The 114,135-nt window shown below is 36.9% G+C and overlaps 9 protein-coding genes and 1 pseudogene across 13 annotated transcripts; 6 read left to right on the top strand and 4 right to left on the bottom strand.

Annotated features, from left to right (window-relative positions):
* Positions 1 to 1,040: 1,040 nt before the first annotated feature.
* LOC132114541 (transmembrane protein 115-like) lies at positions 1,041 to 3,904 on the bottom strand. Its single transcript, XM_059522705.1, has 2 exons — positions 2,025 to 3,904; positions 1,041 to 1,625 (listed from the first exon to the last, which is right to left on the bottom strand). The coding sequence occupies exons 1-2, from the start codon at positions 2,879 to 2,881 to the stop codon at positions 1,397 to 1,399; spliced, it is 1,086 nt and encodes a 361-aa protein (XP_059378688.1). The 5' UTR covers positions 2,882 to 3,904; the 3' UTR covers positions 1,041 to 1,396.
* A 9,529-nt stretch (positions 3,905 to 13,433) lies between these two features.
* On the top strand, positions 13,434 to 19,581 carry LOC132115183 (opsin-5-like; annotated as a pseudogene).
* A 5,175-nt stretch (positions 19,582 to 24,756) lies between these two features.
* On the top strand, positions 24,757 to 41,742 carry LOC132114542 (EF-hand domain-containing protein D2-like). The gene is made up of 4 exons (XM_059522706.1): positions 24,757 to 25,301; positions 40,675 to 40,822; positions 40,969 to 41,103; positions 41,319 to 41,742. The coding sequence occupies exons 1-4, from the start codon at positions 25,018 to 25,020 to the stop codon at positions 41,448 to 41,450; spliced, it is 699 nt and encodes a 232-aa protein (XP_059378689.1). The 5' UTR covers positions 24,757 to 25,017; the 3' UTR covers positions 41,451 to 41,742.
* Positions 41,743 to 44,779: 3,037 nt separating this feature from the next.
* LOC132114544 (transcription initiation factor TFIID subunit 10-like) lies at positions 44,780 to 46,948 on the top strand. Its single transcript, XM_059522709.1, has 5 exons — positions 44,780 to 45,068; positions 45,286 to 45,443; positions 45,543 to 45,607; positions 46,357 to 46,471; positions 46,628 to 46,948. Exons 1-5 carry the CDS (start codon positions 44,963 to 44,965, stop codon positions 46,715 to 46,717), a joined length of 534 nt encoding a protein of 177 aa, XP_059378692.1. The 5' UTR covers positions 44,780 to 44,962; the 3' UTR covers positions 46,718 to 46,948.
* Positions 46,949 to 48,585: 1,637 nt separating this feature from the next.
* Positions 48,586 to 67,193, bottom strand: LOC132114543 (dihydropyridine-sensitive L-type skeletal muscle calcium channel subunit alpha-1-like). The gene is made up of 45 exons (XM_059522707.1): positions 66,749 to 67,193; positions 65,341 to 65,446; positions 64,209 to 64,348; positions 63,870 to 64,003; positions 63,450 to 63,602; positions 63,087 to 63,292; positions 62,351 to 62,454; positions 61,893 to 62,032; positions 61,662 to 61,743; positions 61,422 to 61,582; positions 60,978 to 61,203; positions 60,214 to 60,421; positions 60,021 to 60,141; positions 59,667 to 59,781; positions 58,948 to 59,044; positions 58,661 to 58,730; positions 58,238 to 58,370; positions 58,007 to 58,136; positions 57,862 to 57,921; positions 57,672 to 57,778; positions 56,785 to 56,872; positions 56,456 to 56,563; positions 56,316 to 56,368; positions 56,083 to 56,229; positions 55,784 to 55,985; positions 55,288 to 55,446; positions 54,552 to 54,662; positions 54,380 to 54,463; positions 53,840 to 53,887; positions 53,666 to 53,692; positions 53,423 to 53,548; positions 53,152 to 53,217; positions 52,945 to 53,036; positions 52,626 to 52,785; positions 52,383 to 52,510; positions 52,153 to 52,249; positions 51,601 to 51,703; positions 51,426 to 51,527; positions 51,204 to 51,331; positions 51,003 to 51,125; positions 50,692 to 50,912; positions 50,526 to 50,611; positions 49,598 to 49,683; positions 49,417 to 49,503; positions 48,586 to 49,324 (listed from the first exon to the last, which is right to left on the bottom strand). The coding sequence occupies exons 1-45, from the start codon at positions 66,949 to 66,951 to the stop codon at positions 49,094 to 49,096; spliced, it is 5,559 nt and encodes a 1,852-aa protein (XP_059378690.1). The 5' UTR covers positions 66,952 to 67,193; the 3' UTR covers positions 48,586 to 49,093.
* A 407-nt stretch (positions 67,194 to 67,600) lies between these two features.
* Positions 67,601 to 70,554, bottom strand: LOC132114546 (putative protein 2). The gene is made up of 5 exons (XM_059522711.1): positions 70,431 to 70,554; positions 70,221 to 70,312; positions 69,971 to 70,079; positions 69,061 to 69,192; positions 67,601 to 68,635 (listed from the first exon to the last, which is right to left on the bottom strand). The coding sequence occupies exons 1-5, from the start codon at positions 70,524 to 70,526 to the stop codon at positions 68,495 to 68,497; spliced, it is 570 nt and encodes a 189-aa protein (XP_059378694.1). The 5' UTR covers positions 70,527 to 70,554; the 3' UTR covers positions 67,601 to 68,494.
* A 750-nt stretch (positions 70,555 to 71,304) lies between these two features.
* Positions 71,305 to 84,022, top strand: LOC132114545 (histone-lysine N-methyltransferase SUV39H1-like). Its single transcript, XM_059522710.1, has 6 exons — positions 71,305 to 71,461; positions 72,905 to 73,086; positions 80,065 to 80,718; positions 81,039 to 81,185; positions 81,305 to 81,434; positions 83,131 to 84,022. Exons 1-6 carry the CDS (start codon positions 71,443 to 71,445, stop codon positions 83,262 to 83,264), a joined length of 1,266 nt encoding a protein of 421 aa, XP_059378693.1. The 5' UTR covers positions 71,305 to 71,442; the 3' UTR covers positions 83,265 to 84,022.
* Positions 84,023 to 86,105: 2,083 nt separating this feature from the next.
* On the bottom strand, positions 86,106 to 94,402 carry LOC132114547 (protein phosphatase 1 regulatory subunit 3A-like). 4 transcript variants are annotated; one of them, XM_059522715.1, is made up of 5 exons: positions 93,297 to 94,401; positions 89,541 to 89,584; positions 89,339 to 89,424; positions 88,074 to 88,100; positions 86,812 to 86,950 (listed from the first exon to the last, which is right to left on the bottom strand). In XM_059522715.1, the coding sequence occupies exons 1-4, from the start codon at positions 94,133 to 94,135 to the stop codon at positions 88,074 to 88,076; spliced, it is 996 nt and encodes a 331-aa protein (XP_059378698.1). In that variant the 5' UTR covers positions 94,136 to 94,401; the 3' UTR covers positions 86,812 to 86,950. The 4 variants fall into 4 exon arrangements, with proteins under 4 accessions (XP_059378696.1, XP_059378695.1, XP_059378698.1 ...); XM_059522714.1 differs by having other exon boundaries at positions 89,339 to 89,427; XM_059522713.1 differs by lacking the exon at positions 88,074 to 88,100 and having other exon boundaries at positions 86,106 to 86,950; positions 93,297 to 94,402.
* Positions 94,403 to 101,156: 6,754 nt separating this feature from the next.
* Positions 101,157 to 105,205, top strand: LOC132114549 (forkhead box protein P3-like). Its single transcript, XM_059522720.1, has 11 exons — positions 101,157 to 101,347; positions 101,546 to 101,620; positions 101,728 to 101,809; positions 101,887 to 102,043; positions 102,276 to 102,363; positions 102,574 to 102,642; positions 103,478 to 103,643; positions 103,817 to 103,893; positions 103,974 to 104,075; positions 104,350 to 104,471; positions 104,672 to 105,205. Exons 1-11 carry the CDS (start codon positions 101,189 to 101,191, stop codon positions 104,745 to 104,747), a joined length of 1,173 nt encoding a protein of 390 aa, XP_059378703.1. The 5' UTR covers positions 101,157 to 101,188; the 3' UTR covers positions 104,748 to 105,205.
* A 215-nt stretch (positions 105,206 to 105,420) lies between these two features.
* On the top strand, positions 105,421 to 109,714 carry LOC132114548 (testis-specific Y-encoded-like protein 1). 2 transcript variants are annotated; one of them, XM_059522719.1, is made up of 7 exons: positions 105,421 to 106,661; positions 106,890 to 106,967; positions 107,053 to 107,164; positions 107,291 to 107,445; positions 107,563 to 107,639; positions 107,725 to 107,849; positions 107,978 to 109,714. In XM_059522719.1, the coding sequence occupies exons 1-7, from the start codon at positions 105,792 to 105,794 to the stop codon at positions 108,136 to 108,138; spliced, it is 1,578 nt and encodes a 525-aa protein (XP_059378702.1). In that variant the 5' UTR covers positions 105,421 to 105,791; the 3' UTR covers positions 108,139 to 109,714. The 2 variants fall into 2 exon arrangements, with proteins under 2 accessions (XP_059378702.1, XP_059378699.1); XM_059522716.1 differs by having other exon boundaries at positions 105,422 to 106,661; positions 107,722 to 107,849.
* Positions 109,715 to 114,135: the final 4,421 nt, after the last annotated feature.

Consider the following 114,135-nt stretch of genomic DNA (forward strand, 5'->3'; position numbering starts at 1 on the left):
TTATAAGACATTAAAATAGAAAAGTTATTTTAACCAATATTACTGTATTTTGGATCAATAAAATTCAGCCTTGCTGAGCATGAGACTTCTTTCAAAAACGCAAACCTTTCAGACTCCAATGAATGATATATACACACAGACACATAAACACAAACAAATAATGTGAAAAACAAAGCACTCATCGAATGTTTTGAATCAATAAGGTCCTCTGGGACATGTATGCTCTTCATTCAGTTTTTATTAGAGCTGGACAGAGCAAAAACTGGGTTGACACCTGAATTAAAGAATAAGTCTGTGAGAGAAGAATCAAGGCCTAACACTAGGAACCACGAGAAAAAGGATAAACAATTACGATTAAAAACTGCAAAAGAAAAAAAAAGGTTAAAAAATATTAGTGAAAAATTCAGGAATCCTAAACAAAAATCTTAAAAATCAGGTTTCTCCAGAAAATAATATGCATTAAATGAAACTCTAGTCACATTGTGTAGACAATCTGTGTTTTATAAAAACAGGTCCATTATGCACGCTCATAATTTAGAGTGCATCACTCTTATCAAAGCCAACACATAAAGAAAGATCATTAAGCACAGATGGGAAATAACGGTACAACGGGACAGAATCAGATTCTGTATTGCTATTATCATTTCAAACTATTCTGAACAAAAATATCTTTGAAATGACTGTATTTAACTCTCTCCCTGCTATTCCTCCACCTATGAAATCACAATGACTAAAAAGAGCCTATCAAAGGGCCACATCATCAATGAGAGCAGAACCTTAAATTAGAGATCACATGGTCTGTGAAAAGTCCCAAATTTTGCATAAAAATTTTTCATCTTTATCAAAACTGCCCTTGATCTTCCAAACATTCTTTTGATGCCGTTACATCAGTAAGCGACAAAAGAATCCCATAGTCTACTCAATAAATCTCAGGAATCTTTTTTTTTTCCTGAAACAAGGCCAAAAAAAAAAAAAAAAAAAAGAGGCAACCCATGACCATTTGTAGAGTCTTCCATACATTTAAAAAACTGAATCCCATCAACCATTAGAGCATTTATTCAGAAATGGTACTTCCCAAAAAACCTTACACAAGAGGCCAGTGGGAGAGAAAATAATGTTTTTACAAAGCAAAAGTACTGGAGCACTGCAAATGTTATGTCAGACTAGTCCAGGGTTTTTTGTAGAGCTGAAAAACTGAGTATGGATGTCTTTTTCATTTTGTTTGGGTAATGTATTCATTTTGTGGCAACTCCTCGGTAGTGTATGTAAAACATAACCAAGATAGTGTGTGTGTGTTTGTGTGTGTGTGTGTGAGATGTCTCCAGTAGCATTTGTGATTGTAAGGGTAAAGTGAACTCTGCGGGACAAAAAGAAGGATTGTTTTTGTCTGTGGGTGTTATGAATGGGTCGAAGCATCTTCAAAACTTATGATGCTGGACTCCTGTTGTCCTGTAGGATTTTGTGTGGTGCTTGGTGCTGGTGGCAAAGTCTCTCGGCTTGAAAGGAGAGGGGTGTCTGTTCGCACTTCCTCATCTTCATCATCCTCCTCATCTTCCATGCTGGGCCACGCCGACTGGTCTTCCACACGCTTCAGACGCTCATTCAGAGCTTTCAATGCCAGTTGCCTGTATGCACAATATGTCGGTATCATATTGGTTACTGGTCGATATTAAAGATTTGTTTTAAATGTAGTAAACAATTTACTGAATAAAGTTGGAAATAAAATATAAATATTAGATGAAAAACAAACTTAGAAAAATTATGATGAAGTACTAAAACAACTAAAAAACAATTGAAAGCTAAATAGATTAAAATAATAATAATAATAATAATAAAATAAAAATGACAATAAAAATAAAAACATTTCATATATTAAAAAGTTGTGATTCCTAAATAATTTTGTAGCATTTAAAACAATTAATTTGAGTTTTTCATTACAATAAAAAGTACATAATGTTAATATCACTCACGACATGAAAATAAATATCAGCTTATCAGTATTGCTCAGAATTAAATCAACGTACCTCCGTCTTTCTGCATCTTGTGGGTCTGTGCCTGGTAGGCTGATGGTGATGGAGGATGGAGCCCCGACATCATATCGCTTCACCATCTTACGGCAAACTTTCATCTTCACAAGGGCAGCGTGCACAAGCCCAGCTGCAAAGCCAACTGCCGGCTGGAGCGCCTCTGGGAAGAACGAGGCGAAGGCAAAGTGGTCTGACATGTCTCCACGCCCCCTAGGGTGCCTCTGGTAGAAGCGCAGGTAAACCCACCCGGACAGGGCACCATACCCGCATGCTGCTAGCGGAGCTGAAGTGTCCAGCAGCCCTGCTAGCCGCAGGATGGCTATTGCTAGCAAAGCTAGTGCTGGGGCGGCTTTTAGGCGTACTTGAGGAACTCGAAGCACTGTTGTATCTCCTGCAGTCTGCTTCAGCGCTACAAGAACACCCCCCAGAAAAGCAGGCGTGCCATACACCCGTACGGCAAACAGGTAGTCCAGGTCAAAGGTCGCAGCATAGGTGAGAAGATAAGACAGAGCGGATAGGAGACCAGCTGCTACGTTTACTGCAGCGAAGAAGATCAGCAGCTCCAGTGCTCCCCACAATGGCTCCAAAAGTCGTCCAGCAACCATCACAGTAGCAATGTTCACCGCCATGCCAACAATGTGTTGCTCCACCACGGCATGGGTCAGAAGAGTCCAAATCCAGAAGTTTGGTGGGAAAAGGAAGCCAGGTGTGACACCAAGTATGTAAGGGGTGTTAGCAGCCCAAGAGAGCAGGTACAGCAGGATCACTGTAGCACATATTGACTTGACCACTACACTCGTGCTCGCGAGTGCACTCAGAAAGTGCTGCCGTGCCACTGGCAGGTAGCGGTTCATCCTGATGGATTTGAGTCCTCAGCTGTAAACGCTCCAGAAATGGCTAGCCAATGATATCAGCAGCTTGTGTCAAATATGAGGGACACGATCAGGAGATGACACCCAGACACCAACATGTAAGCAGTGTGACCTCATCAAGAGAGGTTCTGCAACATAAGCAACTTTGGGATGGTGTCTTATCTTAGGATTGTGGAATGAAAAAAACAGTATTACCTCACACTGGTCTTACAGGTGATTGTAACACTTGTGGTGAGATAAACAGATCCTAACCTCTCTCAAAATATACAAAAAACTGTTTGGTTTAAATAAAGCTGTTACCGAGTAAATAATACAAATAATCTGATCTTCCAGTATGCATACAAATTACTTTAAAATATAAAGCTTTAGTCAAGGTAACTTTCTTGCTAAATAAGTAATTAACCTGGCTGACAAAACATTATTTTGTACATCTATACATTTACCTGCTCAGATCTTCCTGTTTGCGAGTTATTAATATATAATTCATCACTTGCGCGTTTCTATAAGAGCTACTCTAACGTTACCTGTTAACCTGTTTATCAGTAAGTTACCGTCTGCTAACACTCAATAAACCTCACCTCCTCGATCTAAATTAACACCCTTTCATGTCAGTTAGACAGTTTCGTGTCTTAGTTCAGGCACTTGCCGCTAGTTTTATGGGTAAAATACGCGAAGAAAGGCGAGCTATGAACAGCTTTCTCTCCGGTGGCATGTCCTCTCAAACCGGCCTGGAGTCGCAGTTCAGTCCGGGGATTTCCACCCACAACAGGCCTCAAGGTAGCAGGTTTGAAGCCAGTAAGCGTTAATCCGAGACAATCGTTTGCAGTTTGTCTTTTTAATATCCTAACGTCGACATTTCTTCTGAATTAAGCTTGTGTTTCGTTGTTTGATAGTATGGCGTTTCCAACAACAGCCACAAAGCACAAACATCAGATTTGCAAACGTCACCGTCCAGCTTTGCGACTGGGCGTGTCGTTTACGGCATTGCTAAGCTAAAACTGCTGGGAAATGCATTTCCGCCCTAATGAAAGCTAAAGCAAGTCGTTTCTTTTTTTCACCTGACCAGTATTTATTTTTTATTATTTTGCTGCTAGTCACAATCCCGTGACCGTGACAAATAACTTATCCATTAAAGTATTTATGTGGGGTCACGTTCACCAGTTTTAGGTGAATTATCGTTAGCGAAAAACAGTCAGTAATACAATGCGATCAAGATTCAAGAATTTCGTGTGAGGGCTGAATGCTTCCCCGCGCAGATTTCGCAACAGTTTCAAGTTCAAGTTAAGAAATCAAGCTGCTTTGTTTGAAAGTGACATCTGTGTGAGCGGTGCTTCAATGCTACACTACTGACAACAGGAAATTGACCTTTTTGCCCGTGAACTTTTGTTAATGAGATCGCATTTATATATATATACTTATATACAGGGGCGTTGCTAGGGTCTTGATACATTGGGGGCTTAGCCCAGACACCCCCCCCCCCCATCCAACCCCCCCCCCCCCCCCCCCCCCGCGCTTTTGGTAACTTGGAAGCGTTGAGCATTAAACACTTCTTTTACAGCATTCAGGTGCATTTTTTGTAGCATTTTAAATGATAGGTAAAAAGATAGAATGCTTTATTTGTAGAACTGTAACAGCTATTCACTGAAACACAAATAAATAATAAATGAATATTAAAAAAAATGAATATAAAACTATATATATAAATTTCAAAAGGCAATATCACCATTATAACCTAGATCCTGTAAATATTAATGCAACTGAATGTCCTTTCTTACACGGCCATGTTTACTGTTTACATATTGTCTGTGTACTTTTTGTTCTGTATTTGAATTTTACCCTTAAATTATATTATAACTGCCGGTCCTAATTTTTACTTTTCCACCAGATAGTGTTTATCTGTTTAATAACTCGTTTACATGGCTGCTCTTTCACCCTCGCCCGCCTGTCAGAGTATTGTGTATGCGACTTTAAGAGTACTGTGTATGTGACTTTAAAGGAAGCCCTTTTAAGGTAAAAGCCATATATAACGTGAGCTCGCTGAGTAGCAGCACTTGAGTACTTGAACCTCTGTTCGTTATACCTTTTCTTATTAAATAAGAGAAAGAGTCATCGTCTCTGCCTCCTTCCTTGACACCACCTAATCTGTCATTTATTTTTGTTGTGATAATAAATGGAGGCAGCCTCCAAAAGTGAAACCTGTCCTGTGATTTTTTTTTTTTGTTCTTATACATTAAGTGTTTGTTGTCTTTACATTCAAATAATAATGTTTCAAATAATCTAGAATATATATGGAATAAATAGCATTCAATACAAAATGAGTATCTCTCATATATTAAAATCATAAAGAGTTTTTATGTGAAAGATTTGCTTTGTTGTGCATTAGAACCACACGAGGCATTTTAGTCATATTACAAAATAATTTATTGAGGCCAAACATAATATAACATTATAAACTGTGTCACTTCACCACGTGACAGCAGCAAGCAGGCTCCTGTGCATTCATTGACATTAAACATAAAAATCACTCGCGCCTGACGCGCTATTCGCGTCCGGTGTGAACGCACCATAGTCACCTGACTTAAAGTTCAATGATAGGAGTGAAACAATGAATGAGTTGTTGTTAATTCTCCATTTTCACTGTATGTTTCATTAAAAAACGGCAGCAAAACAGCGATTAAAAGCCGTTTAGCTCGCGTCTCGCGAGATGAGAAAAGTGACATCGGTTGCAATAGGTAGCCTATCAGACAGAAAAGTTGATGCTAGCGATGTTAGGATTTCCTAACCTGAAATAAAAAGAATGAAGCAAGATATGATTCCTAAAGTTATTTAGTATTTGCTTCGGTAATACCAATTGGGGAAAATCCTATCTTAGACTCTTTCTGTAATACGGCCCCTGGTATTCTAGCTAGCTATCCATCTGAGGGGAATAACGTTAATTTACACATCGTGTTTCAATCGCCAAATCAGATGTATAGGCTACTTCATCTACATTCTTCACGAGAAACGGATTATGGCTCACAAAATGGATTAGTTATAGGCGAAATAGTAAGGTCCCACGTACTTTATATATACAGTACATGTTGTTCTGCATTAATACCACAGTAAGTACAGGGCTAGGTACGTTAGACCAGGGTTTGCTAAAGAGCCTTCACCGACCTGAGCTTAATGATGAGGGAACGGCGCCAGTAGATAAATCTTCTTGCCTCCTTATTTTACTTTTTAAAAAGTGTCTAATGTCCATAGCTACCACCAGAAGCCACAAACAACAATGACAGTAAAGCCCAAAGCTCTTTCTCCTCAGGCGCGCACTCTAAGCTGTAACCATAGTAACTTTGATCTGCTTGAACACATTTTAATCGTCTTTAATACATGATTGATTCCGAAGGATAGATTAAAAGACCCGGTCATTTTTTTAAATAAATACAAATTATTAAAAAAATAATAATAATTATCAATAAATTAAATTTTTTGAGATCCGGGGCTATAAAAAAAATATCCGGGGCTGAAGCCCCGGATGCCCATGTCTAACGACGCGCCTGCGTATATACATATATATATATATATGTGTATATACGTATATGTATATACGTATATATATATATATATATATATATATATATATATATATATATATATATATATATATATATATATATAGATGGAAAGTCAATGGAAAGTCTTTGTCATGATAGATGAATGTATGTGCTGCCAGAATGGATTACTGGACAGTCAAATAAACATTTATTTTTATGTTTAAAAAATATGTAAAACATCAATCTTATAAAATTAATAATAATAATAATAATAAAATGCGATCTCATTAACAAAAGTTCACGGGCAAAAAGGTCAATTTCCTGTTGTCAGTATATATATATATATATATATATATATATATATATATATATATATATATATATATACGTATATATATCACTAACTTATGCATTTGGGTTTTTCATACATGTGGGGTCCAAATATATATATATTTCCTAAATCTAATCCTAACATAATCCTCATCATGAAATAAACCTAAAAAGAAGTACTAAAATTAATAAAACCGAAATACAAATAAAGGTTAAATAGACATATTTTTCTAAAATATTTACAAAATTATTAAAACTTAAACAAAATCTCAATTAAAAATAAAAGCTTCAAAATATAAATAAATACGATAATAGTGTATAAATAATACTTAACACTGATCTGATCTTATAATCAACAGCTGTTTTTTGTACGCTGTGACATGTCATCTGCTGGTGTTGGTCCACTGTGTTTTCTGAGGTCCAAGGTCAACAAAGCCGTATACCAGGAAGTTTTAGAGCACTTCATGCTTCCTGCTGCTGACCAACTTTATGGAGATGTAGATTTAATTTTCCAACAGGACTTGGCACCTGCACATAGGGCCAAAGCTTTAAGGACCATGGTATCCCTGTTCTTAATTGGTCAGCAAACTCGCCTGACCTTAACCCCAGAGAAAATCTATGGGGTATTGTGAAGAGGAAAGTGTCACACTGTCTGGTCTCTGTTTCCCTGAGTCTCCACTAGTGGTCTCACTTCACCATAGGCACCTCACCGTAGGCACTACAATTCCCACAAAGCCTTGTCCCTTCATCACAGTAATTGCACTCCTGTTAATTGCACTCAGGTGTCTTCACTTGATATTCATTTCCCTGCCTATATTAACTGGTCCTTTTCTGTTTGTCTTCATGGAGCTTTTTCATTCCGTCACCCAGTTTCCTCGCCTTCCGAGTTTCCTCGTCTTCCGAGTTTCCTGTTCCAGTTCCTATTCCCGTTCCTGTTCCTATCCTTATTGTTTGTTTGTTTGGATTGATTTCTGGTTTTGACCCCTGCTTGTTGGATTCTGATTTGGATTACCCATTAAATACCACACTGCGTTTGGATCTCTCATCCCCTGTGTTTCCCGGGGTTCCGATCGTAACAATATGCCAGACCCAAGAATGCACAAAAGTTGAAGGCCACCATCAGAGCAACCTGGGCTCTCATAACACCTGAGAAGTGCCACAGACTGATCAACTCCATGCCACGCCGCATTGCTGCAGTAATTCAGGCAAAAGGAGCTCCAACTGTGCTGTATATGCTCATACTTTTCATCTTCATACTTTTCAGTTGGCCAAGATTTCTAAAAATCCTTTCTTTATATTGGTTTTAAGTAATATTCTAATTTTCTGAGATACTGAATTTGGGATTTTTCTTAGTTGTCATGTGTGATGCATTTCAATCTGAGAGAAAGAACCAAGAAGAAAAAAGAAAGAGAATGGGGAGGACAGTAAGATCAATTTCACTGAAAATTGTCGAAACTGTCCGAAACTTTGAATATACACTTGCATGCAAATGCAAACACATGTGAAAACACGCTCACACTATCTGTCCTCTTCAATTCTGTCAGTCCCAGATCACATGGCATCTTTTCATCTTTTATTCAGCATTCATCACACTACTTGTCTGTTGTCCTCTATTTATCACTCTAGTTATGTGAAAATGTGATGTGCACTAGAAATGAACAGAACAGTGATTGTGTCATTCCTGATTTTTCTTTTTTTTTCTCCAGGCCTTTTGATGCCATCAACCAGACTAGACCAGGCATTCCCTGGTCTGCTGCCATACTTATTCACAGTCATTGTTCATGGAATGTGATCATCAATTACAGACTTTGAGAAAGAGAGAGGACATAAGCTCAGCATTGAAATGGTTGGACAGCAAAAAAACATGGTTGCAGTGTGATCAAAGCTAAATTTAGATAGTTCTTCAGATACCCAGGAGAGATTTATCACTAAATTAAACTGATACACAACACATTTCATAAATTAACAAACAATGGATGTAAGGACTGCAGTTTTATAGCAGCCCAGTATGTGTCTGTCTGCTTCACTAAAGTTAAGCTGGCTTTCTACTGTCTCCGAATGTCTTGTCTCCCATCTGGACTTTTAAGTTTTGTTTGCATTTTGCCCTGTTCTGTTCCAATGACAGTAAAGAAATGAAAGAGATATCAGGGATAACAAGCCCCCTGATTTAATTTTATAATTCACTGATTTCTTTCAAAACCTTCAAAGCATTACTCAACAATGCACATCATCATCAGAAGAGAAAAAAGCAGTCGAAAGTAGTTCTAACCTGCCTCTAGTACTTTCTAAGTCGTGTTGATTACAGCAGGCAATCAAGATCAGCTCTCTGTAAAAACCACATCGGCAATAGTTTCTCCTTTCAATTCAACAGAGGAGCTATTATCAATAAAAACCATCTTGACACTTTTAGGAAACAAATTATTCAGGGAAAATCATTTCAAGACATTAAATGCAGTTCTTTCAGAGTATCTGGTCAAAATATTATGAAAACATTCAGAGTTTTAGAACATTGCAAGTGTTCCTGATCTTTCCTGAATTATGAATTATGAGAAACAATTAAATAAATGTATGAAATATAAATTTTAACATGAAAAGAAAATAATGCACTATAATTGAATGTATTTTATTATATACTATATACATTAAACCTTTTATAGTTACATGGAAAACATCACAAACTAAAAGGTAGGGGCTCCGTCTTCTGGCTCATTTAGGAAGCTGTTGCAAATGGATTCTCATTCCAAACTGCTAATGCAGTTGTGGCTCCAGAATTCCATTCCATTATGTAATTTTTATTTTTTTACCTGCATGGATTAAGTTCAAACAAGTACTGGAGCACCGATTGTCTGCTATTTTAAAACCTGTGGATCTGATGATCTATTGGATGTGTCCAGCACAGGTTCCAGGTGAAATTTATAGATGAGGTGGATGAAAAAAGAGTTGGGAAATTTGGGCAACATTTTTTTATTCTTCTGTGTAAACAACAACCATGTTGTCTCTGTGGCATAATGGCTGTGACCAGCTGACTTAACAAGTATCCAAAAAAGCATTTCATTGATTGATTTAGACTACTTATTTCTAATGTTTTTTTTTGTTTTGTTTTTTTGCGCTGTTCGGTTCTTCTTGATCAGATGATGGAGCACCACTCTGTAACAGAAACTCTACATTAATTTTCCTCTAAATGTTCCTCCAACTGCTGCAGTGAAACACTACACAAAATTTTACATCAGGAAGATATGTATGTATGTCAAAAACGAACACTGAATCATCCCCTCCTGTGCGTGACATACATGAGAACAATGTTGTATTGATAGCTGCTACATGAGGTGGTGGAAAATTAGTGAAAACAAATCATGCTGTTTCGTTTCTTCCGAAAACAAAAGACAATTTTCAGGATGACTTAACCAATCTAGCCTCAGAATTGCATCTAATACAGGCCAAAGTATGGCATGTCAGTAAAATATAAATATATAATTCAATATAATTTATTACAGTAAATTATGTATATTAGATGTTTTATTTTTCGCTTAAAATTTTATATTTTTGCATATATATATATATATATATATATATATATATATATATATATATATATATTATTTAATTTTGAACACTGAGTCTATATGTCTCTATGAGTCTATATATGCATGGGATCATGTGTGTCTTCAAATTCGTGTGCAGCTGTGTCAGAAGTAATTTAAACAGTGCAATAGCAGGAAACCAGGAACACACATACGCTGAGACCACAGTCTTAGTTTGCAAAAGAAACACATTAATTTTACATCAACTCTTGCTAAAATAATGTATCTCGTCTTTGCTTGTTAGACCTGTGGCAGTCAAAGGAGATAATTCTGATTGTTTAGACCTTCAGATATTTGACCAAAAATTAAAAATACAAATGAAAATCCTTCATTCTATCTCTTTAATAGTGTTTTGATCAAATTATTAGTGAACGAGCTGAAACTAGTGACAGGTATTGGATTTTATAGTCTAAAATGAATACAGATATGTTTTGATAGTGCTAATTTAGATATCCTTGGCTCATTTTAGGCCCAATCCTGAAAGTTTTGCTCATCTATGCATGTTTATGAAGAATTATGAAGTTATGATATAATATGCATCATTTGCCAGTCCAGAATCTCCCTATCTAAAGCACCTCATTATAGGTGGCTGCTTCTTGCTGTAATCTCCACCGCATTTCAGATTCTATTAAAAATGTATGGGATACATTGAGATGGATTGCTTTGAAGAATTAGGTTGTCTGATCAAAAGAACCCTGGAACACTTTTTGGATTGTCTTGATGAACAATTTTTCTTTTCTTTTCTGGAAGCTAATCGCATCACTGATGCTTTTCTTTTCAGTCAAAGAACTGAAATGAAAAGTATAAAAATCCAAATTTAGATTTTGGTTTCTTGTTGTTTAGCAGCAGGTTGATGCAGAACGTCAAATGCCATCATTGACGTTCTTATATAAAAGCAATAGTAAGAAGAGACAATTATAGAATGATTGGATCAAATGAAATGATCATACACACCAATCTCACTTTAATGGCATGAAACCTGTAAAAAATCAATTTCCAAGCTGATAGAAAAACACCACAATCTTAAGATTTGTGTGAGTATGAGGTCTGTATGTGTGAGGAAAATACTGTTTCAGTGAAGTAAAAAAACAAAAGCAAGACAATGTCTTGCCATAAATTGGGAGTGGGGAGCAGGGTCAAAAACAAGGGGACAGGGATAATACACAAGAAGAGCAGAGAGAGAGAAAGAGAGAAGGAGAGGGATGGAGAGAAAAAGCGACAGGACCAGTAGAAAAAAGCGTGTGCTTTCTAAGCAACATCAGACGTCAGTACTGTGGCTTTCTGACTCTTGAGTCTGTTTGGATTATGTCAGTCCTTCACATCAAGAATCATTTGTAGAGTTGCTCACTCTCAAAGCGGACTGATCACCATTCGCCTACTCATCCTCCAGTATGGAGCACCAGAGCTCAAGCTCTCTGAATTTGGGGATATACCTCTTTCAGTGTCTCTCTGTCATTCTGTTTGTGTCTGTGAGTTTCGCCATATACTTTGGATTCTGCCTGGACTCCTTGTGAGTAGTCAAGCACACGCTCCCCTGGAAGGTAAGTTCTGTCTGGGGTTTGTGACTGAGTGAAATGTAGGATTGTCTAACCTAGGCATCACAGAGCTGGGTTCACTGTTATGCAGTGGAGAGTATTAAGGGTGAATCTAGATCAACTGGAGAAAAGGTGTCTTTCAAAGGCACATCTTTTAAGAATGAATATGGCTTATATACTCTGAGAACAAAAGTTGCAAAAGCTGTCAGAGGGATGGTACCTTTACCTTTACCTTTACAAATATGTGCCATTTAGGTACTAATATGTTCCTTTAAGGTACTTATGTGGATCCTTCAGGGGTAAATAAGGTTAATATTTTGACCTTTTTTTTTCTTTTTTTTTTGAGTATAGAAGTGTGGTTAGTCTTTTTGTGGAGAAGACCACATCCACATATTTGTGCAGTAGTGGTAAAGTGTCGCAAAACTTAAAGCTCTGAAAGTGTGAGGATAAGATAAAACGTTTACCAGGGATGAATGAAGGGAAAAAGACATTGATCAAAAACACAGGCTACTGTAAGTATTATATCACACTGTTGTTCTTATTAAGATAAGTGATCCTGCTCATGGGTCACCATCATCCAAAACAAGTTATGTTGGTCTGTTCAGCTCAAAAAATGATAGGAGATATCAGGAGAGGTTAAGCGAGGAGAGGTCAGGAGGATTAACACTTATTAAGAACAGTCTGGCTAAATAGCATGGCAGTAGGATTTTTACAGAAATTAAATTTAGAAGTGTTTTTAGGGTTTAAAAACAGTTGGCAGGTTAATTAAAAATGAGCTGCCTGCTTTAATACATCGAGGACCCTAGCTAGAGAGAGCAAATATGTATATGGTGAAAATGACGAGACAAAAATGGTTGAAATCAAAATCCAGCTGGGCTTTTAGTCTAGAGGCTTTCCTAGGTCAAATAGGTCCAAACCAAAATGGCCTTTTGTCTGAACAAAAACAGATTAGGGAGAAAATGAGGAAGACAATTCACATTTTGAGTCTTATTTTAAAAAAAAATTCTCTCTTAAAAATGACTTTAAAAAGTTTCTTCATTGGCATCTATAGTTCCATGAAGAACCTTTAACATCCACAGAATCATTTCAGTGCACAAAAGGTTCTTTACTGAAACACTAAACGAATGTTTAAAAAAAATAAAAACAACTGCTACATTATGATTATATTAGCCACATAGAATTAGCAGATTACAACCAAATACAAATGTAGTTTATAATAGTATAAAGTAGTTTTATAAATTGTTTATAAATTGTGCAAAGTAGTACAACTGTGTCACGCATAGAGTGATGCATGCTATAAAAGTCACCTGCTGAAAGACAAAAAGAACATAAAAAATTCAATCATTCATAGGGCCCAAATCAACAAGTTTACCAGCCAGGTCAGTTAGACTGTCTCACTGACCATGCACAGTATGAATGAACACACAGCTGGTCTGTCAAACTGTTCAGTCAAAAGTCAAAAGTTCACAATCTTAAGCCAATGCGTCCGAGAACAGAAATGTGTTGGGAGTTCTGTTTGGAACTGTATCTGACACATTCTATTTCTACCCCACAGATGGGCAATGTGTCAAAAACAGCCCTGTCCCTATCCACAATCTCCAGACAGCACGACATCCTCATGGGATCAGTTTATTCATTGTTCTGTGAGTCCACAACCACCATAACTTTCTGATCTTCTACATCTTCAAGTGTGGTTTCATCAGAGCAGGACAACACTCAACAGCCCAATGACTTAGAATACCCATTCTTTATAAATAATTAAGAAGAGAAATGGTTCACCTGCCATTAAAGGGATAGTTCACCCAAAAATTTTAATTTTACTGTTTATCTGCTTACCCTCACGGCATCCAAGATGTAGGTGACTTTGTTTCTTTAACAGAACACAAACCAAGATCAAAACATTGCACTCTATCAGTCTAATAATGTAAGTGGATAGCAATCTCGGCTAAAACATACAATAAAACAACAACAACAAGATTTGTTGATCAGTCAATGGAGATTGACTGATCATTTTGTGTCTTTAAACATCAATGTATCGTCATGAGCCACAGGGTTTAATTTGTTTTTGTTTGTGTATGTTTTTTGTTTTTGTTTTAATGTTTGTTTTAGCCGTGATTCCCATCCACTATAAGAGTGATAGACTGCAACGGTTTGAGTTAAAAATCTTGGTTTGTGTTCTGTTGTGTTCGAACAAAGTCACCTACATCTTTGATGACCTGGGGGAAAGCATATAAACATATCATTTTAATTTTTGGGTGAACTATCCCATTCCACATCTGTCAAATTGTCCTGAGGTTGATCAAATATTCTAAAATCTATTTTCCAGAAATGGCCACATATATAATTACTTTGGGAAAGAGAATGGGGTGGCCTACTATGCCTTTAAATGTAAGTGATAACTACTATGATAAAGTAAATATATATTTTTTTTTTACTTGAGACCACTTGGCAGTTCAGGTCTACTTAATATCAATGTTTATTTAGAAGTGAGAACTTTAATTATACCTCTGATGCGGCTGACAAATTGCTTGCATTATTGAAGCTCATGGGTTGATCCAACTTCAGTCTGTTTAAAGAAATAGGAATCATTGTTATTCTAGACTACTTGAGACACCATACCTAGCAGGGTTTGCTTAGCATTTCCAAGCTCTAGGATCAAATGGTGTCTTCATGTGACAGGCTTGTCGGCAATGGAATGGAGATGTCGCACTGTCAGGGGCACATTTTCAATACAGCTTTACAATTTTCAGTAGCTACTTCGATGAAAAGATGAATAGGTCAGAGAGTGGATGGATAGATCTCTTTTTTCTCACCCAGGTGTCTTGTCGCTCCTGGGAAATTTCATGCTGTTGTTTGTAGCCTACCGTAAGAGGTCATCTCTGAAGCCAGCAGAGGATTTCGTCGTGAACCTGTCTGTGAGTGATTTAGGGATGACCCTGTTTCTGTTTCCTCTGACCATACCTTCTGCTCTAGCACACAGGTGAGATCCTGCTTCACAGTTTTTTATTCTAATAGAGACAAAAAGTTAGCAATGAAGTTCCTGTGGCTCAGTGGTGGAGCATTGCTTTAACAGTGCTTAAGGCAGTGGGTTCGATTCCCAAGGAACACACATACTGGTTAAATAAAATGTATGCTTGAATGCACTGTAAGTTGCTTTGGATAAAAGCATTTGCTAAATGTAAATATATGCACCCTCTGCCCCTCTTTTACACTGTAGCATTCAGTGATTCATTTTAGTGAATCGGTTTTTATACAAGGGTAAAATTATATGATTCACTGACTCATTTGAACACATGAACATGTTTTATAATTTTGTGTTTTCTAAGTTTATTAGTTACATCTTAAAGTTCAATCTTATGGTATTTTTTTGTTTGTTTTTGGTGCCAGATAAATGCTGCAATTACAGAATAATAATAATAGCTTAGCAAGTTACAGTTTTAAAGTTACACAACTCTATCATTCTCCCTTTGCAAATGCCTTTACTGTTTGATGTATTTTTCAGTAAAGTGTCATGGTTCTAAAGTAAAAACAAAGAAAGGGAATATTTCAGAGTTCAGCAAAAACAGTAAAATGATCTCTCTCTCTTTTCTCTGTAGGTGGTTGTTTGGGGAGGTAGCATGTCTGTGCTATGCTGTGTGCGGGGTTTTATTTGGCTTATGCAGTCTAACAAACCTGACTGCTTTGTCGTCAGTATGCTGCCTCAAAATCTGTGTCCCAAATTACGGTATAATGATCTTTTGTCTCCCTTTAACCAAACCATTATTTTATAAACCATTCTGAAGTGATATTGTGCTTTGCTACGCAATATTCTAAATATAAACATGGTATTATGATTAGGTGAGTCTCTGTTTCTTGGTAAAATGCCACATGTTAAATAACACGAAGAAGCATTGTGATTTTGTTACTCATACTTTTGTTTTTGTGAAGCAAAACAGTAAAACGGATGTCAAATGTATTTATTTTTAATTATATGTCTTCAATTTGACTGCACTTTAAACAATGTTGCATCTCTGAATAAAGTAATTGGCCCACTCCCATATGGCCCACTCCCTTTCATTTACTTGTCAAATGCAACTCAGATTAGTTGTTTGGTGATTGGTCATTTTGGTTCCTGCATCTGAATCCTGGATAGGCCTTGTCATAGTAAATCACAATTTCTAGGCCTCTTATAGATGAAAATATTAACAGTTAACATGATTATTTAACGTCCAAGATGATACTGTTCTCCTGAATGTGAATTATTATTTTTTTTAATTATCAAGTCTAATCTCAAACAGCGGAATCAGGTCTTTTGGACTGTGTTCTGTCTGAAGATTCTGAAAACTGTCACAATCAGATCACTGTGAAGTAAAAAGGTCATCTGGCTTAAATATGCAAGAATAGGAGGTTAAAACAAATGGAAGAGACACAAAAATGAAGAAAAAAAAAAGAATAAGAAAGGACAAGTGGAACAAAACAGAACATGTAGGGAAATTTAGACATATTAGGAGAGACAGAGTAATGAAACAAATTAACCAAAAAAGAAAGAAGAATAGCATATTATAAGTGCACATTTAGGGCTTGCTGGAGCTTGAAACAGCAGGTAATTTCTTTCTCTGTCTCTGACCTGTGTCAGGAGAATCATAAAGCTGGACCAATTAGTCACTTTGATCAGTCATTTTCATCAAAATATTTATTCATGCAATCCTCGTTTCCACAGGTAACAAATTCTCATCTGGCCACGCTTGTGTGATGGTGGTTGGAGTTTGGTGATACGCGTCTGTCTTTGCTGTGGGACCTTTGACCCACTGGGGGAGTTTTGGGCCAGGACCGTATGGAACCGCTTGCTGCATAAACTGGTGTGACCACAAACATTATAGCATTAATATGTGAAACGTTCGCAAACAGATTCTGCACTCATGCTTTTTCATCATTGTATGTTCCAAGGTACACTCCGTCTCACGATGCCATTGCCATGTCTTACATCATCAGTCTATTTATCTTTTGTTACATTGTTCCCTGTACCATCATCATTCTCTCTTACTGTCACATACGGTGATACAAGAAACACAGGAGAGATCCAATTGCAGGTGTGAGATTTATTACAAGGGCAAATCCAAAGGGGTAAACAGTCCATGCAGGGTCAAAACCAGAAAATCCAAACACATAGAAACAAAACAAGAACACATGGGAAGAGCAGACTCTGGGAAGTATCAATCATACAACAAGGACTCCGTGACAAAGACTCAGACAGACCAGGTATAAATACACAAAAGGATAATGGGGAAACGGGAGACAGGTGGGGAACAATCAATTAACTAAACAAGGAGGAAGGTGACCAAATAAGGAGACATGAAGTGATAATATGATAAACACCGTGGGAACTGAGGACACCTAGTGGATACCCAGGGAACACAACCCAGACACTGTGACACTTACACCTTCATCCTGCTCACAGTGAGGGGGTCTCGCCAAGCCATTCAACAGCACGTCTCACCACAAAACAAAGTGGCCAATGCACACACTCTTATTGTCAAGGTAAGTAAGTTTTATGGGTTCATTATTGTTGTTATTTTTTGTGTTTACAGTGAAAGTGACATTCAGCCAAGTATGGTGACCCATACTCAGAATTCATGCTCTGCATTTAACCCATCCAAAGTGCACATACACAGAGCAGTGAACACACACCCGGAGCAGTGGGCAGCCATTTTTGCTGTGGCACGTGGGGAGCAGTTGGGGGTTCAATGCCTTGCTCAAGGGCACCTAAGTCATGGTATTGCCGGCCTGAGATTCAAACCCACAACCCTAGGATTAGGAGTCAAACCCACTAACCACTAGGCCACGACTTCCCAGTAACCGTCATATAGCAAAAACACTGTTTTTTTTTTTATTCAAATCAACCACGGGACATAAAAGTGTACAAAAGCACATGTGGCATCCACACTTTCATTTTATGCAAATATAACATATTTTATTGCCCTGTAGAGCAGACAGCACGAACGTGATACTATTGCTGAGTGTGTCCCTCGAAATGTAATGCTGATTACCCATCCTCTGTCCTCTGAACAAGGGCTGTCTGTACCTTTAACTGTCCTAGCCTTATTTTTCAAAACTGTGTCATGAAGCCCAGCTATACTGTATCCATGTGTAACTTTACTGTTGGCAGTAAGTGCCGGACTGTTGAAAAATGCTGGTGCTGAATGTTGATTATTAATGCACACAAATGTCCCCTTAGAGCATATGTGTACATTGCATACATTTACACACATTTGGCAAACTGGGTCATCAACAGACACATAAAATAAACAGTAATGCTGATAATACAAGAATATAGCAGCTTGTGTTCATATTGCATAGAACACTACAGTTCAGTTCAGAATTTTTCATGAATAGAACTTTCAACTTTATTTGTATTGGAAAACAAGTGATTAAGAAAATATTTTTTAGCAGCGTTTACTGTCACTTTTGATCAAATGAATGCATTCTTCCTGAAGTAATGTGTGGGAGAGAGAATATGGGTTACAGAGGTCAAAATATTATCTAAATTAAAAAATAATAATAATAATTTTATCTAATTGCATGTCGACTGAGTGTTTGTGGCATGTTTTCTCTCTAGCTCTCAGTGGCTGTATTGGCTTCCTTATGGCTTGGAGTCCGTATGCCATTGTTGCCATGTGGGCTGCTTTCAGTGCCAATGAGCAGGTCCCACCCACCGCCTTTGCACTGGCAGCCATCCTGGCCAAATCTTCCACTATTTACAACCCTATGGTTTATCTTCTCTTCAAACCCAACTTTCGCAAATCACTGAGTAAGGATACTCAAACTATCCGCCACAGGATTTGTTTGAGCCACAGTAAGGCCAGTCCCACACCAGGAATAAAGGACCGGCAGGTGAAGAACTTCCAGCAGTGCAACAAGGATGCCAGCACATCCACACCCTTTTCCAGTGGACAGGTAGAGAGTTATGGGTCATGTCATGTGTATGCAGAAGCGGGGCCATGTTTTCAGCAAATGAGTCCCCAGAGAACTGTGCGTATTCTGGAGGGCACCGTTCAGAGTGAAATACCAGTGAGACAACTGACTGACAGAATGCAAAACAAACCTCCTGTGAGAGATACTCAAGAAAGAATGCATTAAATGTAAGGAAGGACAAGATGATGTAATGTGTAAAAATTACAAATGTTCTTAGGTGCCCAAACACAAGGACGACGAAAACTAAAAAAGAAGAAAATATAACTGTTGCCGCGGATTTCTTATTGATCCCCAGAACTTCCTGCAGATTCCACCAATGTTTACTGAACCAAATCCCCTTTAAGATGTAGAAAGCATTTTTCCTTAATGGCAATTCACACAGAACATCATGCAATTGTTTCCTATGTCATCATGCGTTACATGCATAACGTGTTCTGCATAAACAGTCATTTTTTTGAGCAAGCTTTGAAAACAACAAAATATGTGTGATTTATTAATTGATGAATAAAGTAAAGTAAATGATGTGGAGTAAATCCAGTAAGATGTCGATTTTAAAATCTAGTTCAACTGCACAGACTAGGCTATGTGTCAGTTTCATACATGGTTTACAATGAGATAAGCAAGAGTTCACTGAACAAAAAGACTGACAACTGCTGGAACAGGAAGAGTATAACAACTGAAAAGGTTCAGAAAAAAAAAACTTTCTTGGTGGGTTTTCTTTGCCAAAGCATTGATAAAATTACATATAGCCAGTATTGTCAATGTCACTGTAATAGTACGAACTAACAGTGTAACCACAATGTCAACTACAAATCTTATACTTTTTGTTCCCAGCTGATTCATTAAAGGACAAAAGTACTTAATCTAAATGGAAATGGTAGTAAAATACCATTAGTTGTTGTGTTTGATTGGGGGAAAAAATTGTACAGTGTAATGAACAAATAATTCTACCAGTATGGGTCATTACATCATTAAAAACAAAGAGAGGTGGAAAAAAAAAGATCAGCAATAGCTCAGTGAAATAGCCTTGAGGCTATTAACCAAGGCTAAACTATTCCCTTTACTGGTATCTGTTAACTCTATTGTTCTATTAGCTCTCTCTCTCCTAACTTGTCATTCCTGTAGCTCAACTGGTCAGGTCACAGGTTTGATTTGCAGGGAGCACATATAGTAAGGCATTCCCAGACTTTTTTGTTAGTAACCCTCTAGATTATTTAAAGTGCCTCCTGAGATTTTAGGTTAATATTTTTATTTTAATCAATGACAAATTTGTATGTTCACAGTTAAGTTCTCGTTTCACAGATTTCATGGTCACATGACATGCAGGAAGACATTTAATATGTAATCTTTCAGTAAGTGTTTTATTTTGAGTTACGCTTTCATTTGTAAATTATTCATTTTAAATTTACATTTGTATTATTTATTTCATTATTAGCTTTTCATCAACTCACAAACCCCAGTTTGGGAAAGCCTAGAGTAAGATATAAATTACAGTTCAGGAGGATTGATATTTAGTTAGTTATTAGTAGTATTATTAATATTTACATTTTACCTGTATATTACCTTCGAAATTAGTCCATGTGTGCAACACCCATAATGCAAAACAATCATCAAAAAGACCAGCACTATTTAACTAATGATAAGTTCTGCGTGATCATTTTCACAATTACAGACGATAAATGATACGCAAGACTGCAACACAGCTGTGTTTGTATGAAACAACAGAATGCGAATCTGCAGTGTGATATGAGAAACATGAAAGTAGCGCCGGTTTTATTTAAACCGAATGAGTGTACTGATATAAAGTGTACCCATGGTTGATGTGATTGACCAATCAGAAATTAGTTTTCCACAAAGCCATGTTATAAATAGCGTGAATGCAGTGCAATTAGCTTTTTGATAAGTTTTTGCCAATATGGGGTAACTTTATTATTTTCTTATAACCAGGCTCAGATTAAGAATTCAGAGGCCCTGGATGCAATGTCTTGTAAGGCCACCCCGCTCTTTTCTCTAGTGTATGTGCGTCTTTAGTAATGTTCTATGCCAACCAGACATTGCATGGGCCCTATAGGCCAGTGACCATAATTTCCATTGGATAATCCGGCCCTACTTATAACTGAAGTTACATCGTGTTGTTCTGGTGTTTTGAAACTCACACAGACAGCTGTCAGACCAGATCTGTTCATATCTGACTATTGTTTCTGAATGATACAGTGAGTTTCACAAGAAAGATGCTCATTTTCTCACTTTACTGGCAGCAGCCAGAATCAATTGTCTCACTTGGCTTGTGTTCATTAATAATTCATAAAACAGCTGATCCCCATTGTACTGTACTCACAGGTCTGTCAGTGTATTCTCCTTTGGGTCTACTACTGTCAATATCCTCTATGTGTATGTGCATGTATGCGTTTGACTCCAGGCCTGAACTTATGCCATCCACCACAGACTTGACTGCCAGGAGTTTTATAGACAAATACCACACTGTGTCATTAATGGATTTTACAACACCAGCTGCACCAGCTTATTCATTTTTAGCCTGTGTTTTAAATCTAATCAACCCACTGATGTAAATGGCACCTGAACCTTTATTCATGTTCTCTTGAAGTTGTTTTATTATAGACTCCACATCTGAATTTCCTATTGCCTTCTAAGCGGGTGTGTCTGTGTGTGCTTTAAAGGGGATAAACAAATACCTGGCAAGAGATGTTAAAGCATGAGCTGGAGGCTTTGAAGGAGTTTGAAGAGAAAGAGAAACAGAACTGTAAAACTGTCTTGAGTTGGACAGTCTGTATCTAATGCTGGAGAGCACCCAAACTTACTGAAGCTCACGGACACAAACGTGGCTTCATTCACTCTGACCACTCGTAAGCACACACTGAATCAGGCTTGGGTACTGTGATTGAGCCAAAGACATCAAGAGTTTTTCCATAATTTGGAGATTTAGTCTGTTCCAATGTTATAACATTTCATAACAATGCAAATGTATGTCCTTAAATAGCAAAATGTCACCATGAAAGTCACTGTGATATCACAACATACTACGTTTTGACAGCGTTGCTGTACATAGCAGTATATTATAAATTATTTATCCATGCAGATTATTTTTTTTATTAATGTACCATCTTAATCTTTAATAAAAAAAATAAATAAAAATGTATCATGTCAACTTAAATTCTGATGAGACAGCTTTCTTTCTTTCTTTCTTTGATTCAGTCAATACATTTATGTATAGTTTTGCAAAGAGATTTGAAATAATGTACTACTTTAGATAAACATAATATTATATTTTATAACAATAGGCTACACATTTATGCTGGATAATTGCCTATTTCCCTTTTTAATCAAAGTCCCCCATGCATGGTTTCCTGTTTATATTCTCAAACAAAGAAAAGAGATTGTTATGAGTTTGGGCGTCTATCCAAGGACCAGATTCAAACAGCTCACACAGACTAGCATGATGCTCAATTGTTTATAAAGCCATCTGGAACCACGAGTAGCCTACTGGCCCTGTTAATGCATACTAGGTTTTCACCATGCACACAACACAAAGGAAATATTTTCAGTGTGCTGTGGTATTACGGCATGCCAGATCACATTAGCTTCTCAAGAGAGGTGTGATGAACAAAACACTCCTTTCTCTCACTGGTGAAACCCTATGTTTCTTTCTGTCTTTGTCCATATAAGGAGAGAACACAGGTACTGAGTCCAGCCCCTCCTCTATCACTAGAGGGGATGTCTCAGATGAGACAGATGTGTGTATAATGTTTGTGTGTGTCTGTGTGTGTGTGTGTGTGTGTGTGTGTGTGTGTGGCTTCCTGTTTCATGAATCAGCCTTTAGTCACTCAGCTGATGGCTTCAGATTTTATGCTGATATCTCACATACTAACACCTTCTAAACTGGCAGCACAGGACTATATACCCACATTAACACAGCAGTTTAGATCTGCTAGGAGTTTTCAGCTCTGATTTTAAGGAAAGATCTGATGAATTATGTGGAATAGATTTAAACACAGTGCCATAGCTCAAGCTATAGTAGTAGGCTATGCTTATTGAAAACACAGATTAGCACAGATATGAATCATTTAATAAAAAGAAAATAAACCATATGTGTACAAGCAAGAGGTGATGAATGAGTACAATTAGTGAATGCAGAGCAGAGTGTTCTGTGGAAATTCAGTGGAATTCTCCGGAGAAGCACTGCTTTATGCAGGAATAAATTCCGCTTGAGTCTGAAAATAAGAGAGATTTCAAGATAATTCCTAGGTACATCATTAACTGTCAACATTTAGTCACAACATATAAAAGTGAGTTCAATTTAAAGTAGGGGAGAGCGGGGTCGAAAGTAACGTGGGACGAAAGTAACAAAGCGATTTTCTCCGAGCCTATTACTGCATTTGCATGCCAAGCTATGACAGCATGTTCAACACGCAACCCTTCACAGAGCTGAGAAATATCACGTGATTTCGTCATCATTTCCCGCAGTTAGGTCCATAAAACTGTTTTCGAGAACAAAAAAGTAAATTATTGAAGCGGTAATTTTTTTTAATTAGTTGTGTTGTTTTTCTTGTTTCATGTGTCACAGTAATGATCAATCTGCAGGTTATTTAGTGCTTTAACACATCCTAAAGTTTGCATTATCAAAGTTTTTTAGTATAAAAGTAAATCAGGTTTAAATGTCGGGAGTTTCTGGCGGAACAAAAGTAACAATTGTTACTTTTGTCCCGCTACAGTGACAAGAAGTATTTATTTTGTTCCGGTACATGCTATTCTGTGAACTTCTGTGTCTTGCATCATTTATTAAAATGTTAATGTCATATTACACCAAAAGAATATGTTTGAGTGAGGGTCAGAAAGACAAACAGAGGTATGGTTTTATCCAGATGTTTATGAGAGGGCGTTTCTGGACATAGAGGAACATCTGGGCAGCTCCTACCTCGCATTTACCTTAGTTATGTTTAGGTTTTAGCCATATCTTAGCCTTTACACCTCCACCTATGAATTTGCAGTGTTTACAGATGTTTTAATGCACATTTTGAATTTATGCATAAAAACAACTGGATGGAAACATGAATAGGCCTACTGTTACATTATGTTTAGAATTTATATTATGCTAATGTAATTTAATTATTATATTGTTAATTCTAATGTAAAAATGTTTTATAAAAATACACTGAAATAAAAAAAAATTATAAAAAATAATCAAGTTTGTACAGTCGGGTTTTGAGACATTTGATGAAACTTAAATTTAAAATAAAAATATAAAAATGTAATTTAATATTTTTTTCGCACAAATAAAGGTCAAATATGTTTGCAGTTACATATTAACAAGGCCATAGTCAGGTTTACTTAATAAAAATAAGAGTAACAGAAAAAAATCTAGCTTATATTGTTGTGTTACTTTTGTCCCAACCGATGGGGTCGAAAGTAACAATGTGCAACTTATGTTCAAAGTGAAATTATACTGAAGTCTTTCTACATTTCTACAAAATACCACCTGGTATTGTTAGACCACACTTATGAGTTACTGACCACAGCATAAATATATCTCTGTTTACAACATTATCTTTTAAAATTATGTTTTTCTGAAAAATGGTACTTTCGCCCCTGCTCTCCCCTAGGCTACTTAAAGTACTTAAGTACCGGTAATAAATAAATAAATAAGCAAGAACGCATGATCACATTTTGCCCTGCACATTTTGTATATGTCTCCCTCAATTATCACACTTGATTCAACTCATTAGTGGAGCCTGCAAAACCAGAAGTGGGTGTGTCAGGTATAAGGAGACACACAAAAGATTGTTGTGCAATAACAAAAGGTATCACAGCTTAAGGTTTTGTATATGATAAGTGGTCTTTTGTGTCCGGCGCGTCTCTTTAAAAGGCGTGGCGTAGTGAAGCGGTTTTGTGTCCATCACACGACGCACGAGCTTATTTTACCGTCACCGATCACGGAGGCGTAGTCACGCACGAACGCTGTCGGTTTGAGTCACCTAGCTTACAGCCGCGTATCACTTCACACCGATATAAGTCGGAAGATTTGCATTTTAAAACATATTTAACCAAAAACTTCACTGAATCTGGATTTAACGTACTGAACCTTTATATGGACTTTGCTCTTTGCAGCATTCTGCGTGTTTCCCCACTGTATTTTCTCCGTAGATAGCAGTTCGATTTCAGAAGGCGGCGAAATGGCAACGGACGAGCTGTCATCGAAGCTGAACCGCAGGCTGCAGATCGAGGATGGCGCGCACGAGCCGGTGGCCCTGGACGAGGCTCACGAGAACGGAGCGCACGAGAAAGCGGCCACGGCCAGCGCGGACTCAGAGCTGGGAGCAATACTGCAGCGGCGCGGGGAGCTGAACGAGGGCGTCGGTGAACACCAGCAGCACAGCATGAAGGTGTTCAACCCCTACACCGAGTTCAAGGAGTTCTCGAGGAAGCAGATCAAAGACATGGAGAAGATGTTCAAACAGTAAGTAGCTCATACCAGCTGTCATCCTCTGCTGCTGCAGATACAAGACGTGTGCATGGCATCTCAACCCCTAGTGACAACCAGCATGTCCTCCCAACATAATCATCTGTCTGTCTGTCTCTTTAAATTTTATTCTTCAGCATTGTTTATTTATTATGCTTTTATCAAGGTCTATATACTCATATTTCTGTCCTGTTAAAATTGCGCTGAATGTTTAAACAGGAACAAGCTGTCTAGTTTATAGTCTGTGAAACTTTATTCACTCTGTTTACTTCGTTGTTCTGTTCATACATTTAAGAAAGAGCCATAAGCTCATCCCCACCCAAGTCTTTATCATTTATTCCACATGCATTCACACACAGATATATGTAGGACTTTGAACCATGGGTTGAGAAAGTCCCTTAGGTCATGTTCAGGTTTTATTGTGTATCTAATCGAGAGGCATGTCGTGGAGTCTAGGCTGCCCAGTATGACAGTTCGGTTGCCACCTTGCCCGGATTCTTAGTGAGACTGCCTTTATCCAAAACTACTCCCAGAGCTTTTCTAAATGCTGTCTGCTGCATACAGGGTTAGCAGGGCCAGGATCTTTTATGTCAGGCTAGTTACACTGACAGAAACAAACTTCTCTGAGCTGAAAGATAGGAGTGGGAGGAGGTATGGGGAGCCTAATCTTCGAGTCTCTGCAAGAATGTGTCCCCTGTGCTGTCTGTGGTGGGGCGATCGGTTTGTGGCTGTGACTGTAGGGTCAGTTTCACACAGGCCTGAACCATGTGGGAAAGGGGGCCTGGTTGAGAAACTAGTGCTCTGAGGAAGTGATGGGTTCCTCTCCCCATTTCTGCTATCAAACAAGGCTACCATTGTTGTGAATTAGCCAAAACAGGCCGCCCAAATCTGTCTGAGAAGCCCTTTGCGTATAGATTTGTTGGCCTGTGCATTTTTTGTAACCTCACAAATGAATTTCATTTATCAGAATGTTATATTTTTCACGGATTCTTGTTCTTGTTATTTTAGTATTATTTAGGGTTAGGGACTTTTGCCATTGAGATGAATGGGAAAAATGGCCCAATTATCATGAATTATACATACATTTAAATTTTAGTGTAATTGTTAGTAATTTTGATATGTGCCGTTTTTTTCTATTTCCTTCTATGGAACAATAAGGAAGATATTTTGAAAATTGTCTCTATATATTTTTGTGTCCATACAATGAAAATCATCATTGTCCAAAACAGACTTTGGACTTTCATTATATGAACAGAAAGATTTGAAACATCATTTAAAATATTTTTTTCGATGTTTCACAGAATAAAGAAACTCGTACAGGTTTGATACAATTTGAGGGCGAGTAAATGGATGATTTAAATAATCCATTATTAATCATCTGCACTAGAGAACAGTTAGTTCCGTCACTGTTTAAGCTTTTCATCTCATGTTGCTGCAAAATAGATGTGATACCAGTCTATCACAATAGTTTTGTTATCTCTAGATAACCACATGGGCGTTACAAAAGTAGATAATGGCTTGCTTGTTTTTTTTTCTTCTTCTGAATTATTCTGTGAAGACTATTGTTTCAGAGTATCATCTTTTCTTTTTATTCTGTAAATTAGTTCATTGTGCAGTTCATTCGACGTGCCTGGGAGTCACAAGACCTCGCCCAGGGTGAGATATAGCACTAGTTTCAATCAGTCTCTTTGATGGTGTTGCCCATGGCATTATATGGGCTGAATGAGACAGGTGAGGTGGTTTCATCCTTAGGAGAGTGTGAAGTGTGGATAGCTCTCTTTGTTAAGGAGAAAACAAAGCAACTGTGGCTACTTCACAAGTTAATCATTAGCTAGAGGTTTTCATGATCTATTCCCTGTTAAGAATTTATAAGACAAGGGGTTTGTAAGTTAACATGCCGTTTAGTTACTTCTCCATGTTGTTTACGTCCATACCGGTTTCAGCAACAAAGAATTGTGCACTGCAGTTGATTTATTATTTTCCAGCTCTATAATGGCTGTTTGTGCCTTTGCCTGAAGCCCTGAATGTTGATAAGGAAACAAAAATGAGACATGGGCGGTGAGGAGGCAGATAAGGAAGGCTTTATATCCCTGTAGGAAGCAATCATAAGAACTCATTGATTGATTGTCTCATAATGTGACCCTCCCAACCAAAGCTGATATTATTAACTTTGCTTCACGTAGGCACATTCAGAACTCAATAAACACTAAAGCTTCAGTTGCAGCAAATGTTGCAGTCTTAAGGCTGATTTATACTTCTTCGTCGGACCTCCGTCGTAGCCTACGCATAGACACACTCCATTATATGCACCTCTCCAAAAATCTAAGAGTGCGTCAATTCTACATGGACCACAAGCACTGTGATTGGTCTGCTAGAACCCCTTATGTACTTGAGTTAAGTGTGTGTTTATAATTATAGTCCAGCTGATAAGAGGAATGCAGGCTTTGCTTTACCCTCAGGCCACTGTTTAGGATTCAAAACGTTAGATTCAGGACCAACATTCAAACCCTCATTTCTGGGTGGTTTTGTAGGGAAGATTAATATGAAACTGATAAAACTTTGCATAAGTCATTTAACTTTAATGGTATGGTTGTTATAAGTAGTGATTTTAATATTTTCTTTTCTATCAGATTAAAAGGCCCTATCCCAGATGTTTTACATATGTGACCCTAGACCACAAAACCAGTCTTAAGTGTCAATTTTTTGAAGTTGAGATTTATACATCATCCAAAAGCGGAATAAATAAGCTTTCCATTGGTGTATGGTTTGGTATTTGGCCGAGATGCAACTATTTGAAAACCTGGAATCTGTGGGTGCAAAAAAATCTAAATACTGAGAAAAATCACTTTTAAAGTTGTCCAAATGAAGTTCTTAGCAATGCATATTATTACTACTCAAAAATGAAGTTGTTATATTTATGGTAGGAAATTTACAAAATATCTTCATGGAACATGATCTTAACTTAATATCCGAATGATTTTTGACATTAAAGAAAAATCTATAATTTTGACCCATATAATGTATTTGTGGCTATTGCTTCAAATTTACCCCAGCGACTTAAGATTGGTTTTGTGGTCCAGGGATACATATTTGTGGTAAATGAAAAAAAATGCATATAAATGCATGTGTTGTTCACAGATAGCTAAGTACACTACACTATTTGGAGGAACAGTGCTGTTGGGGACACATGCTTTGTTTAAAGGTACAAACAATTGAACCTGTAACATTTGTTTGCTGCTCTTTTCGGTGGCCAACACCCACAGAGTTTACAGAAGAACATGACCCTGGGCTTAGCCTGCAGTTAAAGTAAGATTGATTTTGAGCAGATGCAGATTTAGCACTGACGATTGTTCATAAGAGGAATCTTTTTTTATTAGCATTAGTTGATATTGAAATGTATAAGATAATATTGAATATTTAATTTTAAATACTAACTGCCCCTTTTGCTGTCATACAATCATTAAAAAATAATAATTTATATAATTTAATAACACTGTACCATATTTATTATTTTTCCCCTGTTATCAGGCGTCTTTATTTAAGATGGATAGCAAGTGATCACTCAAACCATGCATAATAGTCTTGAATTGGAGTTTCTGATATTAGACATCTTGGTCACCAGCAGATGAAATCCAACCCCTCTTATCCCCCCTGCTAGTCTCTGGTCATGTGAATGACAGCACAGCCTAATTGGCTGAGTGATAATGTGTACAGGTCCCATGCTGTGCCTACATATGAGTGAGGGGCTTTAGTCCTATGAGGAGCATTCCTGCAGAGTCAACTCTAGTAATGAGGGAAGCAGAAGATAAACTCTGCGCTCTTCCTCTTTCTGCCTGCCCTCTTTTTCCTTGTGCATTTTTCTCTGGGCCATATTTCTCTGAGAAGATAACATAGAGCACATTAAGGAATATTTCAACATAAGCCATAACATATCTGCAGGCCACTGGGTATGTCCCCTAAGGAGTTTTAGTTCAAGGTGGTAATATAGCCTATAATGTATTCTAGCAGAATGTAGTGAGAACTTTTATCTCCAGCGCATACATTTGCAAAGTCTTTAAATGATTATGCCTTTCTCCCTTCAGAAAGCAGAATGACGTGATTATTCTCTAAATCACCCATTTCCTCATCTCTGAAAGTCCTGCATGTTTAAAGAGCCCCTGAGCGCAGTTCAGCCTGGCGAACAGGATGTTGTTGTGCTTCTAAAATGTTGTAGATGCACTGAAAGTAAATACAGCCAAGGATTTTGTCCACAAAAGCTTATGCATTTTGCCAAATTTAACTGACACAGTGACCTAAGAGGACAAGACGAAGTTAAGAGAGATAAGGAAGCCAATCAATACATACTGTCTCAGCAAATAAGATATTACACTTGCTCACTTAATATATTTAAAACTGATAGACTGTCTTGCGTTGGAGATTTAATTAGGTTCCCTAATGGTTTGTTTTTATGTAGCTTTGCTATCCTTTGAAAGAGACATTTAATAGCGATTTGGAGTATAAAAGACTGATGCATATTGCACAAGGGACGTCTTTTCTTCAGAAGCTGCCAATGGTTGTGTAGGTGCGAGTTTTATTTAGATGCATACACTTATTTGGCATTCACACACAATCATCACATGCTCATAATGACTCATGTAGGCAGTTGGAAGTGTATTATATTGTTGTGTTTCCAGAAAGGCCATCTGTAACCTCAGCACTATAAAATCTCCTCTTTTAGTTCTCATTCCACCAAGCCTTTACTCCTTGTTATTTCTGTTTGTGGCATTTTATGTTCATGCTTTGAACTCTCCGCTCACTATAAATAACCTCTGGGATTGTGTGGCCATTGGCTGATCCGTGAAGGATTCCGCTTAGGACTAATGTTTAGTCACCTGGTCTATAATCCCAGTAGATCGAGGTTAGTGCTGCCTGTGATCATTAGCTACAGCAGCGGAGAATGCAGTTCATTGCTGCATTACACGCATGGCATACAGTTGTGCATATACTGCATCAGTGTTTACCTCAATAAATATTCATGGGAAATTGTTTAAAATGTCAAGCAGCAACAGTAAATGTGTTAACTGAAGAAAAATACTGAAATAAGAATGTTAACCCAGGATGAAATGTGAAACATGACCCAAGATAACCCAGGATCACCTTCACACAGTGTGAAAAGTCCATGTGCATGCATCTGTGACTGTCTTTTGTTTTTATCACAGAATATTTTAAAAACTTCAAACATGTATAATGATTTATTGAATCAATGTGATTCATTAAATGCATGTTATATAATGACATTTGGTTTATATTAAGATTTATATATTCTGATTTTATTATGTTTTGTAATCCAGATTAAAAAAATAAAAATGCTTTTTTAGCATTCTAATTTAATTAGAATTAGATTTTAATATATTAATAGTAATAAAATCACTGTGGATGTTTCATGAGGCCATCTGGTCTAATGTATTGTTGGACTCAAAACAGGACACAACATCTCACTTAATCATCATTTTTGTAAGAGCAGTCAATTGATCTGTAGATAGGAACTGTAACAGGCTTGCATATAATAATTAATATGAAAAACATTTTAAAACCTTGTTCAGTTGGTTTACCTTTTTCTGTAGATTGACTTTCTTAAGAAATGTTAAGTCGTATTGCATTGCTGTGACTCATCTCTGAGAATGCTTCATTTTTTTGTTGTTAATATCATCTATAGAGTGGGTGGATAATAATGGATCCATCTTAAATCTTCATACATTTAGCATGTCATCTTTATACGTGTTGCGAGCTGGATTGAATATATGAAAAACAAAGTGCCTTTGAAAGTGGGAACTGACCATTTATTCTCTGACAATGATCTTTTTGGAGTAATGTATTTCACTTTATTTTTATAAATAATGAAAAGGGAAGCATTTGGCATGGTTTCGACTATCCTTTGTCCAAAAGTCTCACACAAGAACATGAACTACCTGGTGACTTTACAGAAAAGAGTTTGTAGATCTCTTTCATAGGTTACAGTCTTTTAGAAATGATTTGTTGTTTTGTGTAGGCTGTTAGGTTCTGATTTGCTCATCAAGTTTTGTGCCTGATAGTACAGCGAAGTTCTCCAATAATCTGTCAATGGAATTGACCTTGATTTCATTCTTGTTCTAATGTTTAGACTTGCTTTTTCTCTCTCTCTCTCTCTCTCTCTCTCTCTCTCTCTCTCTCTCTCTCTCTCTCTCTCTCTCTCTCTCTCTCTCTCTCTCTCTCTCTCTCTCTCTCTCTCTCTCTCTCTCTCTCTCCGGATCATTCCCTCATCCTATCCCATCTCATGAAATGAAAAATGTAAATGATGTCAACACACACACACACTACAAAGATGTCTAATGGATGTGAAATGCATGAACACCAGAGTTTTGGTGTTTGTTCCTGATAGTTCACTTCTGTTACGCTGGACCTTTGTGAAGAATTTACTCTGAATTGATCACGTGTTTGTGAGGGTTTTCCCGTGACTTCTCCTGTTAGCTGTTGCTTGGCAACCTGGGATCAAGGAGATTGGCAGGAAGAGATAGGAAAGGGAGGGAGCAAATGACAGAAGGAGGAACAAAAAAGTTGGTTTGTCACTCCTCGTGTGTCAGAGTCCAGTGTGAAGATTCTTGTTTATCAGCACATCATGGTCAAAAAAATCATGAGAAATTGGAAAATGCTAAATGCTACTGTCCTTCAGATCACATTGAGCTGCATCCTGGAATACTGTTTTCTAATTTTAGCTCCAAGGCATCATGTCACGTTGATTTTAATCAGGCATTTTCAGCATTAAATCAGCAGTAGCTATAGGCATGCATTACAGGGGGTCTGTTCAGACAGACATGTGTATTTAGGCTGGCATCAGGCAGCATTTTAGTAAATTCAGGCAGTTGCTTAATCCCAAATCCTGTTACATGCCTCACATTCTGACAAACAGTTGCTTTTAAAGTCCATTATTCACAATACATTTAATGGTTGGTTTAAGTAACAGTCTGCATTAATTTAAGTGGTGGTATTTTGGGTATCAGCATTGACCGTTTCACTAAAAGGTTTTTCACTTCTAAAATCAGCCCCATTCAGTTCTACCAGAAGCTTTTAGAGATCTAGTGTACAGCATCATTCATTAAGTTTTTAAAGATGCTAAGATACTTATTGTAGCTCAATGCATCATGCCTATAGCTACTGCTGGTTTAATACGGGCAGCTGTTTCAGACATGCAAGTACACAAGAAGAACTTTCCAATCCCAAACTCTCAAAAGCTGCTTGCCAGAACTTGCATTTAAATAATCTATTTTGAAACGACAACCAAATCTGACATGAACTGTCCCATACATGTTATTTCCTATGCTCAAATAGTCTTAAGCATGTGTCACAGACACTATCTGTCTCTAAGGGAACCAGAACTTCTAATGGCAGCTGCAGTGACATGATGACTTACCAATTGAAGATTGGCTCAATAATTGGCTTTAAACAGGCTCTATTATAGAAGGCAGGACTTATTCCACTATATTGTGCATTGCATTTTCTCCTATTCATAGTAATATGAACATAGTAATATGGGGTGGTGATGGCGCAGTGGATTAGACAAATGCACTTGGTGTGAGAGACCCAGGTTCGACCCAGGTTCGAATCCACTGTGAGACGCCAATGTGTCCCTGAGCAAGACACTTAACCCCTAGTTGCTCCAGAGGCATGCGACCTCTGACATATATAGCAATTGTAAGTCGCTTTGGATAAAAGCGTCAGCTAAATGAATAAATGTAAATATGAGTGAACAATCTTGTTATATTTACAGCCTATGACTTTGTCTTGCTGAAGACCTGATGATTATGTCAATGTTTTGAAGTGTCCAGTAGCTTGCCTGTTTACATTTTTTTTTTTTATTAAAGTCATATTTCTGCTCTTGGGTGGCTGTAAGTGTTCGTTTTGAACAAATCATTTGTAAATGAATTTCAAGAAGGATTTGGAGCTAGTGAGTTTTTCTGGAGGTCACTGCTGAAGTAGCAGATTGAGGCTCTCACAAGGCTATTTACTTATTTCCTGTTTCTCATAATTTCTCCTGTTTTCCTTCAGTGTGTCAAGTTTCCTAAAAGTAAGCAGCGTAAATTCAGTACACGTGTGTCCATCGTCAGGAGTAGACCGGATCGCAGCTAAATCCTTATTAGCTGAAGTCCCCCGAGACTGCACAGGAAAAATGTTACACCTTTAAATAGCAAGAAAATACAAACATTCCTTAAAGGCAGGGTAGGTAAAAAAAAATGTATAAAAAACTTTTTTTCCAAATTTGTTTAAACTTTATTTATATATCAATACATAATTAAAATGTAAGTACTCTGAAAAAGAAAGTATAAAAATCGAGTGACTGTAGACCTCTCACGACTGTTTTAAAGACAGCTCATTATTTCCATTCACTCCACCCCCTCCCTTCTGGGCTCCTTCCAAAGCCTCTACTACGGCTCGCTAAGTAATGTTATGTTAGCTATATTACGCAGCTACGTGTGCTAATGACACATGCTTCATGAAAAAAATATGTATGATCAAAATACAAAAAGAAAGATTTACCTGTCCAGCAGAAATAAAGCCATCAAGGAGTCACTTTTCAGCCCCTTGAGTTCCCTCAGTTCTCGCCATCGCTGGAAAGCCACGCTGATATTAACTAGCGTTTTATTTCTTTGTTTATCCAAAGACTTTTTGTTCATTGCCTTTTCTTGTACTGTTACTGTCTTCCTTTTTTTGCCTGGTTTGCCTTCACTAACTGCGTAGGCTGGTACTGTGAAATTTGCTTGCTGTTTCTCTGCCATTGTTTTGGTAGTATTCCTAGGATCCGTGTCTGTTGAATTCCTCAAATCAAACGTGCACGCGCAAGTGGGCAGGTCATGTGTGGCAAAAGGGTGGTTGCCATGGTTGCGAGAGAGTGACAGTCGCCTAAGCCAATCCTATGTTTCGTTCCGAAATGGAAATAATGAGCTGTGTTTAATACAGATTAAACGGTCTAGAGTCACTCGATTTTTATACTCTTTTTATCAGAGTACTTACATTTTAATTATGCATTGATATATAAAGAAAGTTTAAACAAATTTGGAAGAAAGTTGTTTATACATGTATTACCTACCCTGCCTTAAAGTTTCATTCAAATTCAGACTTGCATGGTAAACTCTTTCAAGTGGATAACTGGATAAAGAGGACTTTTTAAGTACATGGAGCAAAAATGTAGTTACAAACTAGCTTTCTTTTTCCTTCTTTTGACTTTCTTTTTAATTACTTAAACTTGATTTTGTTCCAACAATATGAACTGAATTCTCTCAGCTATCAGTAAAGTCAATCAGATGAGTCAACCCTTTCTGCTAAGACAGAAGGAAGTCTGTATCAGCTCAAGGCTTTGACTCTACTTCTCTTGGTTATTACAAGGAAGTGCTGATTGCATTTGCTTCCTCAGTCATCTGTAGTGTAAAGTGTTCAAAGACTTATTTGGGCAAAAACATGATCTTCCTCAAGTGCATGGTGACAAAAAGGGGAAAATTTCTTTATTTCAGCTTTTTTGGCAGCAACTGCATTGCTTTCCATATAGAGGCTAAACATTATTATGTCAGCTGTATTTGGTAAGAATAAGGTTGAAATGCATGTCCCTGATTGGTGCAACCAACTGAACTGTTGCATTTTCTCTTTACGAGAAAAATCGTGTTGGGTTTTAAGCACTTGAGAGCTTTTCATAATATGTGAAATATCTCAAACCCCACAGATAATACTCTTATCTGTGGGGTTTGAGATATTTCAGATAGTCAGAAACTCTCAATACTTTTTTTAACCAGCTGATCTTGATTATACTCTAGTCTTTACAGTGTTTCAACCAATCAAATGCATCCTTGCTGAATACAAGTATGAATTTATTATAAAAACAAAATGAGAATTTTGTTGATGCAAAATACATTTCTGCAAATTCTCCTTTACATTTCTGTCTAAAACAGAATTTATTGATGAACCAGGAGATCATAAGTAATAATTCACCATGTTCAGGCTAAAACCCTTTGTTGAGCATGACTGAGAAGAAGTGAAATCACTTGGCACAGTGATTCAGCTTGACTGATGACAATAAAATTAAAAAAACTGTGAACGCCTAAGCATGGCGTTAATCTTTCACAAATCTGGTTCATTGTACAGCACTAGGCGTCTTTCAGAAGTATAAGCATATGTGATTTCAGGCGTTGAGGTTTGAGTGCATAATTAAACGTGGTGGATTTAAATTACAGCTGATCTTTAATTGCACTGAGCATGCTTGACCTTTCTTGTGTTAAAGCTGCAGTCCGTAAGTTTGGCCTCTATGTCGCTATTTCTGTTTGAAAACCTGCAATAGCAGCTGTGTGCTGAATTATCTTCCTTGTGTGGGTTGTGCTCCAGCGTGGATAAATCTAATGTTTTGAGGTGAATGTGTGGCAGAATGGCAGTCAGTCACCGCACTGGTTGTGGGTATTTAGTGTACTCTGTAATCACTGATTCTAGCCTACGTCTTGGAATATATGACCCAAATAAGAATTTTCACCGGATATTGTCATCTGAACACGCAAGTAACAAGTCTGCCATGTTTGTTCTGACCAACTGAGGAAAAAGGCATTAAAATAAATTGCGCTATTATTATTGTTCAACTTTATTCTCAAATTGTTAATGTTAACAACATAAGCATTGCGTTACTATGAGTATGTAGATTTAAATTTCTTTACAGTCTAATCTCTAATTGTCATAACATTCAAATTTCATATTAAGAAATTCTTTTAACCCAAAAAGTAAATTATGCTCTCTTTAAACTGGTTGTCTTTAAAAACAAACTTTTTGTAATCAAAAGCAGATTTAAAACTGGAATATAATTTAATTTCATTTACATGTGTTCCATAAACGCATAATCCTTTCTGGATTACAATCTGCCATCAAAATGTTAAAATAAATTATTCTAGCTACTGTGAGAAAAGATTATAAACGATCCACCACCTGCAGGATCCTCACATGCGATAGCCTGCTAGCTGGGACAACTTCTTTATGTTTACAGACGTGACGTAATAAAGTGGGAGCATGCTTGAATTTCCCGCGAAAACCTACCTGTACCACTCACATTAGAAAACATTTATTATAAGCTTACCATTGTGAATCAGGCTAAATTAAGGTGATTAGTTTTGAACACTGTTTATGGACTTGATCAAATATTGATTTTGGATCAATTCTAACCAAAAAAAGTTATAGACTGCAACTTTAAACACTGTCTGTTTATGGACTTGATCAAATATTGATTTTGGATCAATTTTAACCAAAAAAAGTTATAGACTGCAACTTTAAACAGACTAGCCATATGCAGATGTAAATTATTGATTTGAAATCACTGTGGACACTAGCTGCCCATTTTCTCAAGTGATCTGATTTTGCCTTTAAAAAACAAACGGCCACCTCAATCTTCCTTGCCTTGAAATCACATTAGTGTGATAAACAACTGCTGTACTGTAATCCTCAACCAAACACAGGATAGCAGCATCTACAGAGAAACATGACCCTTACAGTAGCTCAGATGCCCCACAACAGCAGTCCCTCATCAAACAGCATTTCAGAGCACTGTGATCAAGGTTAGCCTGATGTGGCAGATGCCACAGCTTGAAGAGGTCATTTGAGAGATTTTGTGACCCTGAACAAAAACACACTCTTTTGGCCTTTGAATTAGTGATGAGAAGATGTCAGACTGTGATAGACGGATAATGAGAAGAGATACAGCTTTGTGTGTTTTCGAGACCTGACATCAGCAGGGTGTCTTGTGTCAGTTGACCGAATACATGACTCTGAGGCAGATGGACACACACTCCATATTCATGAGCAGCGTGCATGCTGGGATTGGGATGGAGATAAACTCATCATCAGAATATTTGTATAGATTTAGTCTTAAAATTAATTAAATTATCTTATTTTACTTTAATTTTGTATTTTACTTTTATTTTAATATTTTATTTTAAAGTTTCTAATTTAATTTAGTTTCATTTTAATATATATTTTATTTTAGTGTGTCTTTTTGTCAATGTTTTAATTCAGTCTCTTTTATTTTAATCTCTTATTTTAATGTTGTTATACTTGAATATCTCCTATTTTGTTTTAGTTTTATTTTAATATTTACTTTACTTTGTTTTATTTCATTTTATTTTATTATTTTATTTTAAGATGTCCAGAACACTAGTGAAGTCTTCTTAGCGCATTATTGGGTAAATTGAACATATCTTTCAGGGTAGATGTAAGAACAAAATGACGAGGAAGAACCAAAGAAAGAAAGAAGAACTGTTTGACAAGAGTCTCATCCAAAGTACATTGGCCTCTGCTTTTAATTACAAGATCTTGTTACCATGGCAACATAAAACCTCATCTTTGGGCAATACGTGTGTTTTTGGTTGTGTGTATGATAACATGTAAAGGAAGTGGCTCTTCTTTTCTCATTGGCCAACTACTCACCCGCACAGTTCTATGGCCTTTGTACCTGTTGATCAATTTATCACCTCATTATAGATGGAAAAGGAGGAAGATATGATCGGTCTGGCCTGAACATTAGTGATCATGTCTCTGCTGAAGTGTTTGTGTGTTTGTGAGAGAGCTGTACGATCAACGTCTTCCATCTTTCCGTGTTTAAGAGAAAATGCTGAAATGCTTTAACATTTAATTCAATTCAGTTCAAGTTTATTTGTATAGTGCTTTTTACGATACAAATCATTGCAAAGTTTCTACAATATTTAGTAGTAGCTTATCAGTGGTGACTGTCAGTTTATGTGCATTTGACTGAAATTTTCAGAAAAAACTAATACAAGATGTAGTCAACCAAATGATGAACACTATTAACAGCAATTATTATATGATGCAGTCACACTTGTAGCAATATTTGGTAGGTCTGTATGTTGTTTCAGGGTTAGCATCATCTCTTCTCAGGTGCTCTGGATCCAGACTGGAGCCTGTGTAAATCCTAGTTACACCGTGGCAAAACAGAGAAACAAACAGAGATATAATTAGCGTAGCTGCTGTTCCAACCAAGTAAAATTAATTAGTTTAACCCAAGCTAAAGAATAATAATGCGCATTTGATCAGATACAGATACTTCAGTCCCAAATTATGAGATGCATTATTTGAATGCTTGGCAAAAGAGTGTTTTTAATCTAGATTTAAACCGAGAGAGTGTGTCTGAACCCCCAGAGTTTGGGAGCCAAAAGTCAGTTTTGTGTCCTTAGGTAGTGTGTTGTATTGTAGCGTGTTAGAAGACTAATTAGGTATGCAGGAGATAAATCATTTAGGGCTTTATAGGTAAGTAATAATAATTTGTAACAGATACGGAACTTAATAGGTAGCCAGTGCAGAGACTGTAGAATTGGGGTAATATGATCATATTTTCTTGACCTCGTAAGGACTCTAGCCGCTCCATTTTGGGCTACCTGTAGCTTGTTTATTGAAGAAGCAGGACAACCACCTAGAAGTGCATTACAATAGTCTAGTCTAGAGGTCATGAATGCATAAACAACTTTTCTGCATCAGAAGCAGGTAACATGTTTTTGTAGCTTGGCTGTGTTTCTAAGATGGAAGAATGCTGTTTTTGTAACATGGGAAATATGGTTTTATATATGGACAAGTTGCTGTCTAATATAACACCCAGATTTTTGACTGTAGAGGAAGTAACAGTTCATCCGTCTAGTTGTAGATTGTAATCTACGAGATTCTGTGTACTGTTTTTTTGGTCCAATAAATAATATCTCTCTCTTATCCAAATTTAATCCAATCTTTTACATTTTTAACACACTCTGTTAGCTTAGATAACTTAGAAGTTTCATCTGGTGTCGTTGAGAGATATAGTTAAATATCATCAGCATAACTAACTAATCCCGTATTTTCTAATAAAATTACCAAGGGGCAACATGTATATTGAAAACAGCAGAGGACCTAGGACAGGTCCTTGTGGCACTCCATATTTTGCTTGTATTTAACATATTTTGACTCCCCATTTAAATAAACAAAAGCGAACTGACCGGTAGGATCTAAACCATCTTAGAGCCTGCCCTTGAATAGATACCTGTATAGGTTTGTAATCGATCTATGAGTATGTCATGATCTATGGCATTTTTTTGCATGAAGGAGCACAATTGAGCAGACACAAGATTTTCTAAAAAAATTTACATAAATGGAAGATTTGGAATGGGCCTATAATTTGCCAGTTCACTAGGATCTAGTTGTGGTTTCTTAATAAGAGGCTTAATAACCACCAGCTTGAATGGTTTTGGGACATGACCTAAAGATAACGCAGAGTTAATAATATTGAGAAGGGGTTCTTCAGCTACAGGTAACAACTCTTTCAGTAATTTAGTGGGTACAGGATCTAATAAACATGTTGTTGGTTTAGATGCAGTGATTTAAGTTTATTTAGCTCTTCCTATCCTATAGTTAGGACCAACAATATATTAAATATAGCATTGCAGGCTATATTTATGCTATATAACTTAAGATTGCAATGGGTATAATAAATGGGTGAATGGACACTTGAGCTTTGAATAATGATATTGATGCTGGGAGGTCTGCTTAATTAATTCCTGTACGTTTCAAAGCATAATGCACTTTACTCATGGCAGATGCCATGATTTATTGTACACAAATGGAAAAAAAGATTTTAACTGGTGTATACCTTGGTGTAGATCAGTGGTTCTCAGCAAACTTCCAGGGATTTCTCAGTAAATTTTGAAATGATTTAATGGTTATATAATCCATATTCATTATAATAAATAATAAAGATGTACAACATTAAGATTACTTTAATTACATAAAAATTTGTTTTAATTTTCTTAAAACCGAAGTAGTACCAGAGGTGCATATCAGCTGAGATTGAAGGGACGTCAAATATTGTCTTGGGTAAAGACAAAGTGGCAAAGACTTTGAGTACCACTTGTTTAGATAATTCAGCCACCTGCAGTACGCTGAGAATATGTCTTGGCTAAATATTTCCAGAGGACAAAAAAATTTGGATCTGTACAACCAAATGAATAAATTGGCTGTACATTTGTCCATCACTTAAGTTTTTATTCAAATTCAATTAAATGTATTATCTTCCCAGATTAAAGTAGTGAAAACACTTTTACAGAAATTAATTTATTAGCTACGAACAGTTGGTATATTAAGTAAAAGATGTTACAATAGTGTTGATAAGGTATTCCTGCTAGCGAGGACCCAGTTACTCATCCGCACTACCCTCTGTTGATCACAGGAGACATTGCAGCAATATAGCCAGTGAAGAGATGGGTGGAAATGTTTTCAGGGACATTTATTTCAAAAGAAGTCCTGTTTTCCATGATATTTCTACTAAATAACTTGGTTGCTTGTTTGTGTGTGTGTGTAGGTATGATTCCGAGAAAGATAACTTCATCGATCTGATGGAGCTGAAGCTGATGATGGAGAAACTCGGTGCACCTCAGACTCACCTGGGCCTGAAGAACATGATCAAAGAAGTAGATGAGGACTTGGATGGCAAACTCAGCTTTAGAGAGGTAAATGCTTCAGTATGTTGAAATCATTTGTAGATTTGGCTGTATTTCACAGAAATGAAGTACATAATGAAGAGCTGTGAACTTAACAGGAAACTACTTCTATTCCCCCATTAATCACTTAAATTCTTTCCTCTTTCTCTCTTTAGTTTCTCCTTATCTTCAGAAAAGCAGCAGCAGGAGAGCTGGCGGAGGACAGCGGGCTTCATGTCTTGGCACGTTTGTCTGAGATTGATGTGTCTACTGAGGGAGTGAAGGGAGCAAAATCATTCTTTGAGGCAAAAGTAAAGAATCGTGACATTTAATACTTTTTTTTTCACACCAGTGAAATAAATCATCAGTTTCAACCATCAGCATATTCATTTATATGTTTAAAACCCATTTTAGTCTATGACAGCTCTGTGTTTCAATAATTTCCTGCCTAGATAGGTTGCATTGAATGCCATCAATAAGGAAATTCAATTTAGGATTAACTTAAAAAATTATATTTCTCTGACAGGTGCAGGCCATTAATGAATCAAACCGGTTTGAGGCGGAAATCCGCCAGGAGCAGGAAGATAAGAAGCGTCAGGCGGAGGAGAGGAAACAAAGACAAGCTGCTTTCAAAGAGCTAAAATCAGCCTTCAAATAGCCTCATCCACCTCGACAGCCTCGATTTACTCATCCACTTTTGTCCGTCTGTCTGTTATCAGAGTCCCCTGCAATCAGAGATACTATGCAAGGCCGTGAAATGCTCAGAGAACCATGCAGATTCATCTTCCTGAGAGAGGGACACTTATGTAGTTCGTGCTCATGAGCGGATGTCAGTGTTGAAATCGTCTGTTTTACCATTGCCTGGTTCTCTCACGCTCACTCTCAGGCTTATTTTAAATGTGAAGCCAGACACTGATCTCTATACACTGGATTGGATTTGTTCTGTTTCAGTCCCATGTGTATATTATTTAGTGTAGTTCATTCTCCCCATAGTGTAGTTCATTCTCCCCATTTTAAAAGTTATTTTTAATCAACTAGTACTCTCAGTATGCCATATCTAGTCCATTCATATCAGTGGCTATTGCACTAATGCAAAACATCATTTCCTGTTTAACTAGGAAATGCTTTTCACTGTACCGTGACTAATTATACTTTCATTGCTGACCATTTGAACACGAGAGGATGAGCATTAGTATACACCAGACCCCTGCTCTCATTCACAGATACGTTAAATATTAAGAGCATTAAAATAACCTATATTTTTACTGAGCAGAGAGAGAGATGGAGAAGTGGTTTTGGCTGTATGTGCATGTGTGGTGATGATTTTATTAGTGTTTGTTGAGTGTTATTTTTTAGTATTTTCTTGCATTGTCACGGTGTTGTTTTTGTGTTGAATGTGTTAAATGTTGTACATATGAGGCATCAAATTCACCTCCTCAGCTTTTATTTAAAAAGGGATATTTCCCCCAAAAATCATTTACTCACCTTTGTGTCTTTCCAAACCTGCGTAACTTTCTTATTCTTTGGTGTTTTGCAGAAAAGTGAAGTTCATACATGTTTGGAACAACATGTGGGTGAGTAAATTATTTGGGGTGAACTTTCCCTTAAAGAGTTAACTAACTCCGTCAGTGTCTGGAGTGCATTATATTAATCAAATTATGACCAATATTACAAGCATTTGCACAGCAGCCCATGCTCCATGAGACGAGGTGAAAGCAAATGTTTCATGCATAGAAATAAGACATAATTTGCTAATGAAATATGCATGGCTTTTCTGTAGAGCCAGAGCATGTATTCCAACATCAAGATGACATGAATGTCAATGTGTCTGACTAGGATCTAATTTTTAAGTATATCATTTTAAAAATAGAATGGGCTTCAACATTTACTCTCACATCTTCTGAAAAATGAGGGAATCAAATCATCCAAAAGTGTAATGAATACAACGTTTTATGGTCATGTGACATACAGTACACTGTGGCAAAGGTAACAGATTCTATGTATAAAGAGAAATCTATATTTTCCTGTGATGAAAATTAAAAATAATTTTAGTTTTGTATTTAAAGGGGTCTTGTGGAAAGAAACATTCTTATTTTCTCAATATGAAATTTGTTGCCTACAATCTTGTCTCCCTTCGGTTCTCTGTATATCCGATATTCCTTGGGTTTTTCCATTACAATCTAATCAGTAAAGGCAAAATAGCTTTTTTATAATGGAGACAATACTGTTGGCAATTGCTATGCTTCACGTTGTTCCTTGTTTTTATGTTCCGAGTTACTGGTAAACTTTCTTGTTTGCACACTAGTTCTGTGGGAATTCAAACAATAGGTGTTTAAATATTTGTCTCCTGATCTTTCCAGCCATCCACATCTTCTTTTTTTCTTTTGTTATCTACTGTTCAATTTAGAGGTATTTTAAAAATTGGCTAAGGGGTGAATGTAGTAGTGTTAATGTTATTGATTGGTGAATGAGTCGTCGTCTGATGACCCCAATCAAACAACTGTTGTGTTTTTTTAGAAACCATAAACCATTCTGTCATTCCTTTTGAGAAATTTGAACAGTTCCATTGTCGTCGTGCCAAACAATTTCACATTCTGTATTATTAAGCTTATTTTAGTGCAACATTCCACTGTAAAATTGTCTGAAATCCATCTTTAATTAATATGAGAACAGCTAATTCGAACTTAGACTGAACTTCACTGATCCATAATGTTAAATTAAATTAATGCATTTAGCATTTATTTATGCATTTAGCATTTTTATGCAAAGCGACTTACAGTGCATTCAGGCTAACATTTTTTACCTAACATGTTCCGTAGGAATTGAACCCACAACCTTGCGCTGCTAACGCAATGCTCTATCACTTGAGCCATGTTAAGACTTTTAAAAAGTTATAACTCCTAATTAATCGGTAAATCCCCATTTATTCTTTTGTTTTTTATTATTAATGTTTGCATTGAATAATTACATTAGAGCTTTAGCTGTATTAACTGTATTAAACTGCTTCTTCCAAGGCAGATAACACAAAAAGCACAACATTTTTAAACATTCTTCTTTTATTTGAACTTTTCTGTGAAATGTGATGTCAGGAGGATGAAAAATGTCAGTGTAGTAAAATTATTTCATCTCATGGCATGCTTTATTGTTTCATTCATCATTCCAGTCATTTGACAGTGGTTGAGAGGGCCTTGAATCATCTATCTGTACCTTACTGTCGCTGTCTCGTGGTTATGGTATCATACTCTTGTCGGCTTATAATATGTGGCTTCTCTAATATGCACATTTATTTGAGATTTTCTTACTAAAATGTACAATTATTCTTGTGACAATAAAAATACTTTTCATTTGGAAACATTTTTGTTTATTTGTGGTTATGTGTCTCATAACTCAAACTCAAATAACATAAAAAAGATTTAAATTTATGAAATAAGCAATTAAAAGAATATATTAGAATATATAAATCTACGAAAATTGCTATACTAATTGCTTCCCATAAATTGTAGATTGTTCTCTAATTTTGATCTCCACTGTAAGTGAATATAAATATAATACAAACATTATACAAATTACATAAATAGAAAATATTATTGGTTGTTTTTAAGTAATTATTTGTCGAAGGCCACTGTTTACAGAAAAGGTGTGACAAGAACTACAGGGTTATTTGAATACTAAAGTGCTCTTGAGCTCTCAGTTTATGAACTTAATGTTTTGTAAATTACCTTTACACCTTTGTAAACTACATTATGAAACCAAGTAAACAATTGAAAATACCATCACTAGGTGGAGCTGTTTACAAGGCCTCATCTGTCGACGCATGAAATATGTTTTTCACTATTTATCAAAATTACAAAATATAACTTGAACACAAACCCTGTATTAGGTTTGCGCTTGATATTTTCTGAAACAAAACACGCTTGGATAAATGTTCCCAGAAAGGCAATCTATCCCGGAGTTCACGTGTTCTCCGGACTCTTGTACTGGTTGCACACGGAAGTGTTAATCACGTGACTCATTCAGCGTAAATATTTCTCTTCTCAAGAGCGAATGATCCCCGACTTAGCTGTTTTATCTGCATAAATGATTATCGACATAACTTTCCCATAGTTTAAACTGCGTATATTTAGTCTAGTATCCCCAATTTATTTCTATATTCAAGCCAAGCCGGACAAAATGAACGTGGATCTTCCTCAAACCGGACAGACGGGAGCAGCAGCCGCATCCAGCAGCAGCGCCTCCACAAACACCAGCAGCATCCCCGCGGTCGGCAGCAGTAATGGTGGGTGTTTTTTGTTTGTTTGTTTGTTTGTTTTGACAGTTTGAACGCGCATAGAGTTGCTGTTGCCTTTCAACCTTTAGCTACATTAGTGTTGGTCTGTAAGTTCGTAAATATGGAGAATATTATACTATAGTATATTTGTAATCTTTATTATTGGTGCAGTTCTGAAGGTCTGTCCTGTCGTACCCGCCCCCCCCTTCCCCCCACCCCCTCACAGTTCCCACGTCGGCAGCCATGGCGACCCCTTCATCCGACTCCACCGTGTCAAACGGGGTGTATGTGCCCACCAGCATCGCTAATGGAGACGTGAAGCCCGTTATCTCAACCACACCGCTGGCCGATTTCCTGATGCAGCTGGAGGACTACACTCCCACGGTCAGTCCACATGTGATTACACTACTGTATTACTGTATATTCTTTGGTTATCGATGGTAGATTGTGAGTAGTGCTGTTAACATACCGTCTGTGTTTCAGATCCCAGACGCAGTCACAGGATACTATCTCAACCGAGCTGGTTTTGAAGCATCAGATCCAAGAATGTGAGTTGGAACAATGTTCTCTCAGAAAGCGATTATGTAGTGGTGCAAAAAAATGTTTACAGTCTGTAAAATGTAGGTTCTTTAAGCAAACTTTTTTTTCTTTTTTTTTAAAACAAAAGTAAGTTTTTAAAAGGATAAACTTTTAAGTTATAACTAAAACGATTTAAAATAATTTTGTTAATTGAAATAATTCTGAAATAATATTAGATGAAAAACTTAAAAATGAGAGATGTTGCTTTGGGAACTAACTGAAACAATTATGTTTGAGTCGAAGTAATAAAATTACTTAATCTAAAACTGAAATAAAAGTCAATTAAAAAAATAAAAAATGACAAAAGCACACAAGTAAAATTACTAAAACTTCAAAATAAAACATGAAAGTATAAAAATATGAATTAATACTATAATTCTATATAATAAACCGTTATTATAAGTGTGCCCTGCAATTTTGTTGTTTGGCACTTTAAATGCTCTAAGTCTGATTAGCTTTTAAATGTTTTTACCATTCATCAGCTGGAATTATGTTTTTTATTTTTTAAGAGAAGTTACCAATGATATCAGGCTTAAATAACACATTTGTGTCTCATGGAGAGTATTGCATTGTTGGTACGGTAATACATTAGGCCAATATTAAAACACTGAATTTCTTAATAAAACATATCTGGTGTTGAAAACTTTGTAATTTACTCATCAGGGTTTAAAAAAAATCATGAATTTACCTTGACATCTTAATCCCTCTGTGTTTTCAGAATCCGTCTTATATCTTTGGCATCTCAGAAGTTCATCTCAGATATTGCAAATGACGCACTACAGCACTGCAAAATGAAGGGCACGGCCTCTGGAAGCTCCCGAAACAAGACCAAGGTTTGTGTTAACAAACTGTGATTAGTACAGTAACATGTTCTACAGTAAATCTATATAATCAATGTTTAATCTGCAGGCCATAGTTTGTACAAAAAAAAAAATAAAAAAAGTGCTCTAAATATCTCTCATTCACACTGCTCTCATCTCACCTCCCAGGACAAGAAGTACACGCTGACAATGGAAGATCTGACACCAGCCATGACAGAGTATGGCATAAATGTAAAGAAACCTCATTACTTTATTTGAGGGGAAGTGCTTCATTGAAATGGACTGCTGGAAATGTGCTGTGTGTCCGATCAGAGCTTTAAAAGCATTATCCTTTAGCCTGGGAACCATCAGCCCACTGGCCCACAGCTTTTAGGGATTTAGCAGCTTTTTTTGTATTTTCTTTAAGCGTGTTTATGTTGTTTGATTACACCACCCTGTGTGACTTTAGTTGGTGTAAGTAAAAATCCTGTATAAATAAATTCATTGTAAAGTTCTGTGTAATTGCACGTCTTCTGTTACTGAAGCTTGTTGAGTTCAGATATTTAAAAAATGAGTCTTAATTTAACTACTGCTTTTACATTTGTGACGTCAGTTCATACACGGTCTGAACTTCTCATCTTTGCTTTATGGATTTAGTTTCATGCCATAAGAGGCGTGAGCTGTAACGTGTTGTGGTATTAATAGTACCTGGAGCTCCTCTCAAGTTTCCCTCTCTACAGTGTAGTACAGCTGCATGGGCCATTGACCGCTCATCACACCATCTGTCTACAGCAAACATGATATTAATAATAATATTTAAGTACTAGCTTTTGCTTTGTGCTATTTGCAGTAGCATTTCATCTGTATGCGCTCAAAGGCAAATTTAATGTAAATGTAAAGCTCAATAATAGAGTGACAGGACAGTTATATTAATATTAAAACTATTCAGTGAAATTAAAATGGCATTATTACTGCGTTCTTATATATAAAAAAAAACATTGAACATTGTTTTTATCAAATGATTTGCATATTTTCCAGACAATTTATATAACATGATTTGAATCTAAATGGCTAGAGAGAATTTTCCCATTTCCCAAGAAAAAATGTGAACGGTTCTTTCATGTTTATTAAATTGCACGTTTAACTTCATTACATAGTCATTTGCAAGACACACACGGGCTGAGGTGGAAATTGAAAATGTGTGTATCTAACCAACGCAAATCTATCAACAAAATGTTGTACTGTTGTACAAAATGTGCTGAACAGAGATGACAGATCAGACATTATACAAGAGAAAATACAGCTTTAAGACATCAATTTGTGGCATCGGTTAACACATTCTTTTGTTTTAAAAGGTGCAACTTTGCAATAATCAATGAAGTCATGAACAAAATGATTTCATTTGAAGACTTCAGTTGCCACACTGAGAAGATTAAAAAAAAAACTGGTACATTGTAGCTCAGTTAAAAACCTTTAGTTTCAGTGTTATTTTAGTCAAGGATCTGCACTGTTTTTTTTATATGCATGCTTTACATGTAAATGTCTACATCCAAAGTCCCTAGAAAACTCCTCTAGCCCAATAAAAATCCCATTTCTAAGGAAAAACGTGTCAGTGGCTGTGGTTAGTGCACAAAAAAAAATTCCTGTTCTCACGAGGGCACAGTTCAAATCCGGCCTGCGTCACATACTGATCCCATTCCCACTGTCCTATATCCATCGCAGCTGTACTATACAACAAATATAGAAGCTGTTAAATGAAAAATAATAATAATTAAACAATCCTTAATTCTTTGCATACTCCAGAAAAAGGGGGAAGTTTCTTCATATGTAAGCCAATGACCGACATTTCATTTTAAATCCTATTCTGAGCACAGAGGAAGATTCTTTTGAAGAATGTAAAGGCTCATGTGAAACATATTAATATGTACTTCAATTCACAGATAATAAAGCCTTTATCAGAAATTATAAGCCCTTCCTTCCTCATTTATAAGTCACCTTGGAGCATTTGCTAACTGAATAAATGTAAAAACACAAATAAAGTGTTTTGCCTATTGTATTTGTCCTGTCAAACACAATCATTCAAACATTTTCCATTTACATTAGATTTAAAATGAAACAACAAGTTTCAACTATCTACAAGTTTTTCGTTTCTAAATTTCACCTTTAAAAACTGCCAAATATTTTCTTGTAAACAAGATGTCAGGATGATCATCCCTCCATTCAGTATAACAATTATTTTATAACTAAATACAAAAAGGTTTAAACCCTAGGTACATGTGGCAGACAAACCAGAGAAAAAAAACTTGTCTTTGTGGCTCTATGTCCACCGATTACAAAGTTGTCAGGCATTTGTCTGTGTTATGTAACTCACTCAACTGTAAATGTTCACAGAACGGAGTGTGAACAATATTATTGAGGATGTTTGGTAAATTCAGTCACCAAAAAACAAGTCCTAAATCAGAACAGCCATCACAAATAAAAATCGCCTGACCTCACAAATAGCAGTAACGTTGTTCAGACAGGCGTCCTTTTTTATATGTTATTTCTCTTACCATCTTTGCACTACCTGTCCATAAAGTAAGTGATTTTGGACAATGGCAGAAGATTTAGGCTGATGACGTCTTATGAATTTGCTGAATGTCTCTCAGTGTGTTTCTACACAGCACTAGTGTTTTCCTTGGGTTTGGTTGACTCGGTGCCAGGTGGAATTGGGATGGGACGGCGTTTACGTTTTGTTACCTTGCCGCTCTGCCCGTTAACAATACTCTGAGCAATCCCCTCCATATCCTCTACACCAATATTAATGGCTTCTGCCAGCTCCTTCCTAGTCACAGATACAAACTCTGGATCCTCAGCCAAGGAGTCTAGACCACCGTCTCTCAGTGCCTGAGGATTCATACAAAATACAGTGCAATAGTCTTTCCTGAGAAGGTAGGGAATGCTTGTTAAGTACATGAGATGTGGACGGGGCATTTTACCTGCTGAATGAGTTTGTCGGTGGCTGGTGAAGCTTCTGTTGCTTCTCTGTGGTTCTTTGACGCTCCATTTGAGGGGTTATAGGGGAACTGAGAGAGTCAGACACACACAGAGGAGTCAGAGGGGAATATCAAGTAGTCACTGGACCGTGTTTAGCTCAGGAAATGTGACACCTGTCCACACCTGTGTGATATCAGTCCTCACAGTGAAATCTGACAGCCGTCTGTCATCAACGATTGAGGCCCCGCCCACATACGAACTGGAGTCTCCTATTGGTTACACAGGAAATAATGTCATTTATACAATAAAGTGTGTAGATTACTGTCATGGTGAAATGATTATAAATGTCTTGATAACATTGTAACAGAATTCTTTTTTAAAGAAGTCTTTTATGCTCACAAAGGCTGTATTTGTTTGATCAAAAATACAGTAAAAACTGTAATATTATGGAATATTATTACAATTTAAAATGTTTTCTATTTTAAAAGATTTTAAAATGTAATTTATTCCTGTGATTTTCAGCATTATTACTCCAGTCTTCAGTGTCGCATGATCCTTCAGGAATCATTCTTGAACATTTGTGAAAAACAGTTCTGCTGCTTTGACATATTTTTACAGTACAGTACAGTTAAGTAAAAACACGATTTTCAGGATTCTTAGATTAATACAAAGATTCAAAAGAACAGCATTTATTTGAAATATGAATATTTGTAACTTTTCTGTCACTTTTGATCAATTTGATGCATCCTTGCTAAATAAAAGTATTAATTTCTTTATATATATATATTGACCCCAAACTTTTGAACAGTAATGCATATGGTGGCATTTGTTATAGTGCCTTTAAATAAAAATGTATTTAAAATGAATGACATTTAATAAAAAAGTAAATCAGTTTTTTTTTTCAATTAAATAATGCAAAATAAATGACTATATTACAGTAGAGTTGAGTATAAAAGTTTATAAAATGCTTAACTGACCTGAAAATAATACCACAATGAAAATAAAAATCTTATGACTCATAATAAAAGAAAAAATTTCTAATGAAAAAAAAGAAAAAGAAAATTACATAAATTCGATTTTTCTTTATTTCATTTTTTCCCCGATAACTTACTGTTTTCACTTATGTCCTCGTATGAATAGTTTCTGGTTGCAGCAGCTGACAGTGACTCGCTTTCGAATGTAAACCTGGATGACATACTAATAACAGCATCAAATGAGCATTGTGACCTTTACAGATACACATTAAGTGCAATTTTTCATTATAGTTATCCACTCACTCTTCAACGAAGTTGGCATTGTTATTGGTGTTGGTTGCTGGCATGTGATCAGGGAAGAACTCAGTGTTCGGGAGGAAGACGGAGTCTGGTGGTGACTCTACATCCTCCAGATGAGTCTCAACAAACTGCAGAGGCCTATGGCTGGTCATCTGTGTGGAGAGAGGGCTGCCGGGCTCAGAAGAGAAGGGGTCTGGGTTCATTCCAAACAGACCTCCTGTCCGCTGAACAGATAGAGACAAGAGACTTTAAGTCTAAATGGACTGCTTAGTCTACATGTATCTATTTCCTTATGAAAATGCTTCAGTGCAGACCCTGTAGATGCCCTCCTCTCCAGCCTCCAAGGCACGCTCCATCTCATCTTCAGCGATAAGGTCACCCGAGATGGCCCTGTGCAGCTCAGGAGCTGCTTCCTCCTCGATGCTGCGCAGACCTGCCTGCAGAGTCAGACGGAAGTCTTATTAGTATTTTGCAAGAAAATAGTCCTTTTTATGAGCGTTTATCATAAAGTGGACCTTAATCTCATCAGCGTTCTTCTTGGTGGGCCTGTAACCGTAGTATTCCTCCTGCCGCTTAATAAACTTGCGGAAGTGTTCCTGAATCAGGAAGGTTGCATAGAACTTTCCAACAGTGACTTCATCCTCTACAGCCAATAAAAATTCATTACAGTCAGACATGGATTGGATTAAAAAAATGTGTTAATTAAACACAAATGACTATCATCGCAGCTATCTCACCTCCAATGGGCGGAATGACCTGGTCCAACAACTTCATACTGGTCCTCTTCCAGATCGACTTAATGATGGCCCTTAGCTCCTCATTGGCCTGCTCAAAGTTCCCTAATAGAAAGACGCAAATTAAATACTATGCTGCGAAATAAACTGCTAATTGAATTTGATTTCAATTACACACCTTCGGTTTTGATTTTCAGAGCTGTTCTGACCAGTGCGAAGAGTGTGGCGTTGAAGGTCACTGTGCCGTCGCTGTTCAGAGGCATGTTCATGGAAATCAGCCGCTGAGGTGGAAGTTCACAAATACAGATTTAAAACACTCTCTGAAATACACTACTGATCAAAGGTTTTGGGTCAGTACATCTTGGATGCATTGAATTGATCTTAATTACATTTTTAGATTACAGTTTTTAATTGTATTGTTTACATTGTTGTTGATAATAATATGAACTGTTTCTTGAGCAGCAAATCAGCATATTAGAATGATTTCTGAAGGATCATGTGACACTGAAGCAGCTTTGCCATCAAGAAAAAAAATCAATTTTAAAATATATTCAAATACACACAAGTTGTTTTAAATTGTAATAATATTGAACAATGTTGCTGTTTTTACTGTATTTTTTTTTTTTTTTTATAAAATACAGCCTTGGTGAGCATAAAACAATTTTCTGAACATTATAGTGTACTTTTAACAGAATAGAGAAACCAAATAAATAAATGGCAATTGTCTTACCTTACATGCTGCACGGTGGGGACAAAATTTACCAAAACCCAATGGTGGTTGAATCCTCCGCAGGAGAGTAACTACATCCAGATGTTTGATTCGTCCCCTTTATAAGTATAGAAGACAGTGTACAGTACTTTTATTATGTCTTAGGGCAAATGATAAAATACATTTCCAAGAAGCACAGAGCTACAGGATAAGATGACACTGGCATTAGAGCCTTGTGTGTGTTAACTCACGTTGCTTCAGGGTCGTACTCTGCCCAGATCCTCTTGAACTCATCCAGGTGATGTGGGCCAAGGATTGACCAATCGTGAGTGAGGTAATCAAAATTGTCCATAATGACAGCCACAAACAAATTGATAATCTACCAGGAAGAGAATGATTTAGTTACTAAAACAAACAGCACTGTTGGATCCTGTATTCTGAGACGATTTCCAAGTTTACCATGTGTAAACTACAAGATCCTCATATTTGCTTACCAAAAATGCACACAGCATGTAAAAGCTGAGGAAGTAGAAGACAGCGATGCTGGAGCCGCAGGTATACTCCTCTCCAGGGCCGTAGTCTGATTTGGGGTCACAGAGCTTCCCGTACATAGAGGCCAGCATGATGTTAGGCCACTGCTCTCCAGTGGCAACACTGTGAACATTCACAATACGCACATTCATCAATTATCTGATTATTCGACTTAAAATAGAGTTGCACAATTTGAGCTCTCAAGTTTGTAAAGAATGGCTTTTGTTAGAGAACAAACAAGCAAAAGATCAGTTCCCTCAGTACATTACTAACTCAACTGACCGGAACAATAACAATACAGCTTGAGGGAAAGTTTGGAAGTTGTTGTTGCGGTTTATCTCCGTACCATCGACCAGAGAAACTTTACCAAACATCTATAAAGAGAAGGAGAAAGAGAGAGGAAGAAAGTATTGGAGAATAATATAACAAGAATGAGAGAAACTACAGGACATTTACACAACTGAAGGAAACCAGGTGAGTGAAGCTGACCTGCATCCCTATGACAGCATAGATGAAGAAGAGCATGATAATGAGAAGAGCCACATGAGGCAGCGCCTGAAGCAGGAAACACAACATCATATACTGGGAGTTAAACATCCAGTTAAAGCTAAAGCACTTTTAAAAATTTTAAAATTAAATTAAATTAACGTAGATAAAATAATACATAAAATGTATTCATTTGTATAATCCATATATATATAAACTAGCTATTATTATCTATTTATTTTCTTTTTTTGTCATGGATATTATCTTGTCAGACCTGGAAGGACTTAATAAAGGTCCACAGAAGGTTCCTGATCCCCTCTGAACGATTGAGCAGTTTAATGAGACGCAGCACACGGAACAGCCGGAAGAACGTGATGGAAACTCTAACATTTTCTGCATCCTATAAATGAGTAATATTAAGAGAGAAAAATTTAGTTCCAGCTATTAATATGCAAAGTTGCCATTTTTAAGTGTTTAAAAAGAAAACAACAGTTTGTACGTATGACAATGTACTTACAGCTATTGCTTGCATTGGATTTACTTCCTGAAAAAAGAATAGACTCTTTTCACTATTTTCAAACAGTCATGCAATACCATAATGTGGTATGGTGCTTATTTGTGGTCATTTAAGCTTCTGAAAAAATAATAATGTGAGCAGTGTCTGTTCCATGCAGTGCAGAATGATATTTACAGCACAACCATGTAGACACCACAGTCCTCCACTGGCCTCCAACGCAGCCTGAGAACAGAGAGATGAGAAGTTAAAGTGATGGAGGTGAGATGACATCATTGAGACGGAAATGCATCTTGTGAATCAGAGACAAACGTCAACATAACATCAAAATGATGGATCACACTTCCAAAACGAGTGGTTATTTATATAGACAATAAAAAGTGCATCAAATCACTCTTGGAGATGTGGAGCGGTGTGTATGGAAATGGAAAGAGGGTGGTTCATTAACATATGTGAAATGAATCATGAAAATGAGCCCACCAATGGCCACAATGAAGTTGGTTGAATGAGAAGAATACTAAGCTGGAACTGATGAAATCGGTACCTCCTGTGCACTAATGCTGACATTGACTGCTTGCTGTGGTCTGTGCTTCATGTATTGCTAAATATGGGTTTAAAATACAAGCCATTGTTGGTCGCCATTAGAAATGCTTTCGCTTTAGTAGAGACATTTAGACAACATGTAAGTGTGGAGACTCAAATCACTGTCATACTCACATCAACCTCACTGAGGACCACGTCAACGATACTACCGACCACGATGATGAAATCAAACACATTCCAAGGATCTCCAAAGTAACCCTGTGTCAAAACACACACAGAATCCAAATAATGTCAATAAATTGAGCACATCTTCTGACTCGCTTTCATATGGTGGAGGCAGGGGTACCTTTGTTTTGAATGCAATGAGTTTGACGATCATCTCGCCAGTGAACAGGACAGTGAAGATGAGGTTAAGAGTGTCAGAGAGTTTGGTTACGTGATCGGACTGGTTGCAGTGCTGTACCACAGAGAGAAGAGACACAGCAGATTAACAAAGCATCCATTTTGAAATTGTTTTGTAAACTATTATACAGACTGAACATGGTTCTGACTAACATACTGACTGAATGGGATTAAGCTTTATTTTATTGGCTTGAAAACAGTGATAAATATTAAGGTTTTTATTTGGTCAAATTAAAGGCAATATAAATGTTATGAAAAATAATATTAAATGCAGCAATAAAATTACATAATATTTACTAAAATAATGGAAAATAATCAATACGGTATATATGCAAAAAACAACAGCACACATTTTAATGTTGAATTAGCCTACCACTCAAAATTTGATTTTTTTTCCCCCTAATGTTTAGAAGGAAGTTTCTTATGATCATCAAGGCTGCATTTATTTGATAAAAAATATGGCAATATTGTTAAATAGTATTACAATTATTACAAATACAATTGTGTTCAGTACAATTTGAATATATTTTAATGACTTTGCCGCCTCTTTTGATTAATTAATGCATCCTTGCTGAATAAAAATATTTCTTTCTTTAAATAAATCTCATCGACCCCAAACTTTTGAACAGTAGTGAATATCATTAGCTGTAAATAACGGTAACTACCATTTAACTGCTTACCTGTATTCCAAGACACAGCGTGTTGAGCATGATGAGAAAGAACATGAGATACTCAAAGTAACAGGAGGTCACAAAGTACCACACACGGTACTGGTGCGGGTTCTTCGGGATGTAGCATTTAAGGGGCCGTGCTTTCAGTGCATACTGTACACACTGACGCTGATGAGGGGTGAGACGGCAAGAGAAGATGATTATAAAACGATAGCACAGTAAGCAAAGTTGCATTAGCATCATTAACCTGATAGATACTCTCTCTCTCTCTCATTCAATATATATATATATATATATATATATATATATATATATATATATATATATATATATATATATATATTTATATATATTGTTATATATAACAAAAGTGGAGTTAAACCAGGTATTTTAAATGTTTATATACAGTATACTGTAAAAAGGATATTTTGTTGATGAACAATGAACTTTTATCATTAAATTCCTCAAATCCCACATGAAGATCTTCAAAGACCACACTGTTTACCTGGTTCTTGTCCAGCTCGCAGTTCTTGTATTCCTGCTCTCCTTGTTTTTGGAAAGTGACAATGACGAAGCCCACAAAGATGTTCATCATGAAGAAGGCGATGATGATGATGTAGATGATAAAGAATATGGAGATGCCCACCCGGTTATTGAACAAAGGGCCTGTGTCTACTGCATTTGAGTCTATAGCCCTATATAAGATCCTGTTGAGGGTGAGCGAAGGAAGGTTTTGTGTGAAACATGTTCTTGACTGAGTAATCAATGTTAAAAGAAGATAGGATGAGATTTTCACACACTCACTCTGGCCAGCCCTCAAATGTGGAGATGGTGAAGAGAGCCAGCATGCCATTCAGCACGTTGTCAAAGTTGAAATCGCTGTTGACCCACATGCGCTGATGGACCTCCATGTCATGAAGAGAGTTTTGCACATGCTTTAAAAACATTCCCCTAAGAACAACCAAAAGCAAACGCAATGTAGCAACATTCAGAGGAAAAAGCACAACATTTCAAGAAATGTGGCTAAAAATACTCACTGACACTCCTCTGCTGTCGTTTGAAGGGGATCCGTACAATAGTACAATTTGCCCTAAATAAAGGTAATGCATTTAGCATACAGCCACTTGCTCCATTTCAAAACACAAGGTTTTAAAGCACAGTATGGTGGCTTTCTCACCTTGAAGAGCTGTACTCCAATGCAGGAAAACATGAAGTCTAAGAGCATGGTGACCAGGACAATATTACCAATGGTCTTTATGGCCACAAACATACACTGGACCACGTGCTGGAGATGAAAATGTTAGCATTTAGTCCCTAACTGGTATCATGCTTTGAAGACTGGCCCTAAACTAACCATATAATAGCAGCATGAGAAAGAGTCCTCAGTATATTTTTTCATTGAGAAAGTCCTCAGTATAGTTTCAATGGCAGCTTTCCATATTTTAATACACAGACAAATGCTACATCACAAATCAAAGCAGCTTTTTCGTTAAGGTGCAAACCCACCTTTAACCCTTTGGCTCTATTGATTGCCCTTAGAGGTCTTAGTACCCTCAACACCCTGAGAATCTTCACCACCGAGATGGTACTCGACCTGCAATCCAATAATGCATTTTAGTTATTGGCCTTGACTGTATTTTAATTAAAACTGACAAAAATCTTAACTTTAGAAAGTACTGCTTACAAACAAATCTTTACATTGGACGCTCTATATGTTTTTTATTCACTGAACAGGCTCATAAGAATCATTCATTCTCAAATGGGAATACACAGGTCGAGCATTATGTTTTTGATTCACTAAAACAAACTGACTAATAAAATTCATTCAATCCAGAACAGTTTGAACTGTATTGGTTGCACTATGTGCTTTAGATTCATTGAAAAGAACAAGCTCACAAGAGTCCTTCATTCAGGATTCGGTTGGACTACACTCAACGAGCTGAATGGATCTGAGACTCATTCGTTTGAGAACACTGTTCTTGGACTACATTAGTTGGGGTAAATATTTTTGATTCTCTGTAAAGAACTGGCTCATAAGAGTCATTTATTCGAGAATCTTTTGAACTATATTGGTTGTGCTGTGTTTTTAATTCACTGAAAAGAACTGGCTCTTAAAAGTAATTTGTTTGCTGATTGGACTATGCTGTTCACACATATGATCACACACTGTTTGTATTGAATTACCTACAAAAAATGCTGTGGGATTCATCAATGGAATAATGCATGTGCATGAACAGTTAACTGATTTTTTTTTATTTAATGGGTTGTCTTTGTAATTTATATTCAAGTTAGAACATTCCTTGCCGAAGACACCAAATAATCTTGTGAAAGCATTAAAACAATGGGTAACGTATACTAAAAACTGAAACAACATACAATATTATTGAACTTACTCCATGCCCATGGACAAGAGGGAAACACCCACAACAATGAGATCCAAAATATTGAAGGAGTTTCGGCAGAAAGAGCCAGTATGCAGGAACGCTCCATAAACCGTCATCTAAAAATACACAGGTCAGTGCTGAATTAAATGTCAGCCAAACCACAAATCTGAAAGTAACATCAAGTTGACGATCACGTTACCTTCAGTACAATTTCAATGGTGAAGACAGTCGTAAAGACAATGTCGGCATAAGCCAAGACCTGTGAAATGAATTAGTGAATGTACATTTTTAACGGATAACTATTAGTTCAGTTAGAGCTATACAATAATCAAAGATTTTGGTACCTTGTTTCGGAATGAACGGGGGTCGATGGGGTCTTCAGCAGCCAGGGAGATACTGCTGAGGAGGATGAAGAGAAGGATGAAGTTGGTGAAGGTCGTGTGGTTGACGATCCTGTGGCAAAACTTCCGGAACCTTTCGACAGACAGCATCAGTTATCGGACAGCAACGGTAAATCTAAAATCTTTAATTTTAGTGGTCTACATAGTATTATTAATCAGGGCATAAAGCCTCACTTGTTCTGTGGGCCAAAGATGAAGAAGGAGCTGGCCTCAGGCATGGGAACCACTGTCTCCTTGAGCTGCAGGTCAGCCATGGGTCTGGGTCTGGGGCTGATTGGGATATCTGGTTCCTCTTCCTCATCATCACCTGAGCAGGAGAGAAGGATTACAGCTGGGTCAGCTCAAAATACTATGCTTTTATTTGTGATCTACATGAAAATCAAATGAAAATAGCCACCCCTGTGGTTTAAAATGCGCTCCATAAATGAGCTTAGAAGCTGGAGCTAATAATACATTTTACTTATAATAGATCAGCTATCTTTGAACTTTTTCCTTTACATGTTTAGAGATGTACTTTGAGGTCTGAGCCAGCATTTTATGGAGTGTAGAGCCCTCGGTTGATATTTAAACTCTTGTGTTAGAGTCTTACGGTCCTACCTGGAAAGTCTGCAGGAGGGAAGGGATCTTTCACTTCGTTAACATTTGATTCAAACTCATCTATCTTGAGCTGGAGATAAAAAAACATGATGAAACTGGTTTAAGCGTTTACATTTTGTTTATTTAGCAGATAATAAGCCAGCATCAAAGCCTAAAATTTGATTTGGAGACCAGATGGTGGATCATTCTGATAGTGTTAGACAGAAGGCCAATTAGTCAAGCATTGCAGTAGACCTGTCTAAAATAAGCTTAGTGAGCAACCACACTCACTTTCGTGTCAACCATACCTTTGCTGTGGTGGGCATTCCCTCAGCTTTCGACCTGGACTCCATTAGTCTCTTAGCCATCAGGGCCTTCTCCTCCTCACTTTTCTCTGGCAATGTTCTGATTTGAATAAATAAATCAAAATGTTGTTTTGTAATATATAGATATGCAAATACACTACCATTCAAAAGATTGGGGTCCATAAGATTTTTTTTAAATGTTTTTGAAAGAAGTCTCTTATGCTCACCAATGCTGAATTTATTTGATAAAAAATATATTTAAAACATTAATATTGTGAAATAGTATTACAATCTAAAATAACTGTTTCAGTTTAACTGTAATATAATTAAAGCTGAATTGTCTGCATCATTACTCCAGTCTTCAGTGTCACATGGTCCTTCAGAAATAATTCTAATATGCCGATTTGATGCTCAAGAAACTTTTCATATTACTATGAATGTACTGCTTACATTTTCTTTTTGTGGAAACTATGATTTTCAGCTCTCTATGATAAAAAGTTCAAAAGAACAGCATTTAACTGAAACATAAATCTTTTTTTTTTTTTTTTTTACTGTCTGTTTAGCCTCTCTATGTATTTTTTTTTTTTGACTATCTGTTAATGTATTGGTGAGCCAAATAAAAATGTCCACCTTGGTGGACAATAGAAATTTACTCTAAGTTATATAAATATAACTTTTGATCAGTTTAATGCATCCTTGCTGAGATTTAGTTGTTCTTTTACCTCATGAGTTTCCTTCGGGCTTTCTCCTCTGCTTTCTCTTTCTGTGCTGCTGACAGACTCTCAGCCTCAGCTAGATTGTCCACAGCGATAGCCAAGAACACATTCAAGAGAACGACTTATCAACAACCTGCTAAGGAAAAGTCCAAACAGCCTCATCACAACAATACCACATGACTGGTTCTGAAATACTTCAAACTGAAACACTTCGCACAGAAACAATGGCAAATGTTTATTTTAGATTAAGTGCTTTGCTATATTCTTTTAAACATACTTAATTCACATTTATCATCTATAAATCAGTTCGGAGAAATTTACAGGGACAGCAAAATAATGACCTATGCTTCAAAAGGATACGGTTTCCACAGACATACAGAATTACGAAGTAAATGCTGACAAGGATTCCTGGGGATTGAGGTCCACCATGAGCCATGATTCCATTGTACATGATCGAGTCCCACTCCTCCCCAGTTAGGACCTGATAATGGAGCCCAATGTCACATAAAGAGCTTCCGTTGTCAGAGCACAATTTCGCTAAAACTGCAAGTACCTGAAACACACTGATGAGGGCCTGTGGGAAGTTGTCAAAGTTACTGCGCTGAATCACTCTGTCAGGGAAGTTGAATTTCCCACCAAACACCTGCATACCCAGGAGGGCGAAGATGACAATGAAGAGGAAGACGAGCAGGAGTAGGGAGGCGATGGATTTTACTGAGTTGAGTAAGGATACCACCAAGTTATTAAGTGATGTCCAGTACCTAAAGACCCATGAGAGGAAATAACAGTGTTGGTGTATGAAACATGCATTTTGCGTATAAGTGTGTAAGTGTATAAAATCTGTAAAAAAAAACAAAAACATAATAATAAAAAAAAAAAATGTAAATTCAATTCAATTAATGCATTTAGCAGAAGCTTTTATCCAAAGTGACTTACAGTGCATTCAGGCTAACATTTTTTACCTAACATCTGCTCCCTGGGAATCAAACCCACAACCTTGCGCTGCTAACGCAATGCTCTACCACTTGAGCCACAGGAACAAAAATTAACAAACTCAAAAAAAAAAATCAATACACGTTTTTCTATCTTTATTTTATAAACAATTATTTTAAAATCACAGCACAAGTTCCTGTGCAAAAGCCGAAGATACACTCCTAATTAGTAGTACTAGTAAGATAGTAGTTTTACTAATAAGGCACTCTTCTCATTACTTCAGAGTAACAGTTCTCATGGTTTGTTGCGGGAAAATAAGGAAATTAAAAAGTTAAGACAGATGGTAGTAAGGTTTGAAAATGAGGTTTAAATAAATGAATGTACCTTGTGATCTTGAATAAGCGTAGGAGTCGTATACACCTCATCACAGAGATCCCAAGTGGTGTCATGATGTTTGACATGACCAGGATGATCTCCAGTATTCCGATCGTGACCACAAAGCAGTCAAATCGGTTGAAGATGGACATAAAGTAGGCCCTCAGACCAAATGCATACATTTTCATAACCATCTCAATCGTGAAACAGGCGAGCAGGATTGCATTGGCAGTGTCTGCAAACAGGACGAAGATGCATTAAGATCTCACTTCATTCGCCAATATATATATATATATATATATATATATAAATCTATAGAATTATGAATGATTCTGCTGAATCGTTCTATTTCAAAGATTCCTTAAAACAACCAATAAACTTTTAAATACTAAATAGGAGTTGGGAATCTTGTATCGGTTAATGTATTGTAATGTACTGCTTAATGGAACAGACCTTGAAAACTTGTTAACCCCTCAGTCTGGTTATGATGCTCCGTCGCTATGACCAGAGTGTTGAGTAACACAACAAGGAGAACCCACCAGGTGAAAAATTTTGATTTCACCCAACCATGACACTTCCTCCGTAAAACAACGTTCCAGTGGCGTGCGAGACGGCTGCGGATTACACAGTAAATTAGAAATAAGTCTTCGGTTAAATCATGATGCATATTTTTGTTGTTGATTGCACACTCACTAGAAATAGATCACCCTGTTGATCCCCGCCATCTGGTACAAACTGTCTGTCTCTGAACCTGTGTCCTTTCGTAGAAGTAGTGCTGGAGAGTATAAAAGTAGTGAGAAACTTTAAAAATGCAGTTCCTTTGCTTTTTATCAAATATACATACACTGAAATTTTCAATTGAATGACATCAGATATAGAGATAGAAAGACAGAGACAGACAGAGGACTGTAGTAGCGCCATTACCCTCATAATCTCCATCAATAACTTCAGCATGAGTGATCCATTCCATGTAACCTTTCAGATCCTCATCCATTTGTTGTCCCTCTCGTAGCTTTTGCCACTCTCCACGTGACCGTGACTTCTCCCTTTCCTTAGTAAACTCCCTGCATAGAGGAAAAACTCGTCTCAGTTAAGCCACTTAACCATGCAGTTGAGTTTGCTGAATTGGCTTCCTGGTCATGTGATATTCTTGTATTTCTATGTCTATCAATAAAGTGAGTCATTTAAGTTGATTGAAAAGATCTGTGTCCTATAAACCATTCAGTAGACGCATCCAGCCAGGGTGCATTTAGATGAAATGATACTAAAAAAACATGTACAATTGTGTTTTAGTTTATCTCACACTTCCAAACTTGTCGACCAAACTTTAAGTAGGTAATAAGCAGTTAGGATTAAAACCTTTTATCAAAAAGGGCTAATACCCGCTCAGTACTCCAAGGACGAGGTTCAGGATGAAGAAGGAGCCCAGAAGTATCAAAGTAAAGAAGTAGAGCCAGGGCCAGTCGTTCCCCATGGCATCATTAATCTAAAAGGTCAAACATCATTATATTTCATTTTGACAAACATCAATTTTGGATTTGTTCCAAAAATCTTGCTCTAGACAAACTGTGACTCTGTGCATCATTGGTGGGGATTTTTCACTTTCTGCAGTTTACATCTTTGTGCAAGTAGGTGGCGAAAGTGGCTGTTTTTATGAATGAGTCATTAAACCAAATAAGTTCAAACACACTGACTCGTTTAGGAATGCAACACTACTTCTGTGTATTTCCTGGAGACATGCGAAGAGCTAAGGAGACTTTCACTCATGTTATTGCCTTAAAAAATTCTAGAGATGCCATTTAAAACAAAATGTATTTCCTTTAACTTGAGCGCGATTTCTAGAATGCTGTGTCATGTGCGAGATGTTGCATAATATGTGAGGTCATACATGGTTTTTTTCTGTTGAACTGTTGTGTAAAACTAATATCAGCCTTGTAATCCTGCTGTTGGTCTAAATATCAGCATACTTTAATTGTATTATATATAGTCTACTGATGGATACATTTAACTTTAGCATAGAGAAGTTTAATGATTGCCTGATAATATAAATGAATGTTTGTCTTCTGTCCTCTGCACAAGATAGTAAAGAGGAAGATTATCATGCCCATAAGTAATTACCCAGTAGAGCACATCAGTCCAGCTCTCCATTGTGATACACTGAAAGACTGTGAGCATGGAAAAGCCAAAGTTGTCAAAATGGGTGATGCCAAAGTTGGGACCAGGCCAACCTGCCCGACATTCAGTGCCATTGATGGTGCAGCGGCGCCCGTGTCCAGCCTGAGCACAGGGCGATGGCTTCTCATTCTCCCTGATTGCAATGATATCTGTAACAGAGGTTGAAAACATTGATCATTTACTGGTATGCAGTGCTGACATTGATTTGTGAATTCATTATCATTAAAATAAGGTCATTTCTTTTACATTTCTAAAACTTGTTTTCAGTCATATGTTTGATGTCAGTCTCCTAATCAAAAGACTCACTAGTGCCCTGGTAGTAACACGTCTTGTGCATTTTACACTTGAACAGCTCCAAACCCATAATGGCATAAATGGTGACCATGAAGAAGACCAGCAATGCAATGTGGAAGAGGGGCAACATGGATTTCAGAACAGAGCTCATTACCACCTGGAGGCCTGGATGACAACAAATATACTTTTAACACAACAGCTTTTTTAAACTTTTGACAAAGACATGATTATATTGTAATCTTACAAGACAGTTAACAAAGCGTGTACATATACATTTCTGTAAGTACCTATTGAATCTGTTTTCACTCAACACTGCCTCCGTTTGTTAGAAAGCTTATAGGAGTATACTTATAACAATTACATGTTGAGGTATTTTAAGGACCTAGCTTTAAAGTCCTATCTTGCCCTACTTGTGGTGCTTAAAAGTCTTACTGGGAACTCCTGATACGAGCCGCAGCGGTCGCAAGACTCGAAATGCTCTAAGAGCCTTCATATCAAACCCTCCTCCTTTCTCTTTGGGAACTCCTGCGATTGTGTTGATGGTGTCCACAATAAGTGTGAAGAGTCTGAGGAGGCAATTTAAAAGGACTATTATTTAAGAAATGTGAAACAATTCATTTTAAAAATGCCAGCTTTTATTGTATTATTAATACTGCACAAACTTTACAGAAAAGAAAAAAAGTCTATGGTTGAATTGAGCTCAGGACAGTTTTAGGAATAATTTCAGGGTGTTTTGTTTATGACTTCAAGAAATTTTAAATGTTATCTTACCCCATGAACACAATGACAAAGTCTAATATGTTCCAACAATTTCGTAAATAGGCTCCTTCATGGAACAGGAGCCCATACGCTACTATCTTTAGGAAGCACTCAAGAGTGAAAATGATCAGGAAGATGTACTCCAGACTCTCCTGCAAGGAAACAAACAATGTTATAGGAGGGTTTAATGGGGTGTAAAGCAGAAAACAGACACAATTCTGGCAAGTTGCCAATGAAACCTGAACCTCAACCTTTTGCCAAACCAAACAACTGTCCTCAATGTGCAGTGACTGCAATCAGTATGTTTACACAGCACACAGCCTCTAATTCTACACTAACGAGCCATATCAACCTCATTCTGACCATGTCTACTGAGACCCAATCTCAGCTCCTGTTTCATGACTTAGTATCTGAGGAATGGACGGCCCACTGGCGTAAGTCACTAAACCCAGGGGAGTAAATAAGTAAACAGGTCTCAGATTTGTGCCATCTGAAATGTAATAGCACTCTGTGTTCTGAGAGAGGTGAATATGACTGCACATGCTAGTGGAAAGAGTGTGTGACCTACATACCATCAAAGCTTGAGTCATGAAATAAGCTTGTGTAAAGAGGATTTATCATTATTTATCATTATGTAAGTGTTTATATAGCTGAAACAAACAAAAAAGGTTCCACATATAAAAAGAGCAGAACAGCAAAGTTCTGTCAGAACAGTCATGTCATTAGAATCTATATTAATTTCTCACTAGATACGTCATGAAAATCCCCTTCTGAGATGTATTTATAAACAGCACACTTGTATCTTTGGACATGCACATCTCAAATAAATGACTAAATATAAAACCCATGACACAAAACAGCACCTGCTGCACGGTATATTTTTAGTTTGTAAAACATGATCTAAATTGCATTTAATGCATATAAACCCATAATTCTATTTAAATGAAACTCATAAGAGCGTATTTATGCGAATCACAAATTTGTCCTGTGCAAATGCCAACTGGGCGAAAATGTTAGTGCACACACATCAGTTTCAAAACAAATATGTCCCCCTCATAACCCAAGGGCCAAAGACCTGAGTAGGCAAAAATCTGAAAACTTTATCTTGTTTTACAATGGTAAGTGGGATTTAAGAACATCTCACCAATGTTATGTTGGTGTTGTTGGTGTCCTCTTCAGGCATGGGAAGAAACACAGCCAGAGCTACACAGTTAGTGAAGATAGTTAGCAGGATAATGATTTCAAAGGGTCTTTGGGAGTCTGATTAGGAAAACAATGGGTAGACATGGCAGAAACAACCACTGGAAAATGATTTGCATAAATCAGATTTAAACAAAAATGAACAGTCGCCCATTGCCAAATACAAGTAAAAGTGGTGACTACAGAAACGAGAGAGATTTTGGGTAGTTATCTGGTCAGTAACTAAATTAGAAATCAATTAAAGATGGTTTAACCTCAGAGTAAACATTTACTAGGACAGAATATATAATAAATATATGATTTCTTGTCCAGTAAGAAATATTATAATCATCAATTATTGCTGTTTCAGTTTAAACTACATGACTAGCAACTGCAATTATTTGTGAATTTCTGACACTAGGGGGTGGAACCAGAATTTCCGTGCCAGCTCAGAATCATGTCCACGAGTGATCCCGCACAACAGCTGTACACAGACAGATTATCATTAAACTGTATAAATACACCTATGCAAAAAATGCACAAGAATTACATCTCCAGTTCATCTCAGTATAAAAGCCAAAACACACTTAAATTAAAATCTCCAATTCAGATTTACATTTATATGCATGTTACTAAATTAATCAGGAACTGAAAGCTTCACTACATGAAGCAAATGTTTACTGTATATGTAAATTTTGTCTCCAAGGGTGGTCTCAAAGCAGAATTTAAGAAGCCATTTCCAACTTTTTCTGAATTGCATCCTAGTTAATATTTGTTCTTGTTGTTCATTTAAGAACTTATTTTAGATTCTTACAGCATTCTACTGCTTTCAAAAGTGAATTTAATCATATTCACATACATAAAATTGTCAGTCTAATAGCTAAAAACCCTATGAAGTCAAAACAATAAAAAAAATAAAAATAAATTGAGCCAGTTAACACTAGTTTGAAGTCTTATTAATATTTGCTGACTGGCTGTAAATAGGCTGGGGTTCATCTTTAACATCTTCAGTGTAAAGAGCAGATCCGACTGCTTCCAACTGACTGTGATGAGTCTGACACATAACAAAAGCTTAACACCTTCAGTTCACAACTGAGACAGATTTCCACACCTTAAGACACACTAAACCTGGGGATTACAAAAAAACAACTGTGTCTGTTTTTATTTTCACCACCTCGCAGATGGAGATATCTATCATGGAGTTAATATCTCAGTCTGGTTTCGATGAACATAAGACAGAGTTATGGTTGCATGCTTTTTCTGGCATGCATGCTAAACCAGCTCTCTGGGGGATGGATGCCTTTCTAAATCAACAAACATCAAACCAAAGTCCAAAACTATGGAAACCAAATAGATGTAAGTTTGAAGGATACTTCCATTCCACAATGTTGATGCAGGTCTTCCGGAAAGGGTTTTTAAGCGTGAAAAAGAACAAGGAACGTGGAGGTCGAGGGTTTCCTCCTGTGGCCTGAAGTTTCTTGAGTTTCTCTCTTTGCTTTCTCTTCAGTTCTTCTTCATTCATGATGAACGAGGCCAAAGCTGCCACCCCACCACCACCTCCACCTCCTGACTCCATTTTGGATCTCCTAAATGTGAAATTTTCTCAATTCCCACAAAAAAGTGCCAAAACCTGAAATGACTCCTAGTTTAGCAAATCCTTGGTCTTCTTAAGTCCAGGTCAGAGCTTTAGTATGGTCCTAAGATTCATCCACCATCTCCTCCCTTTCTGAGAAGGCAGAGTGTACCTTCCTGGCCCTGGCCACTGCTGCAAACCTACACCAGACAAGGAGGCAATGGAGGGGTAGAGAGCATTTAGGTGCAGCTGGCCCATATGGAGGGATATATATAGACGGGCAGTCAGTGTCCATTCTTGGGGGTGTGGAAGCAGGTGGAGGAGGGGATTGGCGGCCTTGGGGTGCAGCAGATGAAGAAAAAGAATGACTTAAGTTTCTGTTAGAGAAATTTAGCTGCTTATACAACACCACAAGTGAAATAAGACATTGAAAATTTGAGTTATAGGATAAATAAGTGGTGTTGAAATATGCTTGCCTTTTCCCCTTGGTGATTTACTGTACAAAACAGCTGATGGGAATGTTTACAGGATCTAGGTAACTAAATATATAAAATAACCACTGTATTTTAGTGTCAAACTTGAGTAGGAAGCGAGTATTACTCTGTGTATTTTACAAAAAAAAAAAAAAAAGTTACAAAGAAAGTTGACAACATATTTTATATATTTAATATATCAGTGCAATTTCACATAAGCAAGAATATTTCAGCTTTAAAACAGCTGAAAGCTGTTTGGATACATACTGGGAAAAAAATCATTATAGCAGCAAATATGATAAAGCAAATTATTCCACATTTTGAGGTGCAAAATCAATATTTTGGGATGTCTGTAAATCAGAAAATCCAACAAAAGTGTAAATCACATCAGAGGAAGCTTATGATACACTATTCAACAGTGCTGATCACTTACTGCCCCTTATTTCATTCAGTTTTGTGAATGTATACATTTTAAATATTTAATTATAATATGACATTTAAACCATATACTTGTGGCAAGTGTCATCCTAAATGGATGTTATCAACTGGCAAACAAGCAAGCAATAAATAAATAAATAAATAAATACCTACAGTACATGAATGGACATCATTCAATACATTTTCTTGGTAATTCAAAATGAAACTACAACAGTGCAATGACACGCTACACATTCATAAAGCGCATCTATATTACATAGAGGTCCACATCAATACTCCCAGATTACACTGCATTCCATGTAATCTCATTTTTTGCAATGCTATTTCAAAGCAAAGAAGTGACAGTCACAGCACCGATATATTCAAGTTATTAGGTGAGAAATGTAGGTGTGTGAGACCAACTGGAGTTGGCTGATTCTCTTCATTTAATCTTAATTTGCTTCATGTTTTCACAGCTTCAGTTTAAAAACTAGAATCAACCAAATCAGTCTTGGTAAGATTATAACACTAATGATAATGCAGGCCCACTGATAAAACATATTGTCATAAAAGCTGAAACTATAAGACCATCATGCAAGCGGTCTCAGTCAGTGGTGCCCATTAGCCTTTTTCCCAGCAGGAGTCTGTCTGGGGGCTTAGCTGAGAAGCTTGTGGCGGTCAAACACAGTCTTGCGCTGCTCCTGGACCTGTTTCTTCCAGCGCTGCTGAGCTCCCTCTACCCTCTCCAGCACAGTGTTCCCACGACCTTGTGAACCATCCACACGCGGCCTCACATCCTGTAGTGGGAGACAAAGGACACAATTAACACCTAAACCCAAGAAAAAATATTTATGATCTCAAGCAGAATATTTACAAAAGTGATACAAATTGTATGACTCTTTGTCCCAAGTTCCCTATCAGACACGTTCACAACTCTATGAAAAAAAATCTACACTTTCAGTAATATAAGACAATAATAAGAAATGTTTTCTTGAGCTGCAAATCAGAATGTTATGATTTCTGAAGGACCATGTGACAGTGAAGACAGTAAAATAGAAAGCTTACAAATTAAATATCGAATAAACGACCATTTAACTAAAGAACGAAATGCAAGTCAAGTCAATTTATAGTCTATGAAGAGTGAAGTCTCTAGTTTACATCTCAATTACAAAAAAAAACTTCTCAAACAATAAATTAAGGTAAAGTACAAATGTGCACAAACCTCAGAATCCTCCTCGTTCTGCAGTGGCATGGTGTACGGATCATGTGTGCGGATCAGAGGATCAACTAGAAGCAGAAACAGCATGTACAGCAGGAGAGCTCCAACCACTGACAAGTAGATTATAATGGTCACCTGGGAAATAGACACAAATATTAATACTCCTCTAGAACGAGTCAATCGTTCGTTCGTTATCTGGCTCGGCTCGGTGTTCATCTTCAGTTCTCTCTTCACAGCAGTTCAGTCAGTTTACTGTTTAAGTGAATGAATTACTCCAGGATATTGGTTTATTTTAACTAAGAGGAGTCTCAGCCACATTAAAAAAGTTAAAAGCTTAAGTCATTTGTGGATTAATGCGTATTGGAGACGCGAACCGTTTCAAACGATTCAGTTCGATTTGGTGAACTGGTTTATGAAGAACCGGTTACATCGAATGATTCGTTCGTGAACTGGACATCATTACACAGTGTTGTGAATGCGCTCACAACAGGTACGGAAGAGAAGACAATGCTGACTAAAGTCGTAGTTTTTCTTATTTTTGGACCAAAATGTATTTTCGATGCTTCAAAAAATTCTAACTGACCCTCTGATGTCACATTGACTACTTTGATGATGTTTTTTTTTTTTTACCTTTCTGGACATGGACAGTATACCGTACACACAGCTTCAATGGAGGGACTGAGAGCTCTCGGACTAAATCTAAAATATCTTAAACTGTGTTCCAAAGATAAATGGAGGTCTTAAGGGTTTGAAACAACATGAGGTTAAGTTATTAATTACATAATTTTCATTTTTGGGTGAACTAACCCTTTAAAGCAGATAACTAGATTATAAAGGCATAAAAGCAGATTCTAATAAACATCTTTAAATCAAAATAGGATTTACTGAGCGATAACTGGAAGTCGATCAATACCTTAATGGTGTTGCTGCTTCGTTCTTCATACTTGCACTCACAGAGCAGACAGTAGGCCTCCACATCATGGCCAGGCACTGGCATGGGCTCCACCACATGCAGACAGTTACTACAAACCAATACATTAACAATAAATTCCCAGCTAAATGAAAATATCAGTGTAAGTCGATTCATTTAATTATACATAATATCCTTTACAGACAATACAGATTCTTTGTCAAACTGTCCCAAATACAGTAGCCTGTCTCACCAGTCTTTCTGGGACACGTTCTTTTTGTAGATATGCCCGCTGATATTTCTGTAGGGTGGACAGATACACTTGCATCGCACATCTTCAAAACTCTGTGCACAACATATTAAGAAAGTGACATGTTTAGGAAATATTTGTACATAAGTACAACACATTTGGGAAAATAATGAAAACATAGATGAAATGGAAATGTGTCAGGGATAAACTTACTTTATCTGCATATGCGAATGAAATCACGTCTATGAGAACAAGAAACAGCAGAAGGACAGCTGCTATCCGGAGATTTTGAGCAGTGCTGGATGACATGGTGCCTGCACAGAAACATCATTTAATTCAAGATTTATTGAGAGAAGGTGATTTAATTGAAATGGGTAAACCGGTGCTTTTCGATAAAATAATAATAATAATAATAATAATAACAATACAATAAAATGCAAGTAAACAAGACTACCCATCTATTAAAATGCTTATTCGTGTAGGAACAAAATAATATGCTCTTAATAATTTTGTGTATTCAGTGGCTTATGCAGCAGTAATATGAAGCTAACAGGACACCGGTCTCATTTCCACAGTTTAGGCCTTTTCCCCTCTCTGTTGTCTATTTTGAGAGAGCGAGAGAGAAAATGAAGTCTGAAAAGTTTAAGTCTAAAATGTTTAAGATAAATATTATATGCAAATGTTAAACTACATACATATACGCACCTATAATATTTATAAACGACCGACTTTTTCCGGAAATTCATTGAGTATTTTCTGCGTCACGTGAAGATGGATGAACTCTACGCCCCGCCTTCACAAACAGTGAAAGGCAAATTAAAAGACTTCAAATAATAGACCAGAACAATGCCCCGCGAATTATGTTATACAAATTGTAAAATAAAAATAATAACATATGTTCCGACTACATAAAAGCTATCTACATATTTTGTAAACCATCACAAAGGGAATAAATGAGCAACTGAGAAGCTATAATAACTGAGACAGCTCAAACTTGCATGTAACATATATTAAGTTGAAATATTAATATTATATATTAAGTGAAATATATATTAAGTGGAAACTAAATGAATTTGATTTCATACACGAAACCCACTTCTCAAACTTCCTAGAAACAGTTCGTCGAGTTGTATTTCTCTATTGGTTGCCCAAACCGTCCCTCAAACGCGCTGCGTCCAATCACCGAGCGGCCTTTCAATCCTATCATTTTGGCGGCGGTCGGAATATGGCGGAAAATTTGAAAGGTGAGAATATATCGTGTTAAACGTTCAGAAAAAAGGTTTACACAAAGGATTTCATGTCTTATGCATTACAGAATTTGTTAGTTAAGTGGTGTCTACTCAAAGACCCCCTGGAAACAAATATTAAGCTTTGGAAGAATCTTTGCTGCAAGTTGTTGATACAAATTCACATTAGGACGATGTTATGGCTACCGCGCGCTCATGCAACAAATTCAGCATGCTCAGATTGTGAATCTGTTTCTCTTGCATCTTCTTTGTAAATGTGCACAACGTAGCATACGGTGCAAAGATGTGCATGCGCAACAGTTAGCGTAGTCTACACTCTGCAGTGTTTAGCTAACTTTTAAGTCCTCTTGAGGAATATGATTTACTCAACATACTTGATAACTGGACACTTTATCAAAAAGCACATAAGTTACTTAAAATTCTCACATACCGTGTCGTTGTTTAAATACTTCGTGTAGGTTCGCTGAATAGTCTTCAGCCAGTTTTATTAAATGGCCCATAGGTTAGTGATGATGCTTGTGAGTTTTTGTTTTTCTCAAAATGATCAAGTTATCTGTAAAATATGTTAATGGTTGTGTGTGTGTGTGTTGTTCTGTGGTGTTGCGTCGTTTGGTTCGAGGTTTTTATTGCCAAATACCCCCAACTATTATAATTTTATTGTCAGGGAGCCCCTTTCTATAATATAAAAGCAGTTATATTTTCATATGCATTTTCATTTATACTTTGATCAGAAAATTGTTTGATGAAATAACATAAATTAATTGTTAATTTCCTAAATTAAATGATTGGCTATTGTCTTCCATTGTAATCTTGAATATTTTGAAAATATTTGCAAGTTGGCATTGGCAACATAATTTTTTAAAGTCTATATTAGAGTATAGGATTGGCAATTTAATTTACAGTTATTTGAATAACACTTTACATAGTAAATATAATTCCGAAACAGCTTTTAACAAAAATTAAACCATACAGCTATTTAGAAAAAACAGACAGTGTTGAATTCCTAGACCAAGACAATGCAAATGTAAAATGATATTGAATGTAATAAAGTTTGAGGTCTGTAATTTTTATTTATTTAAAAAAAAAAAACAGTTTTTAGAATTTATTTTGCTCGTCAGACTACATTTATTTGATAAAAAAATACAGTAAAACAAGTAATATTGTAATTGTAATATATGAATACAATTTAATATAACTTTTAATATTTTTATTTTTAATAATTTTTTAATTTATTATTTTAAAATGTAATTTTGTCCTGATGGCAAAGCTGAATTAATAATAAAAATAATTGCCCTCAAATTCTCTGCAAACCTCAGGTTTACAGGCATTAGGACATCAAATATTTGCTCAAGTGCTGTGCAGTTCTTGTTGCTCACATGTCTGTCATCCCATTTTATCTCTTTGATTTTCCTGCAGTTAACATGTAATTGTATTTTGTAGCTCAAGTTTGTAGGGTAGCCTGCATCGCTACTGAAGACCAGCTGGAGGTGATCTGTCGAGAGCAGGGGGTGAAGTGTGAAGAGCTGGGCATCAACAAGCAGAACCTGTGCGATTATGAGGTGGAATATCTCTGTGACTACAAAAAGAAAGTTATCACAGATGGGAAAAGACAAACAATACAGGTGGGCTTAAAAGTCTGGCTCATAAATCGGGGTTCCCACGGGTCCTTGAAATCCTTGAAAGTTTGTGACTGAAGAAAAATTTTAAGGCCCTGGAAAGTTTTTGAATATAAACATACATAGATTCAGGTCCTTGAAAGTGCTTGAATCTATATTTTGCAAGAAGTTTTCTGGAAAAAATCCATGTTATTGCCTCTGGTTCGCTAATGTGTTATTTCGCCAACACTTCGTGGCCTATGCATACTAGCTTGCTTGATTTACGTTAATTATGCGCATTTACATGTTACGTTTAGTGTTACTTTGTGTTGTACGTTGCTATGACATTCACACGTGCACAAAACTACTTCGATTCCTCAACATTTCACAGACACACCGTGAAATTAATGTTGAATTACTTTGCTTGTTAAGATAATGTAAACCCCTGAGGCAAGAAAAACTAATCAAAAAAGCATATTCATATCTTAAAACTTCTGGTTACAGCACATGAGCCTAAGCTCTTTTAAATAGGGTTGCTAATCTTTCCATATAATACAGAATTGTCCCGTATTTAAGGCTTCTGAGAAGCGTTTGTCCCATATTCATAGGCACCATAGACCATACAAATAACATGTTAATCTTTCTTTTTGCACTAATCATTTTTTGAATTGCAAAGTAAGCCACTCAAGGATGGCTTTAAGACCATGCAGAATCCTCTGCCGGCTGGAAGCTCCCACTTTACTTGTGCTAACGGCAATCCCCTTCACCATCTGCATTTTGATTTCGCCAGATCAGTTTGTGTGAATGTAAAGAAAGTAATTATTGTCATAAGGACAACATCCAGCTAGGCAAGAAAACATGCAATCTACCTGAGGGAATACCTCTTTAAGTTAATGTTGTTAAATAGAGAAGCATATTGTAACGTAATCCTTAAACCTGGACCTCATTAATATTGAAAAACAAATTCAAGCACCAAAAGCAGCCCACACACTCCCAAGTTCCGTTTAGTTGAAAAATATTAATTTATATTGGATAAAATAAAAATAAATATACAGTCGTGGCCAAAAGTTTTGAGAATTACATAAATATTGGAAATTGGAAAAGTTGCTGCTTAAGTTTTTATAATAGCAATTTGCATATACTCCAGAATGTTATGAAGCGTGATCAGATGAATTGCATAGTCCTTCTTTGCCATGAAAATTAACTTAATCCCAAAAAACCTTTCCACTGCATTTCATTGCTGTCATTAAAGGACCTGCTGAAATCATTTCAGTAATCGTCTTGTTAACTCAGGTGAGAATGTTGACGAGCACAAGGCTGGAGATCATTATGTCAGGCTGATTGGGTTAGAATGGCAGACTTGACATGTTAAAAGGAGGGTGATGCTTAAAATCATTGTTCTTCCATTGTTAACCATGGTGACCTGCAAAGAAACGCGTGCAGCCATCATTGCGTTGCATAAAAATGGCTTCACAGGCAAGGATATTGTGGCTACTAAGATTGCACCTAAATCAACAATTTATAGGATCATCAAGAACTTCAAGGAAAGAGGTTCAATTCTTGTAAAGAAGGCTTCAGAGCGTCCAAGAAAGTCCAGCAAGCGCCAGGATCGTCTCCTAAAGAGGATTCAGCTGCGGGATCGGAGTGCCATCAGTGCAGAGCTTGCTCAGGAATGGCAGCAGGCAGGTGTGAGCGCATCTGCACGCACAGTGAGGCCAAGACTTTTGGAAGATGGCCTGGTGTCAAGAAGGGCAGCAAAGAAGCCACTTCTCTACAAAAAAAACATCAGGGACAGATTGATCTTCTGCAGAAAATTATAGTGAATGGACTGCTGAGGACTGGGGCAAAGTCATATTCTCCGATGAAGCCCCTTTCCGATTGTTTGGGGCATCTGGAAAAAGGCTTGCCCGGAGAAGAAAAGGTGAGCGCTACCATCAGTCCTGTGTCATGCCAACAGTAAAGCATCCTGGCACCATTCATGTGTGGGGTTGCTTCTCATCCAAGGGAGTGGGCTCACTCACAATTCTGCCCAAAAACACAGCCATGAATAAAGAATGGTACCAAAACACCCTCCAACAGCAACTTCTTCCAACAATCCAACAACAGTTTGGTGAAGAACAATGCATTTTCCAGCACGATGAAGCACCGTGCCATAAGGCAAAAGTGATAACTAAGTGGCTCGGGGACCAGAATGTTGAAATTTTGGGTCCATGGCCTAGAAACTCCCCAGATCTTAATCCCATTGAGAACTTGTGGTCAATCCTCAAGAGGCGGGTGGACAAACAAAAACCCACTAATTCTGACAAACTCCAAGAAGTGATTATGAAAGAATGGGTTGCTATCAGTAAGGATTTGGCCCAGAAGTTGATTGAGAGCATGCCCAGTCGAATTGCAGAGGTCCTGAAAAAGAAGGGCCAACACTGCAAATACTGACTCTTTGCATAAATGTCATGTAATTGTCGATAAAAGCATTTGGAATGTATGAAGTGCTTGTAATTATATTTCAGTACATCACAGAAACAACTGAAACAAAGATCTAAAAGCAGTTTAGCAGCAAACTTTTTGAAAACTAATATTTATGTAATTCTCAAAACTTTGGCCACGACTGTATATATTACTGTTGGTTCAATTTTTGTAAAAAAAAAAAAACTAAAAAACTAAATGAAGTTGAATGTTTTGGCATATGATGTGTTTATTGAACAGATCAGATAAGAGTAAATGGAGAGTCAGAGAGAGCCTCGTGATTGGCTACAATGAATGTGGTGGACACGCCCTCTCCCTCATGCTTGCAAAACTCAGTGAGAGAATCATGCCAAAATTGTAAGCACAGAGAAAAGAAAGACGGAGCTGTACATATTGCTTTATTTCGGGAACTTTTTGTCCCACATGCACAACACATCATTTAGAAATTTGCAACAGTTTGTTTTTTCACACATACAGACTGGTTCTATGCAGTCGATCCGTTTTGCAGTTCTTTAAATAGTTGTTTTCGCTTGCAAATCACTGTTCACGCTCACTTGGAAATCACTGTTCACATGCTTGCAGGGATTTTTGTAAGCGCTGAAAAATGGAAGTCAGAAGGATGCAGATCATGAAGCTGCAGTTTCACAATATCTAAATTACACTTATGAGTTACAGTAAAATGCTGCAAATAATCTTTTCTTAGGCTTGAAATGCGATTTACACCTTTGCCAGCTTCTCTTGCGCATGCAAATTTGAAATGTAAAAAAACAGTATACTACTGTAAAGTTACATGTAATGACCAATAGAGTTTTTCACCGCATATAGTAGGGGAATTTACCACTAACCAATTAACAGGTTTTTACTATAGCATTTTTGCAGTCTTTTACCGTTAAATTCCCTTATTCTGTCCATTATTTTCCTATAAAGAATCACAGTTGTCCTTTATTTCCATTTTCTGAAGTTGGCAACCCTAATGCAAAAGTTAATATCAGATAATTTTAGAATACAGTATAGGATGTACCGAACATCTGTCATAAGGCCAAAAATAAATGCAAAAAAAAAAATTGTTTTTTGAATAGTTGTGTTTGACACATGAAAACTGTAACTATGTATCTTACAAGGTAACATGATGTAACCTTGCTCTCACTTGAAATCCTCAAGCGGGCAGAACACAGTTCTTTTAAGAGTAATACTTTTATTATAGACAAATTATTATTAGGCTGGGCTGCTATATGCATTTTTATGACTAACGTTATTATATTCCCAAGTATTTTCCAAGCAAATTAAATTCACGTTTTTATCATGTGTAAAATAACCGATTAACACAGCAGATAAAAGCAGCTTGATTTTTACACCAGCAATTTACTATAAGCGTACTAACTACAGAACTGGTGATTTTTCAAACTTGATGTGCTTTTGTGGTAGGCCAATTTCAAATTACATATTTGGCAAACTGCCTTTGTCTTGTCCTCACCTTATTTAAATTCTCCCACACAGCTGAGGTCTTCTGCATTTTTGTCTTCTCTTTCAGATGAACTGAATCATAATGTTCACTCATGGGCGATTCATAAGCTGCTTTTTCACTGTCGAGCCGAATGGTTCTCTTTGCTTAACCATTTTATTCCGTGCCAATCCGGGCCAGTCAGCAGGGATACAGTTTCATTTTCCAATGTGGTGCTGATAACAGTGCTCTTTGGAATGCAGTACAAATGTGTCATTCATAGCCATGGTAACGCAAGTGAAATATAAACGGCGATATGGACAATGATCAGATATGTCTGTTTTTTGGGAATCCTTTATCTGATATTTACTTCGTTCAATAACAGAAAAAAGGACACAACCCTTGACGTGAAAAATTAAATGAACAGAAGATTATGACTGGTATAATATCAAAAAGCTCAAATGTTTCCTAGACAGACCAAACTGTCTCAGACATTTTTTTTTATTTTTTATATTGAACGTAGCGTAGCTGTCTACTTGGCTGTTTGATCAAATAGTGCACTTCTGCTTAGCCAGCTATGGAGAAACTGGTAGACAGGCAACAGAGTGGTGACGTCACGCACTCCAACAGCACGGCTTGGCACAGTTGTCTAACAGTGCAGAGAATTCCGGGCCGAGAATTTTTAAGAGGTTTTTAATTGTGCCACACCCTACTGGGCTCATGCGGAAATACAACTTTAACCATACCTGACAGTTCTTAGAACCATTCGGCCTGATAGTAACAAAACAGATATATTCAACTGCGAATGAGAACCGTCTTGTGGGGGGTGCTAGATGTTCAAGAGAGAGAGAGAAAAAAAGAATATTCAAATCTCAAAATAGAAAACCAAATTCCAACCCACCGAACGAATATTCAAATAACTGAATATTCTGGTCCAGCCATAATTATAGAACCGGCTTTACTAGCAAGATGGCATTAAATATGGCATGCGATTTTTCCTGCAGCCCAATTGTTTTTTTTTGTTGTTTTTTTTTAACCTCTGATTCACTGCAAATCCACCATAAAGCAAGAAGAAGACACATCATGCGCCGGGATGTGAATGCACTCAGGACAGTTCGGACATTGCATTGAATCAGAGGTAAAAAAAAAAAAAAACCAATATAAATACTGTTCAGTTTCTTGCACAGACCGATCCATAATTTTGTGTCTTTACACATCAATCTGTCATCAGAAGAAACCAAGTTACCTACATCTTTGATGCCCTGGGTGTAAGCAGACAAACATCAAATTTTAATTTTTTTGTGAAATATCCCTTTAATCCAGGTGGACATTTGCATAAGACAAAGTCAAAAGTCTATGTCTGATTCGGCCATATGTACATACAAAGAATTTAAATTGCATTACTCTCAGACCCAAGAACTGGGTTGACCGTGTAGTCTGTATCACCGGTACTTAAGAAAATCTGGTACCGTAACGTTTTCATTTTTTTTAGTACTGACTTGGTACCAAAATACCGGTTGAAAGAAAATGATATAAAAAGTGGCCATCCATTAAAAATAAGTGTCTCACACGGCTCTGGAGGGTGAACAAAGGCCTCTTGTAGTGAATCGATGCAAGAAAAATTCTTGGTAAGAAAGATATCCATTTTCAAAACATAATCACTTTAATGTTGCTTGCGCCGACAATTGTACAAGGAAGCAGTTCCAGGCTGATGACTTATGAGGTCAGCGTTGCGCATGCTTCGATGAGTCTCGTGAAAACCAACGTTTAAGTTTCTTTACTTTATGCTGGGTACACACCAAAATAATTTCGTACATTTTCTAAGATTTTCTAAATCTGATAGACCACAAACATGAGGATAAAAAATCCTAGATTTAACCGTTTTGCTCCTATAGTGTGTGGTGTGCCATGATGTGACAAAGACAGCGCACCACACAGAAACAGATTTTTAACCAGAGTCTCGGCTGTGAACACAGAATATCTTGCGAGACTTCAGAATAAGTATAGCGGACGATATGCAGGAAGAAATTGCAATGATAGTGTTTGGAATGATTTTATACACGACACGTTGTATAAACATTTGTGCTGTTGCCACAAATCAATAAGCTGACCCTCCATCTCTGCTGTCCACATCAATTTCACTTTGTGTTGCACCATGACTGCTTCCGTCTTCCATCATCTTGCTTTCTGATTGGATATTGTTTCGTTTCACGTTATAATCTCCAGAGCATGCACGCATTTGTTCTCGGGGTTCCCCCCACACATCAGGATTTCTGATTGTAAATATTAAACGTTGCATTCAACATGATTTGCGATCGGGACGTTCTTCCGATCAGGTTCGGACACTCTTAACACACCTCACACCAAGGCTAAATCTGATAAGATAATCCGTAGAACTATCAAGATAATCAGGACATAGCTAGGATTGTCGGAAGGGGGTAAATCGGCCCAAAATCAGCCCGATTATCTTTTGGTGTGTACCCAGCATTAGCAAAGTAGAACCAGTCTCCTCTTGGCTAATATCGAAATCCTCTGAAATTCTTCTTTACAAATCCACGTTTTTTACTTCCAATCAGTGAACGTTTTGTTTTGATATCTCCCCTGTGCTTCCGCGTGTGTCAATTCTGAGCTGCGCATGTGCAAAGCCGACTTCATACATCATCCGCCCGGAGCTGCTTCCATGTACAAGAGTGAGCGCAAGCTACATTAAAGTGATTATTAAGTTTTGAATATGGATATTTTTCTGACAAAAACCAATTCGCTAGAGGAGGCCTTTCTTCACCCCCCGGAGCCATGTGAGACACTTTTTTTTTTTAATGGATGGGCAATTTTTATTTCACTTCTTTTGGACTGATGCATGCATGCAACATCCACTGAGTAGCATTAAACAGCTTGAAAGATAATATTTAATATAACTCCGACTGGATTTGTCTGAAAGATGAAAGTCATATACACTTTGGATGACTTGAGGGTGAGTAATTTATGGGCTGATTTTTTTTTTTTTGGGTGAACTAACCCTTTATCATAGTGGCTGTGTATGCAACTGGCCGCAGGTGTAAATGTGTTTAAGCTCACTACCATCCCTGTTACCCCCTTCATAGGAGTTATACTTTGTGAAATGGAAGGGGTACCCCGAATCCAGCAACACATGGGAACCACGGAGGAACCTGAAGTGCATAGATCTTCTCAACCAGTTCTGGGAGGACTTGAATTCAGAGATGCAGAGACAGAAGAAACGTGCTGCCCCTCGTCGCCTAGACCCTGCCACCGTGTCACAGCTCATCCAACGGGCGAAACTCCGACAGACCCTTAAACGGTGGGAGATACACCTCAACAGCCTGGGGACCCACAAGGGCCACATCTACGTTCGGAACCAGGTCGACCTGGAAGGCCCGCCTAAGAACTTCACCTATATAAATGACTATAAAGTCGGTGATGGGATCATGCTGAATGAGGTATCTGTGGGCTGTGAATGTACAGACTGCCTGGACGACCCTGTGGAGGGATGCTGTGCCGGAGCATCTCAGCACAAGTTTGCTTACAATGAGTTAGGCCAGGTCCGCATTCGGCCCGGGTTGCCCATTTACGAATGCAACAAGCGGTGCCGTTGCGGGATCGACTGCCCCAACAGAGTGGTGCAGAGGGGAATTCAGTATTCCCTCTGCATTTTTAGGACAGACAATGGAAGGGGATGGGGGGTGAAGACCATGGAGCGCATTCGGAAGAACACTTTCGTTATGGAGTATGTCGGGGAGGTGAGAAGGCTTGTGCTGTACATTTACTTCATGTACAGATTAGATTTTTTTTTTTTTATGTTATGTATTGGTAGCACTCAGTCACTTTGGCTTAGCCAATTTGTTCTTTTCACCTTCAGTTGAATATTGCCATTCTGTCAATTTGAGGTTTTTGTGTTATAATGGAAATTTGTGAAACATTGCTTCACTAGTAGATAATGAATTTATCAATCAACATTTCAGTTTCCTTGTGACAGCTGATGAGCTGTTTATCTGCCTTTTCCAGAAGTGAGCCCGGCTTCATTATTGTTAAACCCTCTTTTTATCTGTTTTTGCTTCAGATCATTACAACAGAAGAAGCAGATTGCAGAGGTCACATATATGATAAAGAAGGTGCCACCTATCTTTTTGACCTGGATTATGTCGACGATGAGTACACAGTGGATGCTGCTCACTATGGAAACATCTCTCACTTTGTCAATCACAGTGTGAGTGGACTAGAGCTTGCATCGTCTTGTTAACAACAGACTGGATAGCAGTTAAACCATAGCTTTTTATCTGAGGGCAGTAAATTGAATATCACAGATGTTTTCTTTCATCTCCTCAGTGTGACCCCAACCTCCAGGTATATAATGTGTTTATTGATAACCTGGATGAGCGGCTGCCGCGGATAGCATTCTTTGCCACGCGTGGGATAAAGGCAGGAGAGGAGCTCACATTTGACTACAAAATGAAAAGTAAGTGTGGAACTGTCAAGTTATTTGGGATCATTAACTTGGTGACACTGCCTCTCAGGGCTATACAGTGCGATCATTTCAGTTGCATTTGGGACTGAAAACTACTGCGTGCAACTATGAAAAAATATTTAGGGGCACCAGTGCGACTGACCATATCATTATCATATTGTGATTGTTGTCAGGAGAGCTTCAAAGGTTTCTACGTGTTTTTGCAGCATTGAGTAATGTATCACAGACATAACTCACAAATCCTTTCATAAGCAAAGTGTAGACAGGGTGTAAATTAGAGATTCATTGAGATTCATTGTGCAGTGTAGAGATCTTTCTTGATTATAAATTTGAGATCACAATGACAAAGGTGAGTGACAGCTTTTAATTTTTTTATGGAAATTGTAAATGTGATACTGATTTACTACAACAGTTCAATAAACAAGAAGTTCATATTAAGTGACTTGCACAGCTGAGCACATCTTCATTCAAATACAGCGGTGTTTTGTTTATGAATGAACATGCAAGGAATCTAGTGAGTCAATGATTCATGATGATTACCCATTCATAAAGACAGTCACTTGCTTCTTTCCTGAACAAATCAGCTGCTCGATAGAATCAAATGAATAAATGATTCAGTGATCAAATCAGTGACTTGTTTTTGTTTTTGTTTAATTTTAAAGTATCTTTTCAGTTATTTAAATCGATAATATTTCTATATTCAAAATTTTTTATTTAAAACATTAATCTGAACATGAATTTATGGATTTAATTACACTTATGCCACCTCTGAGCCACATTAAATGTCAGAAAATACACTCACAAGCCACTTTTGTGTTCTTCTGTGCCACCTCTGTACAAATTAATTTTGTTAATACTGATTTCATTTGATTGGTAACTTCTACTTGTTCTTATTGTGTTGTTTTAATTAAATTATTATTTTTTAAAGCTTATGAAATATATATATATATATATATATATATATATATATTTCATAAGCTTTAAAAAATAAATATATACACACACATTTTAAAATTTGACATAATAATATAATATTAAGTTTCAAATTTAAGTTAGAAAAAATGTCATTTTAAGTAACTTTAAGTACTCATATCACCTCGAAATGGGAAGGCTATTGTTTTGATCAAATTTTAGATTATGGATTAGAAGGTGCTACTAAATTTTTTACTTTGCTCCTAAAAAAGAAAAGTAAGCGTAGAGCCATGCCCTTACCATTTAATTATTTAGATCAGTTGATTCATATATACTATCGAGCACCAAATCAGCATATTAGAATGATTTCTGAAGAATCATGTGACACTGAAGACCGGAGTAATGACTGTTGAAATTCAGCTTTGCCATCAAAGAAATCAATTACATTTAAAATTGTATTAAAATAGAAAAGTTTAAATTGTAATAATATTTTACAATACTACTGTTTTTTTTATTTGTTGTTGTATTTATTCTTTAATGTTCTATTAAACAGTAGTGTAATTCAGTAAATTTAAATGTACTTTTCAATAGGGAAATAGTGTGTGTGTGTGTGTATATATATATATATATATATATATATATATATATATATATATATATATATATATATATATACACACACACACACACACAGTATTTTTCATTTTTTGAGGGGAAGATTTCTTTTTTTTTTATTGACTAATCAAACTTTTTTATTGACTACTTTTTTCTATAGTTGATCCAGTTGATGCCGAGAGCACGAAGATGGATACTAATTTCAGTCTGACGGGACTCCCAGGCTCCCCTAAGAAGCGCATGCGCGTAGAGTGCAAATGCGGGGTACCAACATGTCGAAAGTACCTCTTTTAGAGGAAGTCCAAGCAAAATAGGAACTGAAAGAAGATCATGTGTTCCAGTGAATGTTGAAAGTATCTGTGGTTTAGAAACTGCTTTGGGAGGTGTTTTGAAATACTTCATATAATTTTAAATATATATTTAAGATTTTTTTTTTTCAAGATCAACCTCAACTTTTTCCTTTTTATTGTTTTTTTCCATGCTTAAATAGTGTATAAAATGTGGCATTAATTTTTTCAATTTGGGCATTAGCAAAAATGTTTGTAAAGTAAAAAACGAAAAAATGATTTTCTGTAGTTTTAAACCCGTATTTTAATTAATATCAAAAGCTTTGACACCATGGAATCCTTAAAGAAAATGTACATTTTTTTAAACCTTGAAATGTACATATGCTTTATCTGTTATCTGAATAGGATGGAATATCTTTTTACTTTTTCCAACAAACTTTTGTAGTTTTTCTCGCCCTATTTTTAGCAAATATCTTTAGGCCAGTCCAAAATATGAAAAATCTACGTCCTTCTGTTTGTTTTCTAGACTTGAACTATCCACCAGGGGGCAAAATTGTACTATTAATGCACAGAAGGGGAAGTTTGTTAGACCGAAGGAGGTGGACCTACATGAAATGTCGTTTTTACGCATGCAAAATGTTATCATTCTGTGTTTGTGTACATACTGTAGTCTAACATGACAAAATATAATCATACTGTCAAACTGGTCTTTCAGTGACTTTGTTTGAGCGCTGGTCTCAACAGATCAATAAATGGGTGCAAGTGCTTATGGTTGGTTATAATTTCACAAATCTGACTGCTGGTTCCCCCAAAAGCACAGTAAGCCTATCGTTGATGGTGGTTCATACAGTCTACTATGATTTTGGGAATCACAGCTCCGGTGGTTTTCAGAACTGGACAGTGAAGCTGGAATGCGTGCTGTAGATGAATGCGAGATGGTACATAAATTCTGGATTAACCAATGCTCAGGAACATTTTGCTTTAAATCAATTCACAAAATTATACAACCATCGTTCAACCAAATCTGTGCATATGTAAATATGCTACCACTTGCTATTTTTATTGGTTGTAAGAAAAAAATCAAGTTGCCTTGTCAGACCTCATGTTTATCACACCCATGCATGTGGAACAGACTTTGTTCCACTGCTCTGTTCAGAGCTAAAGTTTAATTCATATTCAGTTTGGATAATTTCACGTTTTGTTGACATTAACAGCAAGCTTGATCATCTTTATGTGAAGGGCTGTATGTGAAATAAACAGCAGTTTTTATTAGTTATAAACTTTTATTTCTACTTTGACGCTGACATGATAAAATGTGAATATTTCATTAAGCAGTACATACTGTGTTCACAACCTTTTTTACACATTAATTCAGTGAGACAAATTAATAAAACATTTTTTTTTTTTTTTTTTAATTCTTTAGTGTCAAGTTTTGGGAGAAGGGAGTCAAGGATTTCTTCAAGGAACCATTCCATCCTCTTCCTTCAATGGTGTCTAGTCACCCGGTAACTTGATGCTGTGACTTCAGTGCAATGCGTGACCTTTTTGGGGTATAAGAGGCTTGGGGCACACTTTTAAAGAGCACTGCAAAATGCCATACACTTGTCTGCTAACTGGCAAGAAAGGTTTGCAACTTCAAGTGTTTCTTTTAACTCTTTAGGAAGTGGAGGGATGTGAAATACCATACTCATCTATTTGAAGCTTATAGACAGCGTGTGTGTGTAACTGAAGTCACATATAACAAACACACATTTACAGTGAAATTAAGTGAATAAACATACAAACTCAAATGTCATTAAACATTTCATACCTTGATAAATGCTCCTCTTAGTTCATAGATGTCTAATGTGTGCCAAATGTAATCTTCAGTATCTACTGTATGCACACACACATACATATATATATATATATATATATATATATAAATATATGGAGAGAGAAACTCACAAAATAGACATTTTAGTCAGTATGAATCAAAGAGCTGAGCCACATTTTAATTGGCCAATTGTGTATGAAGTACACAGTGATGTCACTCAGCTAAAACACAAACTGCTTTTTTAAAACTATATTTTTTGGTTGAAAATTACTAATTGCAGGTTTTATACTAGAAGTCTGAATTATACCCAATATATCAAGCAGAAGCTCAACTCCTACTTTTGAAAACACTAACTGTAATATGTATATACACATACATATATATACATATATATATATATATATATACACACACACACACACTTTGGAATTCCTCAAGGCACTGGGGGAAAAGTGAGAAGGAAAAGTCTTAAGGCTTTTTAGAAAAAACTGATCTGAGAGCTGGCTGACATAGAAATTAGAAGGAATCTAATAGATTGATAAAACATAGATCTATCTATCTATAGACAAGAAACAGGAATAATCCCACACACAGAAAAAAACTGGGCTCTTGAATCCCAACAGCCAGGCAAATAACAACAGTGAAGAAGATTGCAGGGACCACCAGACATGTGTCCAGAGTCTCATCCTTTGATATTTGAGAGAGTTTAGTGCCGTGTCTTGGCAGTGTGTGCAGGGCTCCAGGGTCTTTAAATGTCTGATATGGAGCAGTAGAAGGTTCACCATCCTCAAAAATTAATTCATCTTCTACTGAAGAGTTAACAGTTGAAGGTTGAAGATTGAAGGCTGTTGGTGATGTTTCAGAAATGCTGATCAGCTCTGCCTTTTCTGGTTTGCTCATTGGATGCTCTGGAATACACATGGAAACAGTTTGGTTATCAAGGTGTGGATCATCAGGGAGGACTGAGGCCAACATGCTGGGATCCAAGACAAGTCCTTCCTCTTGCTGATGTTGTATGGTTTCTGGCTTATCAGACTGGATGGATGAAAAAACTTTGAGATTCTTTGTCCTTTCTTGTGGGACCTAAACGAGAGGGTACCAAACTATCTGTTTCCTCCTCATCCATCTTGGTACTTTCCACCTCAGTTGTCTTGGTGGTCTCAACTCGGACTGAAGAGGTAAGTTCTAGTTTCTGTTCTGGAATTCCTTCCTCCAGGGGGTGCTGTGATCCTTCTGATAAATTGCACTCTTCCACATCTTTAATGGCATGGTTTACCTCATTTGATGCAGGAAGCTGCTTGGCTTCTTCCAACATGTGAAAGTAAGTCCCTGTTTTATCTTCTTCTGTATTCCTACTTGGTTCTTCAGGCAGATATGTCAATATGTCATCCTTTTCCTCAACATCTTCCTTATCCTTAACATTCTGCATACCTTCTTCCTGGATTTGTGGCATGTCTGGAAGCCCAGCCAGTGATGGTTGGCCTAACTCGAAAGGCACTTGCGCTAACATATCACTGTGAAAATAATCCTTTTGAATGAAAGGATTGGTCAGGTTTACTGGAATCCTCAAATTCATTCTTGGATGTCTCTGGGTGATCATAATGGTGTATGAGGACTGCAGGAAGGGGAAAGGGCAAGGAAGGGCCAACATTATAGAATTGATCTTGTGGCTCAGAGAACTGCTGTGTTGAATGCGACTGGGGGACGGATAGAGTTGACGGCTGAAGTCCAGACTCTTCTGTTTGTGGTAAACTATTGGATGACATCGATTCTAGTGCAAGTGGCTCTCCAGGGGGAGTATCTGAAGTGAACTGAGGACATCCTGCTGTGGAGGAGGTTCTGGTGAATTCTGGAGAAATGGACGAATTCTTGGCAGTCTGCAACAGAGAGGAAGGTAAAAAAAAAAAAAAATACAACCTTGGATTCCAAAGAATCAAGAATGTAAACTGTAGCCAGTTAACACTTTGTTTTGCATTTATGAAATTGAATTACTACCAACTAACAAAAAGTGTAAGATGAATGGCACAAACTTTTTTTTCTTGCAAATTTCTTGCTAATGCATATTATTATTATTATCACCAGCACTGATAATGAGCACAAATTATCTATTGATATTAGTATAAATAGTTTTCTATTAAGGTTAAATACATGCTGTTTTTAGACAGTATCAGATTAATTAACACTAATAATTGTAAGGTAAAAATAAAAGAAAAACTATTTTTATGAATATGAAGATGTATACAATTAATTACACATGATTAAAAAACAGTAAGTAAAACATAGTTGTGAATAAACAATAGTGAATAAATAAATAGCTGAACTACCTATAATGCACTTGGCAGGAAAGTGATTTGTGTTAGCATGAAGTTTGTGCCGGTTCCCTCAGGCTCTTTTCCCAGAAGTCTGTGCTAATGAGGGGAGATTACGCTAATGGCAACAAAACCTTTAAAAGATAGTTCTAAATATGACATGACAAAATTACACAAGAATTAAAAACAACGATTAGAAAAGTAATGCTGAATACTGTTTAACTATGAATTTTGTATGTTTAAAGTTGTGCAGGGAAAATCTCAGGGTAAACATGCTATGATAATGACAATATTTACATAGAAAATACACAAATATACAATTTCTACGGTTTATTTTTAACTTTGACAGTTTTGTGCGTTTACTTTTGTGCGGTTTTCTTCCCATCCTAATGACTCCTTGCCAAATCTTCACAACAGTTTTTGTCCCAAGTTGGGAATATCAGGAATTGACAACATAAAATAAGATTACACTGACTGACTAAACTGTACATTTTTTGCTTATATAAAAATAATATATAGAATAAACTAAGCTTATTGTTTTTTTAAAAACCATGAGCATGAACACGAATAGCTTCTGCATGGTTGATCTAGATATCATATATTATGGGTCATGATACAGGATGCATGTTACATGCAGCATGGTAAATGGGTGAAATGAACAAGTTAGTGATAACTTGCACATGCACATTACCTAAGTTGATGCTGAAGCTTCAATGAGCTGTTCAGGTAGATAGATGAAAAGAATAACAATATCAACAAATACAAATCTTGTTTTAAATTATATACTGTATAATGGAGCATAGGTTAAATCATTGTTGGTTATTAAATACAATATATTGTATGACACATTTACACTGTTTGGCTAATTTACAAAAAAAGGTGTGACATACGGTCAACATGATAACTAATTTAAAAAAAACAATATATTTTAAAATCATATTTTTATATAGTTTAAAAGCTTAAGAATTCACAATTAAAGGAAAGTACTGTCTTCATTTACTCACCTTCATGTCGGTCCAAACATGTATGACTGACTTTCTTCTGTAGAACATTTTGAGAAATGTCTCAAAATGTTTTTATCCACTGAATGGAATTCAATTGTATTGCTTGTTTACCAAACCGTTTTGTTACCAGCATTCTTCAGAATATCTTCTTCTGTGTCCCACAAAAGAAAGAAAGTCATACAGGCTTGGAACTACATCAAATGATCACAGAATTTTCATTTTTCTTTGGTCTATCCCTCTAAAGCCTAAATAAATAATAGTGTGTGTTATCAATCTATTTTAAAGGGTTGACCACAGACCAGAAGCTGAGACGGTGATGCTATTGTTGTAAATACCAGGTTCAGTTACATAAACAGCTACAAATTGACACACTGCATATAGACACAAGCAAGTGGTTATCTGGACAGTGAAATGTTGGTGGAAACTTTAACAAGCCAATTGCATTGCGTGAGTATGCAGGTAAAGTAAAATGAAAATCCACATTACAAGAATTTTAGCTAGTATTAAATAGACAATAGGCAATCGATGAGTTAAAAGTTGAATTATCTTTAGCCTGGGTTGCTTTGAAAAACACTACAGCTCTGCATTTGTTGCAATAGTGACAGACAGGAATCCTGGGTATAAGAATAAACTGAAACAAATGGAATCACTGAAAGAAGAGAGCAATCAGAAGACATCATGATCAATAAATAACTGTATACTGTCTGACAGACAGTAACAACATACAAAGATTCTAGTTAGAGTGTCTAGACAGCATAGAAAAAAAAAAAGAGTTGCTGTTATACCACACATGAAAACTGTCATGGAAATCTGGTAAAGGTTAGAGTAAGGAGGGGAAAACAAACTTTTGTTTAAACTTTTTTTGTATGTTCATGATAATACGCTGCATCTTTTTCCACCTGCGATCCCAGCCGCACTTAGAAATAGTGATTACAAAGCAAACCTCACTCACCTCGATGTCGATCTCTGGCTGCACTGTAACTGGCTGTGCAGAAGACGCTTGATTCTCTGCTGCTTCACACTTAGTGCTGCTCAGATCTGCTGATCAAAAAAAATCACAGAGAAATCTGAAACATAAAACCACTGACCCGGCAAATGTTTGTTATATTTAACCTGAGATAAAAAAGCTGTACATTATGATGCTTAACACATACCATCTCCTTCTCTGTCATTAGAGTCATCAAAACCAATGTCAGCTCTAAAAAGACGACACACATACACACCAAAACAATCATTCTTCAGCATCACACATCGATAAAAGAGCATTAACAAATTAAAAGTATAGATATAATCCGAAATAACTAATTATCATTAACGCAAGACTTTTAGTTGCACATGACAGAATATTATATATTAAAGTGATAGTTCACCAAGAATGTTCACCCTCATGTCATTCCAAACCCAAATGATTTTCTTAGGTGGAACATAAAAGATTTTGAGAAATGCAACTTCCATACAATGGAGGTAAATCAAAACTGTTTGGTTACCAACATTCTTTGATATATCTTCTATTTAGTTCTGGAGAAAAAAAGTCATGAAGGTTTGGAACGATATGATGGTGAGTAAATATTGACAGAATTTTCCTTTTTGGGTGAACCGTTCCTTTAAATGTACAAATTTAATCCATCGGCAAAATGTATACACCATTGTTTCACTAAATGGAAAATAACTGTGACCTCTGTGACATTATGGTAATATCCGACAGCCTCCAGAGCTTGAGCTGTTTTTTTCAGAGTGTGGGTGAAGACTGTCTTAGCCCACACTCACCCTTAAATCACATGATAGATCCTACGATGCGATAAGGACCTGTCCAAATAATACACATGCGTTCTTGCATACTGTACATCATGAAAAGTTTTGATGAGCATGATGGTCAGATGCTCTGGTCATGTGATTCTTTGTACAACCTTTTCCATCTCATTATGTCGCTACATATTCAGAGTATTTTGTGTGTCTGAAGCAATCCGATTGACATCCTGTTCTATGACCTTCTATCCGTAGCATGTTTGAGCAATGTAATAGAAACAAGACTTGACCTTTTGAGGAAAGGTTGCGGAAAGGAGTCTAAACTGTAGGTCGAAACTCGTCTTCTGATTTTTATCTCCTGGAGTTAACAATGTTTGTACATAAAAAATGTTTTCATCTCTATGCAACTCATTCATTGTTTTTTTTTTTTAACTTTCTTTGTCGTTGGTGGAAAAGTGGAAATAATGGGTAAAAGGATATATCTCCAGGTGTACAGACGGAACCGGGGTAGGTTTGTGTCTGCCTCTGTTGGTCTGTTGTGTCTCTTACTGTGCAACCCCTGTAGAAAAGGTCAGAGTTAAGGTCTCGGTACACCAGAGCTGAAAGTGACACCTACCTTGTCCTATTTTCATCCTCCTCACACAGCCACGAAAGGCTGCCATTCTCAAAAGGGAGTGAGGGGGTGGGGAGACCGTGCAACCCCAAAACTCACACAATACAGATGCTGTATAGGCCCTGTAGCTTTGTTATTCCACGGTTCTTCTTGTTAAGCAGCAGGAAATTTAAACATGTGCAATTGGTATTTCATCAATTCCTACAATGCAAAGGCTGCATCTAAATATAACATGAAAAGGCACATTGTGCAGAAGCTGCATAAAATCAGCTTTCAATTTCAGTCACAATGTTACAAATTTTTGTGTTAGATATAAAACAATGAATGTAGAAGCATTAAATTATCATCAGAAATCTAGAAATAAAAATTATACACTCTGACATTAAAGGGTTAGTTCACCCAGATAGCAAAATTATGTAATTAATAACTTACCCTCATGTTGTTTCAAACCCGTAAGACCTCCGTTTATCTTTGGAACACAGTTTAAGATATTTTAGATTTAGTCCGAGAGCTCTCGGTCCCTCCATTGAAGCTGTGTGTACGGTATACTGTCCATGTCCAGAAAGGTAAGAAAAACATCATCAAAGTAGTCCATGTGACATCAGAGGGTCAGTTAGAATTTTTTGAAGCATCGAAAATACATTTTGGTCCAACAAAGCAGTCTGGATATCCGGTTCGCGAACGAATCATTCAGTTCACCAAATCGAACTGAATCGTTTTAAACGGTTTACATCTCTAATACGCATTAATCCACAAATGACTTAAGCTGTTAACTTTTTTTAATGTGGCTGACACTCCCTCTGAGTTCAAACAAACCAATATCCCGGAGTAATTCATTTACTCAAACAGTACACTGACTGAACTGCTGTGAAGAGAGAACTGAAGATGAACACCGAGCCGAGCCAGATAAGAAGAATCGAGGAGCTGATGATACTGCGCATGTGATTCAGCGTGAAGCAGACTGACACACAGAGCGCATGAACCGAACTGATTCTTTTGGTGATTGATTCTGAACTGATTCTGTGCTAGTGTTATGAGCGCGGGTAAACCGAAGGCTCGAATCAAGGGCAATCATCGCAAATGACGCCATTACGTCGAGCGCAAAAGAACCGGTGAACCGTTTTCTTCAACCGGTTTATTGAATCGAACTGTCCGAAAGAACTACTGGTGATCCGAAAACCGATGCAACTGGTTCTTCACTCGTGAACGAGTCAGTCTTTTGTTCGTTATCTGGCTCGACTCGGTGTTCATCTTCAGTTCTCTCTTCACAGCAGTTCAGTCAGTTTACTGTTTGAGTGCATGCATTACTCCGGGATATTGGTTTGTTTGAACTCAGAGGGAGTGTCAGCCACATTAAAAAAGTTAACAGCTTAAGTCATTTGTGGATTAATGCGTAGTAGAGATGCGAACCGTTTAAAAAGATTCAGTTCGATTTGGTGAACTGAATGATTCGTTCGCGAATCGGATATCCAGACTGCTTTGTTTTGAACTCTCTCACACAACAGACACGGAAGAGAAGACAATGCTGAATAAAGTCGTCGTTTTTGCTATTTTTGGACCAAAATGTATTTTCGATGCTTCAAAAAATTCTAACTTACCCTCTGATGTCACATAGACTACTTTGATGATGTTTTTCTTAACTTTCTGGACATGGACAGTATACCGTACACAGAGCTTCAATGGAGGGACTGAGAGCTCTCAGACTAAATCTAAAATATCTTAAACTGCGTTACAAAGATAAACGGGTTTGGAACAACATGAGGGTAAGTTATTAATTACATAATTTTGCTATCTGGGTGAACTAACCCTTTAAGCTACACTGTTGCATTTAATTTATACTGTATAAATTACATCCTGGGGCAGCTGTGGCCTAATGGTTAGAGACTTGGATTTGTAACCGGAAGGTCGCAGGTTTGAGTCTCAGTGCTGGCAGTAGTTGTAGGTGGGAGGGAGTGAATGAACAGCGCTCTCTCCCACCCACAATACCCATGGCTAAAGTGCCCTTGAGCCAGGCACTGAACAGTTGCTCCCCCGGTGCTGGATATATATCTGCCCACTGCTCCGGGTGTGTGTTCACTTGGATGGGTTAAATGCAGAGCACCAATTCTGAGTGTGGGTTACCATACTTGGCAATCACTTTTTTATCTGAGCAGCCACTGATACTTTATGGCCTGTGGTGGCCCAGAGCATCATATTTTAGTATGTTTATGGTACATTGCGTCTTTTAAGGCCATTGAATCATATTTTAATGTTTTTTAAGGGGCATTAGTGCAATCTCTCTCTCCAGCATCTGTATGTGCAGGGGTTCGCTCTCACAGGTAAGCAGATCGTGTGAAATGCAAAACCCAGAGTGGAGTTCTAGCGGCGTGTTCACAGAACGCTGTTAAGAAATATTTACAATTAAGAAATATTACACACGGCATTTAATCCTGTTATATCGTTTTAGTACGACATAGTTATTAGTTATAGCTTAATTAACCCGTGCTAAACGGCTAGATCAGATTACTGGCTAAACAAATGTAAGAACAGAGTTTGACTCTCTTAACGTTACCTGTATCTGGGAGGTTTCAGGATCCCTCTCAGCTCTGTTGTGTCCGCTGTGGTGGTCAGGATTGTGTCGTCTTCATATGACTGTAAAAGAGTTACCGAGTAATTCCTGCCAGAGTTGTTTGCCCAAAACTCTCGATCTCCCGTCTCATAGCGCACAACAAAATCAATCCGCGCTCCGTTGAACAGATACGGTGAAGCGAAGGCCAGTTTCACGGAGAACTTGTCCGTTTCGCCTTCGTCGGAGCCCTGGACGTACTCGGCTGGGTAATCAAAGTGACTGATCCAACCATCCATCGTGGACCGGGCATAAACTGATTTTTGAAAAGAAATGTTGAGCACACGAATAATCACCTCGAATGACAGAGGCTCGTCTGGCACAGATGTCACGCTCTCCACTTCCAGCTTGTTGCTGTGGACAGCGTGCACGAGCTCTGCTCCGGTGAGCGGCTGGAACTCCGGCCACACACGGTAAGTGGGCTCACGGTAGGCTTTTCGGTACCGCGCCTTCTCTTCCTCCCATCTTGCATCGTCCTCGTCATCTGAGTCAAACGGGACAAACATTCTGACATCGACCAGCTCGGCTCCCGAACTGTCTGCAAACGACACGCTTCTGGTCGGTAACGCCAGGCGAATTCGCATGTACTCGGCGGTTTCATCCGCAATCGAAGAGCCTCGCTTTCTGGGAACAGGAGAAGACCTCGGTATTAGCCTGACGTCTTCCTCCGTTTCTTCCTCGTCCTCATCATTACTGTTGTCTTCGAAACGCTCTGCCCTCACAGTCTTGAAAAGCTCCTCTTGTGAGGGGATAGTTAGGAAATGACTATTATTCTCCTGCGCCATTACGTCTCTTTCTGAGTCTCGTAAACATGAAAGGTACCGTTACTGCGATGTGCGCGTCCGTCAGACCGAGCTGTCGCTCATAGTGCCAACAGAGACCCGCGAGGGTCTGTCACCTCGTTTCGACCGAACTAGGCCAGGCCTAAACTATCGACATAAACAAGAACTGCAGTTTGAAGCGCATAGTGCACAGACACAAATAAGTGTCTAAATTTAGAGGGAAGCGGCACGTCCATCGTTTTCCAGAGGTCAAGAGGAAGAAGGGCTCTGTTTGTATATCCCTCCCCCTGATCGCTTGTTGGCCGCTCCCACTGCTGTTTTAAAGTTAAAAGACACGTTTATTTGTTTGGTCGCCGTTTGTTTGTGAGAAGAAAAAAAAACACTTAATACCAGTTACAAAGGAAATAAAAATGTATTGCAAAATGTTAATATGAATTGCATAATATAATAATAATAATACCTTGGGTTCAGACCCCTGTAACCTTCTAAAACAACGTTTTAAAATGCTGGTTTGAATTGGAGCTCAAAGATGCACGCCATTTACTAAAAGCAGAATCAGTTCAGTGTTTTGTTATGATATATGAAGAATTATAAAATAATAAGTGAACCAAGAAAAGCAGTTAAGAGGGCTAAAAACAAGTATTGATGTCTACTATGTGTTTCTGTAGCTCAAGTGGCAGAGCTTTGCTTTATCAAGCGCAAGGTTGGTGGTTCGATTCCCCGGGAACACATAATAGATAATAATAGATAAACATTGATAGCCTGAATGCACTGTAAGTTGCTTTTAAATCCATTAATTTAATTTAATTTTACTAAATTCATTTCTGATAGCATAATTCAGTTAATGGTTATGTGCAAATGCAGCCGTTTCGAATGAACATTATGTATAGCAGAATAATCATGAAGCTAATGAGATCCAGTAGTGAGAAGCGATTCGATTTAGGACTATTACTGTTTTAAAAATATTGATTGATAAGCTATTTTAACCCCTAGATGGAGCAGTCAGTCTTGCTTAATATGGTGAAATCAATATGTGCAACAGGTGCAGCATCAGTGGTGTGGTTTTTTTATGTGTGTAGATGGAGACCAAGGATGATTGTAACCATTTCGTCTTAAAACATGAACTGAGTTTTGACCAATGAGTTTTGGGTCTTGACCTCTCATATGTTAACACAAGATATCTATATCTGTCTGCTACAAATCTCATCATGATTATAATGATTATTAAATGTTATGAATATGGAACCGATTAAAAGAGCTGGTTTTAAATACAAAAGAGATCCATTGTTGGAACCTACTCTAATTTCAAAGTAAGTAATTAAACTAGTTGGGATCATTTGTAACAATATGACAGAAAAGAATAGCAGTAAAAATTTAACCAGCATTATACAGTTTGCCTCATTAAAGGCTGAAATGTTTCACAAGGTGTTTACTATATGTAATACTTTTGAAAGTAAATCCATATTACAGATCTGCTGCCTGCATAAAATAGTCAATCGCTTAACTTTGAAACATCTCAATCTTTTTTCTACTGTGTTGGCATGCAGAAAAATCAAGAAAATATAAAAAGTCTTCAGTGGGGATTGGTTTTCTTACAACCCTCCACACTCCTGAAAGGTATTGTTGTTGAATGAGGATATGAAATAAACATGATTTGAATACATCCCCATATTTCCTAGCAAATACAAGGCCTATGATCGAAAAGGAAAAATCATAGTGCAGACTTGGTTCAAAAATTACTTGCTACTTTATGTCGCAAAAACCTTGAGTTACATCAGGAACAAAGTGGAATATGGTATTGTACAAAACACTATGATGTTGTGAACTATGTATAGAGACAAATAATAAAACAAGACCTTTAACCTGGAAGTGGTTAATTATTTTCGTTTTTTGTCTCTAAATGTCTTATTACACGGTGTTTAATTTGTCAAGCACACATTATAAAAATGATAAATTAATGTAGAATCAGAATATTTAAAAATCCTTGAGCTTTAGTTTACATTGAGCAAATCTTAAATCTTCTTAAACGCTTATGGACACAATAACTTAGTTTATGTTTTTCAATGTAAGAATTGTATCATATTTTCATATTCATTCAATATTGATGCTTTAGGTTTACAGCCCAATCAAATTACTAATCTAGTCATTTCTAGTAATTCATTATTATTCTAGTAATTAGTAATAAATCTAAAATGACTAGATTAAAATACGAAGATAAATGTTTTGAATTGAACAAAAAACATTGTGTCATAAAGTATGACCACTTATCAAATGTTTAGTCATGGATGATTATTAACAATGTACATGTTTTATATGTACATACTGGGATCAGACTTAATATATATGACCCTAAACATAATTAGTTTTTTTAACATTGAAGATTTTAATTATTGATTTAATATTGATCTGCCTGTTGTTAAGATAGATGTTCAAATCTACTGTTTTCATAATCATAAATGTTTTTAAGTTGTTTATAGTGATGTACATGTATCAGAAAAGAAAAAAACAATCGACACAGTACATTTGCTTAGGAGTGTCATTGCTAAAGAACAATTTGTTCAAAAACACTCAAATAACCTTTTTCAACCACAGGATGAGGATGTTTTTTCCTGCTTTAAACTAATCGACACTCATGCTAAGTACCCTGTATATATGTTCAGTATATGTTCAGAACCCGAATACAACGTCACAAACCCTATGAACAGACTTTCCGTACACGTAATAGGTTATTTTCTTTGCAATCTCACTTTCCGGTCATCTGGAATGGACTTCACCAGATTTTGATTTGAAAGTGCTTGCCTTTAAGGCAGAATTATTTTTTATTTTTTCATTTCATCTCAGTCATCATGAAATCTGACATCAAATATCTATTTGATCAAAATAAGTTTTATCTCATACAATAAGCTGTTTTGAAATTAAACCGAACGAATGAGGTGAAATACAAATATCGGTCAAAGAAAATGTGCAGAATCTCAAAGCTATCTCGTGGTAAAACAGTACAAGAAATGTTTAACATGAATTTAGGCTTTGGCTCCTAAAATAATTGAACACACACACACACACAAAAAATATTGTTTGGCATTTTAAATTTAGACAGCAATACACATACAGTGTGAGACGCTTAGTAATAGAAAAGCTAAATATCTATAAAATATTTATGTGTAGAAGAAACCCTTTGATATTATCAAGCCGGAAAAAATTGTATTTTGCTGCAAAGAATAGTTCTTAAAATAGCAAACAGAAACAATAAAATGCCACATAATTTCTGAAGAAGATGTGGAGACAGTCTAGCAGTTACTACACACTGGTAAGTGTACACACACACACACACACACCAGCACCCAGTGGCGAAACCGTCTGTCTTGCTGAATTTCCACTAAGTGTCATGCTAAACATTATAAAAGGGGTGACCCGAACATTTTCCAGAGCATTCAACCCTAATAATTGCTCTTTCACTTTCATCAATCTGACACTCGCACAACAGGTGAGTTTTTTACTTTCCCTCTTTAAACCTGGTTGTATTTATTAGGTATTTATTTGTTGTTTTCAGAAATAAATATGCAATTTTTTTTAAGAAAAAGCTTATTCTTTAAATGAATAAAACTTTTTTTTTTTTTTTTTTGTCAGTGTGACAGTTTTTATAGAGTTTTAGATTATAAACAGCATTGCATCATCATACGTTTTGGTCAATTTTTGATACTCTAAATATTCTTTAGTTTTGACAGACAAAGAGTTTTAATCGTTGGCTGTTTCAAGGCTAGATTGGTTAAAGTGATCACATTTCTCAAATAAACCACTGAATTAATTGTGATTCGCTTTACACTTAAAATATCACTGGGATTCCAGATGATACTTATTTCTCACAGCACTTCATTACGTTGTAGTTTTCTTTTTCTTTTTTTAAACTCACAAACTAACACAGCTCAGCATAGGAAAAAGAGACAAGCAACCAAACACTGCGCTTTCCTAAAGTGCAGATGCAAATGAGGTCTGTGTGTCTTATAGACAACTCAGTCTTTGACTTTTCTTGCCTGTGCAGAGGCACTTACAAAGGCCTTCGCTGAGGAGAAGGATCACACATAGAGTTACAGTCTCAAGGAAAAACACGACAGACAAAGAAAGGTGTGGGAGGTAACGCAACCTTCATCTTCTACAGAGATCCTGTAGTTATGATAGCAATTTCATCATGTTTTAGTTCAACTAATATCTGTGAAATCAATTTTCCAACCTAAAAAAGGATCAGCCCGACACCAGATGTAAAGGGTAAGTTATAAAACTCTAAAAATACACTTCTAGTGTATATGAGAGCTGTACATATGGAGAAAATGAGTAGGTGCAAAAATTTCTAAATAACTTGGTTGACACAAAATGAGTTTTTGATGTCTTTTAAAAGGTCACCTCTTTATTTGGATATTTTAAACAAGAAATTACATTTTCTTGACAGTCGCACTTAAAAGTTGTTCTTTGTAGCATGTTAGTTTCAGCAAACAATCCACTTTTTAGCAAGAACCAATTTTGGCAGCGGTGGATTCTTGAGTTGAGATATATAGTTCTGAAATTAGTTCTTCTATTGAAGCCTGAAATTAGAGATTTCTGAAAAAAAAGTACTACTTTGACATCTTTCTTGGTTTGAACTGTTGTTTTTAAGAATGACAGCATTAGTTGTTTAGTTATGATTTGACATGATAGTGATTGGATAAGTTTGATCAAAAATGTGAAAGAAAAACTAGATAAAATTATATAGGTGCACTGATATTACTATTCTGAATGATACAAATAGGCCATCATAATAATTTGCATGTTATGTTTGAAAACAAATAAATTGCAGATACTTATTCTTTTTGTCTAAGTAAATAGTAATAATAAAAAAGATAAATTGCTATATACTGTATGCATTCACAGGATGCTGGTTAGTCATTATTAAAAGTATGGAAATCTTTTAGGCACTTACCTTAGTACACTGTTCAATACCAGAGAATAGCCAAGAATAACACTTTTTAATTTCAAATGAGTTTGGACTTGCATATCTTCAGCAATTACCACAGATAATGCAGTAGATGCCATGTTAGTTCGTTAATCAATTCTGACCTCCAACAATAAAAAGCCATGATGGTGGAACTGGGGTGGAGCAGGGTATCCAACTATTAAACACTATAATTAAACGCTTCAGTTTACAGTACAGTACAGTACATGCCTCAGATATCCTGGTCTTTGATTCACATCATATTGTGTGCTAACACAAATGAGTGGGTACAATGGAAAAAGTGAGTCAGAATGAAATTGGCTATGTTTGGAGGAGAGAATTTAGGCCAGTATCATCTTTCTGTTCCATATCTGTATTTAATTAAATTTATTTTTTTTATTAATTACAGGTTTGATTCCGGATGTGTGCAAATTGAAAATATTTGATGCGTGTTCGCTGCATTTAGTTGTTTTACAGCTTGGATCTAATGACTATCATTGTGACTATGAATTCCACAGAACATGGAAACTAAAACTGATTTTACTGAATGCTGTAGTGTCATCATTGCAAAATGAAACTAGCTGTCAGTCCAAACTGTTCTCATATTTTGAGGGATTTTTCACAGTGATTGGAACTGAGAGAAGACTGTATTCAAACTGAGAGATAAATAATGAGTTTCATTGCCTTAAATTATCCCAGTCTTATAAATATCATCCTAAGGCCGAACTCTCAGAGGAATAAATTAAAATCAATATACATTCACTGGGCATTAAGGCACAACATTGAAAACTAATCCTGCAAATTACTGGAAAGTTACACCCTTGCATATTGCAGATCTAAACCTCTGATAAATAGTCTCAGTTACTAATAATACAGAATCGTGCAGAAAAAGGGTCATTAAATGACGTGCTTATGCTACTTTCAAAAATGTGCATTTTATCATATCAAGATAAAAAAAAAGTACGTATAGCATATTTAAAAACCTTAGTCACAATTCATCAGCTACAAAATACAGCTCTTGTCCTTCTCATCATGCCAAGTTGCTTGTTTGAAAAAACCCCCCAGGTGAAAAATGTTGACATTTATCATACACTGGATGTGGTTAATGTCAAATGTCAGAGAAATAAGCAACACATGACTTCAAAAAACCACAATGATAATGGCGCTCTAAAATCCAAAGATGTTTTTTTTTACTTTCTTTCTCAGAAGTTGTATGTGCAAGATCTTTGCTTTAAGTCCATCTTCGGTTTCAAGAATCAGTATACACTGATGATTCCACAATTTTACATTATCATTAAACTGAAGCTATATCTAAACCTGACAAAGTACACACACACACACACACACACACACACATATAAAGGGTAAATCAGATAAATGATTCACACATAAGGTTGGGGTGTCCTTTCAAATTTAATAGAAATCATGTAAAAGCATCTATTCAACTTTAGCGACTGACTTAATCTGAGATTCTAAGATGGACCGAGCAATTATTTTTACAGAGGAAAAATAAGATTATTAATAAGATTAGTCCATACATTTCAGGTTGATGAATTAATAATATAGAAAATGTGTGATAGTTACACCAATTTAACTCATTGACTACTATTTTGTATCTACAATGAACAAATTACTTAACACACATTTGTTAATGTAAATTTTTTTTGTAGTGAAGACTTATTGTGAAATATGTAATGTCAAATGCATTAAAAAGGAGTCAAAATAAAGATTATTTGTTTTAATTGAAAACAATTGTTTGCTTCACAGAATGGGTAGAAATGAAAATTTTGTTAATATAAAGGGCCCACTTTTCCTGACCTCTTGGTCCCTGCTCAAGGGGAAGGATGGTTTGTGTTCAGAAAATACCCACGCATGCAGTGAAACGAAAAGGAAAACAACTTCCATTACATTTATCAGTTTTATTCAAATATGTACTGTATAGTTATACTATATTTGGAAACAAGGCAAAGGGTGAGTCTATGTACACAGGAAATATGCACTAGGGATGATTCATTTCACTCTCAGTATGCATTAATATATGTTAAAGTAAATGAACTGTAAGCTCTTTTATAACTTCATATTTCTATATAGGAATGTTTCAAAATGGTGCTGGGACAGACAGAGGTGGAGAAAACCGGAGTAGTCACCAAAATCAGTACCAAGAGGAGAACTGTTCTACCTTTTGCAGCATACAGATGAAGGCCAGAGGAATCAGTTCATCTCTGATCTCAGCTAAACCCATGGCCACCAAGGTAACAGAATACAAACTGCCATATTTCTGTATTACTACACAAAACAATTGATATTGAATGATATTAAATGAATATTAATAATGTTAATTATTCAACTTTAGCAATTCACAGCTCGAGTAGCACATTACACTGAAAGAAGGAGTGCTGTAACACAAACAAACTTTATAAATGCATCTGTTTGCAATTGTGATTTCAAAGGTATCTGTTGACTTGGACAGTGATTTCAGAGGTTCTGGCTCATCTCACATTCAAAACTCCACTCTAAAACATCAGGTACAGTTTAATTAGAAAAAGGTTGCACTTCCATAGCAACATCTTGCCTAAGCAAATTAGAAATAAACTTGCATGGTCACTTTGAGTTGCCTGTTGTCTATATCCAGAGTGCCAGTGAAAATACAAGCAAATATTTTAGACAGCACAGACCATCAGTACTACGCAAAGGCAACCAGCCATTCCCACAAGGTACTGGTACTGTAGGATTGATCAAAACAAATGAAATCTTTTATATCTGAAACTAAACTTTTCCTAATGCTCCACAGCATTTGGTGTTCACGACTGGGTTGTGGACACAGTGTGTAAGCCAGAACCTGACAGTGACCCGTCAGACCCTGTGCCACTTTGCAACAGCCAGTCTGAAAGCAGACTCTGTGCCTCTGTGTCAAGCCCTCAGCCTGGCAGCACAGAGCATATGGAGAAGTAAGTATCTGGTTTAAGAGAAATAAACGCACAAACAAATAAACAATGGCCATATGGTCTCAGTTTGTGTGCTAAATGAAGCATTTATTATCATCTCTAGACATGCATATAGTGTTCCAGTTGGCTTACTGTGTGTTAAAGGACAATGCAGATGGCCTGGGTGCTCAAAGAGCAGAGAAGTGTTCAAAGAATATGGGCATTTTTTATAGTGAGACTTTATGTATGTATCTAGACACCTTTCTACTGAACATGCTCATGGGGACAGATGTATAGCCCAGCTGAGGATGCAGAAAGACAAAGTACAATACATGGAGAATCAGGTATGTAACCCCAGTGCTTAAGAACAATGGTTTGTTCAACAGTTATATATTAGGCCAGCTTATGTGGGAAAAATTGAACCAATTTATCATCTATCACAGGAGCTAATGATACTTAAATGCAGAGTGGCAGTTAGGAGGTTTTAATGAGAACTGGATTATAAATGGATGCCTGACATTGCATTATAATTACTGTGTGAATGTTACTGTTAGTTGACCGCAGAGAGACAGAAACTGCAGGCTATGCAGTTACACCTATTTGATGTCACATCTACCTCTGAGGTAAGTGCTCTGGTATTAAATTAAATTTGAAATATGATACATATGATACATATTGTTTGCAATGCTAATCACAGTGTGTGTGTATGTATGTGTGTGTAAATATTTTTTATTATTTGAAAATACTGAAATATTATATTTAAATGTAATAAATAATGCAATTAAAATATTTGGATAAATAAAAAAATTCAGGCTAGGTGACTAAGCAGTTCAAGCTATGCTTTAGAGTGTAATTAGCAGCCAGGTGCTGGCAATCACAGAGCTCATAAATGTGATTGTGGCCATCCATAAATCTGGGGAGTGTTACAAGGCAATTGCTATTTTAAGATGCGTAATAAGGATTCACATGGATAAGTGGAAAACTTTAAATACAATTGCAAATCTTCCCAGCAAGGTCACTTATTAAGGTAAGAATATGTAATGCTCAGAAAAAAAAAAAAAAAAAAAAAAAACTACATCAGTTGATCTACACAAATAAACAAAAAAATATATAATGCTACTTAAAAGGAGTCAGGAAAAACGGTAGGTATCTTGATTAGCAATTGGTATGTGGATTTGTCTTCACATCAGTTTATACTTTGCAAGACCATCTGTCTGCCAGCTAAAGCTGACCTGAAATTAGGCACCATCAGACAACAATGTTCAGCCAGTGAACAACGGTGAAAAAGGGAGTGTTAGAAAAGCCAGGAAAAACCCTGTGTGAATTAATCAAATTGTTCAATAATGACAGTGGGATCTGTTTATGTTCTTGTCACTTGAGGTTAAATTTGACCTACTTCAAGGGCTTGATGAAGGCCAGATGATACACATTGATGTAATTTTCTCCTTCTGATCTCAGGATGATATCGGTGTGGAGAACCCGGGACATCTGTCAGGACATCTGTCAGGACTCCTGCAACCTGCAGCATTTCAGAACGCAAATGGTGTTTATGACAATGAGAGAGCAGCAGCTGAAGCGTTAACACAAGGATTCTGGCAGATCTCTACCTCACAAGTTATACCAGGCAATCCATCCTAAAAACATTTTTTACTATTAAAATTATACTATACAAAAAAAAACACTGATTCTGAAACTGAAAATATGTATGTTAAATCTACGATTACCAGTCATATTTCATCTCCACATACAGCACAACTGTATGTGTGGTTATTATTATCATTTTTTTTCTGGCTTTAGGGATTATCCCCAGTTTTGAGTATTATAAGTTCACAAATATTAGGCCACCTTTCACCTACGCCTCGATGATACGATGGGTAAGTACTGCTGAATTAAACATCCTGTATATCACCTTTTCATTTCCTGTCAGTCACAAAAAAGCTGTCTTTTATGTTAGGCGATCCTGGAGTCCCCTGAGAAGCAGCTTACTCTGAATGAAATCTATCATTGGTTTACCCGCATGTTTTTCTACTTTCGTCACAACACTGCCACATGGAAGGTATAAGATTCAGAATTTGTACTGTAAACAATATATTTGTCATTCCATGACTCACTATACATAAGCCAATTCTGAAAGCCACAGCCTCCGGTTTTTATATCAGAAAACTTTCACAACTTGTATGTAAATGATAGAAATAATGATGATGAACTGGCTGTGAAATTACAGTGGTTTAATGTTAGGGAAGACTATGTGAGCCTTCTTCTTTATAGGTACAACCCATTAGATGCAACATGATTTAACAAGTAACCAACACATCTTTGCATGTGTGCAGAACGCTGTCCGGCATAACCTCAGTCTTCATAAGTGCTTTGTGCGTGTTGAAGGCAGGAAAGGTTCTGTTTGGACTGTGGATGAAGAGGAATTTCTGAGAAGAAAAGGACAAAGGTTTCACAGGTTAGTAGTCTTCACTTCTTCATGGGGTGATGGTAACACTTTACTACTGCATGTCAGACTGCTGGTGGATGGTTGTAGGTTTATGATTGTTGAGTAGTGAAAATTAAAAAAAAACCTACTTTGGATGGATCTAATAAAGTGTATTTTTGGAGGTGGGAGAATCATAAGACATATTGGATTTGCACCACTTATTCCTCCAGGGACCAGGATATGGGCTGGATGGCACCTTTTCACCTGTTTCCTGTGATTCCACAAAGTGAAACTCCTCAGATGTGAGGCTCAAATGGACTCATTAAGAGATCGAAACAACATTTCAACCACTAACAATATTAAAAACTTTTTTTTTTTACTGTAAGAATGATAGATATGATTGTTTAAAATGGTTGTTTGTAAATGTATAGGTGGCAGTCTATTTCAGACCTAATTATGTTTTTCTTTTTTGGAAAAAGTGTAAGGAATCAGTATGTAGTTTACATAATCCAAAGATAAAGTTAAGAAGTGGGTGTTCAGCAAACTTATTATCCTTCTTGCATGTAAATGTACCTATAAAAAGTACAAGTACATACATTTTTATAATGCCTACAGAGGTACATCAATTATATGAATGGTATCATATGTAAATGCATTTAATATGGTGCTTAATTCAATATTGATAGCTATGCTGTTAAACAATAACCGTATAAAAATGTCTTAAAATATTATACATCCAAATAAAGGTCAAAATCTAAATGCAATCCAGCACTGTTATACTGTTCTTCATACACTACGCAACGTCAAGTTCTGCTTATAATCTAAAATATAATACAAAACCGTCCCAGTCAGAAACATTACACGGTGCGTAAATGCAGCGCAATGGTGATGTACTCCGTGAAATGGCTCGTCATCAACTGTAGTACAACGTCTACGATTGGCCCAGATATTTTTGCGCGGTGCATTTCAGCCAATCAGAGTTTTGTTTTCGCGCTCGTATGTAAAGCCTCTGATAAATGGCGAACGGAAGGGCAAACTGTAAACAAATACAAAATAATTGGATATTTTTAGGCGAATTGTGACTTTTAAGGGAAAAGTAACTCAATAGTACGAATAGGGTGTCTAAATGTAAACGGGAATATTCGATATGCGACAGTGAGCGAGAGTTTTAACTAGCCTCATTGAGCGTTAGGAGGCTACCTGGGCCTGCTGACATTTGCGCAGACTTTGAATTCGGCAGAGTGCTGTGATGCGAACGCGGGCTCTGGGAAGAGACTCGCACAGTTAACACTTATTTAAAATCCGTTTTAAAACCATATACGTCTGACAAAGTTACCACCAGTCATTATCATGAGTACAATCTCGGACAGCAGTCAGCCGTCCGAAACTAACCAGACGAAAAGAAGTGCAAGTCCAAGTGGAGAGTCTGAGTCCACGCTGCCCAAGCAGGCGAAAGTGAGTGATGAGGAACCAAGGAATGACTCTCGTGAAGATGTAGGACCTGAGAAAGTTGGCAACGGTGAGCCAAAACATGGATCTGCCGCGCAGGAGAGCACGGGACAGGCAGTTGGAGGAGAGCGCACAGGACGGGCCGGTGGAGGAGAGCGCACAGGACGGGCCGGTGGAGGAGAGAACACAGGACGGGCCGGTGGAGGAGAGAGCGCGCGCCAGGAGTCAGATTCCGCGGCCATCGCCGCAGCAGAAGCGCTCGCCAGTCTGACCGGTGGAGAACGGGGCGAAGACTGTAAAGAATTGCCCTGTTCGTCCAAAAAAGCGAATCGAGAAAAATCTAGGGATAAGTCTAATCGTCCCAGTTCCTCTCAGAGCGAGAGAAGGACGGAGGCAGCCGCAGCTGACAGCTCCTCGTCCCTGCTGCTCTGCGAGGACAGAGAAGATCCAGAGCAGGCGTCGTTTGTGGATGATGATGAGGAGGAGGAGGAGGATGACGACTCCCTTCCTGGCTCTTCCTCCACGGCTAGCTCGTCTGTCGCCTCTGATAACGAGGACGGGGAGTGTGCCATAGTGTCGGTGAAGATGGCCCCGGAGGTGCGGCAGTCCGTGGCGCTGCTCGCTCAGGTGCAGATGCGACTGGACGCGCTGGAGAAGAAAGGCGCGCGTCTGCATCAACGCCTGGAGTTGAAACTGAGCCGCCAGCGACGCCCTCACCTGGACCAGCGCAACGCCATCACTCAATCCATCCCAGGCTTCTGGGTCACTGCGGTATCCTTTAACAGTGTGCATGACGTTCAGGTGGACAACTTAAGTATCAATACCTTTGAAGTTGAGTTCTGTCTTTTATATAACACGCACTCATTTAAATTTAATTACGTTTTCATTTTAGTTAATTTTATATTTTCATTTGCGTCAAATGTCTTTCAACCAAATAATTGTGGATTCCAGATCTTTGTCTTCATTTATGTAATGTGCACTTAACATAAAGCCAATCAGCTTCTGAATCACCCACATCTATCAGCGCAAATCGATGAGACTGATGAAGATGCTCTAAGCTACATGACTAATTTAGAGGTAATACATTTTTTTCATTTTTTTCAAATCTTGCAAATGATCTGTATTTTTATTATTTTTTTTGAATATGCTCATCATTTGACAGATTGAGTCTTTCAAGAACAACAAACTTGGATATCGCATCTGCTTCCATTTCCGGCGAAATCCCTTTTTTCAAAACAAAATGATAGTGAAAGAAATTCATCTTGGTATGGGAGGTGAGCTGAGCACTATCACCGTACTCCTCTTTTCAGGATTACTCTGAGATGCATTTATTCGGAGTAAAAAAAAAATTTGAAAAGGGTGATCATACTTTATCTGCACGTGCTTTCCTTTTTGCACAGGGTCTCCGGTGTCATTCTCAAACCCAATTTTGTGGCACAGAGGGCAGAATCTGGTTGGTAGTGGAGAACCACGTCGAACATCACAGGGAGTCTACCAGAGCTTCTTCCATTGGTTCAGTGACCACAGCAACCCAGCAAGGGATGACATCGCACAGGTACATCTCTCATGAGGCTAGGTGCAGAAAAAGATCTGTTTGAACAGGCAAAATCAAAATCCTAAACGAAGGCAAGAATGATTGTAAAAAAAGGAGCTCTCATTCCTTTGGCTCTAGATCCTGAAGGATGACCTGTACAGAAATCCTTTGAGGTACTACCTGACTCCACTCTGGGAGCCACGAGAGAATGGCAGGTAATCTCTAGCCAGAAACATCCAGATTTTTCAAAGTGTGTGTTTTGCTTTTTTTCCTTTTTAACAAATTTCCATGTTCCAGCAGTGCTCCCAAGCGTCAGAGCAGCAATAATGGAGACGAGTGTGTGATCATCTCAGACTCGGATGAAGATGAGGAGCAGAGGAGCCAAAACTTGGGGCAGGAGGATGAAGATGATGACCAAGATGGAGGTGAGGTTTTCCTGTTCACAATCATGTCACAGTTTAATATAAAGTCTTTTTATATAAGTCTTTCAAAGCTATTAAAAACAAAGTGGATTTTATTCCTAAAACATCACGACTAATCATTTTTCTCTTAGGCTCAGAAGAGAATGACCGAGATGAGGGGGAATCCTCCTACGAGGAGGAAGAGGAAGTGGATGTTGAGGAAGTAGAAGAGTCACGTGACTCTGAAAGCTGTGAAGTCAGAGAGCAAAGACGTGAAGAGGAAGATATTGATATAGATGAAGAGAAGAGTTAGGACTTGGGGCTGTCGCCGTTTCTTTTTATGCAGAATAATGTCTTTAGATTTTTCTATGATCATTTTGATGATATTGTTTTCTGCATAAATTAATAGTCTGTTTCAAATAAGTTGTTAATGATTAGGATTTAACCATGTATTCATTGTAGGCTTTCTATACATCAGAAATTATGAATATTCAAATTTAGTGTGTGCACTCCTCCAAAAACATCTGCTTTCCTTAAGGTGTCATCACATTTTACACTTATAACTTTGCATTAACAGATTTCAGAGGGCTACTGATTCCCGTAAAACACTTCTTTTATCTCACAATGGACTGTTTAAAGCTTGGGATTATAGACTGCACTCAGTTCAGTTTAGTTTAGTTTTTTTTTGTCCCGTTTAGAGGGCTTTATGTATGACAGTATACAGTATCATTGTCCATCACTCACAATTATGACCATTTCTAAACACACCATACTTTCCTGTTTGATATGTTTTACGGGCTTAATCATATTTTTCAGTCATTGCTGTAATATTTTTGGGTGATTGTTGTTTGTGTTACTTTTTCATCCTCCTCGATTGGTTTTCTTGCCTTGTTATTGTTCATTAACTCTACCACCACAGTTTGGTTGTAAGGAAAAAGGTCAAACATTCTGAAATGCACCTCATTCTGAACCAAAACTAGGTAACTCAGGGATGTTTACTCTTTTATCCTCCTTATATTGTAGATGGGTTTCCCTCCATCAGCTTCATTTATTCAGTTCTGTGTCGTAAGTACATAACATCTTTTGTTTAGTGATGAACATTGAAAAAAATGTAGTTTTTTCGCTTTATTTACAGAAGTAGATCAAATCCTGACACTTGGTACCTCTTGCTATGATGATCAGGTGATTCTTAAAACTACCTTTGTCATGTCTAAGAATGAAGTTGGATATACACACTGTCAGCACATACACATAACCATTTATTCACGGCAATGAATAACAATTGTAATGTTATGTAAATGAGCAAAATAGTGGCAAGACCATAGTGTTTTTTTTTTCCTTTCCTTTTGACAGCATGATTTGTGCACTCAATACTCAGACTTTTGTGTCCAGTTAAATGCTTAGATAATATTGTAAAAATAGTGAATATGTACACATTTGTTCATGACGTCTTTCATATATCACTTCACTTTTTCATTTATTTCTAATAGTGCTTCTTTCCCTCCTTTGCAATAATGTATTTTCTTAAACTTTTTAGTCAGTTATTAGAGTGAAACCATTCTAAATGTTATCATTGTAATCTGTTATAAGGCAATTGTGTTAAAACATTTTGAGTTCATTGATTTTGAGTTTTGACCTGTAAGAGTTTGGTTTAAAAAGCGAAAAGCTGTATACTGGATTGAAGGCCAGTGGTTTGTACATAATCCTTTCCCTTAAAAAAAGGGGTTATGATTTGTTATTGAATCATTAGGATAGATTTGACCTACAGTATCTCTGAAAAGCTATATTTTGTGTGCTACATTTTATAGAGAACTACAATTTTTAAATGTGTTTTTTTGTTTGTTTTTGTTTTCCATGTCAAATAAAGGTTTTTGTCTTTTCATTCAGAATGTTTAATGTGGCTTGTTTGTCTCTTCTGTTTCTCCAGGAAATGAATGAAATGAATGGCTTTGTTCTTTCCTTTGACACACTTATTTAGTGTTAATCTATTAACAATAATTAATCTGAGCCGGGGACTATATAATAAGATACTGCCTCACATAAATATGCACCTAATTGTATTTACAAGTTTCACCTTTCACAATTCTTCTTTCAAGACTTATTTATTTCTCATGTCTACCCACAAGAGGGCAGCATCGCAAAGAAAAGAATTGATTTCCCTTTTCAATAAAAGAGCAAAGTCTTTTTATGTGTTTTTTTTTTTTAATGGAGCAACAGCTCTGGTGCATAATATTAGGATTCCAGCTTTTTTCCATAGAGAGCTTGTTTTGACTTCTGTATTTGAAGCGCCTCCAGACAACACAAGCTCTTGGTTATGGTGGTGGGACAGCAAAGGCGATGAGATAAGCCTCCTAGTGCAGCATAGAGTGATGTCATTGTCAAACGCTCTTATCTCCATTCACATGCCTGTGCTTAGACAGCTGTGTTGTGCTTGATCACGTAAAACTGATGCATTCCATGATTTCATGATCAATTCAACAGTCTTTACAGGTTGGCAGCAGCATTATCTGAGATTTGACCTTCAGAGGTGAAACACATCTCTTAGGAAAAGCATGGATCAAACACATATTTCCTTTAAAATATGGAAATACAGTACATGATCCACTAGGTAAACTTTACTTTGTCCTCGTCACCTCTGGCTGCATGTTAACAAGCTTGGAACTTCGACTAGAGAGGTCAATGTTTAATGAAGCTTGGATACGCATTTAAACAGCACAGCTCTGCAAACAGCCGAAGGGCAGGCATTTTTGGGCAGGCCTCAACAGAGGAGTGCCGATGTTGCAATGGTACACTTAAAACCTTTGGTTTCATGCTTAATGCAATGCTATAAATATTCCACCAGCAAAAGCCTGCCCTGTTTTTAAATGCAAAGACGCCAAGCAGGCAGCAGGAGTAGAGCCGCAATGTAGATACCACCACATGCTTTATCAAGATCGAAGGAAATACGTGATCTCATGGGCGCACGAACTACTGTCCCACCCGCTCAAGTCGGAAGAATGTTGTTTAATCAGTATAATTAGGTTTAGATTACATTGAAATTACATAGATTACATTTTTTACATGAAAAATATTATATAACATTTAAAAACAATATTGTAATTTATTATTGTTATTATTATTATTATTATTATTTTTGGCACATTTTTGGCTGTGCTCTTATATATGACTAAGAATTGTCCACATTTTATAATCTTCTTATGTGTTTAATGTTGGTGAAATAAGTCTTAAAACTTTTACATTCAGTCCCTGATTTTGTTTTTATTTAATTTTTTATTTTGTTTTGTTCAATTATTAAAAGAAATATTTTAAAACAATTCTTATATTTAATTTTTTATTATTTTATTGTTACATTTTAAAATGTAAAATACAATTTAAAACATCACTGATTTTTTTAAATATGATTTTTAAGTTAAATTAGCACATTTTGACAGTATTGTTATATTTTACTTAATATCATCCATATTTATACTTTTCTTGTGTATTTAATATACAGCACAGACCAAAAGTTTGGAAACATTACTATTTTGAATCTTTTTGAAAGAAGTTTCTTCTGCTCATCAAGCCTGCATTTATTTGATCAAAAATACAGAAACTTTTGGTCTGTACTGTAAGTGCAGTGAATCACAAAACCTATAACATGAAATTCATGATTATGTTTTAATTTAATTTATTTATTATATTATTTTGTTTCATTATTAATATATATGTAGGCACAGTGAATCTCAAAGCCTTTTTACATTAAATTCATTGATTAATTATATACATAATTTCCATGTTGTTGACCATGGGTGCTTTGAGATTCTTGCTCATTCAAGTTATTACTCACGGTTTTTGTCAGGCAGAAGAGGTGATGGACAGAGCTCTTGATTTGAGCCATCTATTACAATATCAATCTGTCTTTACAATTCAGTAAAGCATCCATAATACCAGACTATAGCATTAGATCAAATTAAAGTCTTACAAAATCATCAGTCCCAAAAAGTAATATAAATATGCACTGCATGTTAAAAAAAAAAGTATGCAACTGAATATAAGAAAGAAGGTCAGAAAGTAAAAGGAGACAGAGATGGAGTGTGATGAAGAGGGTGGGAGCCAGGGAATAGAAAGAGAGTAAGATAGACAAAAAGAAGGAAAGAGAGATGAAATGGTAAAGCTAATTATCAGGGCCACTGACAGCCCTGGCAAGCAGATGAATGGTTTTATCTGAAATATCACCAGTGGCAGCAGGAGTCGCAGCCTTCGGGCAGCCTCTGCACTCTTTCCAACCGTCTGCCCTCCAAAATGTGTTTTGACTCACTCTGTGACTAAATGAGTATGCATGCATATTTGAATATCTGAGTATACATGCATATCTGAGCACTGAAATCTGTTATTTCATCAAAAACACAACCTTTTTAAATATAGTAAACAAAGTCTGAGTGTGTGTTCCTCAGCTTTTGTGTATAAATTGCCCATTACCCATTATTAGATGACCATCACACCTCAAGTGATTGCTTTTGCAATCAAGATGAAACTGGAGTGTACAGAAAAAAAAGAAGAGGCAACTCAGCGGGACTTTTATCATCCCAAAATCTCATGGCACTGCATCCATCTTTGATGAGGCAGGCTGCTTATACGATCATCCATCCTGGGCATCCTGTGGGCTGCGGCTAGGGTGCTGACAGATTTATCTCTTAAGACAGATGTACTTTACCCTCCCACATCCCTCCAGCTTTTTAACTTTTCCATGGTTTTACTTTCCTTTTCTCTGGATTTTGGAGGTTAGCACCAGGTTTACCCAGGATACTGACTCATGCGGGAATATATCGGAGGCGGAGAGAACTGTTATTAGGAAATTACATACTTTGTTTTAATGGAGTTAGAGGGTACTAGGGTCAAAGACATGACATTAATGACATGAAAATATGACAAGGCAAGGTTAGTTCAGGTTGTAAAGTGTGGTGTGACTCCACACAAATATGATATTTGTGAATAAATTATTAATGATACATGTATTTGTAAAATAAAAATATATATAAAAAATAACAAATGAAACACCCAGACAAAATAATTGTAAAAGTTTATATATATATATTCATGCACTGCCTGTATTTATGAGAGCCACGTACTCTTGATGATAAATTTGTTGTTGTAACTCTTGCTTTGAGCCTGCAAATCTCCATTTATACACTCCAGTGAAAGAAAGACAATCATCTCCCAACAAAACCCCACTGACGTCCTGACCATGTATGATGAAACGTGATGCTTTCTGTAGACCAAATGCATTTGAGCTCTTTAAGATTCAAATACAGCCTTTTTTTCGATCTTTAGAATATATATTGTATCAGATCAATGAAGGTTTAAAGGAGAATAAATCATGTGCTCTTTCACACAAAGGATATAGTTCAAATTCTCTGCTTTCACAAACATGAGACAGTCACTCAAAAGGTCTGTCGAATTAGTAACAAAGGGAAATATATAGCTGTAGCGTTAGGTCATCAACTTTTAAGTTGCCATAGCAGCATGCCCATGCCAGATACAAAGGTCACTTGTGAATTAGAATATAAGAAAGTGTTTTCACTTAAAACAGGGTGCATACAATTCAAAACATGACCTTTTTTACTTGTTCTTTCTTTGTTATCTGCCACATCATGTTTAATCAGTGTGGTGTTTTCTCACCAAATTGAGGTTTTACTGCACTGTTTAAACCAAATAACCTCATATGTTAGGCAATTAAGCTTCTTAGTTGATTCACTGGTTTACGTAGATGTGGTCGTAAAACTGCGGACTGTGTAAAGTGTCTCATGACGTGGGAGAATGTGGTGCTGAATGATAGTGGAGCTGGTGGGGCTTAGTGCATTGTGGGTGAAAATCACACGGAAACCTGAAGTTGACTTGAGTCATTTCCTCTCAGAGGAGAATAAAGGATGCCTCCCACAAAGAGAGAGAAAGACAAGAAACCACCTCCACATCCGCAGAAGTATAAGAAAAGGGCACATTATGTGATGTCATGAAAAGCAGAGCATCTTTTTAATCAGCTGGAGAGGAAACGGTAAAACTTTTTACACGCCATTCCACTCACTCTTGAATTATATATAAAGGCTATATACAACATTTGTACATTTAGTCTAAGCACTGGCATCCTAATGCATTCCAGTGTGACGGAGGCCCTAGAAAGAACACACACCAAGGGCCTTTTTTGTCCAAAATACCATTTCGCAAGTTTCTTTTTGTATGAGAGAACGTCCTTTCACCCAACCCACCCCCTCTGTTGTGTTTCACCACTGTCGTCTTGAGTCTCGCAGCTGGATGCAAAAGAACTTTGGGAATT

Source organism: Carassius carassius, chromosome 34 (assembly GCF_963082965.1).
Source record: "Carassius carassius chromosome 34, fCarCar2.1, whole genome shotgun sequence".
NCBI lineage: Eukaryota > Metazoa > Chordata > Actinopteri > Cypriniformes > Cyprinidae > Carassius > Carassius carassius.

Coding starts and splice junctions, on each gene's coding strand:
- LOC132114546 (XM_059522711.1), bottom strand. CDS start 70,526: ATGTCATCCAGCACTGCTCAAAATCTCCGGATAGCAGCTGTCCTTCTG. Junction 69,193..69,970: donor GAAGCAGCAACACCATTAAG/GTATTGATCGAC, acceptor TCTATTTCCCAG/GTGACCATTATAATCTACTT. Junction 68,636..69,060: donor AGAACGAGGAGGATTCTGAG/GTTTGTGCACAT, acceptor CTCCCACTACAG/GATGTGAGGCCGCGTGTGGA.
- LOC132114547 (XM_059522712.1), bottom strand. CDS start 94,135: ATGGCGCAGGAGAATAATAGTCATTTCCTAACTATCCCCTCACAAGAG. Junction 89,585..93,296: donor CTGAAACCTCCCAGATACAG/GTAACGTTAAGA, acceptor TCGTCTTTTTAG/AGCTGACATTGGTTTTGATG. Junction 86,951..89,338: donor AGCCAGAGATCGACATCGAG/GTGAGTGAGGTT, acceptor TCTCTGTTGCAG/ACTGCCAAGAATTCGTCCAT.
- LOC132114542 (XM_059522706.1), top strand. CDS start 25,018: ATGGCAACGGACGAGCTGTCATCGAAGCTGAACCGCAGGCTGCAGATC. Junction 25,302..40,674: donor ATGGAGAAGATGTTCAAACA/GTAAGTAGCTCA, acceptor GTGTGTGTGTAG/GTATGATTCCGAGAAAGATA. Junction 40,823..40,968: donor GCAAACTCAGCTTTAGAGAG/GTAAATGCTTCA, acceptor TTCTCTCTTTAG/TTTCTCCTTATCTTCAGAAA.
- LOC132114541 (XM_059522705.1), bottom strand. CDS start 2,881: ATGAACCGCTACCTGCCAGTGGCACGGCAGCACTTTCTGAGTGCACTC. Junction 1,626..2,024: donor CAAGATGCAGAAAGACGGAG/GTACGTTGATTT, acceptor TTGTGCATACAG/GCAACTGGCATTGAAAGCTC.
- LOC132114548 (XM_059522716.1), top strand. CDS start 105,792: ATGAGTACAATCTCGGACAGCAGTCAGCCGTCCGAAACTAACCAGACG. Junction 106,662..106,889: donor CAGGCTTCTGGGTCACTGCG/GTATCCTTTAAC, acceptor AAAGCCAATCAG/CTTCTGAATCACCCACATCT. Junction 107,850..107,977: donor AGATGATGACCAAGATGGAG/GTGAGGTTTTCC, acceptor TTTTTCTCTTAG/GCTCAGAAGAGAATGACCGA.
- LOC132114545 (XM_059522710.1), top strand. Junction 73,087..80,064: donor GGAAAAGACAAACAATACAG/GTGGGCTTAAAA, acceptor CCCCCTTCATAG/GAGTTATACTTTGTGAAATG. Junction 80,719..81,038: donor TTATGGAGTATGTCGGGGAG/GTGAGAAGGCTT, acceptor TTTTTGCTTCAG/ATCATTACAACAGAAGAAGC.
- LOC132114549 (XM_059522720.1), top strand. CDS start 101,189: ATGTTTCAAAATGGTGCTGGGACAGACAGAGGTGGAGAAAACCGGAGT. Junction 103,894..103,973: donor ACGCCTCGATGATACGATGG/GTAAGTACTGCT, acceptor CTTTTATGTTAG/GCGATCCTGGAGTCCCCTGA. Junction 104,472..104,671: donor AAAGGACAAAGGTTTCACAG/GTTAGTAGTCTT, acceptor TTATTCCTCCAG/GGACCAGGATATGGGCTGGA.
- LOC132114543 (XM_059522707.1), bottom strand. CDS start 66,951: ATGGAGTCAGGAGGTGGAGGTGGTGGTGGGGTGGCAGCTTTGGCCTCG. Junction 64,004..64,208: donor TTTGTCATTGTGTTCATGGG/GTAAGATAACAT, acceptor TTGCCTCCTCAG/ACTCTTCACACTTATTGTGG. Junction 59,782..60,020: donor TCTGTATGTCTGTGGAAACC/GTATCCTTTTGA, acceptor GTTGTTGATAAG/TCGTTCTCTTGAATGTGTTC.
- LOC132114544 (XM_059522709.1), top strand. CDS start 44,963: ATGAACGTGGATCTTCCTCAAACCGGACAGACGGGAGCAGCAGCCGCA. Junction 45,069..45,285: donor CGCGGTCGGCAGCAGTAATG/GTGGGTGTTTTT, acceptor ACCCCCTCACAG/TTCCCACGTCGGCAGCCATG. Junction 45,444..45,542: donor TGGAGGACTACACTCCCACG/GTCAGTCCACAT, acceptor TCTGTGTTTCAG/ATCCCAGACGCAGTCACAGG.